General features: G+C 38.6%; 1 protein-coding gene and 1 long non-coding RNA gene across 5 annotated transcripts; one reads left to right on the forward strand and one right to left on the reverse strand.

Moving 5' to 3' along the window:
• Positions 1–2,244: 2,244 nt before the first annotated feature.
• On the reverse strand, positions 2,245–104,031 carry RAP1GDS1 (Rap1 GTPase-GDP dissociation stimulator 1). 4 transcript variants are annotated; one of them, XM_086747474.1, is made up of 15 exons: positions 103,743–104,031; positions 66,684–66,791; positions 48,666–48,788; positions 42,589–42,714; positions 28,255–28,401; positions 19,988–20,116; positions 17,436–17,561; positions 14,551–14,694; positions 14,150–14,281; positions 13,610–13,744; positions 11,945–12,070; positions 10,838–10,977; positions 7,994–8,120; positions 6,524–6,652; positions 2,245–2,908 (listed from the first exon to the last, which is right to left on the reverse strand). In XM_086747474.1, the coding sequence occupies exons 1-15, from the start codon at positions 103,744–103,746 to the stop codon at positions 2,781–2,783; spliced, it is 1,824 nt and encodes a 607-aa protein (XP_086603600.1). In that variant the 5' UTR covers positions 103,747–104,031; the 3' UTR covers positions 2,245–2,780. The 4 variants fall into 4 exon arrangements, with proteins under 4 accessions (XP_086603600.1, XP_086603601.1, XP_086603602.1 ...); XM_086747475.1 differs by lacking the exon at positions 28,255–28,401 and having other exon boundaries at positions 103,743–104,014; XM_086747476.1 differs by lacking the exons at positions 66,684–66,791; positions 103,743–104,031 and having other exon boundaries at positions 48,605–48,742.
• LOC147600871 (uncharacterized) lies at positions 81,822–86,400 on the forward strand. The gene is made up of 4 exons (XR_015258360.1): positions 81,822–81,928; positions 82,646–82,695; positions 83,292–83,360; positions 86,314–86,400. It is a non-coding gene; the product is annotated as an uncharacterized LOC147600871 (long non-coding RNA).
• Positions 104,032–144,179: the final 40,148 nt, after the last annotated feature.

Here is a 144,179-nt window from a genome sequence, read left to right on the forward strand (position 1 = left end):
GAAACAAATGACCTTTTCTGGGTCTCGTGGTCTCATCTGACCAATGGGTCTTCTGGATTCAAGGCCCATATTGTTGGGGTTTGTGCCTTACACAAAGTGAAACTTTTCCTTATATTTCCACATTATGAAATGTAAAAACATGTGTGTGCTTTTTATCTTCCTGACTGGTGTGATGCTTGGTCTTGCAAAAGTCTGACGGATGCAGACAAACGTAGCGCACCGGGTACTGCCTGCCCTGTGCAGTGTGGCAGCAGTGGTCTTTTTAACTTGATTTGCTGTGGCAGCAGACAAATGAAAAGGCCCCATCACCATCATAAAAATAGCCTGGGCAGCAGATTGCAAGTTTTGCTTAGATACAAGCTATCTACTAAACATCTCCTCGGAACTATTGTCAGCAATTTCAATTCAGTTGACTTCAGTCAAGTGAGCAGTGAAATGCATGATAGTAATGTCCGTAGATACCGTTTCTCTTATTAAAAGAAGCTCAGAGGATAAATGATTTACCAGCTACGTAGAAAGGACCTGCAGGCTGCAGCGTGCCTCAGAACAGCACTGCATTTGTGTGGATGGATACAGTCTCTTCAACGACCTTCTGCTACTGCGACACACACCTATCTTTGCCCTTACGCAGACTTTCCTTAGCACAGATTTTATCTAGCAATGTAATGTTACTTGATATTCCATCCAGGGAAACCATCTGCAAGTAGGATACCAGCGTTAGTCTTTGTGCTTGCTGTGGCAGTGATATTCCTAATAAAAAAAATTGTGATAAGGATATGGCTAATGCTTAACCTGAGGTCCCGTTAGACAACCAGGTGAATGGGAATTTTGTCAGTGTCACAGCTTATGTGAGCACTTGCAGCTTGTACTGATGTCAAAAGGAGTAGTCTCTTTCTAGAAGCAGGTAAGTAAGTGATAACTGGTCTTTCAAATGTATTTTGGGATCTTTTTAAATCAATGGAAACTGCTTCCGTGCCTGAGAGAACGTGCGCTCTCGTGGGTCCATTATGAACTGTGATTGCCAGTTTACATTCAGCAGTGTCGAGTTTCTGTGTTATTCAGAGCGTGATGTCGTGGGGTCCTGGTCTGTCTTCATAGCTTTACGCTCTGTCAGTGCCTTTATTCCACTATTACTGGCAAATGTTTTTCGAATGTTTGTGTGTGGTTTTTTGTTTTTGTTTTTTTTTTTTTTTTTTAAATAAGAGGCTCTTGTACAATTTAGTGTTAGAGGCTTTTTCCGTGTGTTCCTGCCACTGGATTAAATGAACATGGTATCTCTGCTTTGTGAATGCTCCTGTAGCATCTGCTGTGTTTTGGTAATTTCAGAGCTTAAACTGACTATTTGAGGTAAGTTTCTTTTTCTACCTAGCTTGTGTACATAATCCCTTTTGCATCATGACTGGTATGTTCCCATCACAGTGTCCGTGGGATAGCCAGTGGTTTCATGGAGCTGGGAAGTGAATTTGAGAAGGTCAAAAGCAGTGGTTTTCCAGCCACGCGGCATGAGATTGCATGGGTGCTTGGCCTCTGGGTTTGCCTCTTCTGCTGATAAACAAGACTGAAACGTCTGAGTCTGGCAGTTCAGCACTGGGAGTGTCGAATTTGCTTTAAAATGTTATAGATCGTAGATCTTTGTGCATTGTGGGCTTGATCAAGCTAGATAATGGTATCGCGTAGTCAAAACTAACACGTGCTGGCTTGCTGGAAACTGCTATCCCAGCTGCTGTTTTGCCAAAGAGTTGTTTGATGGTTTGCTCCTGTTATGGCATGTTGCAAACCTAAAAAAGAGCGGCTGTGAGATAAGATGCTTTTAAACTGCCGATTTCCCAACTCCTTTACCTAGGAAAGGAGAAAAAGGAAGATTCTCACATGCTGCATTTCTCACTCAATGGGGTTCTGTTGAAAAGCTGCTGCAAGATATGCCTTTAAAAATCCATCTACAAAAGAAAAAAAAGCTGTGAACAACCACCCAGGCAAGCCCAGCAGCACTCATACCCACATGGCTTTATGGAATAAGGATTGTATAGTGTATTCCTATTAAAACACACGATTGTTAACCACACAGTGCCTCTGTGTGAGCACACACAGTGAAAGGGGTTGGAATTGTTTCCTTTGTATTCTTCAAGTGAAAGGCAGTGATTTGCATCGGGGCCAGAGCCAGGAACAAAAAGGGCTCCTCACCAGTGCGTGGTGGTGCAGGCGCGGCTTCTGCGTGTGATTACAAAAAAAGGAGAAACCACAGGATAAAGTGAGAGCACTGAAATTTTATTTGTTACCTCTAGGTACCACGAGTTCGACATTAATAGGCAAGACCAGTGAATGAGCAGCAGTACATTGCGTTCAAACCTGAATCTCCAAAGCACCAAAAATGGAGCTAGATTTACTTCTTAATTCTACAGCCAGCACACTAGCCTGGACTTGCTGCATCTTGTACTGTCCCTAATTTAGTAGTACATTGTTATGCAGTTAGGGGGCGTGAGGAAAGTCATTGTGTAGTACCACTTCTACGTCATCATAGGACTACAACATGCACATTCTACTATGTGGCCCAAGCAACAAGAATACAAGTAGAACAGTTACGGGTGGAGACAGGTTCATGTTAACACCACCTATGAATTTGTAGAAACCTTTTTGGATGGGTACCTACAGCAGTTCATCAATTTGTGTGGGAACATTACACGCATGCACAAGTGATACAGTGGAAAACATAGCAGGAGTGGCAGCAGGACGCAGGACAAAGGTGAAATCTGTGATGGGATGCACTGGAAACAAGACCTTCCTCAGCTTTCTACAGCAAGTCTCTGCTCTGTTAGCGAGGCCTGCTGGGCAACAGTTTTGTTCTCATGGCTGCGCAGTTTTGATACGACTTCTAGAAATGCCATGCTCTGCACTTCCTTTTGAAGAGGTTCTGGAAAAAGAAATAGTAAAAGAAACGGTGCTTTGTATGAGATGGGCAAAAGAACAGGAAAGCTTGGCAAGTGTGAGAAACTTTGCTACTGAACCCTGTACACACATAGGCACACAAATGTGTGTGCATACATAATTTATTTTTTTGAATTGCTTTTGAGGATGGAGAGAAAACTTTCCAGGGCCTGGGGCATACATGGACTCCATGGATTTCAGGTAGAGATTAAATGAAGCTGCTGCATAGCAGTTAAGAAAATCCAGCTGGATTGCCTTGCAAAACAGATGCTTAGGAGTATTTTTAGTGAACATCTTCTTCTTTATTCCTTAAACTAGACTGACCAACTGAGCTTGCCTTGAAAGCGTCCCTGTGTCATTTGTCTGTATCAAATCAGCTCTGGTTGTTTGTGTTGGGTGTGAAGTGGGCGAGATGATTCTTTAATGGCTCTGTCACCGCTTGGTCACTGTTAGCTGTCCGCTTACAATTCAGCTCTGAAATGAATACAACTACAACACGTGGTGCGTTGCCCACCGCTGTGCATGCATATACAGCACTTACTTAGGTTTTAATCGGAACTGAGAAACCCTTTTATGATTTTGATCCTGGATTGCACTGTACTTTGTATTAAAAAGGAAAGGTCAGGAAAAACCCATAAAATTGAGCCATCTCTTAAAAAATTTAATGAATTTTTCTCAAAGCCCTGTACTCTAGACATCTCACAGTTGCAATCTAAAGCAGCTGCTTTTGTTTCGTGCCCTGTTCAGACCACTCCAGTGAACTTCCACTCAGCAACAAACACCTACATATATTTTTGCTTCCCAGGTGCTGCCAGGGGCCTAATCCCTGAGCCTGAGCTTCCCAGGAGAAATCCCAACCATCTGTTTCAGATTAGCTATGCTGTATACTATGCATCTTTTTTTTTTTTTTTTTTTTTAATAGAAGGCTTTGACATTCGTTTCCCGTCCTACCTACTTTCTTGTTCACATGTTTTCAGCTTTCTTGCAGTTTAACCCCTACCACGTAAGAGCTGGGAACTCTCACACTGCTGTGCCCCTGGGAACCTGCATATACAGAGCGGTATCAGCGAAGCTGTTGAGGTGGTTATGCTGTGTAAGCGCTTTCAGCTCTCTTTCTCCTTCTGAGATATCATTGTATTTAAGCAGGTGTTACTGAACTGAATTTCAGGAATTTACTGTGCTTTACTCTGGCTGTATAGTTCTGCTTAACATCCAAGTTCCTGTGAGCCTGGAGACTCACTCACAGAAGTGTCTATGCTAGCTATGAGTGCTCTGCTTCTCGTCAAGTTACGTGTTTCCATTTTTCATTGTCCTCATTTTTCTCTCTTTCCATCCATTCATTCACTCAGTTGCAAGAGCAACTTCCAGATGGCAAAAATCACATATAAATATACATCTATTTACTGCTTAGCACACAGCTGTTGGCAATATCAAGTGAAATGTGATGCCAGATACCCTGAAACAAAGGGTAGTAAGAACAGCCATCACTGGAGAATTAAACTTACAGATAATTAAACCAGTGCAACCACTTTAAGGAACTATACTGGGTCAATTACCTTAAAATGGCTACACAGGTCTGTTTACAGTAGGATCTGGAAATGTAAATGTAAATGCTCACTGTGTGGAGACTGTGGGAGAGAGATGCATTTTAGTATTTTCACATGTGTGAAGAGCAGACTTGGCTCTTTGACACCCTCCCCTTAGTTTAAGTAGTTTTAAAAAAAAATTAAAAGTTCATACCAGGGTTGTTAGTTGTTACTCTTGTGTGCTCACTGATTTTACGCAGGTCTGATGAACAGAGGAAACAGGGCTCAACACTGAGTCAGTCAAGTGCTGAGCCTTGACTTTACACCTGCATATTGCAATAATGTGCTCTCCCTTCCCTGGGAGCAGGCTAAGACACTTCACATCTAGGCAAAGCTTATAGTGTGGTGGCAGACCGAGCTTTGCTAGTCGGGTAACCCTAAAAAAAAACCCTAAGACAAGACTGCTCCTTACTTTGGTGGAACAGAGAGACAGGTATTTGACTTTAAATAAATCTGTCAGTCTTGCAGGTGACAATACTTAAGGAAAGGGAAAATGTAAATGTCAGGCAGAATTTTTAAGGATGATGATTTTAGTTGGAAGTAGTAGGAATACACACAAGCAAGGCTGAGAGAACCTCTGCAGAAAGGCTTCTGCTCTAAAACAGATGGATAATCTCAAGCACAAAATGGTTCAACAAGGTTGTGAGTAACAACCAAACTGCAGGTCTTAACCTCAAAGTGGATGCTTACTAGGAGCTGAGGCTTGTTAGCCAATTTTGAGCACAATCTTTGCACACTGAGATGTATATACTGCTCTAAAAACAAATATTTGTCCCTTTAAGATAGCAGTAATACAGCATTCACTTGCATGGATGCACATGTCACCAGAGTTACACTTCCAGTAGGCATGGTGAACTCTGTTTAAGGAAAAAAAAAAAACCAGCTTTGTTTAAGGAGACAGCACACACTTAGCTATGTTTGTTAATTTTTAATGACTTCAGCTGAATTGCTGTAAACTCATCTCTGGAGAAGCTTCAAATGTTTCACATTTGGCAGACTGTGTGCAGACAGACTGTGAGTTTCCACCTTTCCGTACTTAATCCCGTTCTTTGTCATCTTAGTTTTCTGTAAGTTCTGAAACCTTTACGGAATGAAATTTGCTCTCCTTCCACAGAGTAAATACTTCTTAAGGAACTGAATGAAAGAAACGTAGCCTCTTCCTGAAACCTCAGCTGGAAATCAGATTTCCCCATGACACCTTGCTCTGTGTGTGTGTGTGTGTGTGTGTGTTTGTTTTCGTTTGCCCACACACAGGTGGGAAGTTGCAATATCAAACCATAGCGTGCCACACCATCCTCAAAACAGTCTGACCTTTAGCAGAGGGTTAGCTCAGAAAGATTAGACTTTACAGTGTCTAGCACTGGGATGCCTTAGAGCATTTCCTGCTCGTCTTTCAAAGCAACACAGTTGTGCCTGGTGGGCCGAAGGCGTGAGGGCTGCTGAGGGGAGGACTCTTCCTAGTGAGGTAAGTGTGAGGATCCCTCCTAAAGCAGGATGATAGCCTACGTGTGCAAACGTGTCCTTGCAAATATTGCCTGCATCCACTCTTGTAGGAATTAATTTAAAATGACAACTAAGGAGGCTCGTTATAAAATTCCAGCAAATTTCACTTGACCAAGTTGACCAATAAAAAAAAAAAAGCCATCACATGTCAATTATGAGGAACTTGCAGCTAAAGGTGAAAATAACGTTCTTGTTATCTGCGTATTTGCAAAGAGAACCTGATACTGTACAGTTTTAAATGCCTTTCATTTCTCTTGTCAGTCGAAGTTTGAGCTAGCTGCATCCAATTTCTGCAGTTAATATTCAAGCAGAAATTAACAGCCTCTTTTTTGATGCTATAAATAAACACTAAATAAAGTGTCATAGTAAACTGAGCCCTTCTGTGTACATTCATTCTGAACAGAGTCCCAGTCTCAGGGTGTGCTTGCATACAGTCTGTGTTCAGGCTGAAAGAGAGAACTAGGTTTAAATACATAAATCTCTCAGGAAAGCAGCCCCTCCTGAATACTCACCAGATCCTATAAGGGCACAGATCAGCACCATGGAGTTGTATTTTATTTCTGGAGCACTCCTGTCGTCCGAGAGCAGTCTGTGTAGAATCTGAACAAGCTGAGCATTTTCAAGATCCTTTTCAGCAGTGACTGAAATACAAGTGAAAACTTGTAAATCTGGAAGCGCTGCTTGCTTTGATGCTTCCATGTGTAAGCCATTTCTTGAAACATGAATCTCTCACCCTAGTGAGAGTGGTACATAACTCATTGGCATAAAACTGAAGCATGTATTAGATGGTATGATGACAGGAATCACAGCTCTTCCCGTAAAAATGTAAAATAGCCTAACTGCTTGAAAGGACCATCAGAGTTTAATGCTAAAATGCACTCTTAACTGTGCAGCGAGCTGATGGAAAAGCCACCAGGCTCTCTAGCTATTTAGGCCAACACTTGCAATATTTCAGCTTTCAGGACTTCCAATGCCTGAATTTGGTTTTGGAAAGTTTGTCTGAGTAAATATAGATGTTGTAATTCTTGATTCCATGGTAGAGGGAGCTCAAGGTCTATTTATAAAGGCCGTGGAAAACTTTTTCGAGGCCAAAATGTGAGTTATTGTCTCTGTAGTTTTCTAAGAAACACTAGATACTGATTTCAGGCTTGAAAACTTTAAGTGTCTGAAGATAAGACAAAGAAGGGTTAGATGACTCAAGTGCACAGGAACATTTTTCCTTTAATGGAATCAATTCTCTGATGCATTGGCAGTGATTTGGAAGTTGAACATCGCATTCCTGTAGTACGCAATAGCAAGAGATGACATCAAGAGTGAAAATATGTAATGTTGCTTGTTTCATTCCTCATCTTAGTTAATAAGCAAGGAAATAGGATGAACAAAACTTCTCTTGGGCATCTACCTTTTTATTGGGTAAGCTGAGGTACTACAAAGGCAGGTCAAGACATGTAATCATCTCTGCCTTCTTATGGCAACTCTTGCATCTATTTCTGTAGATCTTAATAATAATAAAGACATTTTTGGGGGCACCATGCACCCCTGTGTGTATTCTTTAGCTCTCACTAATTAGGTTAGTGAAAGCTTTACTTTGATAAGCCCTGTCAAAAGGGGATTAACCGTTCCAGTGTAGCAATGTAGTCAGGACACATAGTCTCCACTCTAAAGTACAAATTTCTTAGCTGTTAGCTTTTGGGGTTTTAGCCCAAATCTGAAAGTTATGTTTGAGGACCTTTCTAGATCATGTGGTCACCTACCAGAACGATGGAGCAGGCTCTGTTACCAGCAAACTCCAGTTTTCTGCATAACCTTATTGCTTGCCTATGTCTGCATGCGTTGTCATCTATTTCCGTGCCCCTGAGAGGCAGGTGGAAGAAGAAGGCTTTTCTGCATTGCAAAAGAAACTTGCACAACTCTCCCTCTACGACTTCTCTTGGGCACCGACGGGAAAGAAACCAGGTGGAGTTAACCGCTGGGATACTCACCTAACTCTAAAGCTGCTATTAGTGCCAGCGCAACGAGAGCTTCGTTTTGCATTATTACGTGTTCACTGGTTGCCATGGTTACTAAATGCTTGATGCCACCACTCTGTACAATGGTCCTAATTACATCCTAAAATAAATAACAGACATGAAAAAATTCTGCATGGCATACAAACTGCACTAAGTAACAAAATTGTCCTGGGTGCTGTGCTACCTTTGGGAAGGATACTTCTTGGCTTTATGCACATATAATCACTTTACACATAAACGTACATGCGCGTGGGCCTCTAAATTATTTGCTATTACTCTGCAATTATAAGAAAAAAAACCAAACAAACCTGTTAAACCAAGCCAGTTAACCACACGATTAGGACACACGCAACTCTTTTTCCAGGCTATACTGTGTAACATAAGTAAGTTCCCAGGGCATACAATCAATTGCCTAACCATGTGTCCGCTCTTTGTTATTTTTCAACCCATCTGGTGTTCAAAGATGGTTAGTTTTCCCTTCTTTATGTTGTGATATTCAGAACAGCTTATCAAAAGCTCCCAACAAGCCATCTATTTGGTATAAGGAGACACACGCATAGAGTTTTAATAGTTTTCAAATCCTTCATCTCTCCATGAATTTTCAGTTTCTTCAGAATGTTCAGACAGGTAAGAGCACAAGTATTGCACCCTACTACGTAACAGAAATGGTGGATTTGAAAAAGATTTTTAGAAATGGGCAGGAAAATGAGCAGCATTCTCTTGAAGTATCGTGGAATTTTTTTCTTCAAATATAAAGCAGGTTAGGAAAGGATAGTTATGGGATACCAGTGTGTTGGTTTCTGTTCTAAAGCCAGCAGTTAAAATGAGCTGCTGCCCAGGACCTAGGAAATGAAAATGCTGACTGGGTTAATTGGCTTTAAAGCAGCTTAAAAATATGCAACTCTGATTCTGTTTTCAAGTCCAAAATTTGATCCAACTTATGTATGTAACAAAGGATTAATAAAGACTTCTGGTGTCTGCAGGTCTTTGATTGCTTGTTAATTATCATTTAAAAAATGAGTTTGCACCTAATGTTTTCACCATTGTATGTTCTAGAAATACTTGCAAAATGGTTGCCTGAAAATCAGGTAATGTGGCATGCTGAAGGGAACTGAAGGGAAATGTGGCTTGGTGGTTTTGGATGTTTTTTGTTTGGTTGGTTTTTTTTTTTTTTTCTGTTCTGTGGATGCATAATGTTTTGAAGTAGTTATTTCCTGAAATTAGAATCTGATTTAAATTTTTAATCAATGTGTTGAATTTCCATTTAAGGCACACATCCCTTTCTAACTCCAGCCACAAGCCAAAACTCATTAACTGATACATGTGTTCAGAATGATTTATGTTCCAGTACTTGCACAGGTTATGCAGTGACATTCTTTATGGAAGGAAACAGACACAATATGATCATAATCCTTGAAAACTGAAATATTTTTAGATAATGATACTGAAGATGCTACAGCAGTCAGGTTTGGTTCTAGCGTGGCTTGACTCGTAAGTACCTACTCCACTTTTTAGAATGAGACATAAGTTTTCTAAACGACTGTCACTGTAAATATTACCCCAAATCCTTTAAAATTAAAAACTTAATTCAGATCTGATGTGCTGTTAAGAACCATACAGTCATACTCATATTCAAACCTAGAGGGCAGTAGAAGCATTAAAAAGCCCACACTCTCAGCTCTGTTCTCCTCTTCCAGTCAGTTTCCTCTACATAAACCTCACAAAAGTTCATCTGTGATAATTCTGTTAACTTCTGTATTAATAGCTACTTGACACCATCAATAATGTCTCAGTAGTCAGAGCTGAATTCTGTTTTCCTGTAGAGAGTATGGATAAAAACTTGCACTTGTGGTGGCGTATGCTATCTATGCATGGATCTTGTGGACTCTGTGTGTGAGGTACAGAAAAAATAAGAATTCGGGAAAAATGAAATGTGATCAGTTTTAGAGGCTGAATGTAAAATGAAGAATGGGCATTAGAAAGACAGCAATATTAGAAATCAGCAATGATTTAAATCTCTGTAAGGCCTGTTGATCTGTTTTTGGACAAGCTCAGTCCACAATATGTTTTTCACTTTGCAAATGCTCTGTATGAGTGAAAGGGTCACTGTTACAAGTTTGAGTTCTCCAAATCACACCTGCTATTTAAGCTCAGTCATGCAGCCTGAAATAGCTTGTTTCCAGAGGAGATGCTTTTGTCCCTTCTGAGGCTCTGTTTTGCCTAACACTCTCCTGAGCAAGGAATGCCTATGTAAAAGTACTTGGTTGATGTGAAGGCGACAGGAGGGACAGAATGATCTGTCCCACAGTTTCGCTTCATGTTGTACCTTTTGCGATGTGCAAGCAAGCTTCTGTGAGAATTTGGAATAAATGATAATTTCTAATGACCTGTTAGAATCTTAAAACTCTGAAATATGCTATATGAAGAGTAGGGGGACAGAACTATTTCTGGATGTCAATTTTATACAAATGTACAGCAAGATCATAACAAGTGAGTGCAATGACTCTCCATGTATACCATCATTAAAACGCAGATGATACTGCACGCTGAACTTCCACAGGATACAGTATAAATAAAAACGAGTCAGAACTTAGCCACGTGAATCCTAAGTGTTCCTTCAACTGGCCTGCAACTCTGAAATCGTTTTGCTTTGTTTCAGGTTTTTTTTTTTCCCCCTCAAACCATGTAGTTCCAGTGAGCCTTGTGTCTGACGGGCAGGTCCCAGAAGGATTAAATACCAGAGACCTTGGCTACCAATACCAAGCGCAGAGGTAACTCTTAGTTCTTACAAGCCGACCTTTTCCACCACTAACTTACTTTTGATTTGCTGTGTCGTATAAGTGCAGAAAGTAGCCTGTTGGACTCTCCCATGACACCTGCGTGATCCTTGGCTTCACACCACTCCACCAATCGTTCCACCAGTTTTACATTTTTGCCCAGCTGTTCAGCTGCTTCTGCTACACAACGCGGGAGTCAATAACAACAAAAAAAAGTGACATTTTTTAAAGCAAGTGTTAGAAAAATAAGCTGAAAGTTACTAACTAGGAGGAGTTTCAGTAGAATTTCTCTAGCTTGCACTAAGAGTGGGAGAAGTCTAGGCTGCATGGAAACAAGTAAAGCCAGTCAAAATGGAAACAAAATACAGTTTTTGAAAACAACTTATCAGCCGAGTTAATGAGGCTTGTGCACTGATTAACAGTAAAGAAAATACAGGTGATGTCACACTCCCAGGGGAGCTAGCTCAAAAATTTAAATCCAGGAGGGAGCACTGCCAGAAGGGAGCACCGTGGTCAGTTACATTAGGTTTTATAGACTGTAAGCCACGTAAGTTTCTTCAATGAATTTATATTTCACATCTAATAGCTTTGCTAGAACTAGAACGGACCTTTTGAAAAAATGCACGAGACTGGATAAAAAATAAATACTTGGCTAATTTATCTCATTAACTACTTTCGAGTTTTAGCAGATTTCTGATTTTATAAATCCTCATCCTGGAACAAGCTGTTATAAGAGGTGCTTGTTCATTTTGAAATTGCAGTTTATCAATTAACAAGTGCATTAGTCTGTTCCAAGGAGCTAGGTACAGCCAGAAAATGCAGTAAATGAACAGCGAAACAGGAATGGTAGCTTAAAACACTTACGCCTCAATACATACTTGTAACATGACAGTGTAGGAGAGTTCTGAAGTACAAAAGTAAATAAGTATTTGACACCTATTCTAACAGTCCCTGGTAGTCACTTTAGGAATTCTGAAAAAAAATCAACCCACATTCCTCTCCCTTTGCATATTTATTAGATTTATTCCAAGACTTCAGGAATAAAATTTAAAAAAAATCCTCTGCTTCTCTCTTGTAAAAATCTTGGCAGCGTATCACAGACTGAACCAAAGAGAATCATTTAACATAGAGAACAGTTTATTTTTACCTTGTGCATCTATTAACATTCTTAATGTTCCCAGCAGCTTGAACTGAACAGGGGGCATCTCGGATCTGAGAAATTTCAATACAGCTTCTGCAACACCAGCTGATAGCATCTTAGCCTTATTTACAACTGCATGAATAAAGAACAGGAATGATGTCAAGAACATTTCTGGAAGATGCAGTTTATTTCCAAGACGGTCCTCAAGCAAATTTTCAGACACAGTTTGAAAAATAGCTTGTGAACACAGACTTCAGGAACATGAGTGTGCGCTGACGATACTATATTGTGGAAAAATGTCATGGTTGCTAAGACATAGGTGTGAAATTAAGTGCTTTTCTAATTTCCAGTGTTCAACCTGAACGTAAACTGAAGGCTAGACATTTTCCCCCTTGGTCTAGGAAAGGTGTCTTCCACAAACTGCATCAAGCAGAAGCCCAGGCTGGTAACTTGCACTCCAAATTATGAGGAAACTTCTCTGATTCCCAAGAACACTCTTCCATTTCACACAGGCAAAGGAACTAAAGCATCTAATTAGCACAGTAACCTCTTACCCAGTTCCAATACCTTATACAAACACCACTGTGGCCTAACATGTCTGGTGCCTGTACTGCTTGTATTGCCCCCCCAAACTCTCTTTCGTCGCCCCTCCACTAGCCTACATTCTCTGCTTTCATGGAGTTCTCTGAAATATATGTAAGGTGCAAACTTGATCCAATATTGTATGTAGAAAAAAGTACTTATTTCATATTCAAAGTAGTGTTTAACAAGCAGTTCATCACTGAAGCCAGCTATCACTTGTTCATTTTTCTATAACAATAGACATTAAATCTTATGTAGGGAAGCTTGCTGACCGATGGAAGTTAAGAGAATTACTCACCTGAGAAAGGTAAGCAAATGGCATACCGCTAAAGCTGCATGGGTTTAGATAAGTATGTATGACAATTTTTAGAAAGTTACTGTTTGTCAAAATTGAAAATAGTAAAATAAGGTTAAATGGATGAAAGACCTATTTTTGGCTTGGTACGAGAAAGCATACACAAGTATTACAGACTTGCTTTGTGTCTATGTGCATATGCTCTGCCTTTTATGCTTGGGTAATCAAAACCCATACAAATTAAGTTATTGAAAATGACAGAATTAGCAGTCAGTTCATTGCCTACAAGCAGTAACTAATTGCAATAAGCTGGCTTTTCTAACAGCGTGTCTCCAGCTCTAATGTGGGAATTATTGAAGCCTGAGGAAGTTACAGTAAGACACAATATTTCAGCAAAGTTGGCACTGCTCTCTGGTGGGGACTCTCAGCTGTGAGAAAGATCCCAAATGAAACAAAAAAACCCCGCAGTGCTCTGGACAGAAAGGACTGAGAAATCATATCTGAGGCCACTTCAGGTCCCTGGCTATTACAAAGCTGCCCTTTCCCTGGTGGAGGATGATACTGTGGAATCAAAGTGGCAACGGACACTCCACAGGCCCATGATATATTTAAAACTGCTGATAACAAATGCTGTGCAAAAGACACAAAAATGATGATGGGCCTGAATGAAAAGCAGCAGTCTGACCTGCCTCTAGGACTGTCAGTCACTTCTCCCACCTGCATCTCCTTAGAGGGGTGCAGTGGGAGAACAGAATTTCACCTTCAGGTAATTAGCAATGCAAAGTGAGGCTTACCAGGAATAGCCAGGTTTCTGAGAGCGCTCAGTGCAGCGTGCTGAACAGTTACATTTCCGTCCTCCACATGTCTGTCTAGAAGCTCCATCAGCTTTTGAACTATGCCATTATCCACCATATGGATGCAGTTTCCGTCTGTGTGAGAGAAGACAAGTCACTTGTGAATGGAAGATTATTACTAAAATTTTTTACAAGAGCTTTTTAAGAATAGAAGGGTTATTTTCTTGCTCCTTGCTAGATTTTGTGGTTGAGAATTTGACCACCATCGTCAATGGGAGTTGCAGTGCTCATGACAAATTTAGAGTGACAGAAAAACACTGAAGAAGGCAGAAATCTCCTATACCTCTCTACAAATGTGAAACAGTATCATTAAAGCAGGCTTAACGCTCTTCAGGATTGTGAAGCATAAAACTACTGATGTTGTTGTATAGCTCAATACCAGCTTTACCGTGACATGCAGTTTTTGTTTGTAGCTGTACAGACAGAGCATGATAGAAGGGCACAGATAAATTAACATAAGCTATTATGGCATATTCTTACCATTTCTGGCAAAATTTGCGATAGCCAATGCTCCTGCAAGCTGTAGCTGATGGCTGTTGGAAGGAATCCATGAAAGTACTCTTTGGAACACACTGCCTTTTCCTCCTTCAAACAACTTTTGCATAGATTCATCTGGGGTAAAAAGCATAGACAGTCAGCAAGCCAAAGAAGTGTTTGTTAGGGAAAATTTTTATCCTTATATCTGTGAAGCTCTGCTGGCTTCACAATAATCCAGTCCTGCAATGGGATGAAAAAACAAAATCTGACCCACTAAATGTTAACAGGCAGGTAGCAGATCTCCAGGTTATTTAGAGAATTAATAAACAGTAACATTCAGTAGCCAAACGGCATTACAGGTATCTGCTGTTGCTTTGCAAAAGGTAGTGATGCACTGTGCTTACCTCCAAGCAATAATAAAACCATAAGATCCGAAGCTGTTTTAAGCTCTGCAATATCATCCTCTTTGTCACTGTCCACAGTCTTCTGGACGATCTCAAGTAAGCACTCCACCAAGCCTGCTTCAACCAGCTGCAGTTTAATGACATCTGAAGAACAGCATGGATAATAGGAGTCAGAATCATGATTTTAAACATCTGTTGTACATACACACAGAACAGACTGTGAAAAGAAGTGGTGATGTCAGTGGTTTCACTGACAGCTTGTGTAGATAAAATGGCAACTTCTTTATTTTAAATTCTCAAGCCTAGCTTCTGTTATTATTCATCTACCAGGCCCTTCCCTGGCTCCGGACTGCCTGTACAGCACAATTACATGCTGAAGCTGTATGGAGCTGCTCTTCACTTCTCAAAAAGGAGGATATTTCTCAACAGCAAACTTCTGGCATCTCAGTCACCATGCAGCAGACTCAAAAGGCTCATGCTGTATTTGGGCTTTCCAAAGACTTTTGACTGTGTTGCAGAACAAACTTAGGTTTTCTTCTTCTGTTTCATGTACAGAAGAGCTACTGACTTCACTGAGACATAAAATATAGAACTTTTTGACGAAATCTCAGAGCAAGTAACTGCCCATTTCATCAGCTGAGCCAAGATTTCTGCCATTTGTTGAAAGGGATGCAGGAGGAGTACAGTAAGGCCAAATCCTTTTGGCCAGGCTGGGAGAGAAATTTGTTGTGATTGAATAAAAACTGGAAACTGATGAGTCAAACTAATTTCTTAGCTGTTACTGGCAACAAGGCTCAGCAGAGAAGGGGATAAACATGTTTTTCAGGTGGTGACATAGGACTTGGGAGCAATATTTTTTCTGTTGTTTCTACAACACAATCTTTAACAGATTTTTCCTGTGATCTTGGAGCTGGGAATCTCCTTTACACACCTAAACTCCATTTCTGTTAAGTGGGAATAGCAGGTTGTCTGACGCTGTTATGTCTTTTTGTTACGTGAAAGTGAGTCTGGTAGTTTTTGCATGTTGATTTTTAGAAAGCAGTTACAAACCTCTGCAGAAATGTGGAAACAAATGGATTTCTTTTAGCTTTCTGCATGAAATGGTGTTTTAACAATAAGGAGTTTAACCCAAGTTAAAATATTTTTAAGGGCCAAACCTTTGGAAATATCTTTTTCATATAGTTTACAAGTGACAATAGGGTGAGGAAGTGTTCTACCTCTGGTGAAGGATGTGTCTGACTCTCAATTGCCTGTTGTCACTGGGCTTTTTGCCTGAGTGAAATTCATTGTTCCTCCAAGAGCGGCTGACCTTCTCATGAACTTCATTAGGGAATGCAAAATATCCAGTTGGGATTTTTAAAAATAGGTACTTTTGCACTGAGGTACTTAAAAAAAATTGAGGGTTCCTTTAGTTACAGAATACCAGGTTGCAGATGTGCTGTGATTTGAAATATAAATTGCTACACCAGTGTCCAACAACAACCACAAAACAAAAAATCCCTCAGAGAACCCCAACCACAAAAACCCAAACTCTGCAAATACTTCATTTAGATGTTTTTGCCTGCTGACTTATTGCTAATTATTTACAATCAAAAGCACCTAAACAGTACCAGCACAACTCATTTAAGTACACCTTGAATCCACAGTGGAAGAGTTCAGCTGACTACCCTCATAACATGCAAGCACCTGAGTTACGTTCAGCAGTAGCAAACTTATCAAATTTTATTGTGATTATAAAATATAGTCTAAAAAAAATAAAGCATTTGAACTGAAATATATCAAACACAGAAAAGGCTGGACTCAATTCTGTGTTAGTTTCCAAGGATGGAACTATCTTATAGCTACTTGCTAGTTATTATGTAATAAACTAATACATTTTGGCAAAAGGTGCATATTTAGAACTGAAAAAAGGAATCCTGTTTTTACATACCACTTAAAAGACAAAATAACTTTTAAAATCGAAGTAAAAATTTATCTTGATTTCTACTATGTACAGCAGACACAGACAGAGTGTGTATGTGTACAACAGAGTAGGATGAAACCTAAATCCTGAAACCTAAATTCTGTCTAATAATTTATTACATTCAAACAAACTTTAATGCTGAGGTGATTAAAAAAAAGTTATAGAGTCATCAAATACTACGATGTCTTCCATACTCAGAACTGCTTCGCACTTCAGTCTAGCTCCACTTGCTAACTCATTTCTTCTTTTCTCTTAAGGGCAGATGGTAGACTATGCAAACCACTTAGAACTCATTTGGGAGGAACATCCCGGAGGAGTGATCGGGCACATATCACTTCCCCCTCTGGCCTGAGCAGTGAATGAAACTCAGGTCTCCTGGGGCTACCGTAATACATGCCACTAAACACCCTCAATGTATATCATCTCTCAGTGAACAATAAGGGGAGAGCATCCAGCTCTTAGCTCTGCAATTAACATACCCCTTGCAAAAATATGTCCATAGGAAATGGAACTGCCAGTGGTTCCATGATCCCAGTAAATGACGTAATGACTGATGTCCAGGTCCTGTAATGGACTACGAATGCTTGAGCCAGTGTTTTGCAGACAGATGTTGTAAAGCCCCCTAAAAGGCAGCTTTTGATAATTCCACTGCAGGTAGAGGGAAATAAAATACAACATACACATATACAGCATGAATCAGAGGTGGAATTAGCATCAACAGCCTGTTGGCTCCTGTCATATGCTCACACAATTAAGACCTATTCACTTTATATGTTGTCACCACAAGAATCAGCCATAGCAGCTTTCAGTAAGGCAGCCAGTTACTCTGTATTTAGTCCCTGAAAAAGACAGCAATATACCAAAATACATACAAAGGGAATGAATAAAAAATAGGGTAAGAAAAAAAAAATCAAATTCTCACCATTTTCTGCCAGAGGAGCCAAAACTTCAAAAATCATCTCTTTTTTATCATGCTCTATTTGCTTCTTGAACAGTTTCACAAGCTCCTCAGCAATGTTTGTGTAGGCAAACTGCTCTTTACTTGACTCTGCAAAGCAAAAGAAAAAATTCAGTATCAAATAAACAAACCACATCAAAAGGTAGGACTATTTTTTTCTCTTTATTATCAGGTTTATTCAGTAAGATGACTAATCGTGGTCTTCACAGACAAGAACAATAGACTCGTGCTTGTCACTGAATGAAAACAAAAATGTCTAACACTTTAAAATAAATGTACTGACCTGAACTAGTTATGATTAAGGCTGTTAAAAATACATAAATATATGATCAAGGCTGTTGGGGCTGTTTCTGCCCAACAGAATGTGAAAATAGCTATAGAAACACTAACAGTACAAAAAATATGTACTAAGTCTTTGATTCCCCTCAGCTTAACAGGAAGAGTAACAGAACTATATACTGCATTTTCTATGGGAGAGATGAAGGGTAGTACTAAATGCTTTAATATTTACATGGTTTCACAATGGTGACATTTCCATTGAAATCTGTGCGTGGCTGTTGCATGGTCACTTCATACTCCACAGACAGCACAAAGGAGCTTTACAGATGGGCTAGCTTGCTACCAGGAGGCTAGCCAGCAGATAACAGTTCTTCAAATGTAGATTCAACAAAAGCATCTCTTATTCCATTGCCTGTGTCTTATTCCTCCTCACTGGCAGTATTACAGGGGATGCAGGTGGTAGGGCTGCTGCCCAGCCACTGGGCTGGCTTCTCCAGTTGCCACCTCCTGAGGGCCATCTGTAGTTAGAAAACCTTCCACCACCTTTGCTACTGCTCTAAGGGATGGTTAGGGATTATTTTAATGTAGAATTGGCCCCAGGAAATGGGAAAAAGCATGAACTGCAGACCTAAACACTTTTATGCACATGCTATTATTGTTTTCTCTCAATATGCATGATTGCATAGCATATTCTAAGTGTATTTTTGACCTTTCCATTATTTTTAAAAGCAAAGCCATCACTCTCTTTATTGGGTTTTTGCCCTGCTTTGACACAGAATAAAAGTTCATATAATGCTTCTCAAGGGATCTGTGGAATGTAGTTGTCTCTTAAGTGATGAAAAATGACAACCTGACAATAAAATTCCCTAAAGTTATGAGGCAAAAATAAAATATTACAGCTACAATGTGATTGACTAAGCTATTGCTTAAGGGAGATTAAAGTATTACAAACTAAATTAATTTTGTGCCAATCTTAAAGAACGAGCATGTTTTCAGCGTACGGGAAGAGGAAGGGAAGCAGCTGCTGTTAAGCTTCTTTCCCATGGTTCTTATTACTCAGCTGGACAAAGCTGGATCTTTCTAAAGGGGGAAAGGAAATGGAGTTCTCAGTGAAGATAACCATTTATTCTATTTAAAATCCTTAGAGCTTTAGTTGCATTTTAGCACTAGAATTTCCAGTAAATGGCTTGTATTACACTTTCTGCTGTGCAGGGACAATACAGACTGCCAATCTTTAAGATCTCCTATCTATTAATTTCTTCAGTGCTGTTTTGATGACTCTTTCTGTTGTTGTTTTGTTAAGCAGACTTGTCTGCTATATTATTATTATTAAGCATGTGATCACATATTATGTGATCAGACCTAAAGAACATATTCTCTCTGGCTTTGAATTGGATGATCTTCAGACAGTGGTGCGTAACTTCAGGCCACCAGACAGCACAAACTCACAGATGTATTTTTCATATTTTGAATTGCTGAATCTTTTTAGAAATATTATTGTACTCCAGTGCAAAAAACCTCAACGACTAAAATTTCACTGAATAGGCTAGCAAAAGAAGAAGAGCAATGTAAAACACAAGCGATAATAAACCACGAGCCCTAACAACCTGTTGGTTTACTCTTTGTGGAATTCCAGTGAAAACTAATCCACTTGCTAAGACACAGGATCAAAGCAGGAGCACAAACTTCAATTTAAATGAACTTGTAACTAAACTTGCTAAAAAGAACATCTACAGCTTAGTATTCATGATTTATACGTGCAAGTATTTAGTTTAGAACATGTTAAAAGTCTACCTCTAAAATAATATTGTATAGGCAGATTTATGAACTGTGCCTGTCAGTTTCATTCAGTGGTTTCCACGAGCCATATTTAATCCCGATATAACTTTGTGGAGCTACACCAGAATATATTATTTATATTATTAATAAATAATTCACAGTAAGTAGCAGTGCTCAGAAAATACTGTTTAGATTATTTAAAATGTGCTTAGTTGCATTGAAGAATATCAACATAAAACATAACGTTGTACTAAGTACCCAAATAAATTTCAGTTACTGAAGGGGAAAAAAAAAAAAAGGGAACTATAGATTTTAGAGACAATAAGCAGAAACTGCTTACTTTACATTTTGAATGTAGCAAAAGGAACGGAACAAGCATCAACGCAAGGCTTTTGTTAGTCTTAAGATTTAACTTATGAAAACTGGATGTAAATTTGAGATTAATATTGTGTACTTACCAAGTTCTGCTAAATTGCCAAATGCAACAAGGCACATCTCTGTCAGAGCTGCATTCTGGCAATGAATACCCAACAATTTCACTAATGTAGGAATAACACCCATATTGATAAGCTGTGACTGCAGGGTATCTACATAAAAAGAAAGCGCAACAGTGAGTTAGCATTTCTGTTTGTAGTAGTATTCTTTAAACTAAAAAAGCATTTTTCACAGAAAGAAACTTCTAGGCCAAGTAGCACTAAAATGCCTGTCTCCTCTACTCTTCTACACTAGGATCTGGTCCAGACTTGAGATATGGACTCAAAATTTCTCCCGCCCTTGGCATACTCCCAGGAATATTCCCTCCTGATCTGGTCATAGGGTATAGTGAATTACGGAGCTACTGATAATATTGTGGTTATCAAGTTCCTAATACGTGTTGGGTTTGATTCTGAGCTCACTGAGACTGGCTGACTGAAATAAAAGAAAACTATGTCAGTGAAATAATCATTTATCTGAGAGCATGTTCCTATATACTGTCTTCCCTTAAAGATCAAAACTGGAAAATTAAAATTAGAATGAATATAAACTGTCACTGAAATAAACATGAGAAGTTTTATAAACACAGGGAGGGAGTCACAATGTAGATTATGAGGAGCTTGAGAAAAAAAGAAAGTTTAATAAAGACAAAAAAATGGAAGGTTTAAGAAAAGTCTTTAGAAGCCATTCTGATAATTTCTTGCATAGGATGAAAGTTTATAGTATTTATAAGTAAGAAAGTTATTGCTCCTAGATGTCTGCAAATAGAAAGATGCTTTGATGGTTAGGCAGAAACATGATTGTTTTAAAGGATTATTTATAATGATATTTTCTCTTACACATTTTACCTATAACATAGCAAAGAAGAAAAACATTGTTTCACAGTTGAACAGAATGAAGCAGACATGAACACACCAGATGTTGTTTAGTAATTTTCCTAAGCATCTTTTTTCCTTTGTTTCTAAGCACTTTGACTATGTTTAAATGTTACAGACTCAAAAGACAAGGATCCAAAGCTCAGTGAATTAGAGAGATTTGTATTGCTTCATTTAGCTTTGGGTCAAGCACGACAGGAGAAGTCTTTTTTTTTTTTTTTTTTTTTAAAGGAATTCATTCAGAGTAACTGAAGTCAGTCGGAGTTTTTATGTCTGTGGAATTGGAGCCATAAAAATTGCAGATTTTTACAGGGAGATAAAAACATATCATATCTTAAGTCTAGCAAATTTAGTATCATTTCATGCTCTCAGAAAACTCTTTGCCTTCAAAAAACTGCCAAGTGTGTTTGAAATATTCATATAATAAAAATTATGAAAAGATTCTTGAATGTTTAGTTCATTTACATTCAGTGTAAAATACTTCTATAATAATTATCAATTTGGTACAGTAAGTAAGTAAATGACAAGGTTATTACAGGTTATTGGGGATGAGCAGGAATCCTTACGGCTTGATATAAAACTGTATTACTTACCAGTAACTGAATTTCCTTTTTTTTTTTTTAGGGGAGGGGGACGTTACCTCTTCCACAAATTCGTGGTCTTTAGAGACATCTATGAGAACACCATATCAGACACCAAAGAGCTGTTGAAGTTGTCAAATTTTAGGTAAGTACAAATTGCACTAGCGCATGCATTGAATGCCATTTTACCTTCGGCAGATGTGTGAGTCACTGCTATACCCTCCTACTTCATTCCAAACTGACTGTAAAAACCTCTCTCTGAATAGCAAAATTTGGGAGGGGGGAGCTGGAAAGGTTCTGCGGAGAAAATGATCGTGTAGGAGAACTCAAGTTACTGGTAAATAATCTGTTTTTGTCCTTGGTTTGTGATTGTCCCCTGCAGACACTTAACAATTCTGAAGGAAAAATGGTAGTCATGGAGAGTAGGAGAACAAAGACACAAACCACAAATGCCATAGAAAATTATATGGAAAGAAATTGCTTTGTTACTAGACTATGCCTTTAGTCACTCCAAAATCACTTTATCCAACTGTAATGGACAAAGAAACAATTACTCTCTATGGGCTTCATTTGGCAAAGCATTCTGACATCAGAAACATGAACTCTATTTTGAGCAGGGTTTTTTCCCTGCTCTCTCTTTCTTAATACAATAGATATAAAATGTGGAGGAGAAGACAAATGGAAAAAGGCAAACTGTATCCATCTTTGAAAGGAAACAGGAATCTTAAAAGCCAAATGGAAGGATGTGTTGTTGTTTAAGAGCGCATGGAGCATGCTGATTAAAGGGCCTCTAGAATTTCCAAGTAAGAAAAAAGGAAAAAGAAAATATATAAAGAAAAAAAAATTCTACTGGTCAAAAGTCAGGTATTAGACCTGACCCTGCACCAGTCTCATTTCCCTGGAGAGGAAGGATGGCACCTGAGCACAGGAATGGTCTACAGTGGCAGGCATGAGATTACAAGGATTGCCAGTAAGGTATATTGATGCCTTAGCTGCAGTAAGTGGAAGGATAAATTTTCTCCTCTGCCAAAGATAGGACAATGCTTTAAGTCACAAAGCTGCATAGGAGGCAAAACCTTGGAAAATAAAAGGCTGCCAGCAGCTATTTGCTATGTTTATATTTAAGCCGGAGTTTGCCATACAAATTCCGAACTGTCGTTACTGCCAATAGGAGGCTCCTTCTCCAGTAAATGTAAGAGCAAAGTCTATTAAGGAGGAGTTTAAGAGAAAAGTATTAGGCTTGACGCTGGTATGAAGACCTCCAGCACTTTTTAGTTCACAGAAATTAAAACTACGTTAAGTAGTTCAGTCTTAGCTGAAGAGACTGCCAGCAGTTCTCAGGCTTTCCTAGGAAAGACCAGAGACTGGGTAACTTGGAATAACTGCATACGTCAGCCTTTCATTGCAGGCAATGTTAAGGCCCTACTAGAGCAGGAGACAAATTCAGGGGACAAACACATCCATTCTCCGAGCAGTTGCCTGACACAGGACTGAAGTGAGCCATGAAGCCAGGCAACATCGTGGCTCAGGATGACACAGCATTTCTATCGGCTTCCTAAGCAGCACTTTACGCAGAGTGAGCAGGAAGCATGAAAAACTGAATGCCTCTTCTGAATTTATGACTTAAAGCTGCAGAAGAAATTATCTCAAATTTTCCACTGCTATCACCTGTTTCACTTGTAAGACGCCTGTGTGTTCTCTCGAGGTGAAAAGCACTGACAGTGATGCTGTACAGATGCATATACAGGTAGATAAAAGGCAATCAATACATGCGCCAGCACAAAGAATTACCTACCTAAAACTTGAAATTCAATGGCTCCATGTCCTTCGGTGACACACATGGAAACTCCAAAGAGTAAGATCTGGGGAGAATATCCCAAATTGAGAACTTTACTGGGGGCATTTGAGTTTAAAATGCCGATTTAGACGAGTTCATTATTTTGGACAGAATTTCAGAAAACAACTAGTCATTTTGTGTTTCATCAGTAACCGTGACTATAACGTTAAAGGAAAACCTGTTTTGTACAAATTGGTGGCATAATTTTGTACCCTAGAGAAACCTGTTTGCAATCCCCACATCTATGTTAAAGCATCATATAACATATAAGTGATCGTATTGATTATCTCACTGTTGTAAGAAACATATTTTTTATCTGCTTTTACATGCTTTAGGTTACTTCGCGTTTAACTATATTTAGGTCTTGAAAGCATGCTGGACATCTTTAGCTGCGATGTAAATGAAACAGAAACCACGGCAAGCATGAAAATTAGCAAAGGTAAGTCTTAGAAGGAAGCATTACTGAAATATTGCTACTAGACCATAATAATGGTGCCATAAATCTCCCTTTTATTTCTTGTGTATTTACACAGCTTCTGCAGATGGTAAACAGTGCAAATCAGTCCCCAGCATTGATTCCAGTAGCTAAGATTTTGTGAGAATAAAGAAGGCTTGGCAGTTGTATGATTTAACATCAGAATGTTACATTTTTACAAAGGCATTGAAGGAAAGACAACCTTGACAGACTGAAGTTTAATATGAAATGAGATGAGGAAGCAATCTATAAACATAATTATTTTTATCTACATATATATATATATATATAAAAATGTATGTATACTTTCACACATGCATACTGTATCCAGTTAACTTCCGATCTCCAATTTGACTGCCTAACAAGCCAACTGGCCTAGTTCTTCCATCATTTCTGCATTTCTTTAAAAATGCTTTCACGGTTTGTTTTACAAATCTCAAGAGACAATAAGCTACCTTATAGACTGATCTCATTAACTTGTAAATAGTCTTGGCTCACAGGATTACGAGATCTGCAGAACAATTACTCATGACACTAACTTTCATGTCAGTGTTTGCATATGATTATTAGTTTTATTAGATGAGTTATTAGTTTTTCACTCTTTATCCGAGCCTGCTTTGCCTCTTGCTCTTAAGCAGATTGATAGCTACGCAGAGACTATATGTAATGGTAACAGTCTCCGGAATGGGAGAAGCACAACATACTGAACCCACTGAAAGGTGCCAAAACAGCAGCTTTAAGCATGGGTGCTCTGTACCCCAAATAAAGTTCGCATAGCTTGACAAAAAAAGAACTATTACAGTTTATTGTCAAGACTTGCTTCTTCAGGATTAAGCTATGAGTAAAACATTCTGTGTTTACACAGTAAAACGCGTGTGACATGTTTGTTTTCATTCCCAGCCATACCTGCAACTTTGTGTTTTAAGAACTAATAATGGAAGACAGGGATGAGCTATTTGTGTCGGATTGAATTTGCGTAGTACAATACAATTATAACAGAGAGGGTCAAGATAATTTGGGCTGAAGGCAAAGGGATGTGTCCCACCAGAAAAACCCTCTGATTGTAGCAATGCGATTAAAAATCAACATAACTTTTTTTTTTTTAATAAGCTTAAAAGAACTGCAAGAGATGCCAAAGCCAAGTTTGTTCCGTTAACATTGTAGCAACTAATGAAACTACAAGATACCAAGGAGGCAAAGGAAGAAATGAGAGACAGCAGACAAAAATAATTCCTGAACACAAGCAGATGGCACGAGAACCTTGTAAACGGAATCTTAGTTTTAAAGCTCAGACAACAGTGTTATGAATGGAGTTACAATTGCAAGCTGAGTGTCCAGAATCCAGACGAGATACAAGAATGCTCCATTAATTTGCTCTGTTTAGGAAAAGAAAATATTATTGTAGCTGCTTTTTTAGTTGCCATTTTTGTATACTCATGTGCGATAAATCCCTATGTTAATTCAAAGCATTCAAGAATGAGTTTCTCATGTTAAAAAAATAAGGTAGTTGATAGCTATTAAAAATAAAGTAGTAGCTATTGGAAAAAGAGGGCAATTAGTTGACTGGGAATGATGAACTGTTTAGAATCAATTAAAACAATTTATGTACTCTTTGCTCATAAAATGCAAAGGACTAGAAAATATTAGGGTGTTTACAGATAACTAGATGCAACTAATAACCAAATGTGCTGTAATCGTCCTTATCTGGATAGCTAGTGCAACTTAAAAGAGTGCAAGTTATTAAAAGCAGTAAAGAAATCTTCAAAGTCCCCACTCGTGATTTTGTAACATAGCCTGCTAAGCAGGAAGAGATTACAGAAACAAGACAGGAGAAGGCAGAAGTACTATTTCAAAGACTGAAACACTTCCTTCTTATATTTCCAATATTTTGTCTTTTATTTTTGTCCAATTTGTTTCCATAACTACAGACAAAGCAATCTGGGACTTCAGGCTGCAATCCCATACTCCTCATCTTCCAGCAAAACCAATGCAGTGTTTATCTTCTTCATAAATAACACGGGATGAAGCCACTGCAAGTAAATCCTGAAAATGGTATCCACTAATCTGTGAGCACGATAAGCTGCTAGGGCACTTTGAGTTTTCATGTTTAACAGGTCAGCAAAGAACTGCATTTACTCAGAATATTATCCACCTGATGCTGCAATGCATGGAACTAGGTGGTTGTCTTGGGCTCATATTTGACATTGACTGGTGTCCTGAAAATTTACAATGGTCTGTAGGTGATATTTTTACAGCAGTTCACAGCTCTGGTCCAATTGTACTTTTGGCTTTTCAAACAAAACTGGCAAGACAGGTCAACCACCCATCTCTCCATTCACATGCTGTAGGTATGGTCACTGAGTTTTCTTCTAGAAACGGAATCCTCTAACTCCTTTTTTTAAAAAAAAAAAATTGATTTGGCAGATTGTTCAGGGTTTAATTCAGTGATTGTCCCAGTTTGTGAGAAAATTCACAATGGAACTACAGAACACAAGTCTCACACAGCATACCTGTGGGTGCTGGGCCAACCAGGAGCTGGGTCCCTACCAAAGGGCCCTGTCTCAGCGAGACCATCAAGTATGTGGGGTAAGGCGAGGGTTTGGTAAGCCCTCAGCATTCCTCCCTTTCCTCCCTGATGTGATGGTAGGACAGGGTGGTGGTGTGCACCCAGATCCAGGAGCTGGAAATGACAGTGCTCCAGTGGCTCCTGTGAATATTGCGTCAGTTCGTTAGTTCGCATGAGATGAAAGATGCCATTTAGCAGAACAGAGAGCAGCTAGTGAATCCTCGTAGTTGTCACAGAACTACAGAACTGCTTTATTGATTGCATCAGAATAAACTATCTTACTAGATGGAATGAGTCACTTATTCCACATTCGTAACAGTTAAACTGTTCAGAAGCTGCTTGTTTGGGAGATTTACCTCATAATTAGTTTTACTATGGAAGATCTGCTGGGAGGTTGGTCACTGAAGCAAAACTGATACAGTATCTCAGGCTACTGAATAAACTGGATTCTCATTAGTCTTAACATTAATCCAGAGGATTCTGGAAGCTTAGAGGTGAGAATATCTATTTGCTCCAAATATTTTAACAAATAAAGAAAATACAGAGTTTCATGCAGACATGAAGCAAAACAGTTCCTGAAAACTATATGAAATAAAGGAACTAGAAAGTTGCTATTTGGAGAAGAAGAAAGAAGTACTGTAAACAAATATTCTTGGGTAATACCAGGAAAAGAGAAAAAAAAAGAATGCAAGAACAAGAGAAAGAGATGAGACACATAAAACAGTGATATTTGGAGGTGGATCTCCAGAGAGATGGTAGAGAAAACACGCAAGGAAACTAGAAGAGATGATAAAGCAGATTAAAAATTTGTACAGTAAAGGTGAAAAAAAAAAGTCTATGGACCATTCTGAAAAGCAGAAGAGTTCTGGGGACATAGGTTTGGAAAGCAAGTTACAGCAAGTGATAACTTTAAGGAAATGATGAGCAGCTAATAAAGAAGCTATTTCTTCCCAAAATAAAACACTACAATTCGGGAAATTGGCATAACTTGAAGAAACAATGTGATTAGCTAACTACACTTGCAATCTATGCCATTACAAGTCAGGAGAACAGCCTCTATTTAGCTTTCCCTATTTATCCCAATTTTCTTAGAGATTCAAATTTTGAAAAACTTGGAAATGTGTGAACACTGTAAAATACGCTTTGGCATATTATCATACTTGCATGCAGAAGCAAAATAGGTACTAAAATATCAGTACGTTTGTACAACTAGGTAGAACAATATTTTCTTACCCTCAGTAGTCAAGGATTTCTAATTTAAGATACTATCTTGTGGTTTTGACCCAGCCCCGAAACACCTCTATTTAATAAAGAACATAAACTTACAATTTTTAGACACAGAACAGTGTTGAATATACGCATAAATTATTCCCCGTTTATCTTAGAAGAAAATAATGTGGTTTTATACACATTTCACAAGGAGAAAAATGATTAAGGAAAACTGTCCTCCAAATACATATACATATATATATACACACCCCCCCCCCAATGATGAACAAGGCAACACTACATGCCTGTGACAAATTAGTCTTATGGTGGTGTTTGATACTAAATGAAAAAGAGAGGACTTAACGTAGCCTTCTCGTTTACTCCTGTAAATCTGTTTTTTTCTAAGGTGTATGATACACCTCCACATATTGCTTTTAGACAAAGAAGTAAATTCCAGATATTGACTTTAAAACTTTATACGACATGCTACATGGAATTGCATGAGGAAGATACCTAGTATTTTTGGGAACCTAATTTTACTGAAATAGAAAATTGTGTATGTGAATTGAAGTACTTTATCTTTTCAGAATAACTTAGTGTTAGTATCCACAAAGTAAACCTAGAGTTGACTTTAACATTTAACTTTTTTCTTTTTTTCATGGGGTTGTTCTCCTGATAGACACAAAGCAAATTTTTGGTGTTGTTTACCATTCTCATTGCTATAGTTCATCAGCATGCCACAAAAGACAGTCAAGAGCTTCTCACTGGCTGGATCTGTTTTACTGCACAGTGACCTTATATGGTCTACTACAATATGTGCACCACCTGCATGGTCAACTGCGTTCCTGCCCTCATCTGTAAAACAAAGAATTAAATTAAAAAAAAAAAAAAAAGAAACCAACACCCACCACAGAGTCCCAAACATAACAGTAATCATAGAAAATGAAGTTTTCAAATAGAGTGAAGTCATTCCTCCAGTGTTGTCAAATTCACCTAGAGAGATGCTTGAGGGGCAGCTTTTAGCGCAACAAAAAAAGGCATTAACAACCTGGCACTAATATTGTTGTAAAGAAGTTCAGTGTTCGAGTCAGAGCTGCTGGAGACAATAAATAACACTCTGAAGATATATTGGGTTTTGCCAGAGGGAAGTTCTGAGCACTTCACAAAGCTAGTCCATACACCCTTGTGGACCAGGTAAATTACTCTTGCTGTTATGCAGATCGAGAAATTGAAATATACAAAACAAATTGCTTAGGTTACTTAAAAACAAAATGGGAAATAAAACAGACAAAGCAGAGAGAAGTACTAGCTCCCAGTCACAAACTGTCGTGCGCTCACTCTGCCACAGAGCATGTTCTTTGTACTTCTATACCTGAAATTTAATACCAGTATCAGATTCTTTGTGTATGGCTAAAAGAAAAATTTGCTCTGCATCTACAATAGACTACAATGTTCTGAGGTTTTGTAAATAACACACCATAATCTTTGTATGGAACTCTTTCTGCATAACAAATCAGATTTGATGTATTGATTAGGAATAAAGGAAAAATAGGCCTTCTATTACAGGAATCGACAATACCACTTCCTTTCCCAGCAGGCAATCAGTGACAGATAACAGCCAATAACCTAAATTCCAGGGTTTCCAAAAGTAGAGATCACAAGTGAGTTACAGTTGGAATCAACTGGAAAATCTGGATGAAAACAAAACCTTGGGGGGAAAAAAATCACTAAAGTAAAAGTTTTGCAAAATAAGAAACCAGCCCTCCCTCTTCAATTTCTTAATGGCCCCAAAGCAAACCTCCTCTGTCCCTTGCTATCCCACCACTCTATCGTCACTCCTCTCTCCCCAACAAACCTGCAGGTCAAGCTACCAAGTTTTCCTTATTCTGTAACATATTCAGTATGAAAACCAAGGTTGTCTACATTTATAATATGATCTTCCTCTATAAAGTGTTCCAGAGCTCTGCAAAAAGAAGTTTCTAAAGTTTCCAATTCTTGTTAATACTATTTATGAGGCATAAACACCCCTTACATATTATATATACATATAAAGGGATTATAAGTATTGTATATACACTTACACTATATATATTCATAAATATATACATACATACATATGAGGGGTATATATAGGGACTTCAGATAGTTTGCTGAGTGGAGCTGAAGAAGGAAGGGTAATTATTGGTGGATCTTAAAGATTAAATTTATCATCAAAGTACTGTGTTTTGCAGAATAACTGAGATACATGGAACAGAGGAAAAACATCACTGCCATGACTGTCTCCTCCTTGGACATGATCCGGACATCAGGGGACTGTGTTTCACTGCAGGTATGTATATTCCATTTTGAGACAGGAGTAACTGGAATCTGTTTACAGTCAAACAAATTCAAGATAAGATTCTGTGTCAAGGAAGGACTATAAAAAAAGGAGAAATATAAAAGAAATCAGTCTCTCATACCCTCGATGCAGTGACAAACGTAGGCATAATGCTGAAATGAAAGGAAGTTCTACACTAAAATATAGTGAGACGATACAGTCAGGTGTTCAGATTCAGTGCTTACGTTTACCAAATTGTCAGAGAAAAAAACCTAACTTGGCTGGAATATTCCAGCATCCCATTTTATGTATCCTTTTATCATATTTTTTATTATAAAAGTTATACAAATACATGATTTTGTATTTGACTCACCTGTTTTGTGAGTCAAAACAAATGTGCAAAATGAAACTGAATCACTGATTCTGGATCAGATGGACTGAATGCGGTCCTCAAATTATTACAATGCAATTGAAATCAACAAACTAAAACCATTATAACATCAAGCTTGAAATAAAAATCAGATGTCAAGCTTGTTCCCATGTCTTGATAAGGAACTGTATAGAAAATACGTAAGTGAAGAATAATATAAAGGTAGAGTGGGGTAAGAGTTTGGAAGCAAGGGTTCAAAAACCAAAAAACAATTACAAGCCAAGTTCCTTACCTCAATGGAATTTGGCACTCCACTGAAAACAACTGTGTGACAGTATCTTACAACATAGGAAAATCTAACTCGTGTATCATTTTACTTCCATTCTCTCTGGTTTGTCAAAGAAGTTACATATCAACAACTGCTGTATCTTTAAGTACATAATAGTCTCTTACTTCAAATACATGACAAAATTCTTATCCACACAACATTTTTGTTTGGTAGATAATCAGCTTCTGCTGTATAGACAGCAAAAGTAAGGCAGAAACATTCAGAAACAAATCTCACTTGAAGAAATGGTCTGTCTTGATAATATCCTCAAAAATTTAGAGTGACATGAGCTTCAGGATCCCTCCCAAGCAGGTGCCAGACTTTGATGGGACTATATAGGCTGGTAGATTTGTAAAGAGATGCCTTAATTGAGTTTGCTGCCCCACCTCTTTCCCATGCTAGAGCTCACCCTGTGTAGCTGTTTCTCTGCCCTAGGCAGCTGGGTGAAGCAGACCCAGGCTACAGCTATAATTAGGATCTCCTGGTGCTGCCTTCTTATGCCCAAGAGGATTAACTCAGCTCATTAGCGCAGGGCCACAACAAACCCTGCACCACATGTAGGAGGAAAATTCTGAAGGTCCTGACTACCCACCCCAAGCTCAGGCTATGACACCTCGTTGCATCCCCAAGCAAGAAGCGTGTTTCTGACTCAGAACGCTCCATGTACTTATTACCAACTCGCTTCTCCCTGCTCCGTCGCTAAGAAACAGATTTTGCACACAAGAATACTCACCAAACTCCAAATCATTTACAGTCAAAACAACACCACAGCATGTTGCCGTGTCTTGTTCTAAATCCAACTATTGCCTTGCAGTTCAGCAGCTCTATGAACTCCCACACTTAACGTGCTTGCAGCCTCTCAGAAGCTGTGTTGAAATTTTTTCCTGTGACCTTTTAAAATAAACATTCGCTATTCCTAAGAGATCAGTGATTGAACAGTTTAATGAGAGCATTCACATTTCTGCTTAAAAATGCTTCACTACATCTCACAAAGGACGATGTTTCCCCAGTTGACTAAATGCTAAGAGAAACCACTAAGTCATAAAATGTTAACAGGAAAGAAGAACTAAAGCCACAGCTTAAAGTATGAAAACAATATAAAGCATAAGCTACATACAGCCAATGAATTATTTCTAAAACACATGCACCAATACTTTGACTTTTGTCACCACTGTAAGGTTATTATTTATGGAAATATAGTTACATCAGGCAAAGGGCTCTGCCATAGTATAGGCAGATATCAGGAAATATGTTTGCAAATGGCTCACCTAGTATTCTTTAATCTAAACCTTAAATTAGCTTTGCTGTTTTCATATGGTGCCCTTTTTTAATACAAATTTTAAGCTCGGCCAATCAAAGTGACATTAAAGCAGCAGATACATCTCATATAGATTGGGAAAAACAATTTCATATTAATGCTCTGTTAGGATATAGAGCTGTGTCTTTACAAGAAAAAAACCCAGCACAGTTCTAAAAACTAATGTTTTACCAAATTTTAAATTAAGTTTTAAAATATATTGGTCTGGTTCCAAACTTTTCTCTTTGTCATATCTAATATTTAAACTACAGTTTATAAGTCATTTGTACTTCAGAAACTATCCTGGGCCTGCAAAGACACACACCATTACTTAAGTGTGTATATGGTCAGTAAACCCAGAGGCTGGTAAAAATTAGGTAGCCGTCTACAATTCTGGTGATGATGGCATCACAGCTAGTTAAATAATAACTAAATCAAAGCACAGAAATACATTCAGTATAGCGATGTACTGAATGGTTGTTTGAAAGCATGTCCCTTTTTTTTTTTTTCTCACAGAAAAGGTAAGGAATAAACATTTCGCATTACCTTTGCCTATTGTATCTTTACTTCATGATGGCCACAGTGCCACTGCTTTCCAAGCAGTTCTTTGTGAAGTCTTTGTTACTGTATCTTCATTCTGAAATGTGAATTTTATGTTTCACAATACAATTTCATATGTAACGATGTTTCTCAGTAGGGGCCCTGTATTGGTTTGCAGACTCAAAAGGCATATAATAGATTCAACCTTTAAAAAAGCACCAGACATCACAAGTTACCATGTTGTTATAACGTTTACTATATATGCAGGCTTCAAAAATATACCCATTTCTCAAATAATCACCTAGAAAACTATCTGACAGCATTTCTTAAAAATGATCTTTTGGGCTTCAGATTGAAGACCTGTACTTTGAAATGTTCTGGTTTTGTCTTGCAACTGGAAACCTGTATTCTCCTTTCTCCAATTCATGTTCTACGAAAGTTTATTTGTCTAAATTGTTGCACTCACAACTCAGTGAGGGAAAGGATGATTTGTATGGTCAGCATCTCTGATTTGCATAAACCAAGCTGCCAAGATAGCAAAGGAAAAAAAACCCAGTATTTCTTTTAAAATTCTTTTACTCTGCAATTGTGTGTAATGATCTAATAATTTAAATGACATACTACCATTTTACTTTAAGTGCTTCATCGTTATTGTATTTGGCTCCAATCCTGCACTCTTTTTGACCAAAATATTGCTTAGGTTAGACCAATACTTTATGGATACATTTTTTAATTATTATTTTTTTAAAGATGAACTAATTTATACTGGCCCAAGGTGTCAGGGGGGAAGAGTTCTTTCTACATGTTCTATTTTTATTTTTATTTTCCTCTACTTTTTAATTAGGTCCTCTTTGTATGGTTTTTGTACTGAGGCATTCATCTGCTCCTGCTGCTTATTCTTTCACTTGAAGTCATAATCTTCTGTGGTATCAAACTAGCTGCTGCAGAGGAAATTATGATGTGATATATAGAAAATTATAACCACACGTGAGGAAAAAAAACAGCCAGAGTAGAACTCCAAAGGAAGAAAGGTCCTGCTCACCTGTTTTCTCTCTTTTTATTAAGAAAATAGAAAGAGTAAATATTCAAAAAACACTACTGGGGCAAACCCTTACCTAGTGTAAATCATGTTATCTGTGTAGACATTAGGAAAAAACATTGCTACTTATACAAACTGAGAGTTTACAACTTTTGTCCCTCTCTGAACACTGTAAAGATAAAACTTTTAATGCGATGCTGTCATTCAATTTTATTACTTGACCCTACTTTTTACCTTGAATCTGTTTGCATATGCTTTTAAATCACTAGATTCTGGACCCTGTCAATTCTTTGACTGCAAGACTACAGACTACCAACCTTGTTATAGAACCCAGAGCAACATTGCATCAACTTTATTTTTTCAAAGAAAGTAAGCTTCATATAATTATATTGCATTATTTTTTTTTCTGCTTTTTCTACATCTTTTGTGCATTCATCTACAAGGGACAGGACACAGCAATACTGTATTTTGAGATTCATGTCTTAATAATTTGAAAGATATTTTTTTAGGATTGCTCTATCTTGTACTGAAATGTCCTTTCCCTTTATTTAATTCCTTAAGGAATTATAACACTCCGATTACCAGAAGCACAGTTCTGTTTCATCTGCTCATTGATTAAAAATCAATCAACATAGCCTTAACATTTTTTTCTTTATGAATTTTCTTTCTTTATGAAGAAAAAATAATTTTGAATTAGTCATGCTTGCTTCAGAGATAAACAGAACAGTCTCGTAATCAGTTCATCTTAAATTGCTGGCAACTACCCTCAGCCCTAACTCCAGCTGCATTAAGGGTATTGTCTCTAAGTTACTCTTTTAGAAATTATTGCTAAAATAGTAAACATGTAAAAAGTAAACTAGAAATGCTAACAGAACGCTGCCTTTTAATATAGTGCCTTCAAGGCTGGCTAATGACAACTGATGCAGCAGCGTACTGGCCCTCTTATGCAACTGGTTTATTCTAACAAATACAATTTTAAAATGTTGTATCCAAATAGAGATGTAGGGGGATTTTTGGTAGACTCATATAATACGTTCAATGTGTGGACCATAAGATATCAATGCCAACAAGCCCTAACCTCTCTTAAGAGTATCATGGGATTTCTTTTGTCTACAGAGTCAGGAGTTTGGCAGAACGTTTGAAGGGGTGGATAGATGTGCCACTATCACAATCTTCCTAATGTTACGCTGAGGCAGCAGACAAATGCAAGCCAGATTCAACTCCACAATTCCATTCCAATAAAATTTGCTTATTTTTCATATTCCTCTTATGGTAGATACATATGAGAAAAATCACGTGTTTCTAATTTCAGACTAAAGAACAGTGATGAGTTTACCCTTCAAGACTTTTTAATACTTAAATTACAGTCAAATTCTACTAGTGGACCTGGTTTTCAGTGTAACAGCAGAAATGTTTTTATCAGCAACAAGAGAGAAAATACTACTAGTCTCAGTATTGGCAAGTGATTCGTTCTGGATTCCAAGGATATTTTAGTTCTAAAGTGTAGTAATTTCCACTACTGAATTCTATTTGAAAATAAAGAAGCCAACCTGTAAGAAAAAATTCTACTAGATATATGAAAGTCAGGTAAAGGTCCTCAGAGCTGAATATAGCACTTCCCTCTGTCTTCCTTTCCATGTGCAATATGCTTACAGCAGATTCTTCAGTTGATTTTATAACTCTGTGCAACTCCTTAGTAATTTCACTGCAGTCAAACAAATTACTCTAGGTTTATGAGAGCATAAGCTAGAGCTGAAGCCAGCCTACGCTTATTATTTATTTCATACAGCATGAAATAAATCATGGAATCCAATTATACAGTAAAACATCAGGCAGTTTTTCTACACTGGTAAATAAGCATTTATAGCATCTCACGCTATTAACAGAATAAACCTGCACACAGCAATTACTTTAGAATATTTACTCCCAGGCTTTGAGTGCAATGTTGTCTCTCAGCTTCAAACTCTCCAAGAACAAGGGTGTGAACTGAGCGTGGCATGGTCACAGTCTGGTGCAGAACAGGGGTGTTCTGCCGGCTGCTGCTGAAAGGAACTTGGCAAGAGGCTTAGCCTGGTACTGTGTGAGTGGTAATGGAAGCTGAAGGAGCTGTGGGTCTCCATCAAAGCAGCCAGAGGAGCAGCCTCAGAAACTGTAATCCATGGGGATTTGGAGTAGGTTGGGAAAAGCACAAGAAGCAAAAAATGAAGCTAAACCAAACAAACCCACCACAAAGCATATTTGCAGATCCTACTAGGCCCTGTTAAGGAAGAAAATTATTCAGAGAAGTGAGAAAGTAACAAGTGGCCCTGGGATCTAGGAAAAGCTGGAGTGAGTCTTGGGTTTAGGGTCAGTATTATTCTCACCCCAAATCATGAAGCCTAGGAGGGACGAGAGAACCTGGCCTTCTAAAGCAACTCCCAGCAGAAGCGTGCAGGCTGTTGCTTGTTCGTGTGCAGCCTACAGGGAAGAGCCGACCTGGAGAAAATTATTGTATCTAAAAGGTTGTAGGATACAACCAAGAGAAAGACCAACAAAGTGTTTTGTTTTAGGAAATTTTTTACCTCTTTAGCAGGAGGCAAGCCACTGATCTGACTAGAGGGGAAAGCACTACGACTGCAGAACAGCCAGGTGGTGCCAAGATGTGGCTGATGAACTGGACACTGTCTCAGGTAAGTGACTTTTTTCAGTGAAACGTAAATGCTGTTGTAGATAGGGTGTTCCAGACATCCACCTTGACTCCTGCGGCCATTCTGCTGGCTGGACAACTAACCAGACACACAGAGGTCTTGGGATCAAGCACGGTTAAAGACCAACTTTGTCCGTACACACTGACACCTCATGTGACAGGAACACAGCTTTGTTATTCCTAATGCTAACCATCTTGCTGTTATCTGTAGTTGTACCTAACACTTTCCTCACCATCTTTTATCAGATACTTAGGCTGCAACTTCCTCTGGTGGGCACTGTCTCTTGATAATACTAGCGTACAAACAGTATTATAAAAACCCTCTAACTAAACAGAGGCCCGGTCCCCTGGCTGAGACATTCAAGAGTTTCACTGCATTAAGGGATAGATTTTACTAATAATTCACTAGATTTTGCCAAAAATATCCAATTTCTAAGAATTGCATAGTATTCCTTAGATATGAACACAACAAATGTAACTAAATTTAGGTGATTTGCATGTTGTATGTTAACTCTACACTGTTATTGCACTGTATGAAATGTGGTATAAAACCAGATGCCTGTGAAGCTATCACGTAAACAACCAAAAGGCTTGGCTCGTGCAATATATGCATGGTGCTTTCACAGGGCTGCAAAAATCTGCAGAAGTGGATCTGAGAGTACAACAAAATTATATTCTATGTTATTATTTAAGAAGCTATGATTATGTAATTAGACTATTAAAACACCAAGTTAAAAGGAGAAGAACAATGGCTGCAAGCTTAAAAAAATAAATAAACACTTACTTCAAAATTATACATAAGCAATGCGTAGCAAGATGCTGACAGATTCTTTCTTCTGCTTTCCATAGTAATTCAGTTGATATTTTCTATCATCGCTGATTGGTGACAGTCGATATTTCTAGTTATGTAATGCTTACTTTTCTAAATAAAGTTTTTCATATCACCTCTTGAATGGATCTTTCTGATGCTCTAGGAAGATTTCCTCATCATTCTGATCTCATTTAGGCCAGCTATACAATAAGTAAATAAGAATAATATTGTTTAACACCTTCCTAAGAACATTAATGATTAATTGGCGATAAGTACTAAGTATTACTGTGAAAGCGTGTGTTGGCATACATATAGTATGCTTTGTTTCTAGGTGATGCAATACTTGTGCTGCAGAGGCTCGAGTTTTCTAAGACTCTGACATGCCTTGGAGAGGACACAGATCTATAGGTAAGATGCTATTACTGTACAATTAAAAATTTAGAATTTCACTTCTCTGTAAGCTGTTCTAAACAATCAGTTTTCAAGCAACAAGTTAAAGCCTCTGGTCTTAATTTCATTATATTGCTTGGAAAACAGCTTAGCAGGTGGCATTCGCATTTAGTAGGATCTAGAACAATGAAAAGTGAAAGACTGTGCTAAGACACTGCCTGGCTGCATGAATCAGGGTGACCTTCATAAAAAATTATTAGCCAGTAGTGTGCTATTATCAACACCAGTTGTGTTCTTTGCTTCTGCTGGCTTTCCATATGGTATTGAAGAAGGTTATGCCATTTTTTTTAAGAAAATTGAATTTGACTTCTTTCCAGTATGTTTAATTCTTTAGCATCTGGTTTTCTGCTTTAGATCCTGAAATTAACCTCATCTCCTAAGAGGAGATGTATGTAACTGTACAATTGCGTAGTCTCTTATTTTTTGTACTTAGGCTTTCTTAGTAGATCTCTGCAAGAGGTCTGTACATCCTTATAGGATGGGCAGCTGACAGAATTTATAGCACGTGTAAGATCTTTTTAACAAGCAGTGGTATGATGTTCATGGCCTGGTGTTAAGGCTGGGATCAAGAGAGATCTGGGTCTACGTGAAAGGCCACCTCGCTGAAATTCAACGAGGAGTTTTGCTATCAATACAAGTAAGACTGGGTAGAGAACAAAGAAATGTAGAGCTTGAGAAATGAGAAAAGGATCCAGTAAATTTCCTGCAGAAAAAGGTAGATAAGCAGCTGTCAGAGGACAGCCTTTATAGAATGAGTTGGTGTTTTTCTTTCCAGTTCTATAGCTGTTTATATCATGAAGTATGGTTGGTGAGAACATGTACCCAAGCTGCTGGTTTCATGAAGAAACAAGGTTGTGGATGAGTGGAAAAAGCCATAATTTTGAGAATCCCCAAGGAGGTCTCTAAGCACTACCATTAATATGAATATTGTGGAAGGGCAGAATGCAAAAATTTTCATTTCCCTTTAATAGCTTTCAGAATATCTGGACACTCTAAATATCAAGAAGGAATTATTTTTGAATGGGTAAGAGTCTAATCTCAACAGAAGTAAATCAGAATGACTCCCTCTAGTCTGTACGGCTACTGAATCAGGCTCCAAATATCCTAGCCTTTCACTTCCTCTTGTAATTATCACTTTTATAGTATAATTATGGTAGCTTCTATAGTGTGCTCAGTGCTATATAAAAGCAGAGGACAACAGTTTGTCAATCAGTTAAAAACTGAAGTGTGTAACAAACTACCTGTGGAAAGATCACTGAGATTAAGATAGCAAGTGCATCACAAACTTGATTGCGAGGCTATTATCTGCTAAGAGAATACTACTATTTTAATATGGCATCATCTTCCATCAGAATTCTTGACTAAAACTTACCTGGTTGGCCTGATCTTTCATCCATACATACTGCATTAGTGTGGGGGATGCCAGAGCACGACAGAGACCTGGCTATAGATAGTGGTTTGGTTTTTTTTTCCCCTTTCTCCTGCGTTCTCACGTGGGTCTTGCAAAAAGGCAGGCCTAACTTGAAAACTGGTCTCAGTCTCCCTGTCCCACAAGCATGCCACCTGCCACACGATTCACGTCACCAGAGTCTTCCTAGTCTATCGGGAAAGAGCCAGCAGAGAGAGCTGAGGTGGGTACTGGCTATCAGGCTGCTCATGAAGTGATTTGGACAATGCTGTTCTTTAATTCAGCATCCCGACTGCCAGAGCTGATGGTAGCAAATCATTTTTAGGCTTTATCTACAGTGGAATTAACCATTCTGCTCTGACTTAAGACATTGCATTTTGTAGTAAGATCCACATTACATTAAACACACCACTTCCTGAGCATCGGAGATGAGATCTTCCTGTTGCATATGGAACTAAGATGCGGGGGGACCTTACAAGAGTTTTGGAGGTATGCTCTATCAGTCTGAAACACCCGTACATCTGTAACAGCCCTAACAAACAAACATACTAAAGAAACAGCACTGGGGATAATGGCGGGGGTGCCTGGAAAGAAGATAATAGAATAGTGGGTATACTTCGATTCACGGATGAAGAGTGGTGAAGCAGCTAGAAGGGTAGAGTCTTGTGCTCTGACTGAACAATGCCTAAGAATTTAGCTTTGATTACAAGTGAAAACCCATTAACTGGTGATTGAAAGGAATGCGTGGGCTAGGAGCTTTACATCTAGTAATATAGTTCAGACAAAATTCTGTCCCTGAGTGAAGCTGAGGAATCCGTTGTCTGGGGAGACGGAAGTACAAGCAGCTGTACTTGGTACAGGCTGTAGATACAGTGGGGGAGAACGCAGGAGGGAGAGGAGGAGAGATCACATCTCTATTTCTTCGCTTTGCGCTTCCTGCTTTAACAAGAATTTGGGGGCCGAGGTGTATGTGGCATTTACTAGATAAAGCATGTAGAACAATTACAGGCTCTACAGGAACATGCAGTAATGTATCTGTTCTTAAACTGTAGGACAGCACTGAACAGTCCACATATTGTGATTAAGTTAAATTCATTGCTTCTGACTTAAAATCTTTTTGGCTGCCTCAATTGTTTCTTTCATCTCTGTATACAAGAGGAAGGCTGGGAGACTTGAAGCCTCATCAGTACTAACAAACCTTTCTTCTACTCTGCTTCGCACTTATATTTGCCTGTATTCTTGATGTTCAGAGACTCACATAAAGCAGATCTCTTCATAACATAAATAGTTTAAAAAAGATGCTCTCAAGGCTCCTTGGGATAAATTTTACCTATTTTTTCCTCTTTAACTGTTTATGAAATGCACTTAATTCTCTGTATTTTCTTCCATGTTCAAACAAGTGATTCAGTATTATTTTAGGGGGCTAACACTTACGAGCATCCAGACAATAGCACTGTATTATTATATTCCTACAGGAGCCCTCCCTGTAGGAAAAGCCATTTGTTCCACAACTTTCATCCTGCACCATGCAGACTTCTCTCAAAAATAGAGACCTGATTAACTCCTTTTCACACAAACTGCCAATAAACAAAGTGATGTATGCTTGCTGGGATGAAATACAGGATAATAGGGGCTTTCAATAAATAGAAATGTTTCTAAGAGCCATTCAATATAAGCTTGATTTCTTTCTTCCAGCCTAACACTGATTTAGGACTTTAAGATCTTCCTCATTACTGCATGTTATAATTACATGGGCAGTAGGAGTGAAAAAAACGCTCATGTATATGGTAAAACACAGTTACTGAGGTATTTCAAATTTCTATATGAAATGGTATTTCAAATTTCTATATGAGTCCCAACTATCAGAAGAGTCACAGCTGCTTTTGTCTCAAATGAAAAGAAAAACACTATACATAACAACATTTTTTTACTAGATTGGCTTCCAGACCTTGTCTTTGTTATACTTTAAAGCTCTTTGTTAGGGAAAAATAAGTAATAAATTAAAATATATTAAATTTTATAACAATAAGCACATTGAAAGTATTTGTCCTAAATAAGAATTTAGGATAGGATACATAACTATAAAATCATTACACATTAAGATAACACACAAAATAAAGCCAGATAGGGTGGATGTGACAAATAAGCACTGTAAATAGCCTCCTCCATTCCAATCCAAGATGCTAATCTTGATTTTTGTGACATTTTATTAAACTTTATTCATTAATCTTATTCAAATATACAGGGAAGGTAGTAATTGTCCTCCCACAGGAGCACAGCAACACATGGCATACAGAACACATCACTGCCTACCATAGATTTTATCAGTGCCAGCTTTGCTCCACAGAAGGGCAACACAAGGCATGTAATATAGCTCTTCTGTACTGGATAAATCCTGTACTGGATAAATCCTGCACTGTAAAAGCCAGCAGTAGTCCACAACAGTATAAAACCATCTTATTGTATTTCAAGAAAAAATATGGGCTGAACAAAAATGACATGAATAGTTACATAGATTTTACTTATATGAAATAAATCAGTGCCACCTGAGAGCGAGCTTCATATCACATATGACCCTGAAATAAAATATTTTAAGTAAATTACGTTATAGAAAGCTCAACAGCTTCTACTTGAAGTTTCCATGGGGAAGCAGGTGTTCGGTTGATCGGTCACCTTAAAGAAAACCCTAAATGAAAGAAGTAACATTAGCATCCTCAAGCAGTAGTTATCTGTAAATGGAAATGTTAGCACGGAAAATCTGATTAACTTCCCAGAGCTCAAAGGCAACATAATTTAAAGCAACATCAAACGTAAATTTCCAAACTAGGATGAAAAAAAGTAACAAGGAGAAAGGCTACTAATAATTCAGGTTTTTCAAAGACAGTATTCAGAACAGGAAAACTTTTAGTAAATGCAACACATAGCACAAAGAAAATTTCTTGCCACATGAAATAAGGTACTAAATCTCAAGATAACAAAATGCTTTTACAATTTCATCTCACTTCCCATCTGCAGACATCCATAGGCTTCTAATTCCTTCATGAACATAGAAAGATGTTCCTGGCATCTCTGCCTCTGTACCATATTTATCATGTAGTGGCTTTTATCAAAATATTTAAAGTGAGGGATAATGAGGCTGCATTTTCAAAACACTGCAAGCACTGGTTTAGTTTTGCAAATGACATATCCATGCACGTAATCAGCACATGGAGTCACAACTGCATTTCAAAATTCAACTGCTTGGCAGTGCAAAATTTATTGTGCTCACAAAAAGCTAAAAAACCTCACCCCCTACCCCCTCATAACCCCTGACTACCAAAAATACCAATTGGAGCAATTGATCAGCCACGTAAGAATTCTGAGAATCAGTAACATAACTCAGACATCGTTTCAGCAACATACGTAGCTCTGCACAGCTTTGAGACTGGCAGAATATGAATACTCCCTCCTGAGACATTTATTTGAGGAAAAATTAACTATTCAGGCCTCTGTATATGTAGCACCCACTCTTTGAAAACCTAGCTCATTATGTTTAAAAAAAACCCGCAAACCCAGGATCACAGATCGTTTCTATTCTTACATCCAGTTGTATCACAATATTGAAACAGGTTTTTAAAATCTTTTTGTCATAAAAGCATAACGCAAGTGTGACATAGAATTGTCCCATACAATCAGAAGAGTCAAGTGTGGTTAACAAAAATCAAGAAAAGAGGAAAACGATTCCCTACTACACAATGTACAGAACGCCAAAACATTCCCCTCCCTCCTACAAGATACGGCATATTTCAACACTCACGGCTATCGTAGCATATATTGCCCAGGGCACGTCCTGTTTGAAGCAATACTTCCTGGTCTTTGCAGTTTAACAGCTGCACCAAAGGAGGGACCAACCCAGCATCCACACAAGGGTTCCGCATAAATTCTGCAAATAATGCAAACCCTGTTAAAGCAAGCCGGCTATTTTCAGTTTCATCCCTTCTAGTTACGTTGGCATTGCAACGGGGCCTTTTGTGAGAGAGTAAACATTTGCAGAGACAAACAAGGTAAGTTCTCATGCAAGTTTCTAGAGAATAAACCCAAGTCAGGATTTGGGCTTATGTTCTTGCTTTTATTGATTAATTTAGAAGGAATTAAGAGTATTTAATTGACTTCCATGGAAACTAATTTAACATAGCTCAGACTGAGCATGTTTTTAGCATCATAGAGAAGCGCTGAAAAGAGCAGTGAATTCACCACCTTTTTCTCCACCCCAACAAATTAAACATAAATTAGAATTACTAAATTACACAAAAGATGACTTAAAGCTAGTATTCATACTCCAAAATAAGCAGCACTTCTTACTCTGTGTTGCCATAATTAGAACTCCTGAAAAACTTTCACTTTTAAAGAAAAAACATCCACCATGAATTAAAGCTAAGTAACAGGATCTTTACCTGGAAGGTAAGGAAAGGAAAAGAAAAAGAAAGAATGATAAATATAAGAGAGATTATGTGAGCCCAAAGGTCTGTATCCTTCCTAACTGATGCTCACCATGAAAGGAAAGCTAGAGGACCCATCCACTGGGAAGCTCTGCCTTTCTGTCCCTCCTTCCTGCTATGTCCCCCAGTCACAAAGAACCAAGGTATTATTTCATATCTGTGCAAGTCATAGAGAATTATTGTGGTGTCAGAGAGACGAAGGACTGGTCTCCAGAAGAAGTTATAGTTAGGCAGGCACTGTGCTGCATATTTTACAAGGGAAGTCTACACAAGCAACGACCTGATGCACCAACAGTGTTACTTAACACCATCGGAGTGTTAAGGGGTCTGGAGCACAAGTCTTATGAGGAGCAGCTGAGGAAACTGGGATTGTTTAGTCTGGAGAAGAGGAGGCTGAGGGGAGACCGCATTGCTCTCTACAACTACCTGACAGGAGGGTATAGGGAGGCAGATATTGATCTGTTCTCCCAAGTAACTGTGATAGGATGAGAGGAAATGGCCTCAAGTTGCGACTGCAGAGGTTTAGGTTGAATATCAGGAAACATTTCTTTACTGGAAGAGTGGTCAGGCACTGGAACAGGCTGCCCAAGGAAGTGGTGGATTCACCATCCCTGGAGGTGTTCAAAGAACGTGTAGAGATGGCACTTCAGGACATGGTTTAGTAGGCATGGTGGTGTTACGTTGATGGTTGGACTTGATGATCTTGGAGGTCTCTTCCAACCTTAAGATTCTATGATTCTATGATTAATAGTTTACTACAGAGCATTCTTCAGAGATGTAGCATTGTAACAGGCAAAATGTCAACATGTTTTTCATTTGTAGTGAATTGTATGTTATGTTTCTTCCTGATCGTAGACTATGTTGGATCTTCCAAAGCCAGTATACCTTCATGTTACTTAGTCATTTATGAGACAGAGTGAACCAGAGTGTACACTCCCCATAAAAAGAGATGAGAAAGTTTTTCTGATTCTGGATCAACAGAACCCCTCATGCTAATAACTCAAAGATTTCATACCATGCTTGAAGTACAAACACATCTTCTTAAATACTACCTTTGTTGCACCTATTACAATGTTCTTTGATGTTTCTGTAGCTACGAAATCTTGTACCTTCTGTAGTTAATCTTGCAGTGTTGTTTTACCAGAAGACGTAATTGTCATAGAGGTAAGCAATCCTCATGTGATTATAAAGCAATCCTCACGGGATGAAGTAGAATCAGCAATACCTATACACTTGCACAGGTCCAACAGAAGATAGTAGTCAGCACAATAGACCCACCTTCCTAAGATACTGTAACATTTTAAAACTGTAGACAGATGCTACATTGTGATAAATGGTAATGGTATCCATTGTAATGAACAGAACAGATATCAGATATATCTGTTCTTTAAAATTGGTCTTGCTATGTCCTTTTAACTTTTTATCTACTTCTTTATTATCACTCGCTTTCATCTTCATCTCCATCTTTATTTATGAAATGTATTATGTTCCTCTGTCTTCTGTGTTTCCTCAGCTTCTTCCTCTTTTAATTGTCTACAAGAACTCTTCCCTGTTCCTCAGCTTCTCCCTGCATCACTTTCTTTTACACTTACTAATTTACCATAGTCTCTACATCATCACAGTTAGATTATTTTTTTTTCACTCCTAGTCTGTGACAGCAAATGGAATTTGTTCTTTCCTACAAGACTGAGAGGCCTCAGTCTGTTCTGTTGTACGTTTGGGTTCTTGCTCATGTGGTGAAAAGGCATAAGATCTCCTTCCTCCATCCTCCCTCCATTTGGAGTGAGCAGAAGATTTCAGTCCCCTATTCAGCAATAAAATAATTAGGCAATACGCTGAGCAAACTTGTATTTATCAAAGTCATGTAAGAAGTAAAATAAATGGTGCCATATATAGGAAAATATATCTGAGAGCAACAAAAATGTGGTAACTGCAATTATATTTGCAGGTGATACTACATAGAAGTAAAGAAAAAAGAGAAGGTGATCAAGAATAGAACCATTTAGAGGGTTTCCACTAACCTGGTGGGGAAATTAAGCAGATCCTTTGAAGGAAATAGTAAAGAATTGCTTAAGAAGTTAGGAGGAGAACCACTGAGGACAGAGTAACATAAAGCAAAGGAGGACAAGATTTTGAAAGAGATATGTAATTGTGTTGTAGTATGACAGATCATGAAATGATGTTCCTATTGCTACACCTGGCAAAGAAGAGGAGACAAAAGACCTCGGAAAAGGGTTTAAAAGGTCCACAGTGGAGAGAGAAACTCCATATAGCAAGTGCATCTGAGTCTTCACTATGTCACAGTTGAATGGAAAATGGCAAGAGAACATGATTTTGTGTGTTTGGATTTCTATAGATGGGACAGACTAACACAAGCTCATGTTGAGAGGAGGAAGAGTCATGTGAGCTGGAGAGGTGAAACAGAGCAAGGGCACAAAAGAGATGAAACATGACAAAACCAGTAAGGCAAGTAGAAGGATTTGATGTAACCAGATGTGTGTGGGTGCAGGATCAGACAAGGGGAATCAGAAAGGAAAATAAGAACTGGGGAAGAAAAAGATGCTCTTTTATCAGTAAAGCCCAGATTCAGAGTTAGAGGCACTACTCACAGCTCTGCCAGTGCTGCATGGCACGACCATAGGGAAATCAGTTCAATTACCTGGGTTTAATGCCTGCTATCTGTAGGATGTTGATAACACAGATTTCTCCAAGTCCCCTGAAGCTTGTTGAAAAAAAGGTGCCATATAAGCACGAAACACTTGTATTCTTACGTAAGAGGACAAAGAAATAACGGAATTCAAATGAGGTGTTCCCTGCTATCCTACTTAAGCAACTATTTCAACAGAGGTAGAATCCAAAGAGATCCACCCAGCTCATTTCAGTCTTGAAAGCACTGGGCACCTTAAATAATTTCTGAATACCTTCCCTTTAATCTTGGCTGCCAGAGGTCCCGGTTACACCTGCTAATAACTCAAAGAAAAAGACAAAAGCAATTTTGTATGATGAACCAGGTAAAATGCCAGCTCTTCTGAAGAGTGAACTCATAACAGCAATTTAAAAGCTGGCAGGGAAAAGGATACATTAGAAACTATTAGAGATTTCATGTATTAATTCAGATTTGAAAGACACTGGCTAAAATGTTCTGTAAGAGAATCTTGCAGGAAACAATGCATAGTAATTAGTTAAGCTATTGTGAACACTGTTTTTATTTTTAACTTTCCCCCTTCTGAGTTAGGAGCTAAAAGGGCTAACTGTGAGGACACACAGTTGACTAAAGTAATATAAATATACTTATTACAAATTTATTAAGTACAGAAAAAGTTGTATGGTTGCATGAATCTCTATCATTCTGAAACATTTGTAAGTTTAAATTTCTATGTTTACTTTTTTTACTGGCAATTTACCTAAATAATTTTAAAACTTAAAAACTAATAAAGTATATCTTCTTTTCTTGTTAATGTTGTTCCTGAATATGCATATATAGCATTGTCTCAAAATCAGGGAATTAGGTGGAGGAGGTCACTCAGAGGCTATCAGTAAGAAGCTGCAGCATTGTGACTCCAAGAAAAAAAGGGGGGGGGGGGGGTGTGGGGGGGAGGTGGGATGTAGAAATAGTCAGCAATAATGTAGGCCCTTCCCTGAAGAGGCATCAGTATGAGATTTTACAGAGGGAGAAAGATACATGAGTAAAAAAGTCAGCCACAAACCTCCTCTATCCTTGTCACAAGGTCTGCCAGGAGCACCTGCCTGCAGGTATGAGGTGGTTTTTTTTTTTTTTTTTTTGAGTTCAATGTATGTAGGGCACTGAGTGGGCTTTAAGATAATTCTTTCTAAATTTTTCTAAAGAAAAAAGTTTAAATAGTTTTAGATTATCTCCTACATTGTATGTCTGTATGTATATAATACACACCAAAATGGACCCCCAATTCTCATTTGGGATCTTGGGCTCTTACTCTAACATATTAATGCACTTTAGGTAGGACTAACTGGTTTTACTTTGGTATCATAGAATCAAAGAATAGTTAGGGTTGGAAGGGACATTCAAAGGTCATCTAGTCCAACCCCCCTGCAAGGAGCAGGGACATCCCTCACTAGGTCAGGTTGCTCAGAGCCTCATCCAGCCTGGCCTTGAACGTTTCCAGGGATGGGGCCTCCACCACCTCTCTGGGCAACCTGTTCCAGTGTTCTATAACTCACATCGTAAAAATTTTTTTCCTAATTTCCAATCTAAATCTACCCCCCTCTATTTTAAAACCATTACCCCTCGTCCTATTGCAACAGGCCCTGCTAAACAGCCTTTCCCCATCTTTCTTGTAGGCCCTCTTGAGGTACTGGAAGACCACTATCAGGTCTCCCCGGAGCCTCCTCTTCTGCAGGCTGAACAGCCCCAACTCTCTCAGCCTGTCCTCATAAGAGAGGTGCTCCAGCCCTCTTATGATCTTCGTGGCCCTCCTCTGGACCTTCTCCAACTGGTCCATGTCCTTCTTGTGTTGGGGGCTCCAGAACTGGACACAGTACTCCAGCTGGGGTCTCACCAGGGCAGAGTAGAGGGGGAGAATCACCTCCCTCGACCTGCTGGCCACTCTCCTCTTGATGCAGCCCAGGATGCGGTTGGCCTTCTGGGCCGCAAGGGCGCATTGCCTGCTCATGTTAAGCTTCTCATCCACCAGCACTCCCAAGTCCTTTTCCTCAGGGCTGCTCTCAATCCATTCTCCGCCCAGCCTGTATTTGTGCCTGGGATTGCCATGACCCAGGTGCAGGACCTTGCACTTGGCCTGGTTGAACTTCATGAGGTTGGCACGGGCCCACCTCTCCAGCCTGTCAAGGTCCCTCTGCATGGCATCCCTCCCTTCCAGCATGTCGACGGCACCACACAACTTGGTGTCGTCCACGAACTTGCTGAGGGTGCACTCTATCCCACTGCCCATGTCGCCGACAAAGATTCGCCGACGAAGTATCAAAGGCCTCATAAATGGTAATAATGTTATCACAAATCTCAGACCAAATACTATCCCTTAATCACTTGTATATATACTACTGTTGTAACTATGTTCACCTTGTGTAACTGGATGCACAAATAATGCATATCTTTTTATTCTATATGCATTTCATAAAGCCAGTGGCATGCTATTTCTGCCCAATAAATTACACTATTGATTGTCTTAAAAATGAAATAGCATGAAAGTAAGGACTAAAAAAAATCCAGCAGCCAAATGCTTTTTGATTGTATTAAAAAGCAGAGAAACAAAATTTGATGAAACAAAAAGAGTGAAAGGGAAGCATATGAAAGGTGTCTAATCTACAAAATGAAAACATAAATGAAGTAAAACATACTGACAAGTGAGGTGAAAAACTGAAGATGTTCCAGCAGAAAAGTTCTTGTAGAAAACCTCACCATTTCTGGCTACTTCTGCTATGATGTTAGCTACTTTTGCTGTGCAGGAAGATTGTGGCGTCAACAGACTCGCGAACACCTGAAGAACTCCACTTTGCTGGATTTTTTCACTTGTCTCCGTATCTGAAAAACATATCACACAAAAATGACTTGAGCATCAGCTTTGGGGAAGAAAAGAAAGAAAAATAGAAGGGAAGTTAAGTCTTCTCAAAGGTAATTATTCAATAAGTTATTTTTCCACATAAGAAGCCAACTGCTATTTTAGTGATATATTTTTTTTTATATGATGTGCTCACAGAACTTAATACTTCGCCATTCTTAATCAATTGATCTTTATAAGGTGACTCTGTGTTATATGAGTAAATACCCATACATACTCAGGCCTAGGAAACTATTGGAGAGACTGGTAGAAAGACTAAAGGTCATAAAGTGATATGCAGCAGCCTGAAGTACTATGTAAAAATCAAGAAATGGTATTCTGAAGTGAAGAATTTTTGGAAATGTTCAAGGAATGATGGGGGAAATCCTTACAGCTGAGGGCACAGCTTACTGCAGTGTAGGAGTCAGAAACTGGAGAAGAGGGAGAGCAAAGCAGATTCTGGTCTAGACTCCTCTTGCGCTCAGCTTGAATATAATCTGTGTTACTCTGCCTAGCTACAGAAGCTCCACTATAGTCTCAGTAGAAGGAAAAGGGAAAAATAACACAGAGTTTCTTGTCATAGAGTTGAAAGATTTGGGGCAAAACCTTTCCTCTTTCTGCCTGTAGTAGAGAGGAATTGTGCAGCTGGTCCGTAACAGGGCTCCCACCTAGCACTGCTGTCAACACCTCTGTAACAAACAGAAAATTAACATTGATTCAACTGCAGTTAAAGATAAGGTATTAGACGCTAAAACGTATTTTGCCAATGCTTTCAAATAACGGTGTATTTGAGATGAATATTAGCGTGACATACAATATGAATAGATGACTTTAGAAAGCAGCGTGACTCCTTAAGCCATTCATAATGGAAGTTACTTGCTTTCTCCAAAGGTGGCTGTGAGATGCTCTAATTGATGACTCTTGCAAAGCTAAACAAATCCACCTGAACGCAAGTCTGTTGTTCTACAACCCTGTCTCACAGGGGCACTTTTAAGCACCACAGCATGCACAATCCCCCTCACATCACTTACAATAAAAGCCTTAGAGTAAGTGCAAGATAAAATTAAAAAAAAAAAAAAATCACTACAGCTTGCCAGTAATTGTGAGAAACAGATGTAGACATTTCAGAGTTGAGAGGACAGGCCTCTGAGCACCACTTTCTGCAATTTCTTAGAAGCACCCTTACTCTGGTGTAAAACCTATTAAGACAGTCAGGCTTAGCAGCTATAGTAATAATCAATGGAGTTTGGTTTTATATAGCATCTTTCAATAAAGGGAGGGCTTGAACTCTTTGCTGGCTGGGAGCCAGTGACATCTAAGTGACAGAAAATGGACTAGAAGGAGAGAAATTCCAAGTCTGGACTGCATTTATGCCTCTGTATTTCTGTACTCAATTCCATCTTGGGATGCTGGTCTTTGGCTAGGACTACTCCTTTACAATATCTCAGTGATGACATCTGATTTCAAACAGATTAAGTGTAAAGTGAAGACTGATAATTTCAAATACCGTGCATAATATAAGCGCTAATTATTATTAATTTGTTCGCAATCTGGTTAACTGCAATTTTTTAAATGCACTAAGAAACCCTTTCAGAAGACATAATGCAAAGGAGCTTATGGCTATTTGGAAGTTTTTATAAGTTCTGACATATAACGTATACTTAGTAGATATATTCTCCCATAGATATACACAGATGAAAGAAAAGTTTGGTTTCAGAGAAAATCATGTCAGGACTAAAGGCCAGTCCAGACATCTTAGATGTCTGTTAAAGAAGAGATCTTCCTTCTCCCCTGACTTCAACACTGAAAGTATAGAATTCAAAATTGGAAATGTAGGCATCCGTGAACCCGTATAATGTTAACCACAATTAGTAGGCAGGAAACATTACTGCATTTTCTCCTGCCACGCTGCTGAGATACATAGTATCCAGTCTTATTTTTATGATCTGTAGTTTGACGGACTCATTACTGTGCAAAGCATAAATTACATAAATAAAATAAAATATATCTTGCGAGAAGTGGGAAAATAAAATTAAAAGCTTCTCCAGGCCAGTTTTGTGTAGCAGATCTGCACTGATTTATTTTATTAAGATAAGCAAGCGAGCACCAATAAAAGCCCAGGGCTTAGCAGAGCTGACGGTAATCGGCTAGCTGGGATTACATAGATGAAAATAGACCACTGACTTTTTTCTTACTCTTAAGCAGTACAGGAGGCACACCTGCATACACTCTCCCCTTCAAACCTACATCCCACTGGTTCTTGTTACCCAGGCTGAGTATCAACGTCAAACCTTTGCTAGTCACAAAAGTGGGAAGACAGATTAATTCGACCAGCAGCAAGCGTACCCCTCCTACCAGCGGGCAGGGACACCCCTACTTCCACTCTACCCTGAGTGCTCAAGCATTATTGTTTGAGGAAAAGCACATTACTCTGGCATCGGGCAGAACAACAGCTACTAACTACGCAGGCCACAGTGCTCTCTGACGCATTTTTGCCAGTAATTGCCTTGGGTGTAAAATATGCCACAGGGCACTTCAGCTTGTCTATTCCAAGTCTACCTGAGCCATGCTCTTCTTCTGCAGAACATTTAAAATTTACACTTGGTGTAATATACAAATTAATCCAGTGTCAAAATAGAGATATGACAGTACGACATTAAATCCTTGCAGGTAGTTTATAGTACATCCTCCAGATAAGGCACCATAAGGGAACGGGCCAATAAAATTACTGTTGCATCCTCATGCACATTACTCTAAATTGTCCTGTTTCATATCTGCAGAATAAATATTTTTTTTCAGGGATTCTATATTCATCATATTAAATTTCTAATAAAGATAGTGGAAAAAAACAATTGTACCGAAATATACAAATTAATTTCTTAACACATATGTAATTGGCAGACATTTTAGTTATAGGAAAATCAATCTTTTTGGTAGGCTTTTGAAATGCTTATACAAGGAAGGACATTTTAATTGGAACAAGATGTCTTACATATCTGCAGTCTTCCAGGACCTAAAGGGTGCTTATAAGAAAGATGAGGACAGACTTTTTAGCAGGGCCTGTAGCGATATGTCAGGGGTAATGGTTTTAAAATAGAGGGAAATAGATTTAGATTAGATATTAGGAAATTTATTTTTTTTTTACAGAGAGGTGGTGGATGCCCCATCCCTGGAAACATTCAAGGCCAGGTTGCACAGGGCTCTGAGCAACCTGATCAGGTTGGAGACGTCCCTGCTTATTGCAAGGGGGTTGGACTACATGGCCTTGAAAGGTCCCTTCCAACCCAAACCGTTCTATGATTCTGTGATGTATAAACCTAAAACTGCCTTGTTAAATCTAGCTTTTTTGCTCAGCACTTTTAATATTCCTTTAAAAGGGGAGGGCTTAACAGGTAAATGATGCACAGGGCTCCCTTGTGGAAACTGGGAAGTACAAACTAAGATCTTCAGCCACCCTTCACTTGTCTGAGGAGTCAACTGTACACTCAGTTCAGGTAGTAAGTGTTGAAATACATGGCTTTAGAAGAAAATATCAAGTCAGAGGTTTTGAAGCTCTATGTATATGAGCAGCTTGGCTGCTTCTTAGAAGTGCCCAAAAGGAACAATTACTTAATGGATACTTCCGAAACATGAGCTAAGAGTCTTGTGTATGACTCTGCTCATGTACGTGTGCAGCTCTAGACTCCGTTCTGCAGGATGCACTGAAGGTATAACAATGGTAGTAAAGGACTAGAGCTGCAGATAGCATTGAAAAGCAAATAACTGTCCTAAATCAAGCCAAGCTTTTCTTCTCCTTCATTTTTTTCCCACTTGCAACTAGAGAGTGATATGGTTGTCAGGGCAGGGGCTTTAGGAAGCATGGATTTCCACTGCCTGCCCATTAAGGCCCATGCTCTTTTTTGCTCAGCTTCATGTAACACAACTCCTGTATAAAAGCATAGAAGGCAAAGGGACATAGACAGGGACAGAAATGAAGGAAAAAGTGTGTATGGCATTGTTCTGTTAGAAAGAATGATGAAGGGCCATGTTTATGTAGTAGTATTTTCACTGTGATTGTAAAACTCGTGATCTGGTTTTCCTTCTGCAGAATGTAAGAGTGGAAGATCATACACCAATGTTGCCAAAGGACTAGTGCCCACACCACTGCCTGGACCTAGGAGAAATAGTTTTGCTGAAAATTAGAAGTAGCCTTTGCTTTAGCATAGGCAGCCCTCAATTCTTGTGTTTATTTGTTCTCTTCAAGCTGGATGAGGCCTGCTTGGCTTCCTATCTGCATGTGAACGCATGAAAGAGGTGTTATTCGTTGAGGATATGAACCTACCGCATGCTTATTTCATTCTGGGCTTCCTAGTAAATTATTAGAGGCTAAATTATTTTTGAAAACTTATTTCAGTTGTCGTCTTTTGAATTGCTATTTCAATGTATTGTCAATTGTAGTTGGAGCAAGTAAAACCAAATGTTTCTTCAGGAGCAGGAAAAATCTAGGCAAAATCTCCACCACGTAATTTCCTCCAATGCTTTCTATAATGGGGGAAAAGGAAATTATAGCCAACATTAATCACATGCTAAAAAGTTGGCTTATGCTTACCATTTGAAGTCCTTTAGCAGAACTGCATCCCCTTTCAAATCTATTCAACTTGTCTCTTAAGGAAACCTATCAATCTAGGCAGTCTGGTGTTAGGGTGCCACACCTCTAAACCCTTTTGCAATACATGATGTCCAGATTTCAAATGCTTTCTTTTCAAGCCTGATTTTCAGTATGCATGCACCAGCCCACCCATAGGACACCCACTGCCCCCAATCTTAAAGCACAGAAACTGTGGGACTGTAATAATGCTGCTTTAGAAACAGCCCTTTTGCACACAATATAATCCAGCGATGTGCCACAGCAGCATAATTGGGGGAAAAAACCTCTAAGGTTAAACCTGCAGCTTTAGATGTCTCCTTGTATAACTAGGTATCAAGACAAAGGGTATGTTAGATCACATAGTGTCAAAATCTTATTAATGTTGTAGCTGGGTGATTAGAATGTCAATATCCTTGCTTTTCATGGTTTTTGCAGTGCCTGAAGTCAGAATAATAAAGGGTGTGGGCAGGAAATTCTTTAATGCCATAGATTAGAGCTGGAGAGCTGAGCACCGTGGCTACAGGACTGCTTAATTAAGTAGCAGAAATCACTATAGCAAAAAAATCCAATGAGTGTCTCAAATTAAATTCTACACTCTCTTCGCTCTCAGCTTTATTTCCTGTGAAATTTCACTCCTCTCTATTTCACTCTTTTCTCCTTTCTGCATCATTTTGTCCACCTTCAAATGAAAGAAAAGGCAGGGAGGGGGAAGGGAGGGGAAAGGCAAGGCATATCTCTCAGAAGTGCTACTGCTTTGCCCTTTCTAGCAGAAGAAAACTAGAGGTTCACAGTTCCTTTTCTCTATGCACCACGAGTTTAAGTTGCACTATGAGATGTAACCGAACACTAGTGAAGGACAGCACTCCAATAATTCCCATGTCGTGGAGCTTTACATGAGAAATGAGGCACACCACGGAATTCTAAATGAGCAGCTTCATGACTGTCCTCTTTATTAAGCCAATCATGTTTGCAATGTACTCATTTTAAAAAATACGTATTTCTAGCTGCACAGATGTTTTATAATCCTCCTGAAACTACTGCAGAAAATTACCTTGGCTTTATAATGTCCCTCCTACATGTGCTCTCATCAGAAAGATGAACGCATGAATAAATAATGATGAGACACGTCTATCACGAAAGGAACCTTCTATCTGCTTTTTCAGAAGGCAGAAGTGAGGAGAATGACGGGAGCAACGGCTATCTTTCTAACTGGCACATCCTCCTAACCACCACAGTAAAAAAAGGTTCACATGACCAAGAGCAAATATTGATGCTCTCTCCATATACGGCCTCCCTCAAGAAGCATTGTTTTTTTCTCCACAGCATCCTACTATATTTTACAAACCACAAAATGGAGATTTTAATCTGACTGCAAGAGCACAAACAGTGGGTTGTAAAGAACCTCAATGAAACAAATGATGTGCTCTCATGCAGCAAACAATGCACCACTGATGAGGAAGCTTTTGCTTAACATACCTTAGCTGAAAAGACTGTTCCAATTATCAAGAGTTATTTTTACAGGAAAAAACAACCCCTATAATAAGTTATATATAGAAATAAATGTATAGATATAACTTCCTTTTGGCATGCTTCTCCTCGCACGGAGAGATCCCCACAAATATAACCTGCTTGCTCACCTATCCTTCAAACTAGACCCCTAAAAGGCAGGGAGGAAGGATTCTCCCTTAGCTGTGTGAATGTTTCCATCATGCTGTTTGCTCTGTTCTGTCTCTGCCAGCAGTAACAGGGCAACTTCAATTCCAATTTTTAATGAAGAAACTGAGACAGTGCACAGATGTTTGTAATTAAAATCTCAGCTCTAACAAGGAAGGAAGGACAGATGGAGAGACATTCACCAATCAACTAGCTGCACGATTCCCCCTGATTAAATTCTCCAAGAGCTATATTCAAAGAATAAAAGTGAATTTCAGGATGAGACCTACCCCTTGAATAGCGTGTTGCAGGTACCAGTGAAGTAATTTAATAAAAATACATGCCAGCTTTGCCTTTGATGAAGAAATATGCACATCAATACTTTCACAGATATATCACAGCACAAGGCAGAATATTAAAGCTAGGCAGCTCAGAAGCCCTGAGTTCCTGAACTGGATCTAGTTTAGAGCCCTGACACATAGTTTGGCAGATTTTTCTGAGCTGTTAGTTCCCCCGCTCCCCCTTTCTGACTCACCCTCCGCAGGAGGTAACCACTTTAGTAGCATAGCTGCTGAAATAAATTGCTATTAGTGCCTCAGCTTGCCAAATTTGTTGTCTGGCATCTTAGTACAAATGCCATCCACTAGCATCTGTATGTTTTATACTCAGCCTGTGGGGACTTTTTAATCTGCCTCCTCTGTTACTTGTACTAACTGGACTTATTACATGATCCTGGGTAAAGCCTTAAGTACCTTCATGCTTTAGTTTTTCAATCTGTATAACAGAAATACTAGGCCCACAGTGTAAAATCCTTTCTCCAAATTTGATTTAGTTTAAAAATAAAATCAGATTTGAAAACTATGCATTATATAGGCAGGAACTATTTCGTATTCCTTTGAATCAATCTCTTTAAGAGTGCTCTCAAGCAAGCTCAAATGCCTGCTGTAAAAATCTGCCCAGTGTAATCTACTGTATGTAGACATACTCTTCCAAAGGAATTTTTTAGCTACTGATGTTTTTTTAAAAGTTTTGCTGCCAAAGTACCTTAAGGAAAAGCTAATCTAAAAAAGATCACATTTGTAAGTCGTAAGGCACTGGGACAAAACTAAGAATGACATTTCAGACCTGAAATTGTGAATTACATGATCTCTAAATAAAATTGGGGTTTTTTTTTTGTAAAAAACAAGCCTTTTCCTTTGCTTCAGTATTGGATTTCAAAAATGCAATTTAAAAAGACATTTGTCAATTCTATTATCTGGAACTGCTATTCACTGATGCCTTCCGTGAAGAAAAAAAAAAACCAAACATTTAATCTTTATTTGGCACATTGTGCATTTAATGAACACCACTTGGAATTTAACACTTGGACAAACATCATTTAACTATCTGGCACTAACTAAATACATCACTATTAAGAGGAATTTATGTAAAATATAAGCCCACAAAGCAACAGTGATTACCATTCAGTATCATTAGGGTATGCCAATTTACTGGGATGCAGTCCAATAAAAAGCAGCCACCTTGATTTACTATGTTCCAATTAAATAGATATACTGTAATAATACATTATATATAGCACTTAAGATGAAACATTTCTGGATTATGTGTATACAGTGCCATGAAAAAGGAATAGCTTCACAAGCTAAGATGCAACAAACATCCTTCTTCAGCAAACAGAAGGAATGCTTTGTAGCACAGTATTTGAGCCAAAACTCCCTCTTACAAAATATCCATCAGGATCCTCAACGTTCAGAAAGGCATTTGACTAGAAATCTTCTGAGGTAAACTTAACGGACTGCAATGAGCTTAATTAATTAGCCAAGCAGGCCCAATTCAATTTGAACCTCTGGCTCCACTACAAAAGATTATCTGCATCAGAGGCAGACTAGATACGCTGGTCTAAGATGCAGTTTTGGTTTGACAGCTTCCTACCAGCAAATCGTTACTGCCGATGCAGCTATACTGCCAAAAGCTACAAAACCAATAAAAGTCTGTTTTGTTGGCAGTGTTACTTTCTGAGGGATGTGGTGTAGGTGTAAGGTATTGTATGTAGCAACGGGATGTTTTAGCCAGCAGAAACTGCATCTGTACTAAGATGGTTTCCATCCTCACTACTGCAAAAGCAAGCCTAAGCCTTCTCTAGCAGCAGAATATAAAATCTTCCTCAGGTTTTTATGTACTGTCTTCATTTCTCAACAAAATGATATCTATATATGAAAATGCTCTTGTCAAAATTTTTTTCCTTGGTAATCCATTATCACCATTTATGTGAGCGTAAGACATGATTTTATGCATACAAGCCAATCAAAATAATTTTTTGATCATGCAAAATATTCCCAATTACGTTAAATGTTATATTAATTTCTTCTAATATAGATGCTGTAAAACATCATTCAATGGCAAAAGCTAAACGCGTATGTCATGCTTCTTCCTTTAATTTTACATCTTTATACTCCCCATCAAGAAATGACACTTGGCAAAGATAGTGTACTAAGAAATAAACTGGAAATAGATCTTCAAAGGAAAAACACTTTCCTTGACATACACTGTCACATAAGAATCAAGACTGATTGTGACCTAAAACAAAGGAATTGCTACATATTTTGGCTCTTAACATGCAAATGCTTTGCCATGTATATAGCTTTATACATACAAATATAGCTCTTGAGCTCGGTGGGACTGCCAGAATGTAAGAATCCATGTCCTTAAAGGTAAGAATATATGGGAATGTTGGCAGAATCGGGACCTTTCTTTATATTCCTTTTACTCATTTTACTCACTGCTCTAAACACGTGTGCTGCAGTAACATACTGAGCTAAATCAATAGAAATTCTGAGTGTAAGCAGTTGTTGTAAAAAGCAGTGGGAATTATGAAGATATGGCATCCATTGCTGCTTAGGTACCCGCAATTAGCTTGTTGCTTTCTTTCAAAAATTTTATCTTTAAATCTGTTTCTCCCTTTTCCCACTTCTCTCCTTCCTCTAAAAAAATCTTACACACTACTTTGTTCCTTGTTGCTCATCCACTTAGTTTCATTTCTTCCTTTTTCATTTCTATTCCCTCTCCCTCTCTTGGTTTGAGTAGACATGAAATACATTGTCCCTGCACCACTGAAGTCCAAAGAAGCTGGATCAAGACTTAGCAGTTGCTAAACAGACACTAGTTCATGTCTCCTATACACAAAGAAAATGAGTTGTACAAGGTACTATGGGCAGCTCAGTGCTCCTCTTAACTTTTTTGTAGTTTCCAAGGCAAACCAGGAATAATAAAGTAGTAAAATCTTCGCCATGGGCTAAGGCCACCATCTTCCTAAAGAATACTTTAATATCAGCAGATAACTATAGATTTCAGTAGACAATTAGCAATAATACTGTTTTTGTCTTTTTGAGGAGGATATTCTAGCTTTCATCTGTACATTTCCTTTCATAAGAAATGTACAGATTTCACCATAAATGTCTGTTGTTTGTTTGAGTGTTCAGGCTGGGACACTTACATATCAGGACTAAAATGCAGGCATGTGTTTGCTGTGTCTGAGTACACATCCATGGGTGGCCACCTCCTCCTTCTTAGATCACAAGTGGGTGACATAGACTAGGGATCATTGAAGGGTAGACATGAGAAGGATCAAAAATCCACCTAGAATAGAGACTGCTGTTAAGAAGAAAGGGAGATGTCAAATATCAAAGAGGAATAAGAGAGCAGGGAAATGCTATTTGTCATTGAACTTAATTCTACTAGTTAGCAGTTGGTTTAATAAGCCACTTGCCACTTGACGTGCTTGTGCACTGGCTTGTGTTATTACAGCTTACTTGTTAGTAATGTCTATTAAATCTGTGGGGATGCCGAGTGCTCCTCTTTATTTATACGAAACAACAGTAGCAAAAAGTTAATCCTGACATGTGAGGGTCAGAATAGGCCCTATGGATTGTCACCATTTTGTTTTAGGCTACAATGCTGGGCAAGCATCCACAGTCATGAAAGCATTGTTACTCAGGTTACAATCCACCTGAAATGACTGTCACCTCATTTTACTCCTACTCTGCTCAAAGTCTCTTCAAAATAAAGAAAGGTTAGTTTGGTGGTTAAGGACAGGTTTGCTTGAACAAGCTGTGACATGTGGAGTTCTTTCTCTATGCTTCAGAAAGGGAAAGGAGTAACCTTAAAATAGGTAGCCAATGGGAAAAAAAAGAAAGTTATTTCAGGTGACGTTTATATCTTAGAATAACTCTGGTAGGACAAAAGGTTCTACAACTTAATTTTTTTCTGTTTGGGGTGGGAGGGTTGCACATCTTTTACTTTCATAATAATGTGTGAGAAGATCATGGAAACAAAAGATGAAATGACTATTCCTTAATCTTGTGTGTACTAAATGGAAACGAGATTTCACTGAAATCAGATGGCACTCATGTATTAGAAGTTAAGCAGATAGCTGCTTATCTGACTCTGTAATGAATAAAACTATGTACACAGAACTGTCAAAGATGTCCAAAAAGGAAATATATAAATATAGGTAAAGCTCTCATTTTCTTTTTCATAAATCAAAGGGATTAATAGTGACAATAATACATTTAAAAATTTCAGAGAAGCAGATTCTTTTTTTTTCAGTTGAGCCCTGACAATTACAAAATATTATCTCTAAATTCTCCATCATTTTTCTGCTCCAGTAGAGGAATTGTTCCATTAGAACCTGTTATCTTCATAAGTCAGTGAAGACCAGAAAAAGAGACACAAGTATAGCAAGAGCATGAGTACTAACTAAATTCAACAACATATGGAAGCCACAGCTATAAAGAACAGAATAAAATCAAGAATTTCCAACTCAAGTATAACCTCTGTGTTAAACATATGGTTATGAGAACTGGAAAGCCACCAAAACATTAAAGACAGGAAACTAGATGCCTTTGAAAGCAAGTGCCTACAGAAGATTCAAGGCATTGGCTGGAAAGTTTCATCTCTGATGAAGGAATGTGAGAAATCTGCAGTCTCTGCAGAAATCCAACATTTTCTCAAGCACTCCAGATGCTAACACATCCTCCTCTGTGATGCCATCAAATAGGAACCAACACATTTCAGAAAACCCACTGGTGGCTTTCAAAGAGAATCTGAACAGAAGCTGTAGGTAGGAGGGCTGAGCTCATGATCTCAACCCTATGAAGCTGAAATGGCAGGACGTGATGGCAAAGGCTTGCTAGCAGTTGCCCAGGAAGTTTGTAACATAACGTTATTCTCTCTGATACAACACAGTGAGTATATTAAAAACAAAACAAAACATGGCTACAGTATATAGACAAAATATGTTTTAGGGCAAAACAAAACAGCATAAAGAAACTGTGTTCATTATGGGGAGAAAAATAACATGTCAAAGAAGCCTTAGAATAATGCTGAAATTTCCAGTTTCCAGCATGAATTTTAAATTTTCATGATGGTTCCTTGAGTTACCAGGTATCCGCATAGCTCAACAAACAGAAAATAGGGCACCTTAGCCAACCACATCTTCAAGGTAAAGTGCATTATTTTAAACTTTCTTCTTTGAACCGTAAGAGCTTTCCAAAATTTCTAAATCCCTTTCAAAATTGAGGCCCCGCCCTCTCACTTAAGCTATCTTTATAGGTGTGATTTTGCTTAACCATTTTTTCCACACAAATTTGTAAACTCATATTCTTAGCCTCTCAAAAAATATATGTAAAAAAAACCTTTCAAAGGCATGTGCTAGCCTTTGCACTTCAATTACATGTCAGACATTTTTCAGAGCCAGGTGCTGAAGGCTGGGATTAGTGGGCATTTTCAGCCTCTTACACTGAGTGCATCACAGCCAAAAATAATGTTCTCAGCAGATTTTCAGATTTCTCATCTGTCAAAACTGGGTTATTTATGTGTGTTATAACCTCTTGTATCTGAAACGCAGCATGTCTGGACCAGCAATAACATTTATCTTTTTTTTTTCAACTGCAATAATTATGTCCCAGAAGGCCTGTGGTTTAAAAGAAAACCTACATTTCCTTGTTTTCTTTTTCTCAGGCAGTCCCTTCTTGTGGACCTCTATTTGAGGATCTTAGGACAACTGCACTTTTTGGATAGGCACAATATTTATGAGACAGCTCTTAAAAGGTATAAATCACTACATGTTGATATAAAATAATGGCCAATATTGTTTTCTGTTCTATTTCCCTATACAATCCAATTAACCCACTGTTCCCAGATTTGAATAGTACATACCCATATTTTTCTTTGGGTGTGAGATAAAGAATAAAGCATTTACTACTTCTTTCCAGAAACGTTATGAGACGATCTTTCAAAATACTTTTCCACAGTGCATAAGCGCTTTACTCATCATTTTGACAAGTTTGTTTTTTTTTTTAAAAAAAGATTCCAAGCTCCAAAGCACATGTTAAGCTATCACATTTTTCTCTCTTAGTTTAGCCTGCCATTGATTAAGGTTTAAATTGAAAATATCTGAGCCAACAGAATCATAAATGGATGAAGTTGTATCCATTGTCTCACAGATCTTTTCCTAGATATAACTAGGTCAGTACTAACTGATGTTATTTGAAATATGATAGTAAATATTGTGCTTTTAGGAAAAAAAAAACAACTCTTGCAACTGATGATTGTTTTCTTTTTCACAGGATAGGTTTTGGTTCAAAAAAACAGAAAATAACTTGACCTTGTAACATTCAGCTGGTTTTTATTATTTTAAAAAAAATAAAATTCAGTAATATAGCAAGTCTAATGATGCCATTGTTTAAATCAGTCATTTTTCTACAGTATTTGCACTGAGAATTTCTGTTGTTCAGGAGAGCAAATATGCCTCCCTTATATCTTTAGCTTAAATTTCAGTAACACTCGTACCTAGGGAGGAATGAGATTTCAGAGAGTGTTCGTCTGTAAGTTGTCATTAAACTCCTTCCCCCAAATGCCCTTGAATTCCAAAGCTGCTAAATATGACAGAAACTTAGCAAAAACATCAGAGCAAATATACAGCTTTCATAACTATTGCTAAGATCTCGAGATAAACGGCTGTGGGCAGCACGTAAGTATGTGACATTCATATGTTGGTCAGAGGGCAACCTGAAGCCCAGGGAGAGGGAGTTTGCTCACCCTTATGCAGTGAGCACTGGGAGGTGACAGAACTTCATTTCTCTGAGAAAAAATATGCATCCACATTCACGTATCCCCAAGCTCTTCTTCCCTAATTTCCTCATGTGGTTTTTTTTTCCACAGACTTCAGTTCTTTTCTTCTTTACACACATTAATTATTATAAAGCAGCTACAAGATTGAGGGCAGGGGGAGAAAGATGACCCTTGTTCGTAAAAAGTCTCAAATTATAACGCAAGGAATCCTGACATATTAAACACAAAATTAAATTTCATTGTGCAATGCATAGTTAATCTCAGAGGGTTTCTTTAAGCTGAATAAAAAAAAAAAGCTGCAGAACCTCAGAATCATATTCTCTGACAAAGTAATTCCTTGGGTTTTGCCTGTTCTGATTGTTCTGATCATTCTACGCTCAGTATTACTGTAAATAGTCTGCTTCCAGATCAGGAAAACTCTTTCTTGACAGTAACACATCAAACCATAACTATAATAGAAAGAATCCAAATTCTATGGGACAACGATGTCATTTGTTTTAATATATAGTTTTTAAAACAAAACACATGTGATACATGAATTTTGCCTCCTGATTCAGCAGAAGGCAGTATTTTGTTCAGTACATGGCTGACCATTTCTTTGCTGCTATCATTGCTTATGGATCAGGCACCACAGCCTTCCTTTAAAAATCTAAGTTACGGAAAGTTTAACAGTCTAGAGATGGTGAATGCTGGCGAGTTCACCAGACAGATCAACCACTTGTGTTTTCCTTTCAGACGTAAGGTGGACAGAACCTCAGCTTACGTCAATGAGGTAGATCCACAGAGGTGTAAGGAGCTCTGCCAACTTAAAACAGCTGGGAATCGAGACTAATGGTACTGCAGGTCTTCATTACCACAGGCTTTACAGGTGCAGAGTCCCCAGCTATGTCAGTTGACTTAACTGGGAAAGCTGAAGGAAATCCACACAAAATGAGGTACGTTCTTATTATTCTAAAGCATTTCTAATGTGTGCTTATCTCTCATTCCTCTGTCACTGTTGCCTCTTTCATCCCAAAGTCCTCAGTTTTATCCAGTGCCCCAAGCTAGTTCATATATGACCAGCCTCAGCCAGGAGTGCTGGTGACAGATAAGAACTAAGATATCTGCATAAATAGAGATATACATCGCTCCAAACAATGTCTCCTAAAGAAAGCATCTGTGCAGGATTTTCAGACCCGAGTCTTGTAACTAAAGGGCTATACTACTATCTCCTTAGACAAATAGTAGCTAAAAACATTTGAATTTGGCTTGCCAAGTATTTACCAGCAGATCGCATTCAGCAAACTGATTCACCCTTGTATAGTACAGCACGTGTGTGTGCATACGCTTTAATTTGGTTGGTGTGATAAATGGCAGAATAGCCAGGAGCTATCACATTCCAGGGCACTACAGCCTGTCTGGGACTATCAAAAGATCAGCTGTCAGAAAGGAGTGAAAAAAAAAAAACAAAAGAAAAAGCAGCAGATTATATGAAAAGAAATCAAAAGCTACAATACTCATAACAACTTTGCCATCCCTTTCTATATGGTAGACAATATGGGAAGAAAATAGTTTGTAATGTTTTAACATAATAAAAAGTTAAAAGATTGTATGCAAAGTAAATGGAACTATGATTGGCACCATATTGTTAGAGACTAAGGAATTCAACTCACATTTCTGCAGCAACTACAACCCTATGCTGCATGCATGCAGTTAGCAATTAAAAGCAGTGTAATGGTCTCTGAAACATTCATGTGTACAAGTAATATGCGCAAACTGAAGTTGTGGAAATGATGATTTCCTCTGTTAAAAGTCTCAATGTTGTATTAACACTGGGTTTAACTGCCATTTTTGACTGGTAGTAGATGGGAATGGGTTGCACTAGTGTATTAGTAAAATACTAAATTTTACATAAGATAAAATAATATTTTTAATCTCCAAGTCTTAATGAAGTGAATAAAACTAAGTTCTGTGACTTCCGATACCACCACGAACTCCCAATGAAGTCACAGTCCTATAAAATTATCTTAAAATAAACTCTATTCCTTGAATGGCTTATTTTTCTAGTGTTACTCTAATATGATGATTTACTGAACTATAATCAGAATGTATACTTCATTAATATAATCATACATGTGGGAATATGCTAAAGAAAAACAGAGCAATTATATGAGAAATCTTATTTAAATTATTTCTGTTACAGTTAACATGTAGTTTTATATAAACATTCTGATTTCTAATTCTTATTATATAATAATTTATACACATAGAGGTACAGTGTGTATCCTATATCTATATTATATCAGATATCAGATATATGATAATACACACTGTAACTAAAAATAATTTCATATTAAGATGTTAACTGAATGGATGGGAACTAAGAAAGGACATTCATTGGTAGTTTGGTTAAAGGAAGGACAGTTCTAATATATTGCTAGCCCAGTAATAACTCAGACACTGCAGCACTTAGAAAGCTGGTTCTATATCTACTTTTTGAATCAATCTATGACACGCAATTTGCCTCGTAACTTCTGCAGTCTTCTGACTGCTGTTCTCTCAAATTTGTTCCAAAACAGAAATCTCTTCTGTGAGGATTTTTTTTTCCAAATCATCAGACTATCTTTAGAACTAAAGCCTGTTGTCAAAAGAGACTCAGCAAAAAGTAGGTATCGAAGTACCTAATTCACTTGAAAGTGAATAGATATACAGGCTCCTAAATCACCAGCAAGCTGTTGAAAAAAAAAACCTGTCCCATCTAACCCATCTAATTTTCAGCGAGTTATTTTAGTTGCCCTCAATCTTGCTCAACTGAAAACATGCGGAGATGTATGTCATAGAATCACAGAATACTTAAGGCTGGAATGGACCTTTAAAGGCCATCTAGTCCAACCCCCCTGCAAGGAGCAGGGGCATCTCCAACCAGATCAGGTTTCTCAGAGCCCCGTCCAGCCTGCCTAATATGGCAGCTCAGCAGCGTTGTATTCATGTTAATAACTTAAACACAAAACCTGGTAAATGGTGGAGGGATTATACCTAAATTTTGTAAAATGTCCCAAAAGAGAGAAGTCAAAATCCTAATAATCCACTTATCTGATCTGACAGCTACAAGACTAGAAGAGAAAATATTCTGGAAGAAAGAGTAAAGCCCTAGACTGAGAAGAGAGTCATCTGGTTGCAAGGAAGCATCAGTAAGTTTGCTGTACATTAGTCAAAACTATTTTGCGTCTGTCAAAGTTGTTCTGTGACACAGCTATGTGACCTTCATAAGCAAAATGGTAAACTCTGTTATTCACACTAAATACTTGGTCATTTTTCATACCATCTTCTTTTTAGCACTTATTGTTTAAGTATTAGACTTAAAAGTACTGGAAATACTAAATCCAGTTGGAAGTTGGATTAAAGTTTTGGATATACCTTATAAATAAACCCATAACAAAAATGATTCAGCATCTTCAAAACACGGGTTGATCTAAAACCCCAAGTATTCTAATGTTTCCTGTCTGACATCTTCTTGAAAAGTAATCAGAATTTAAAACTCACTACCATTAACTGCAGAGACTGTTACAATCCATATCTTATTTGATACAGATGGTGCTTATATTCTATTGTGAAAAACCTCATGAAGTATTTTAAACCAATTAAGTCAAAAGGCGGTGATTTATAGAACACCATCACAGGAAAGAAACAAGACTTATTAATAGTATGTACTTTTGAGTGTACTGATATTTGCAAAGGACCAACATTTTTTAAAAATAATGAATTTCTAATCATGGCTTGTATCTACCCTGACAAGCTTTTCCACCTGAAATTTTATACAGATTTTTCTTCTGCCACCATCTGAAGCGCTAAGAAAGTTAAATTCAGAGAAGTCTTATAAGCTGTCATCTCCATTTACGATACCTTTCTGCCTACTGCAAGTAGGGACACACATTCTATAGTTTTTGGTGAGAAAAAAATCTTGTTCTATTCTTAAGTTATTTTTGTTATCATAGCACATGTCAAATTTGGCCCATCTTTGGATATCCAGCCTATTTATGCTACTTGAAACTACTGGAAATAAGAAATACGTAATCAGAAGTATGAGGAAAAACAAATTACAAATAGGAAACCATGCTCTTTTAACCAGAATTAGCAAGCAGCTCCCATATCTCCCTCCTCATTCTACCAGGCTTCTTTGTCCATCCCTGTTCTTTATTTCTTGAGTGATAAATCGGGAAAGTAATTGTGCTCCTTCATCATACTGGAAAAAGGACTGGACCACAGTTGTTCCAAGTACCTAGGTATTTATTGTTGCTGTCTTCAATGCTACCTGAATGTTACAAACATATAGGTAAAAAAAAAATGAAACCCAGAACAGCCAATCCAGCAGCCTCTGCTTGAGTCAGTCTTTCCGCTACATTTTACTACCTCCATTTTAATTCACTGATCTCATTATACGATTTATCTCATTATACGATTTAAAATTTGAAAGATCCATATAACTTACTGTTTTGTGCCAGAGCTTGAAGCAGACAGTCCAAGCATCCCTCCAAGCTATCTGCTGTGCTGTCAGTGGTTGTTATCTTCAGCTTTTTCAGGGCATCACTTAGATTATCTGGTTGGTAAACACAAAGAAAAGAGAAATCAGTGTCCTCACCAATTTGCTAACAGCATTATAGCCTTGAATGTAAATAGTTACTGTAAAGTGAACAAGATCCCCTATCTATGAAGAAGGCATGAATAGTCTGTATTCTGAGGATACGAACAGCCAGGAGTCAAATGTTACAGGTGAAATGAAACTTTTCAAATACAAATATATATTTATCATCCTGCATCTGAGAACAGGATGCTAGCAGGCACTTCATGAAATGACAAAGAACAGCAATTTAGCCATCAATATTTTCTCAGCCTAGTTGGTGCAGAAAACCAGCAGCCATTTATTTGCTTCTATCCTTGTGTGTGGGGAAAAAATATGATGGAAATAAGCAAATCTTGATTTTTTTCATCAATAAATGGAAAGTAATAGAAAATGTCATTTCTACATGCTGTGTAGGCTTCCATCTTGGCTATATATTCACAGATCCCTAGTGCTAAGCTTATAGCCTTATTTTCCACCACAATGTTAGAAGCACCACTGTTTATATGAACTGCGTTAACTCTTTAAATTTAACTGGTCCATAAAAACACATGGCATCTTCTAGAAATAAGAAACTTCTGTTCTGGATTTCAGATAAAGAATTAAGAGTTATTTAGTTAAGGAAAAAAAAAAACAAAAACAACCCAACGCCCTAACCACATCATATAATTTTCAGCAGATGCACATTTTTTGGCCATAAAAGTCGGGGTAATATGACTGCTACCATTTTGAATATTCTGCCCGTTCACGAGCAAGGTGTGCTAGCAGCTGCAGCCTGAGTGGCTCTGGTTTGCCCGCTGATGACTAACCTCACTCTGAACGAACTACCCTTTTAAAAACTGAGTGCCGATTCAGTTTCCATGCCAACTCCGTTAGTAAGAAGAAAGTGTTACTCACAACAAATAATGTTCAACAGTGTCTAGCTTGTCTCTTGTTCCCCAGTGACTAATCAAAAAGCCTTGATCCAAGCCCTACAGAACCACAGGTATCGTTTCTTTGCAATGCATCACTGGTATCTTCTGAGCCTGAAAGGCAGCCAGTGCTGCCTTAGAGCTTCACACCAAGGTAGGAAGCCCCCTTCATAGAGGAGCTGGCAGCTGCTGTGCTTTGCCTCCTCTTCACTTGCCCACACATGGGATGGTGCAAAGGAAGGGAGGTATGGCAAGAACTTCCCTTTATTTGTCTCTGAGGCACTGGTGGCCCAGTGGAGACAGGGGGAGCAGGGATTGCAAGGGGATTGCAAGAAGAGGGTGGAATCTCACTCCTCCTGGAGCTGCTGTGCTTCTCAGCCAAAGCTATGGGTTTTGCCCCACCTCCATTTTTTATTAGCATACGCTTTGTAGCCCAGTATCCCATACAGATAAAAGTAAGATGCTTTATTTTTGAAGTGCTCAGTTTTAGGTATGAAATTCATCATGAAATTGTTTATAGAATCATAGAATAGTTAGGGTTGGAAGCGACCTTCAAAAGTCATCTAGTCCAACCCCCTTGCAAGGAGCAGGGACATCTCCAACCAGATCAGGTTGCCCAGAGCTCCATCCAACCTTGCCTTGAATGTTTCCAGGGATGGGGCATCTACCATGGTTGCCTCTCTGGGCAACCTGTTCCAGTGTTCCGCCACCCTGATTGCAAAATTTTTTTTCTTTATGTCCAGCCTGAATTTGCTTCCTTCTATTTTAAAACCATTACCCCTTGTCCTACCACAACATGCCCTGCTAAAGAGTCCTCATAGGAGAGCTGATCCAGTCCTCTTATCATCTTCATGGCCCTCCTCTGGACTCACTCCAGCTGGACGACATCCTTCTTATATTGGGGGCTCCAGCAATGGATACAGTACTCCAGGTGGGGTCTCACCACAGCAGAGTAGAGGGGCAGAAACACCTCCCTCAACCTCCTTCTTTTGATGCAGCCCACGATGCAGTCAGCTTTCTGGGCTGCAAGCACAGGTTGCCAGCTCATGTTGAGCTTCTCATCCACTAGCACACCCAAGTCCTTCTCCTCAGAGCTTCTGTCAATCCATTCTCCACCCAGCCTGTATTTGTGCCTGGGATTGCCCCAAACCCACTGCACTTGGCCTTGTTGAACTTCACGAGGTTTGCACAGGCCCACCTCTCCAGTCTGTCAAGGTCCCTTTGGATGGTATCCCTTCCCTCCAGTGCATTAACTGCACCACACAGCTTGGTGTCATCAGCGAACGTGCACTTGATCCTATTGTCCATGTTGCCAAAGATGTTAAACAGGGCCAGGCCCTATACCAACCCCTGAGGAACACCATTTGTCACTGCTCTCCACTTGGACATTGACCATGGATGCATCTCATGAGGTCCCATGGACTTGTGCACCTTCAGGTTCCTTAGATGGTCCCCAAGCCGCTCTTCTCCTACAGTGGGCAGTTCTTCATTCTCCGAGTCCCTGCTTTCGCCTTCTGCAACTTGGGCAATGCAGCTAGAGCCGTCATCAGTAAAGACTGAGGCAAAAAAAACCCTCATTATCAAGCAGGCAATTTGTCTATTCAGTAATGAAAATGTTCTTAGCTACGCTGTAGCCAGGAATGTCATTACTCCTGAACACAGAGACCCAGCAGCATGCAGGCAACTCTGTAAAAGCCTTTGCGGCAGCTGCACTTTTGCTCCTTGAGATCTCAAACCTGCCTCCCTACCATCTATCCTTGCCATGCTGAACAGACATCTCCTGGAACAAGCTACCAAGGGCAGGGTGAGGGGAAAGATTTCTCATTTTCCCTTGTACTGACTTATGTTACTGTCTAGCAGGCTTACTGCAGCACATTTATTGAATGACACTTAACCAACAGGAGCCGAACACGCACTGCAAAGACTCATTGCTTAAATACATTATTCAGGAAATATCACTGGAATTTTTCAAAAGTCAGAGGTGCATGGTTCCCAATGACCAGCCCCAGTACTACAATTTAACATTGTGTGCTTCAACTCTTCTTACACTTTCCTCACCCACCTCCCTCTCGTATTCCTCTCCTCAATTTCCTGCTAATACAGCACTAATTCTCTTCCATTCTGCGGGCATCTCATCTCCCTATATATTCACACACTTAGCTTTGAAACTGTAGCAAAGTAAGAGGACTATATCTACTACATATATATAAAAAACAGGGGTTCCCACAATCTAGGGAAGAAGAAAATGCGCAGGTAAGAAATTCACCTTCACACCAGTTTTTGCATACTTTGGAGAGAGGCTATTGTTATTGGAGACCACAGCCAGACTTCATTTCTCTCTCATAGCCTCTTCTACTTTGCATGTGCTCAATAAATCACAAGTTCCCACTTACTATTTCATTTTACTGTGCAAAGAAATGAGCACTCTCCCTCAAATACTTGTAACTTCTTCCACTCCACCACATCAGAACCTGCAATAGCAAGGTCTCCCCAGTCTTTTTTCCTGTCTCCCCTTTCTGCTTAGTGCCACATTAAGTTTTTCTGGGGGAAGCCCACTATTTTAATACCATAGTTACATATGATATGCAGAATGATGCATTTTGGTAAAATTTTCAAATGTGAATATCCAAATATTTCATTCCCTAGAACAGACAGCTCAATTTCTCACGGTACCAAGCATGTGCACACCCCACTGACATACACAGACAATTAATGTCAACTGTAGACACCTCTTTAAGAATCAATGGACACACGTGGCAATGTTACTTTTAAAATGTGTTACTTTTAATACGTTTCAATATGTGCCAAATTGCCATTTAACTGAACATGACTGGATACTATAAGTACTTTAAAAATAATAATAGGAATTAAACTAGAAGCTATATGCATAAAGCATGTTTATAAAATAAATTACAATAATCCTTGGTTTTCTAATGAGCCTACAACCCTAAACTTATTGCAGCTTGAGACTTACTCCTTCTTCTGTGTAAAAGAAGAAATTTTAAGCAGGAATACTGTAGAAACAACTGATCTCTTGGCACAATGTCATAACGCTACAGAGAAAGAAAACACCCTTCGGGATGCCCCCTTTAACTCTGCCAAAGCTAGGCCTTTCTCTTTCTGAGCAGGGTCAATACCTTGAAAGACACATTTACTTCTGAAACCTGACAATCTTGGACATATGCAAAGACATCTTAAACAGATTCAGAGATTTTGTGGTTTTCTTTTTCTTTTCCTGTTCTGAAAAGAACCAAATCTTACAGTTTGAGATTACATTGACAGGGATATTCAGAGAGGAAGAGCTGTAGTGTTCTGACGGGCTCTCACCATATAATCAGACAAGGATTCCTGACTACCACAGTTTCACAGTTGCCCTGAACCTGTCATTTAGGGAAAAAGCTACAGATGCTGGTCTTCCATGTACAAAACCCCCGTTGTTTTCTTGCAATCACCTCCTGCTTACCTTTCTGTCTCTTCCTCTCTTTCTATAGAAGGTGTTTCCAGTGGGCTTGTTACTGCATAGGCTGATCAGATTCTCAGAGATAAAAACCCATCGAATAAAACAATGTAAGGCATCTTTTTGGCTGAGCGTCAGGGAGAAGTGAATAAGTAGATTTTGTCAATATGGAAGGTCATGTGAAAGCTCATGTTAGTTGGCAAGATCTAAGGGGGCACGACCAGGTTGGTAAAGGTAAAATAAGGCTAATAACGTTCCCTATGGCACAGTTGCTCAGCAATCTGGTATCAGGTCGTGAGTTTGTGAGGCACCAAGTCAGAAGTTTAACAGAAGTATCAACTACTTTGTGGATGACCACAAGCACAGAGAGTCGCTGATACTTGGACGTGGCTTACTGGATTGCTTTCAGAAGAATTAGTTCTCTTATCTGGACAGAAAGCCCTGAATCCCACAGACCTTAATCCCATATATCCTAACGATACAAACTGGTAATTCAGGAACTGGACTCCGCCAAAAGCTGCCAGACCTGTCTGGCCCATTTCATTTACTGCTGCATTTACTTTTCCCTTGATAACTACTCCTGCACAAACACTCATTAAAAAATGAGGTGGTTTAAATACTATAATAGCCTGTGCGTTGCTTTTGGTGGCACAGCATTACTACTCTTTCTTGCAAACTTTTGCTATCTCTTGCGCAGGCATTTTTATAGAGGAAAAAGTCATAAACTAAAATAAGTAAATTATTTAATATTGCATTTAATTTCACCATACTCTTTTTTCAGAGAGCTTTTCTACGGCACATTCCTATTTTAAATCATTGATTTGTTCTATACAGAAGAATTGTTCTTTCCTCTTGTAAAAATTTGTTATTTGATCAACTTTGTTTGGGGTCAGGGCCACAGGAATGCTGGCTAGGCTGCAAAGAGTTTTACAAGGTACCCAACAGTGTATCTAGGGATGTAGCTTCTGCGGACAAGAATCAACTTGCTAATTTTGCCAGGAATTCACAGCATCTTCAAATCACAGAAAAAGTCAAGGTACACAAAAAGCCATCTTCTAAGGCTGATATTTAAAAAACAAAACAAAAAAAATTATAATGTTTTAGCTGAGTACTTAGATGGATAGCTTTTGTCTAGACACTTTATTTTTATACATTTTGTGATCTTTTTCCAGTATAGATATTTCCTAAAAAAAATAAGGCTTTGCTTGAACATATCATTCACATTTCCTGTATATTTTGATTGACACCTAGTATACTGTTGTTATTATCAGGACTATTACATTATACATGCAACTTAATAGATATGAATGGAATTCAAAATCAATAGATTTTGAAATGGGATGTACTGAAACAGGCTGATCAGATAAGAAAAGTTCAGGCAGTTCTGCTGTTACAGGGATGGTGGCTGTATTAGCCTCAGAGCCTTTTTGAGTCTGTTTCACCACCTCTCAGGAAACAGTGACTCAAACTGAGCAGAAGGAATCATGCCACTTTACGAGTCTCCTTGTGTCATAATGGCATAAATGTCTTAAAAAATTATGTGTGTATGTCCACATGGACTAGACTTCAGAAATTACTTCATTTTCTTGTACAGACATTAACTTCCTAGAATTTCAGTACAAATTAACCTATATGGAAAACCTACCAGTGACTCACCAGTTGTTTTTTGCTAAAAGTGTATTCTGAGGTTATATTATTTGAGAACCTAGATCAGACACATAACCCATTTAGGCCAGCATCCAGCTCACAAGCCATCCTTGTCCTACACTCTTCACTTCCCTTCCAATACCATCTCACCGGCAAGACCCCACACCACTGGCAGAGCACTCCATGCACAACCATATTCAGTGGTGCCTGAGAAGCCCTGTGGTATGTAACATACACCTCACAAGTTGTTGCCCCAACCTTGATAACCTCCCATGTGGAGGTGGGGGTGGATGGGAAGAGGAGGTGGTCGTGGTTTGTTGGTCTTGAAGCTGGCTGCCTGAAGAGTAGGCATATTCAGCCAGAATTACCTTTTGCAGCAGGAAGCCCAGGAACTGGTGAGACCTGTAGCATGCCTTTGGTCTTTAATGACCCCAGGTGCCCCTTCCCCAAAGAAAGCATAGAAGATTGGCCCAAAATTATCAGACCCCATTAGCTCTCAGGACATTGAATATGCTGTCAGGAATGCACAGGATGGGTCCTTCGTGAATCTACGTATGAAAAGCTAAGATGCTTCCCCTTGGATACCTTGTCAGAAAATATCTAGTCCCATACAACAGTTTATCTACCTAGACATGCAAAATACCCAAAGTATACACAGTTTATCGAGGACTAAAGAACTTGGTCCTCATGTTTAGGCCACTGCCAAAAAATACTCCCTCCTCTCCTTTCTTTGCAGCAGGTGCCCTCAAGCGCTCCCAAGCGTACAGTGTTTACTGTCAAACCACCCAAATTTGTTATTAGAAATGACTCTCTGTTCTTAGCCCAGCCAGGAAATTTTGAAACTTGGCATCTGATCAGGAGGTAGATGTATGCTGTCAGAGGCCAGTGGTAAAGAATTAATTTTTGATAGGTAATGGCAGGACAAACTTAGCTGGCTGTTGTCTCCTAGAAATAATAGAAGTAACACTGCTCCTCTAACAGCAGATCAAGTCCAATGTCACTCAATGGATTCCCATAGCATTTTACTCTTCTCAAGAATGATAAACAGATGGACCTGGCTGAGATCGGGTCCTTGCGAATGCTGTGTTTTACATGCTGTCAGGACATAGCTGGGACAATCCTGATGTAAGCCACATCTGACACACTCATGGACTGGATTAGCAACTGCCTGGCACAGACGGAGACAGATCTGCATGTGCTGCAGTGAACTTGTGCTCCATCTTCCTTCTCTGCTGCACCATGACATTCCAGGCCAGAGCTGGGAGATGGAGGTGTTGGCCAAAGTGAGCAATTGCCCTTTTTCCTTACAGGGCCTCTTGTGCCTGGCTGCTGTGGAAATTCAGGCCACCTGAGAATTACACACTCTGTTCTGCAGGTGTTGTTCAGCCACCAATGTCAGAGAAGAATCTCCAGGCACAGAGAAACATCCTCGAAAGCTGACAAACAGGCATGGGTGCTGCAGTCACGTTGGTTATATCTGCAGATGGCTCTTTTCACTTAGCATCGTTTGAACAAGATGCTTTTGCCTGCACTGGTGCTCTTGTATGTAACTTTTCCAAGTGATGACCTAGCATAGGATTCCTCTTTGGTCCTTAGAGATGTTCCTTTTGTGAGTTATGTCACCAGTGGAATGGGCAGTCTGATGCATTCCTGTTCCCTTGAGTCTCTGGAGAGACACAGCATGTCTCCAGGGCACAAGGGTGTAGCATGAGCCGCAGGGTGCTGGTTCTGCTCTGCGGCTATACAAGTGTGTGCTGGCAGCCTGAGGCTATCCCCAGCAGGAGGTCATCTACACTGCCTGAAGATGCACAACCAGGAGACCTGGCAAGGGCAGGCTTTGTTGGGAGATAAACAGGAAATAGAAAACTATTTTGGCACTATAAAACTATTACTACACCCCCAGATTTTTAATACTGCATATAGCTCTAGGCACCTCTTGCTGCAAATGATGCTGCAAAACCTGAAAAGGCACAGATGTGGCTGAGCTGTAAGGAACAGTGGCTGGCTGTAAGGAACAACTACTCCTCAAGAAGTTACACAGGTAAGGACTCTTCATTCTGAAAAAAAAAAGATGACTGAGGGTAAAAAAATTATCTAGACGTATGGAATCATGAATAGGACTAAGGTGATGAAAAGAAAGCTAATTATTTCTTGTTTCTCCTAACACAACTAGAAGACCAAAATAAAATTATCAAGGAACAAATTTAAAGAGAACAAAGTATATTTTCACACCACGCATAATTAAACTGTGGAACTGTTAAGAGGCTGGAACTATAAACAGATTAATTTAATTTATTCAGGTAGAAAAAAACTGTTAGGAAACTAAAGTCCGTGTATGGCTATTAATACTATTGTATGCATAAAACTTCTAGATTAGGGAGTTCCTAAATGTCAGATTACTGAAAGCTGGGAGAACATCACCCTGCACTTGCCCACCTCCTGTCCCTGCTCTGCCCAGCATTTTCCCAGACATCGGCTACTGGTCATTCACTGTCAGACACAGGACAATTGGCTGCACTGACTTTGGGCTACAGGTGGCCGTACGACATTTGTGTTGTCACACAGCGCCTCACTGCTCTGTTCACCAAGGAAAGAAGATGGTCAAACAAATCTCCCCAGATGTGTCTGGACTTTACTGGGCCATCTGTTTGGACCCAGCAAGCCGAAAAAGGTTTTATGTTCTGTGGTTTCTCCATATCCAGTCAGGCAATTCCTGTGTTATTGGCTGCATCTTTGGTGCTGAACAGGTCCTGGGGCTGATCCTGGCCCTAAACCAGATTAACACTGAAATCCATGAATCCAGACATGTTAATCAGGGAGGAACTTAACAGAACTGAACTTAACAGAAATCCTGCTTGTTTGTTTCTGTCCTGCCATGTTCATTGAGGTGGGTTAACTCTTTTTTTCAGCTGATTTTACTAGTTCTAGGGACGTAGTGATAGATCATTAACTGCTGGGCTCCTGTTGCAACCTGGTTTTTAACTTAGGTGCATTTGCTCTACTTTTCTAGCATAGTAACCAATTTTAATTAGAGTGCCTATTTTTGTCAACAGTTCAGCTGCTTCATTCTTAAACACTTTCTGAATCTTACGATACATACCATCTGGTCTTAGAGACTTGTTACTCTTTCATTTATCCATTTGCTTCAGCATCTGTTCTTCTGACACCTCAATCTCTCCTGAAGCTTCATTTTTATTACCTGAAAATACTGACACACTATGACTCATTGCCACCTGAGCAGTAAGCTACCTAATTATTTTTGGTAATTATCAAGTCAGGCTATACATGCTAACAACAACTTAGTCAGTTTGTACTTAAAATCAGGATAGAAACCTAAACAAAGCAGCATCAGCCAGCATTCAGTTCACTTGTTATCTCCTGCCAATGCAAACTTTTCATTTTGTTGTAGATTTGTGGTTAATTTTAAGGAAAAAGAGTGGTGTGGTGCTTTTTTTTTTTTTTAACTAATTTTGAACTCCCTCAATAACATGTCTGTAAGTAGAATTAAAAGGATCAATCCTAAAGATAACTAGAAACAGAGGTTAGCTAAAATGACTTTTTTTTCCTGTGGTTTTTTTTTTTTTTGCATTGGGAGAAATTGGAGATATTTGAAAATAATTTTGCGTATTATTTTTACTGTAGTCACAGATAAACAATAGATATTAACATAAACATAGTTACACTATTGCAAAGTATATTGATCTGTTGCTGCTGTAATCAGTTTCTGAGTTTCTGCACACTAACGATCCTTTCCCTATTACTTAAATCCTGAGTTGCAAAGGCTAGACTATAAGAATGACATCTCAGAAGATTTTGCAGAATCCTGGAAGATTTTTTGTCCTTTCCCTAGGAAAATGTGGTACAGATTTAGGTATCTTTATATTTTATATTTAAACACTGAAGATCTGGAATTATCTTAAGGTCTAAAGAAACTGATCAAAATTCAGTAAAATCAACATAACTTTTACTGATTTACAAAAAGCCCTAAAAGGTCTTGCTTAAAACAAGTCCTAAAAGGAGGATGAAATACTGTTTGCTAAAGAGAATCTGCACTGGATGAACTTCATTAAATATTAGCTAATGACAGAACAAGTCATTACTTCAACTAAAGAAGACATATGGTTCTCAGTTTATGGAAAGATCTTCTCTGGTACTCTACTACTATGAGCAGTAGACAAAATCATATACAGGATGGCTACCAATTTGTAAAGAATTACATTTAATTGACAGATAACTGCACATTTTATTTTCATATAGTTGATTTTCTCCAGGTGCCTGATCTTCACCGAGCTGCATTACAATAACCCAGGAGACATGCAGAGCATAAAAGAAAATACTAATTGTGACTTCTGATAGACAAAAGCATCTAAATTTTCACTGGGTCCTCAGTGAGCAAGAAACACACAACATTGTCTGCAATCAAAACTGAATTCACTTCAGTAGCTTTATTCAATGCTCCATTATAAAGCTGATAATATAGATAGATGTCTGTTTTATCCTAATGTGCTGTATCAAGATTAGTCAAATTTCAGAGAAAAATTGTTTGGGTGTTGAATGGAAGAAATATATCTTATTGTCTCTCCCCTAAGTAATCTACAATTTTACTCCATGTCCTCTGGTTCAATTCTCACATGTTCCTATGACTCTTTTCATAGATATATTAATTTCATAAATTCATGCATATTACAGTTAATTTCTTCAGAATCACTCTACTGAATAGATCCTACCCTTTTTCCTTACTTTTAGAAAGTTTTTTAAAGACAATCTTTAAGTGAGTTCTCTCTCCAGAACAGCAGCATCAGAATCTTGAAAATCAAAATTCATCGCAGCAATTTTCCTATATGGGGAAAAAGGCTAAGGCAGGGCAGGGCACCTGACCTGTGTCCTTAAAAAACCAAAATGTCCTTTGATGCTTCAGCTACTGCCAGCAATAACACAGGAAAAAAAAGCTGCAAGATAGTCAAAAGTCTAACTTTAGTATCTTGGGAGCTTGTGTAGTTCTTATCTGCCCACTTGGGTTACGTGGAGTCTCTAAACCTCTTCCAAAGAAACCTGTACAGATAATGTATTGCAGAAGTAGCAATCTTCCTAATCTTCCTACTGTAGTTACAAGAAAAAAGTACCAACTCATCTTCCTGGTGAAGCGATTACACCATCAATAGAAATAACAGCTCAAGCATAGATGTACGTCAAAATCAAAAGAAAATTATAAAACGTGTAGCACAACCTAAGCCTTCAAACAGCAAGTCCTGTCAAAGCTCAACTTTTTTACAACCTGAGAATATAACTAATGCAGTAGATAAATACACATGTATAATGATTTATATGGATTTTTCTTACTCTGCGTTACTGGCTAACAAAAAAGCAATGTTATTTAATAGATAAAATGTTCTCACATTGACAGATTGTGTCAAAACCTATGCTGCTAGCCATGCTGTGCGGAAACCCTAAGGTCAGGGGCACTGCTGTCTCTAGACAAATGCACTGAACAGGTTGTTTAGAAAAAAGAAGGGAAACACACAGTTAAGGATTTGAAAAGCATGATCTGTAAGCACACCAAGGAACAGCTACTGCGTGTCTTCTCTTATCCTCCTTCTTGGCATGAGGTTCCTGTCTTATTTACCAGATACTATTAAAAAAACCTGTTCTGAAGGATGACTTCCTTTCTCACTGGCAATTATAAAGTTAGTATCATCACATTATGTCATAGTGTTTTAAAGATATTAATGTGCTTGCTTTCACAGAGTATTTATAAGGTAAGATGGAATCAATATACTATATACTCATATACTATGAGTGAATAGGAGAAATGAAACATGGAAAATGTAAGGCCAAAGGTTTCCACCATGGCACAGCTGCTGATTATCAGGTTCCAGAGTTACTGCACATTCTGGATTCCTTTGGGGTCTTCAGATGCAGATATGAATTATCCTCAGCACTTCTATAAAACAGACTGCAACACGTCACAGGTAGGTATCAAAAAAGCATGAGATATGGTAAGAGATTACCAGGGATACATTTGGTTTAAAAAAATTGCCTACCATATTTTCCTATAGTAACTGTGTGTCATGGGGGACAGGAGGATCCAGTTCTTTGTGGGAACATTCAACTATTAACTGTCAGACGAGTTATTCTCTATACAAGTCCACCTCTCCTTAATTTATTACATGGTTTCCCAGTACTGCAACATATGAGGGAGAAAGTCTTTGAAGCAATAGGTCTCTGTCACCAGATTACCCTGGATTACTGCCCACCCTATGCACAGAATGAAAAAAAATTCTGTGGGGAAGAACAACAGGAACAAAACAGTCTTAAAAAGACTACTGATACTTCAGACAATAGTCCAAATCTGTTTCTTGCTAATGCTAAAACAAAACCCCAACAAGCAAATGAAAATGGACAGCCTAAAGCAGACACTTGGCAACAGAATATAGCTCTTCCTAAACAGTCAGTAAACGACTGAAACAGGATCTTGTAAATAAAGGGGTAACCTTAAAAACAATCATTGCCTAGTGCCTACCACCTTAGCCCCCCCCCCCCCCCAACAAAACCACAACATCTAGAATGATATATTACACATAAATAGACAACCATATAGAGCAGGAGTACAGAAAACAAAAGCGCACACACACACATATATATGCAACTAGCAGGGCTTGCATCTCTTACTGGCTATTTTTTTTCATTCATGTTTGCTGTTTAATTATGTTGTTTTGTCCTCTTTATTTTCCCTTCCTCTTCTGCCCCTCCAGATGCTTTCTGCCTGAAGCATTTTTAATCTAACAAGCAAGAGACACTTTGTTGAGTCAAGGTAGCAAGAACAGAGAAGAGGTGATAAAAAACAAACAGAAGAAAATTAATCTACAGAAATAGTATAGTCTAGAAATAGCACATTTAAAACTGTTGGCTCTCTCGGCTTAATCTTTTCTTTGGGATGATCTTCACCTATGCTACTGTGTATAAACCTCTTCTGACCGTACCTGCTCTAAAAGTCTTGATCCTAATGTGATTCAAGTCAATCGACTACAGATGGCAAACGCTAATCTAGACATTACACAAACAAGTAAGAGAAAGACACTTTTGTAAAATGTTTTTGAGTTTTCCTTTAAATTATTTCCCTTACTATATTAAAACAAACACTGATTTAATATATATATTATTAGAACAACACCAATTTTTTTTTCCTTGTGTAATTTAATGGGGCTCCCAATTCTCTATACTTTTTCCAAGTTGTGCACAAAATATGGCTTGTTAAGCAACAAAATAACACATATGGAACATCAGAAGTTAGTCTGAACAGACATTTGCAGGGTGCTATAATGCAGGACAATGATTTAGATTAGAAGTGCACATTCCTAATCTATATAATAAGGTTAATCTACTGTTAGCTTTTTCAATAAACAAGTTAAAATTGCTGCTTCTTCTTGTAATGATACTGGACAATCATCGTCTCCTGCATGGAAGGTATAAACTAGGGCTTTAATAAAAATAAAATAAAGACATAAATAAATAAATGAAAATCAGGCAGTACAAGGCTGAGGATACAGAGTTCCAGGACTGGCAACAGTACTGAAGAAGCAGCTGAGAAAAACTCTCATTGACCTTAAGAAGCTCTGGATCTAGTCTTTGGCCTACACTATGTAAGTAAGTACAGATAAATTATACAATATAAGTCCACAGTAGAACATCTGTCATAACTATACTTATGCTAGCAGTTTGAGTTACTGGACAAACACGGGATCTCATTCTGAACACAGCCCTCAGGCTCATCTTTCACCAGCAACAGTGAGAATTTTGCCTGAATAAGATACCTCGGTTCAAATTTAGTACTGCTAACTCTATGTCACATTAGTGTTCTTTGTGAACCTTCAGGTAAGTCAGATGTTACAACATACTAATCTGTAACAGCACATTTCCAGCTCTCATGAGTTCCTCAAAAACTTTGAATACGGAAAGGAAGCACAGGGCAAACAGTGAGCCCACAGCATGTTACAGATTTTGTTTCTTTGCTTCTTTAAGTTTTCTGGTTTGAAGGTCATCCCGAGACTTACCAGAGGCAATGGAGACCTTCAGTTTTCAAATATTTCTTACTGACAATGATGATGCCAGAAAAGGAGGATTCACACAAATTCATATGGTTTTGTATGTTTATCAGAGTCCTTAAACGGAAATCTGAGATCACTAATGCCAGTGGTTATTGATGAAAGAAATCAAGATTATTTTAATACTTAGATTGTTCTCTCTTATAAAAATACATTCTTTAAGTCTGTTTATTAAAAAGCTTGTTTCTAATTTCTGCTTTTAATATGACCACTAATTGTGTAAATAAAAATACCTTTTCAAAATTTACTAAAAAGCTGTGATAGTTAAATTACTGTACATCTCGTATCTCTTTTCTTACCTACCTTACAGAACTGACAACTTCTGAAGCAGTCAACATCTTTGCATTAAGGAAAGTATTTGCGTAATTTTTTCTAGTAGGAAAAAAATCAAGCTTTCTGACACATTCTCTACACGCGTTTCAAATATAGTAAGTTAAGAAACAAAATCTCAGTCCTTGTCCTGTTGAGTGTTAACAAAATTCCATCTGGTCACTTAGGAGCTGTGCCAACATTACCACACAAAGAGACTTTGAGCCATTTGAATGTTCAAGAGTCATTTGACAGCTTTTTTACTTACCTTTTTTTTTTTTTTTGGTCAAATACGCACCTAATAGTGTACAGATGGTTAGGTTCTAACAAGTTTACTTGCATGTAAACTTGAAACTAACCTTGAAAGTAAGCTGCTGAGGTTTTGCTTTGGGCTGTTGCACGGGTTTATATATTTTTTCTAACATTTAGGATTGTTCAATCTACTGCTGCTCCAAGCTCCTTATCAGGCAAATAGAAAGCGAAAGCGAAAACCTGGTGCATAGCTGTTCCAAAACTGCAAACAGAGTAAGAATCTACTCAGCCTGCTCAGGGACAACAGAATGGGAGTAGCTTAAAGTCATAGTCGACAGCAAGTTAAAAAAATGTTCAGTGAAAAAAAATCTTCACAGGGGAAACAAATCTTAAAAACCACTCTGAGCAACAAGATTTCAGCAACAGATGGGTACTACGGTCAGTATATATGAAGTATAGATCTTTTAGTGCCAGAATCAGTTACAGATTTATTCTCTAGTCACTGTGCTAAAATATGTGTATTTAATAAGCAAAAATAAATTCCACACTGTGATTTACATTCAAATATACCTTGGAAAACCAAAGTTGGTTTGCCAAAAAAAAAAAAAAACAACCCACCCCCAATTAAAAAAAAAGTTCTGAGCAACCTGATCTGTCTTCGCAGTTAGCCCAGAATGCTGCAGGAGGCTGTATTAGGTGACCTCTGATATCCCTAGCGACTTAATTTTTATGTGATGCTATGAGTCTATCTGATAAGGCTGTATACATCATAAACACACAGCACTGTAATTGCTTGGCCTGGTCTACAGCCTTCAGGGCAAAGCAGCTACTAAAACTATCATAGTAACAGCCAAATTATCAGGGAGGATTCGCAATGCTTCAAGACTGGCAGAGGTAATCTAGGTGATCCACGTCTGCACTATGCTGAGTCAAAAGAGACAGGTAAAACACTACTGAATGCTCCACCAGCCTCCCAGCTAGAGGGCCCACTGTCTGGGACGTGAGAAACACACGCTGAGACAAAAACGCTACTTCAGTTGTAGGAAGTGGTTTACTAACACTGCCTCCTCATTCCTGTCCCTCAACACCTTTTAACTGAATCAAGTATAAAGTCTGTAAATTAATGTGATTAATTTATATCTTAAATCTCTGCAGAATAAGCACTCAGAAGACAGACAAGGGCTTGATTCTGTCACTATGTATCTGTGAGTAACTTTTTCATTCTTACTGGAGTAAGTAGTACTTCTTATTTTTGTAAGTAGTCTTCCATGTGCGCATAAACATGTAATGAGATAATAAAGAGAATAAAACAGTAAAAATATAGACTATTTTTATTGTCGTTTTAAGTAATTTGTGGGCAATTCAACAAAATGGAGGTTTGGAAAGGATTTTAATAGAAAGATCTTTGCTTTGACTTTCTCTTTCAGCTCTTGGCTGTGGACTTAATTAAAACTAGCTACTCCAATCTTCAAGCTGTAACATGTATGATTAGCACCGAAAGAGCAATCTACTACATAAAATAAAATAGGCCTGAGCCGTGGAAAAACAGTGACTAATCTAGGAAAAGCTGTGAAACTTTAAGGAAAGGCTATAAAAGACCTAATAACAGAGCATAATATTGTTTCTATATGTTCTATAATTACTCAATTAGTGCAACATTTTTAAAGGTATCTCGGTAGATTAAATGAAGTTGTCATTCAAAATCAACAATTTATGTAATCTGCTTTTGTACTTCTGGTCTGAAATCTTAACTTTTCTTTGTTTTGTTACTGTCTTTTTGCATGTGATTATGGGATGCAAGTTATTGTACCTGCCTCCAAATGCATGCCATTCTAGAAGGAAGTCTGGACGTTGAGCATCTTCCTGAACAGTAAGCCCTTTAAAGACTCTTAAAATATGGAGACTTGAATTTCTCAGTACTTTTGCAAGCTAAGAAATTGTTTTGCTTGCTGGATCCTCAAGCAGCTAGTTTTAAATTCAAGGTTGATCAGAGTGCTCTTAGTGACCTATTTTTTCCTGATCCAGCTATTGACTTGAGCTTCTCCGTGCAGTTGCTACCATGGTGTTCTGTGCTAATACAATTCCCCTAGCATGTTAGTTCTGTGAGAAATCTTTGATGCCTGACATAGAACGTAATAGTAGACTTTGAAAGACTGAGGGCTTGCACAACACACTTCCATGAAACATCAGCAAGGAGAGTAAATATTTACCTTGATATAATTATAAAAGTCACCTTGTATTCTATTCTTTTAACTTTTATATAGAGACAAATATAAACATAATACATCTATCACTGGTAAAACAAAGCTCAAAAACAAATTTTAAAAAGTAATAAATGAGATTAGCTTAGCTGTTTCTAATTAAAAAGATATAAGACATTCTGTTATGCAAGTTCCATTTTAGTTCTTGACAACAAATCCTAAACCAGCTTATCTACTACACTTGTCTCTGCAGTTATCTTTTTATGGAAGCCGGCGGTTTTCCCCCAATTTTCTATCCCAGCAGAAGGCGGAGAATTGCAGCCTCTGCATCTTGTCAGACTGAGGGACTTCACAATGATGTCCCAAAGGGCGCATATTCCTTAGATTTGAAGTCTTAACAGTGGCTTATGCTGTTCTCTAGAGAATTTTCAAAATTTGCTTTTAATTTGTTTTTATTTAATTTTCCCCCAAATTACAAAAAAAAACCCCTACTTTTAATTACAAGCTATAAGATAATTACAAACTATGCATGAAAGCTTTCAGCCCTGAAAATAAACAGTTTGAATCTGACGAGTGTGTGCAAACAAGTTCACAAAGGAAGTGACCTGCCATTTGTGCTACCGTTTAGTTTTCAGTGAAAGTTTGTTAGAAAAAGATCGGTTACAAATTTAATATGTGACTCTAAACCTCTTTATTTACAAACATTTTACAATTAAAAATTCCTATGGTGCTAAGTACTTGTTTGCCTATATTCTCCTACTAAAGTTACTCTCAGCAAAACATTTTTGTCCCAAGGAAGGAAGGGAGGGAAAGACTATCAAATAAGAATGTGCCTTTTCTCCTGAAAACACAATTGTTAAAACCTGTAATTCAAAAATTTCCTTGAACCACAGAAGGGCTGATAGAAGTGTGACAGTCTCCTCATGCCTTGGAGAAAAAGGCTTTTATTATTCTCTAATGTCAATGAAGGATACAAAGGACATTAAGTCAGCCCTGGAAAGCACTGCTTCTTGGCTGGTGAGATTGTCCGATGCCACTAGTCCTTCAATTCAGCAGTTTAGCACAAATTACTAAAATGGCCCCAAATCAAGCATATGCACTTTGTAGATTGCGGTGCCCACATATTGTAAATTGAAGACTCGGTTGTCAGTATCATTTGTCTATAAGCTTTTAGGGCCAAAATGTATTCCAGAGTTTGTTTCTAAAGGTATCATGCACTGCCTTAAGCCTGATGTTACTACCATCAGCAGATACCTGTGCTTAATCCCCCTAGTGAGAAATATTTACCTATTAAAGCAGTTATTTCTCCTCACTTAAGAATGCATAGGACGTAGAGCATCAATAAAAACACTGCAGTGGCAGGATCAGCTCAGATGCTCTCTAGAGAAAAAGAATTCAACTGAGTTTTCATGTAAGACTGATATAAAAGTGCATAATCACATAGCAAAATTAAAACGGTGCACAAAATGCTTAATATAACCCTATTTTAAAGAAAGATTTCCACAAAACGAACTAGTATTCCGCATGACTGCTGCACTTACAAGTGAACATTAACCTCTGCACAGCTTTTAAGAGCTTTATTTAGTAAAAATTATACAACAGTGACAGTGCAGTAAACATGGCACTGATGTTGTGAAGCAGATTACAGTACGTATGCACAGCTGAGTAACTCAGAACCCAAACGTTATAGGCCTTAAGTCTGACTTCAAACCACTATAATGAAATTTGAATGAGTGAAGATGCAATGTGTATCCACTCAAAATATGTTTTTTGGAGAGAGAAAAATCTGACATGGGAAAAATCTCCAAAAGAAAAGGCTGCTTTACATGTCTTAAATCTCATGACTCCTAATTAAACTATTAATCCCTCATTCTACAGCCAGCTGTATTTGGATAACATCCCAAAAACAAGTGAAATGCTCCCAAGATGTGTACTTGTAGGAAGCTCAATTAAAAAAGGCAACCAAGATTTTTTTTTCCCAAAAAAAAATATTTTTAAAAACAAAAGATTTCTTCAAAATGCCACTTGTTACATTAAATTGCAAGTAATTTATTTCCCTGACAAGCAGGATCTGAGTGTGCTGCAAAGTGGAGGAGTGCTTTGCTTTCTCTGCTTAATAACCATCTCTCAGACTAAGTAAAGAATCATATTGACAGAAACTGAAAGGAGTCAGGCTCTGCATACAATCTGCAGGTCTCAGGAATGAAGGGCAGAGCTAATAGCAGATGGGAAGGACAAACAAGCTCTTGGGATGTGTTTCACAAGGGATGCAAGGTTCTGTGACAACTGGATACAGCTGCAAATGTTACAGCCCCCAAATCAAGAGTGTCTGCTGTGCTCTCAAAGACATTTATCCCTCTGATGACCAAGCAGAATTTGACTGACCTTTGAATCACAGGGGAAAGAAAAAAAAAAAAAAAAAAATAAAATTAGGTTTATACACAGAGATGACTCTAGGAAGCCTACCTCCCATGGTCTCATCCACCTGCCACCAAATTCTGGAGAAATGTAAACTTATTTTTCCTTTGAAGTTCCACATGCATTCAGCTTAAGCCCAAATCCAGAACTTCCCCAGTCCTCTTCGGCACTTTAATAACCAAATTCACGTATTAGCCTTATCAGGATCTCTGAGGGAGCGACTCTTCTTGACTCTTCTTTGAATGTGCCCCGTACACACAGGTAACAGAAATTTTGGAGAAAGGTACTAGCATCCAACAGAAAGTAGATGGCAAAAACATGAAAGTGCCTTTTGCACATTAGCATAAAGACTGTCCCGATTGGGGCTGAACTACGACAAAGATGAAAATAAAGCAAATGCTATTCTATACCTGAAGGGATTTAAACACAATTTCCAAGAAACATACTCAAATCAGATTTTTATTTTTTTCATGTGAGGAGTGAAACACTTTCTACCTCTTCTGGTGAGATATATTTTATATTAAGCAGTCATTGCATAAAACAAATAAGCACATGAAAAAGTACTGAAGCTAAACACCTCCACTTTTTAAAAAGCATGCCTTGACTAATTGGTTATGAACACATACCACTATTAGGCCTGGTTTTCTGATCTGTTTGAGGGCATAGCTTCAATATCAGGCAGAGAAAAAGACCATTCTCCTTCCTGTGTAAATGTGCACCTATCCCAAGGAAGGTGAAGGTGGTAACCCAGCTGTACCTCTTCCTCCATTTACATTTGAAAAGCAGGAATAGAGGTTCAGACTTTCACAGGAAAGGTGCAGGCATCCACCTCTAAGAGGTAATTCCAGGCCCTGGGCTTAAGGTAGAAATTGTGTTGATCGGAAAACCATATGCATACTACTTATGGGTGGTTTCCTGCCGAGTTCGGTAGTTGATTCTACTCTGAACTCTCCAGGCACTGTTTGTTTAGAGAGCTGAAACTCCTGTCTCAGGTTTCTGAATGCCACACTGGGAACCAGAACCTAAAACCTGCATATATGTAACACAGTCTGTCCCTAACCATGCGTCTACAGAGAAACTTCCACTGCAGTAAGTATTTCAAGATGTTAACGTTATTTATTTTATAGAATCATAGAACAGTTTGGGTTGGAATGGACCTTTAAAGGCCATCTAGTCCAACCCCCCTGCAAGGAGCAGGGACATCCCCAACAAGATCACTTTTCTCAGAGCCCCATCCAACCTGGCCTTGAATGTTTCCAGGTATGAAGCATCCACCATCTCTCTGGGCAACCTGTTCCAGCGTTCCACCACCCTCATTGTGAAAATTTTTTTCCTCGTATCCAGTCTGAATCTACCTCCCTCTATTTCAAAACCATTACCTCCTTGTCCTGTCACAACAGGTCCTGCTAAAAAGCTTCTCCCTGTCTTTCCTTATGCCCCCTTGAGGTACTGGAAGGCCGCTATAAGGTCTCCCTGGAGCCTCCTTCTTCTTCAGGCTGAACAGCCCCAACTCTCTCAGCCTGTCCTCATAGGAGAGGTGCTCCAGCCCTCTGATCATCTTCATGGCCCTCCTCTAGACTCGCTCCAACACGTGCACATCCTTCTTATATGCCACTTTCAATCATTGTCTCAGAGAACTGTATCACTGTTAACTGCAGTTGTGCCGTTACACTGGTCTATAATGTCAGTAAACTACACAACGCAGACAAACTCTTAGAAGGACTGAGCCACTTGATCGACTGACAGTCCTTTTGCTATTAGGGTTGAAAGATACAGTGATCCTTCAGAAGGCAGAGGCACAGAGACCAGAAGTCAAAACCCAGCATGACTTTGAGAGGTGATTTCCTGACCACCTTCTGCATGTAACAAGGATGCTTGCACCCTTTAGCATAACTGTGCGCAGTGAGGAGTTATTTATGGAGTGCTTGACAGTCAAGAGACTAAGAATCTTTGCAACAGTCTGTCAATAGTCTGAAAAACTCCAACAATGTGCCCTAGCCCATCCTCCACTAACCATCTCGCACCAATGTCAAGGAACAGCACAGTCCTCTCTATATCTTATGTTTATAGTGTTTGCACCAAGGAAATTCCTCTCGGTCAGCATATGTAACTCCCACATATGGCAGCCACAAAGGGACCACAGCTGATGAAAGGAATCTCTCCTATTAAGTTTTTCAATTATGTTTTTTCTGAAATTTTATTTTCTCAATTATAATTGGTCCCTTGAAAGTGGAAGGAAGGGAACTGGAGAAAAGAATAGTTCAGAAGTTATCACACGTTACAAGGGGAAAGCTCAGAGACACACTTCATGGAGTAAATGTGTGGATTATGCACAAGCCAAAACCTGCTGTCAACTTTAACTACCGTTGATATGTTGAGATTGTAACGAAATGAGGAAAAGATCAGGATGCTTCTGTATCAGCAGGCAGAGATCAGTGCAGCTTTGCTGCTGGCCATATTCCATTTACTTCCAGAAGCCGCATATAAGAATAAACATTTCAAAAAGCATTATCAGGTTTAATATCCTTCCTCTCCATTCTATTAACACACAAAAGCCTCATATAGAATGCTACTGATGTAATATTAATTAATACATTCAGCAATTGATCTTTAAAACAATATTTATCAGGAAAATTGCTAATGTTTCAGCTATAAGTACAAGATAAAAAGTAGTCCTTCTTCTTCATGTCCTGTTGAAATACGCTGCCAGGCACAATGAGTAGTAGTTTGGTAACTGTTGGAAATTTCAAATCCCCTATAAATCCAGCAGATTACAGGACATGCATAGCTCCTTCTATACCTCATCTAGACATTGGGCCTTCTTAGATTAAGCATTCCCCTCTTCTGTGTCAGCACTTCCTTTAAAGAAAAGACTACAGGAAGGCCCTGAGGGAGAGAACTAACAAACTCTGCTAGTACTTCAGAATCTAAAATATCCCAGGAAATACATGTCTGTGCAGTCACCTTTTTATACTGAAGTTTGTCTTCCCTGTGAGTAGGATCCACTGTGACAGTCCCTTGAAAAACAGTGCAGTTATGTCCCATTAGAGAAGTATTAAATGCCTCTGTCAAAAGGAATTAGTGTCTGATCTAGCTGAGCAGAAATTTTGATTGTCCTATTTCGGGTATATACCATAGGTGTTCAAGAGGGATAAAAATAGTGGCAGAGGCTACCAAATAACTTTGCTAGTATAGACTCATCTATCTCAGAAAAGCTTTCTTTTGCTCCAGGTTAATAAAAGTTTATTACTGAAGCTGGAAAAAAAAAACCCCACAAAAAAAATCAACACACGTAAAAGCACAATATGTTGAGACAAATAAACCTCATTTATGTATGGGCTTTTACCTCTATAGTTAAGTCAGATATGGGCCATGACAGACAGATTGTGGCTATGACTAAATTGGGGGACTCAGGAGAGCTTCTAAGTATGTGTTCTGGCTCATCATATTTTATGTCAGAGAACGCTCAAGGTATCCACTGTCCCTTGCTTAGCTGGAAAAGAAACAGGACATGCAGGCAAGCTGGGAGCTACGGGATGCTCAGTAGGCGTCTCACAAGAATGACTGGGAGATCTGGACCCAATGGCTTCCCATTAATTGCTCCTGCAAGTCAATCTCAATGCATTTCTCATCAGCTAAGTAAGTAACGTGGCACAGAAAAAGCTCAAATCCCATTTAGGCTACACCTGAGAATCGGTATTTCATCATCAGTGTGATTCCACATAATTAAGTCTGTTGGGTGTTAACAAATTAAGATTTGCCACCCTCTATTCACTTGCATTAAATGATTGCCAGTACCTCACGTTCACTTGCAACTGCAAATGCTAGTCTAACAAACACTCCTAAACTTTTTTTCAAGTATATAGACTTTTTTTTTTTTCCTAGAGTCACAGATATGAAGTGTTTGTCATTGCTTTACTTAGCACCAAGAAGTCAAATGTGAGTCTACACAGCCCTATACAGGCGGGTTAAACTGCAGATTTTGAGTATGCAGTTTATGTTTGAAACCAGTATAGCCTGAAGGTAGATATGCATATGTAATCTTTTGCAGACAACACAAAATTTGTGGGAACGGCTGGCATACCAAATAGCAATCCAGAGGCACCTCTCAGAAGGTGGGGGACTGGATCAACAGGAGTCTTGTGAAGTTCAACAAGGACAAGTGCCAAGTTCAGCAGCTAAGGCAAAACAACCCCAAGCATCAACGCAGGCTGGGAACAAACTGTTGAAAAGACCCGAGGGTTAAAGTGGATGCCAAGTAAAACGTGAGGCAGCAGCATGCTCTCAAGGTAAATAAAGCAAACTATATTGGTTACATTAGGAGTGCGGCCAGCAGATCAAGACTCTGCTTGATGCCTGGCAAGCATTTGTATGTCCCAGAATCCTCTGTCTGGTCCTGGGTGTCCCAGATCAAGAAGGATACTGAAAAAAACTGGACAGAGTCTAGAACAGGGCTACCAAGATGGGCACACGTCCACAACACGTGACACATAAGGGGAGGCTGGGGGCTTCTTTTCTCTGGCAAAGAGGAGTCTAAGGGACGGCCTGCAGCTACATGAAGGGACGTTACAAAGACTACGGAGGCTTCAAGTAGTACGTGGACAAAGTCATAGTTGACCTGGTTCTACTGCTAGCAACAGTCCTGCTTCCAAATTCCTCAAGTGACAGTTCTGTATTTCTTCTGCTATTCCATTAATCTGTTCAATTTTCAGCTCAAAACACCTTCACTGTTTCTACCACAGGGCTTATTACAGTGCCTCCAAGTAAGACTTACCTGTTATAAGCATGTCCAAGTCTTGCTGTGCAACAGAAATGTAACTGCTTGGTCTTACTAAAAATTAGCAGAGCACAGACTAGAAAAATCCTGATCTGACTGTTCCTGCTATCTAACTCTTACATAACAAATCTTTTCCTTTTCTTTCCAAAGAGGTAAGTATACTTTTGTTCTACAAAAGATGTAGCAGTTTGGGGCTCAAGAAGAAAAATCCTTAAACATAGGTAAGAGAAGATTCCTCCGTATGTATAAAATTATTTCCTTTCTCTTGCTAACATACTGTTAATTTTTACTGGGAGATTCTTGTATTGCATTTACTCAGTGTGTGTATTTTTGGTACTGCTTGAATTCTCACATATAAGACAACAGACTGTGGCTGTAAAATGTTACGGAGGCTAAGTCTTACTAGTGGGGAAAGAGTAACTTGTTGCGTGTGATGCAAAATCGTTTTAATTTGGTGAGTCCTTCACATTATTCCAGAAAGATCTGAGCACAACTTTGAAGAAGAGAAGGTGGGCTCGCTTTCACTGTGGTCTTCAGTTGCAAAGGCAAACAAAAAGAGCTTGAAAAAGGCTTGCTTTCTACAGCAGTATTTTAATACTGAAGAAATATTATTAATTATTTCCATCTCTGAAAATTAAAAAAGGGATTAAAAATACAAATTCTGGCTAAGAAAGATCTCAAAATTTGTAAGATTACAATGTACAGGACACAAATGGAACGTAAGTATCACAGAGGCAATTTAATTAACTGTTTACTAGTAAAACTACAAAAGTATATTAACCTTCCACATTCATATTAAAATAAATGGTTAGGAACTTCCCAGTCTATTAATTGTTAGGAGATTATATGTATATAACGAAATAACTATCAAAATACCCAGAAACTTTACTTTTTGAGGTGAATAAGGAGTTGTGATCTGAACACAGGCCTCTGAAAGTGCTTGTTTTAATTCTAGCCACCATTTTGACAACTTTTGAACCTTGATATCTCTTTTAATGATGCAGTGTCACACTAGAAAACCACATTTTTAGGAGCAAATGTTTTCACATATACTGAAGCAATACCTCTTTTGCACAGTGTGCCTTTCATTTGTTAGGTTACTTGTTTACATTCATGTTTCAGAGTTCAAGCTCTTGTTTTCAACTATTTTAAAAAACAGATTTGTGGCAGAGGGCTAAATTTGAGTTTAGTTTTATTTCCCTGGTTTAATGTAGCTAAACATAATATTATCTTCACACTCTCACTTAAAATGACTATTTAGATGCATTAATGTTTATAGATCACTCTGAAGAGGATTTTTTTTTAATGATGGAGCTCAGCGCTCTTATCTGCTCACTAACTGCTTGTCAGCCATAGCCGGCACGTCTGCCTTTTCTCTCTAATGCACAAGAAGTCAGATTTCCTTATCTGAGCCTGACATCCTGATACACTGAAGTGATTAGCCTTTTGAGAATACAACTCCTAATGCCCTTGTGCTGTAAATTCTCCAGTGTACCAAACATCTGCATCTTCTTCTGGCTTCCACAGCTGTGAACCACTGCAGCCTCAAAACTGTATGCAGATCTTAAAATCATTAATTCTACTAAACAATGAGTATTTAAAAATGAGACTTCTTAGAGTCATTTCAAATATGAAGGCACCATGGGCATAATTTTATTACCCATAATTTTATTACCCATTATCCTATGGTCATTTATGCCCAGACAGAATATAAAAACTACAATTTGGGCCCAATTACCATCTTAAATCAAATTTGCAGTCACTTTATGCATAATACAGGGCAATGGGGAACTGAGACCATAATCTGACTACACAGAGGCTTCAGCAGCAAAGCTGGTTTCAACAGATTACCTTTTCTAAATGCTCTGCAACCAAGTCACTTAAAGCACTGTAATACAGCATCATTGAAAATCTACAACACATACTTAAACCTGTCATTCCAAATTGTGACCAAAATCAGAAGAGGCCTGTTTTGTTACAGTGGCTGCTTTTGCAAGAAGTACATGGGTCTAGGGAGAAGAAAGAAGGAAAAAAAATCAGGAGCTTGCAAGAATTCCTGAATTTTCAAGTTTGATATCTAATCCTTGATCTCAGAGTTACATCTTTGTCTGCCCAGAGTCTAATATTAATCCACAAGCATGCTCCTCAACATATTTCTGATTGTAAGAAATAAATTTCTGGTAATGGGAAAAAAAATTATAGGCTCATCTATTCATCCCTTAAGACATAAAAAAGGTCAAACTGAAAAGCCTGTGTTTCAAAAAACCTGCCAAACAATTTTGTAAAACGTGCCTATTAACCAGCTTCCAAAAAATCCAGCAAGTTCTTTATGTACAGCCAAAAATGCTGTTTTGTTGATGACCGTTTCTGATTTTAGAAAAGACAGTAGTTTAGTTTAAATAGCTGCTAAGTGTACTAGCTTCCAAGTGACACCTTGCTGTTGTGATCACTAAAGTGCAGAAAACGGCTCAAAACTGGAAGAGCCAAGTCCAGTTCTGGAGCCCCCAACACAAGGAGGACATGGACCAGTTGGAGAAGGTCCAGAGGAGGGCCACAAAGATGATAAAAGGGCTGGAGCACCTTTCCTATGAGGACAGGCTGAGAGAGTTGGGGCTGTTCAGCCTGGAGAAGAGGAGGCTCCAGGGAGACCTCATAGCAGCCTTCCAGTACCTCAAGGGGGCCTACAAGAAAGACGGGGAGAGGCTGTTCAGTAGGGCCTGTTGCAATAAGACAAGGAGCAATGGTTTTAAAATAGTGGGGGGTTGATTTAGATTGGAAATTAGGAAAAATTTTTTTACAATGCAAGTTGTAGAACCCTGGAACAGGTTGCCCAAAGAGGTGGTGGATGCCCCGTGCCTGGAAATGTTCAAGGCCAGGTTGGACGGGGCTCTGAGCAATCTGATCTAGATGGGGATGTCCCCGCTCCTTGCAGGAGGGTTGGACTAGATGACCTTTGAAGGTCTCTTCCAACCCTAACTATTCTATGATTCTGTGAAATGCATCTTGGTGTGAGAACGAGTTAAGTTTTGTTCAAACTGTTCTGACTTTCTGGCAAACTAGCTATGATTCTAAATACCAATTTAAAGGAAAAAAATTAAAAGTAAAACAGGCCATCCCTTGCTAACTGAAGTGCTGTATTATCTAGGGCATTTCTCTCTCCAGCCATCTGTTTTGAACAGGGTACATGCACTGAACTCAAACTTCATGTTCACAAGAGAACCCTTCCAGTCTCTCCCAGAGACTGTGTAAGAAGTCTTAAATTCTACCTTGTTCTCAACACCCAAAAAAAGAACTGTGATGCCTTCACCCTCCTCACAAAGTGAGAACTTACGGCCTTCATAAAGATAAACAAGCACTTCAGATCATTTCTAGGATGAAGATGCATTCTGAAGAACTATATTTAATTGCTTTTTGTTTATCTTCACCATTCTTGCCTTCAGAGTATTAAGTGTCCACACTCTAACATGTACATCATTAGAAGCATAATGTATAGCAGTCTTGCAAAGAGGGATCCCTAACATTTTCTGAGAATATCAGAAAGCATTGAAAGCCATCATTTAACAGCTACAACGTGAGTTTCTGAAATAGACTTCTGAAAACGTAATTCTTCTTTTTCCCTATGCTGCTACAAGATAGAACAAAGGTCACTATATGTATATTAACAGCTTATGACACCGTGCTTATTATTCCTTTTACAGGAGGATGTTCTAATATTACAACCTCCATGTTAAATTGGTTTCTTCTTTAATATAATGAATTATATAAACTATATAATTCCATCAATTTTTTAAAAAAATCAAGTTCACAAAATAATTTGCTTTATCATAGGATATGGCGCTCTCTTCATTTGGCAAGTTCCTTCAGAAGCTACATGTTAGCATAGCATCATACCTACGAATAAAAGACAGACATTTTAAAAGTGCCTCTGAGGATCAAAATTGGTCCAGTGTCTGCCATTTTCCCCCCTAATTGTATAAACTGGAGAGCCAATATTACTATGCCTTGAAAGGATGGGGCAATACATGCCATTTTACACAGTTTCTCCAAAACAGGACAGTTTAAGGTCTACTACAGCTGAGACAGAAAAGCAGGATACCAGCGACTTCAGCGGTACTCAGTGTGGGCTTTGTGTGGGTAACAAAAATGCTGTATAAATAGCATTTACATGAATACAGACCAATTCTGTACAATTTCTTCCCTACAAGATACATTCTTTCTTATAGTCTCACTTATTGTACATTAGGCAAAACCGAAGCATTATTTCAAACTTCTTGTAAATAACTGAAGGAAAAAAAAAAAATCACTTCAGCTCTTGAAATTAGAAAGTGGAGCACCCTTTTTCAAGTCCTTCCCTAACAAAGACAGTGGAAAGGTTAGATAATGGAAGAAGCTGTCAGATATTTAATTAATAAAGACAGAAACAGAGGAGGAGAGAGAGTAGAAGATGGGAGGAAAGATGGAAGAGAAGAGATAACTGGAGCAGGCAGAGAGAAGGAAAATGTTATAGAAAACTGGGCAATGAAATAAAGAAGCCTGAAGGAACAGGATGGCTGTGGAAGAGACCATGAAGAGTAAGAAAGGATTCCTAAGTAAAATAGAAAGGACTTGAAGAAAATAAGTGCATTTTAACATCAGACACAGAAGTGTGGTTTTTGCCTGGAAAGCACACATTTGTCTTTTGGGCACTGCTGCACATAAATGTATTGATTAGTACCTTTGACTGGACTGAAGCACTACCTTGCTGTAAACGGGTGACATAATTTTAATTGCAAAGGTTTAAAAAACCAAACAAAAGACCCCTGAACCTGCTTGGTTCCTGTCAGCAATCTCTTATGCACATGTTCCATCTCTTTCCCTCAACTGCCAATATTTCTGTGCTTTTTCCCCTAATTCCATACAGCAGGAGCCAGCATATCTGTATAGTCTCCCTGAGCTTCATGGAGAAACACGTAAGAAAGGGGACTGCCCAACAGGTTTTGCAGGATGAGAGCAAATATATTTGTATGAAGCATATTAATGGACTTCTAAATTCATTATATCATACCAGACATTTTTACAACAAATGTGTTCACAGACCAGTGTTCTGTTGTGGTTGGCCTTTCTTTTCCCTGCCATAGAACATCTTGATCCTGAAATCAGTTCAACACATAAGCACGGGAGAGAAAGGAAGAAAAATAATGGCTACGAGTTACTTAGGGGAGGCGGAAAAAAGAAAGAGAAAGGTAAGTGTGGAAATACCTCGTAACTGTCCATTGCTGCTGCCACTGCTCTTGATGGTGACATTCACTCACTGCATTTCCTCTTAAATTGCTCTCAGGAGGGGTGTCTTAGGTATTTGTTCAACAGGGTCCTAACATGACCAGCAATCCAGGGACTTCCAGTGTGCACAACGGAAGATTGCTGAAGGAAGTGGTACAGATATGAAGATGCTATTACCTAGTACACTGGACTCAGAAGACTGACTTCAGTCTGTTCCTCCAGAGGCCCAGGAGGGGTAAGTTAAACATTCTGTGGACAGGGATGATTTATATAAGAAAGATGTGTACAATCCTGCTTTGGTTTTAAAATCCTTTTCTCTCCCCATGCTTTGTTCCCACTGTCAAGATAAAAGAGTATTTTGACCTAAGGAAACCGTTCCAAAGCCTTCATGTAGCACAAGTAGCTATCTGGCAGTACTGAACTCAAGTTATGCCTGCAGGGTACTGGGTGCTGTCGACTGCCAGCACAACGGGATTTCTCCATAGAGAAGGGATGCAGGAATGAACTTAGCAAGGCTAGAGAAGGGAACGGGTGTGCTACTGGCCCTGTAAATAGTGGCATGTACTTTTAAGGTTGCATTGAAGGCTAGAAATGTTAAAATAGTCCCATTAATTTAAGTGCCTCGACAGTCACATCCAACATCAAAGACAGGAAGTATTTCTAAATATGCTTCCAAGAGGAGTTCCTAGTTGCCAGAGAGCAGGACGTCCTCAGCAACACACAGACCTCCCCAGCCAAACAGTCCACTCACCCTAGAGACCATGAAAGGCTTGCAGGTGGTCATGCTTTATGGTTTTTGATATTTACGTTAAATAGCTAGGCCAGCATAATTTTCAGCTTCCATCTACAAAATGCTGTCACAAAATAAATCCATATGGTACAATGCCATTTTAGTTTCCAGTCTGGGTATAAGTAAAGGCAAAAGCAGTAGAAAAGCATTTGTAAAGTGCTGGGTATGACAGAGTTCCTTTCCAACTGTAGACCTCTACTGTGTGGAAGACAGGATAAGAGAAGGATGAGTATTCAGAGGCTTTTTGGACTAGTGTATTCTAGAGGTAAAGACATTTACTGAAAGGTGAGGAATGTAATAAGGATAGGGTTCTCAGCTGCAAGTTTTCTGCCCTGATGCTCCCATACTAGTATATCAAGAAGGTCATAAACATGCACAGAGAGCTGACAGTGGATATGCAAACTCAAGGCTACCAAGAGATGCTGAGCTGTCACCTTCCCCAGTCTCCCAAACACAGGCATGTTCCCCACAGGCTCATTGGCAGCCGTGACAAATTTCTCCAAGGTTTTGTTCAATCTTCATCCATCGTATACTGCTTAGCTGCTCTCCTCCATGAATCTCAGTCTTCTCACTCAGTCTCCAACTCTCTGCCCATCTTACTCCCAAGCACATTTGCAGAGCACAGGCAGTAAGCCTGAAAGAAAGGCTACTATTCACCATGTGAATTTAACCACCTTCTTAACTGGATTTAATCACATATTGAAGTAGTTTGTCAAATCTGAGTCAACCAATAGGAACGGTCAACAAAAAATTAAAATCACACACTAATTTTGCATATTTCTTCAAAATTACTGTGTCCATCAGGCAAGTATCAGCAGATGGAAACAACTTAAACAACACTAAGTAACCTTCACTAATCTCCTTGAGCTATCACTAACACAATGAATAGCTCAGTGTTTTAATAAAAGCTCAGAATTGACTTATGCCTCAGATGCTCCTATAATACAAAACCAGGAAGCTGTAAGCTTGTAAGAGCTGTGAAATATGAGGAAAATGGGACCTAATATTGAAATGGATCACTTAAAATATTTCCTTTGTAAAAGTGTGTGGTTTTTTAAAAATTTTACTGATTTATAAAAATCACATTTACAGATTTAAGAGAGGTTTGTGTCTAATCTAGAAATTGAAAGCATGAAGTTAAAGCACTTCATTTATTTTAAACTGCAAGTTTTAAGACAACTTTGTATATTGTCTTAATTTATGCATATTTTGAATTCCAACTACTTCAGACACACATTTATTCCCTGACATTACTTATCAGAATTAGTGAAGAAGATAGAAGTATCTCTGACTTGAAGCACTTTCAAAGACATATGCCTTGCCAGCACACGCTTATACTTGTACAGTTAAGGTAAGCTGTACTTATTTGCAGGTCCCAAAGCATCCTGCACTAAATTCTGTCCTCTATCTGGAGTTAAATGAACAGCAGTTATCTGGTTTATAGATTTGACAAATTCTTCCGGCTATCTGCCGACTTTGTAATCTACTTGAACTACAGCTTAAGAACGGTATGAGATCACCAGGGTTTCTGCACAACTTCAAAGCTCCCTATCTAGAACCATGCAACTCTCCGGCTGAACAACCGTCACCAGGCTGTGTGCACAGCTTTTAGGCTCCTTGAACCACAGCCATTTGTTTCAGAGAGTTTACAAATTCTGTTAGACAGATCTGGAGCGCACACAAATTCTAATACACATCACCTACTTTTTGGATTAAAAGGAACTTCAGCATTCAGAAGTCCATAGCTTTTAACCATTATTTTTCTCTACCAAAATAAATTTAATTTGGTTGCCATTACACTAAAATTTGTAAATATAAACAATTTTCTAGACCTTATTTAACAAAAAGAGGCCCTGGGAGATTGTCCTTGCAGTGAGAGCTGCTACTTATAAAATCCCTTACTAGGAAAAGCTCCTTGTCTAATTAAAATTCAAACCGTCATTAAAAAAATTGCTTCATCAGTGGGAGAACACACATCAACATTTTAAGACTCCTAATTTTAGTTTAGATGTAGTTCCTAATCTATTTTAATCTGGAAACAAATTAGAACATGAAATGCAATACCTCCAACAATATCAAGACAGCGGGGATGCTCGTTTTCTTCAACACACAGCATGTGAACAGACCCAGGTGTACTAGTCAACAGCAGAAAGTGGGTTTTCTCTTATTTAAGTAACTGGGTCACTGTCTAATGTCCCTTTGTCATCCTAAACCATGAACTACATCCTGCGACAGAGTTAAGAAGGGATAAGAACCAACCTCCTTGACGGATGCCATAGATGAGCCTCCACAGTTTTCTCTCCTGTCAAACAGTAATGAAATTCTTTTTCCCTTTATTGAACAAATGCTAGTTTAGGTTAATAACTGGAGTTTTTTTACATATTTATAAATAATTGAGTTCTCAGAACTTCCAGAAATAAACCAGCTTTACTTGAGGAAGAGGAAAAATTATGAGTCTTTTCAAGGACCATCAACAGCAGCCAAATGGTACTACAGGAAACAAAAAAACCAGGACAAAAATTATCTGATTCTATTTACATTTATACTCTAACTATTTTCTTAACCCCCCCAACCCCTTTCAGGAGGGGCACAGAGTAGAGCTCCTCATTTCTTTCTCCTATTTCTGTTCTCTGTTGTTCCATTCATCCATCTATTACCCCTGTCTTTCCCCTGCTTCTAGTATTTCTTCTCCCTCCACATACTTCCCTTAAGGGATTTTTGTTTGCTTCTATTCTTGTCTCTTGTCTCAGTTGCTTTCTCATTTCCATTATTACCGCTTTGTTTCCTTCAGGTTTCAGCTGTTCTTTTACCCTTTCCACTTTTATTTTGATGCTACAGAAAGACAGATATTCCTCACAGGCTTGTGAAACTACCTCTGACTATTCTGTTCTCAGGAAGCACAACTGTGAATGAAGCCTTTAACCTAAAACTAAAGATAAATTTGGTTGGTTTCAGTCTCACATAATAACAAGAGATCACAAATACTGGCCTGAACACAGGAACAGTATTCGTTTAAGGAAGGTCAGTCAGAACTAACCTAGCCTCTCTGGCTGCTTCAGAAGCACACTTCGAGGAACACTACTGAAGCAGAAGAGATGCAGTCTAAAAGCAGTTTCCTCCATCTTTTGTTTTAAAGACTTTTGCCAAAATCAGTCTTGTTTTTAGGAACAACATTTCATACCAAATTAAATTGGGGTATTCTGGTTGGCTAGAACTAATATGCTGGTGGTGTTAGAAGTCTCATTGTTTTAGCAAAAACTTTGAAAGAATTCAAAATTATCTTTTTGTGCAGTTGATATATTTCTCTTCCAAGCAGCCTAGGTTGACTTGCATCTCTTGTAAGAAAACCAGCGAAGGAGCTCTCATGATGGGAGATTATTTTCATTAGCTTTCATTCCTCCCATGTCTGAGGCTACTAACTACATTTTTAATTATAAAGTAGGCAAGTTTATTCCTACCTTTCCAAAAGCAATACTGCACACAGCCATGCCTGAAGCTTCACACTGTCCTGCCTCCTTTGTTTCATGAGCCAATGTCCTGAAGACAGGTTTATTACACCCTCATCTGTGGTTCAGTTTGGGTTTGGCATTTGACAACCACCAAGCTGACCCCAAAACTTGATACACAGCTGCACATGGTAATTCTTCAGGGAAACTGGGAGAGAAATTGAGTATACTGGGAAGAGAGGAGCAATATACATCTTTGTTGTGACAACAGTGCAGCTAAACGGATAGTACTTAAATAAATCCATCTACATTATAGCCTGTGTACCTTACATATCTTGTTATTGTTCTATAACTGCTAGGTATTGTATAAAGAGTGCAGCAGGTTCCTTTTGTAGTTTGTTGCTCAACTAAACACCTAAATATGTATTAAGCTTCATGAGAGCACAGGCTGCCTTCCATTTCCTGCTAACAAAACCAGTACTCTCAAAATGGAATAGCATTTTTACAAGCTTTCACTACTATAGACCATAACTTCAACACTTCAAGCAAACTGATAGGTGTCATTAAAAAAAAAAAAAGTTATCTGTATTTGTATTCTTCATGCAAACTCTCATGGAGTTGCTCCATCTTTTGGAGCCAATGGATTACTGTCGAGCAGCCAACACGTAACCAAGTTCCTGATTTTTATTTTATTAACTTACATTTGTGGAATAACTGCAGCCTGCTTACAATAACCTCCACAGACCACTACTCTAAAGTACAAAGATTTTATTGGATAGAGTGTGTTTGCAAAGTATACCAGTTGTGTTTTTGGGGGTTAGAAACAAGAATTGACTGAGGAAAGGGGACCATTAATTGTGAAACCGAAGCATTACATTAGTAACTGAACAGTAAAAACCTGTGATTGTTCTTATAAAAACAGAAGTAAAGTACTAGTGGTGCACATGTCATCTCAAGTATTCACAATGCTCTACTGCCAGGAGTACTTAAGGCAGCTTGCCTCCTGAAGCAAAAAGTAGAATATTGTTTAAACTGTACTCAGACACAATTTTAAAAACTATAAATGCAAGCAACAAAAACAATACTTTTGGAAAGAATTGCCATTAATGAGAGGAAATCACTGTCCTCTAGGAAGAAACAACTGTCATGAGAATGTCTTCAGAGGAATTTACACTTGAAACCAGAGCGGAGATATTTCTATACAGTAAAGATAATGCAGAACCATGTATACATAGTAAATCTTTTATTGACATAAATCTTTTTATTGGAGTTAGACGATACCAGCCTGGGCTTCCATTTTATATCATTCATACACAAATCAGCTAATAAACAGAGAACAGACCATATGTTTAACGATAAGGCATTAACTGCAGTCTCTGCCACAAATGCTTGTCTGCTGAGCACAATTTACAGAATGATATACAAGCTACAGGAAGAACAAATTGATTTAATTCTAAGGATTTTCAGCTTTTATGCAACGTGTTACCAAAAAGAATACTACAAGCTGAATAAGGGAAGCTAGTGCACTGATTGTATGAACTTAGATATAGATCTTGAACATTAAGTCATTAATAGTTGCTAGCCAAGGTGAAATTGATTTCAGTCTTTGCCACTCGCTCCTTGGAGCAACAAGATCTGCTGCAGAGGCTACTTAGAGCTTGCCTTGATTTTAAAGACAGTGCAATCAGGCCCAGATATGTGAAGAAGTGAGAAGTGAGGGAAATAAAAAGATTCCTCTGTATTTCCGCAAGCAATCTCTCTGGGCAATTATGGTCAGGTGCTGATAGATTCTACAGGAAAATTACTTCAGTCTTCCTGAAAGTAATTATAACTGCTCTTACTTATGCAGCAAGCTGTACCAGATTCTCAAACTGATTACAAACTTGCCTGCAACTGAAGCATAGTCTCATCTAAAAAGGACTGCTGTGCTCATCCTACACCAGCTTTTCTGAACAGCTTTTAGCTGATGCCCTGAAGTTTTTACTTGCGGAAGCCAAAACAGAGTTAGCTACAACTACACTTTGACCAGAACGATGAGATTAATAGTCCTACTTTGTGAATGGAGACAGGAAACATATGCACACTAAATCCCAGTGTCTTGTCTTTTCCACCCACCGGAAAAGAGACCTTCGCTACATTGTTACAGTTTTACGAAATTCCGATAAAATCTGATGGTTATTCCTCACGCCTGACCCTGGCAGCTTCTAGTGTGAACCATTCTCCAAAGGTTTTCCACTACCACACTTCAAAGGAGTTAAGTACGTATGTAGCCTCATCTCACAATCAGAAAACTGAGGCACTGCAACTGCTTCTTGCCACGGAAACTTCTAGTTAAAAGTGAAAGATGCGTGTGATCTGCAAAGAAACTACTGATTTACCTAAGGCCACAGGAAGTGCTGATGTCAAACCCCTGAGCCGAATTCAGGAACTGCCACCTCCTTACCCTGGTTGCAAACCACAGCTCCTTTGCCCTCCGGATCTGCAAGCCCACCCACCATCGCATTTGGCAGGCTGGCTGCGCCTTTGGCAGCTCAAGGGGGGCACTCCTTACTCATCTCTGGGCTCTACGTTACTGCCCAATTTCTGTTTTACGGTGGCTGTTCAATACCGGGAGAGCTGTAGGTTGTGCAAGAGAAAGAGGTGGAGAAGGCAAGAGAAATTCATTCAGCACTTCGCAAAGAAAAATCAAATACTACACTTCCTAGATTCACATGGCATTTCATGGAAGCTTGATGCAAGTGGCGATCAGTGCGAAACTACTTAATTTACAATAAAAAAGGCAGAGGTAATATGGCTGCATTTGTAGGCATGAGTAATGCTCTTTCTAAAAGCCAGAGAAATACGAGGATCCCCGTGTCCTCCACAAACAATGAGCGCAGATTATAAAATAATCCCCTAAACATATTACCCCAGCTGTCTCCATTATGCAAACAGTAACCGGGAAAGCGTCCTGGGGGTGCCTTATGTAACTCTTTGCTCCGAAACCCCCTTCGAACCGGGGGAATTTCTCTTTCCTCTAACCCACTCGCCTTCAGACCCGACACCGCCACAGCCGTGCGGGGAGCGCCACGGGGCGCCGGGCTGGGGCAGGGCCGGCCGGCGGGGCCGGCGCAGAAGCCGCCCAAACTTTGCGCCGCAGGGGCCGGGCAGCGGCCAGGGCAGCGCCGAAAGGGGTACTCAGTGGAGCCCCCCTGTCGCCGCGACCGTCCTCCCAGGCTAAGGCACGGAGGGGAGGAAGGCTGCTGATGAGGAAGCAGCACCAGCCGCCTTTCCCCGCCCGCTGGAGACGAGCGGGCGGCGGCCTGCGGGGGCAGAGGGGCGGCGGCAGGGGGCTGCACAGCGCGGAGCTGGGGCGACTTACCCATGGCGCTGCCGCGGCCTCCTCCTGCTCCTCCTTTCTCCTTCCCCTCCTGCTACTGGTGTTGCCGCCGCCTCTCCGCTGGCGCGGAAGGAGGCGCGGGAGGCGTGTGCGCGGGGCGGGCGCGGTAGCAGCCCGGAGCCTGCGTGCGGCACGGCTATGAGTCAGGGCAGCACATCCGGGCAAGGCCGCCTGGGAGACACCCCGCCGCCGCCGGGGAAGGGCGGGCAGCCGGGGAGGGAGCAGGCGGTGCAGGGCCGGCAGCAGTACCCGCGGCCGGGAAGGAGTGGAGCTGCGGGGCGGGTCCCCGTGGGGAGCAGCAGCTCCCGCCCCGAGCCTCCTTTGTTAGAGGGGCTGGGGTGGGGCCGCCCGCCGGGCTGGGGTGGCGGAATGGCGGTGAGGGAATAGGGGCCGCTGGTGCCGCTGGCAGTAGGGGCTGCGGGCGGGTGCGGCGTGATACCCCCACACATCCACCCCTCTCGCTGCGGGTGCCTGGGGTCGTTCCTCTGTGTTCCCGCCTCCCCACACCTGTCTGGGCCCTCCGGGGAGAGGGGGCTGAGGGTGGCGGGGCGGCGGCAGGGATTGTCCTGCGAGGCTGGCCGCCCCGAATGGTTTACGGAAGGCGGGCCGCCCGGGCTGCGGCTTGCGGTCGGGGCTGTTGGCTGGTGAAGCGGGGCTGGAGGCCGGGTTAGGCGGGGAGGCAAGGGGCGCCGGGCGGGCAGCGCCAGGGCCCGCGGTGGCTGCGCGGACGGGCGGGCAGCCGCCTCCCCACAGCCCCTGCAGAAGCCCAGGCCCCGCCGAGGCCGCCTCCCTGCAGTCCCCCGCCGCGGGGTCCGGGCGCAGGCCGGGCGTACCGGAGGGTGGGGTGGTTTACAAAGGGGGAGCATGGTGTTTAAACTCCTCTTTAAGAAAGGGGACTGGAGGAGGAGTGTTTTGCAGGACATAGGGATTAAGCTGGATGGAAAAGCAGTTTTTAGGTGGGCTGTGTGAGGAAAAGAATGAGAGGAGGAAACGGCCAGGTGAAGTCCAATTTGCTGTACATCTTTGGTGAACCCACGTTACAAGTTTTACACCCAAACCTGAAAGGCTTCTGCACAAGGTAGTTATGTGTGGAAGGCATTTTTAACACGAAAATGAATCTTTGTATTCAGTGTTTGCCCTTCCTTTCTGCCCTGGGATGCTCGGTCTCTATAATGCAGGGAACAAAGAGGAAGTGTTTGCTGTTACAGTCCTCTCGTTACAGCACTTCCACTGGGAACCATTTGACCATTGCGGGGGCTGGGGCTTGACATTAATTGAGTAGCTCTTGTAGTATTTTGACTTTTTTAAACTCTTTCTGTATTTAGGTATTCACAGGTTTACCTTATTAAAGCCTAAAATACGGTTAGACTAGGACCAAAGAGTATGATAGAGAGTCTTGCTTGCCCTGTAGAAATGGATAGGCCAGGGACATTTCAGAAGGGTGAGGCAAAAAGAAGTTGCGGGTGAGTCAGCCCCCACAGTGGCTTCACAAGTGACACCAGAAGTGCCTTTCACCAGCAGTCAGCAGCTGCCAGGGGTTTCCTCTCTGGAAGAGGTCCCAGGAGCTTTCATGCCTGTAAAAGGGCAGTGTGATACGACAAGCAAAGAGTAATTCATCAGTCCTTCTGTGGAGTACAGACTAAACATGTTGAGGTCTGTCCGTTTAGTGTAGCACTATGATTCACCAACTCTTTCCTTAAGACATCAGCAGAATTTTGCAGTTGATTTCAGCAGGGTTAATCCCTGTCTCAATATGCAGAACTTTACACTGAAGATATGTAATTCTATGATCAGCTGATACTGAAAATTAGTATGTTTTTACAACAGCTAGACAACTAAAGCACTTTTGTTACTGTTCTCATTGCACTGTGACTGCAGAAAATTCAAACCAGAACATGCTGTTTTTTTAACTGCAGGGTTTGTCTAATTCAGTAAGTAATAAAATAAAGGGATTCTTTAATGAGTCAAAGTGATGAAAAGCTGTATTTTTCTACTTTGATCTATTTTCAAATCTTGCCTGAAATGAATCTTTGTCCTATGTTTTTGCCTTCTTATTTCTTTCGCTGAGCAATAAATTTTGCTTTGGTTTTATAACTGTGTAGCAAATGTTTCCTGTACTTGTCTGGGGAAAGAGGCAGTGAAATCCTGTTCTACTGATCCATCTTTGAGGGATCATGGAGGAGATATTCCACATATTATTCTGTATTATTTCCCACTTGGATACCTGGGATAAATCAGAGCCATCTGTAAAATGCATGGGTTTCACAAGTTTACTTGCATGTCCTAATTGAAATGCACACACATATCTTTGCAAGACCAAGAGGAGTAAGACTGTTAACTGCTCCAAGAGAGGATTTTGAGGAAAATGACTTCTAAAGTGTTCTGCTTTCAAAAAATTACCTGAAAGAAGCCTGGCACTGCAGAACATCTTTGGTTATAATTGTTTTTTAGTGAATCCAAAAGAACCACACAAAGCTAGGGAGACTTTTTGATCTTTGAACTGAATACTTATTAATTCTAGGAGAGAAAGAGAAAACTCCAAAGGAGCTGAGAACTTGTTTTTTCTCAATCTCTTGATTAGATACAAGTTTACAACAAAACAAAGGGGCAGTTATAAAAAAAATCCAAATAAAGCCCTGCCATTCTTGCAGTTGAATGCAAGATCCTGTATGTATGGCTACTCATGGTATAGTGCAAAAAGGAGAAGAGTCTTCAAGAAGGAATTTCCGTCTCCAAGAGAGTATCTGGAAGAGCTTTGGGCCATCAGGCTTTACGTACCCTCTCTATAGAAGATAATACGCAAAATCCGTGTGCTGAATTTTTTTAAAGTTATTAGCACCTGTGGCGTAGTGATGCCTGTGAGAATGTCTCATTAAAAACAATGAAATGATGGTCTTGTTGATGTATTCATAAAGGAAAAAAAATAATTAAAACTGAAGTTTTTTGAGGAAAACTGGGAACTAGAAGCAACGTATTAAGTTACTAGTGAGGTTTGCAATAGAAATTGAGAAGAAACCTGTACAAGCACGTTCTGTGGATTTCAGAGGATGTTTAATTTCAGCAGCAGGGAACAGAATGAAAGATTCTTTCATAAAAATATCCTTTAGAGCAGCTTGTGACATCACTGCTTGTTTCTGCACTTCTAATGCAGCTGTGAAAATTGAGTTGTAGACTACAGAAATTATGAATTTATTAACAAGGGCTGTCTCTGCACTCCTGAACACCAACCATGTCTGATGTCCTGCAAGAAAATGGAGAATTGGGTCAAAGCGACCTTCCAGTGCTTACCACTTAATAAATTTTCTTTTTCATATCTTTCGCATCAGTTTCAAATTCTCGGCACATCTCCTCACCCCTGACATAGCAACTCCTTGAAAATATTCCTGCATATATTATATTGTTTAATTTGGCACAAAAGCACATGTGAGGAAAGTATTTTTAATTGCCTCTGTACTGATGTTAGAAACCTACATGAGCAACAGGAGGACGTTGGGATGCCCGAATACATAGGGAAATATGATATGGTACTGTGACTTCATGGAATTTGGATCATCTGTTGGGAATAGGCTATCACAATTTGTTCCGTAAGTAAGGAAGGGCAAAGAAAGCGGAAGTAAGGCTAGCACTTTACCCCTTGTTTCCTATTAGAGGCACAGACAGCACTCCGAGGCCTGGCACCTTGATAACTTTAAGTTCTTGTAAAACTAGAGGTGGAAATCGTGCAGGGCGATCTGTGAACTTGCATATGGAAAACAGGGCAAGCCACTTCTTGAGATCTTCCTGTGATATGTGAATGGGAAGACAACAAAGTGTGCACAGGGAAAGAGTGCTGTCAGGGGTGACTTGATGTTCTTCTCCCAGAGAGTGAGCTGCCTCACATTTTCCATGGGATAAGAGCAGTTATTAATACAGAAGTGAACACCTGACCTTGTTCTCTGATAACTGATTCATGTTCCCATATCCGGTGCATAAGTGTTCATGATAAAGCCTTTCTGGTAAGTGCTGGAAGCTGAAATTAGAAAACTCCAACCTTGACATAAGGTACAACTTCCTAGCTGTGAGTGCAATTTAAATACTGGAATGGCTGAGCTGGGAAAGTGAAATCTGATAAACTCATGGTTTTTCTCTCTCTCTCAATCACAAGATTTCAAAAATAAAAGCTTTAATCTGGCTGAAGGAAAAATCTGTGTGTGTTATGTGTGAGTGTTTATAAATTGTATGTCATGCTAAAAGATTGCAGTAACCTTTTCTGGCCTGAAGATTTGGGACTTTTTGAATGACCAGTGTTTCCTGCTTTCTTCCTGGATATTGGGGAGAGTAAAATTGGCATGTGATGCTTGGTACATTCATAACACATGAAGACAATAGCTATAGGCTAGTCTTACATCTTAGAGCTGAAGGAGGTTTCTTGCATAGTCAGGAAGGAATTTCTTCCTTCTTCTCAAATGTAACTGGGCAGTTTTTAATTATTTTTTTTTCTGCTTGCTAGGGTTTTGTATTTATTATGGCTTTCCTGCAGCCCTCAAGAAGATATAGGAGAGCAATTGGAGGGAAAAAATTGCTCCAAGATTATTTTGCATGTATAAAATCTACTTGGATGACCTCGTCACAAGATCTGGGCTTGGGAAAGACTTTGCTTCCAGGTGAGATGGGTAGGGGCCTTGCCTACATTTGCCTTTCTCTTCACTATGGGAGGTCATTTGTCAGCTGGGCTCTGTTTGTAAATCTCATCTCACTTCACCAGCTGTCTTGGGTATGAGAACTTGGTAGTTCCTGTTCCTCAGTGGTGGTACACACTCAAATTTGACTAAACTCCATTAGAGTCTGGGTGAGTAAAGTCAGACTAAGCCACGGAATGTCTAGGTTAAATTTATTGGCTTGTGATACACAGGTGACCTAAGGACCTGCTGGCGTTATGCTTAAGGAAGTGATTCAAGACAGCTGAGAGGGCTGGCAGAAAACAGTAGAAAATGAGGAACTAGTTTGCTGGTTTATATTCCTTAAAGGTAAAGGGGAAACTCAACTGTCTTCATCCCATTTCAATACCATAAAATTAAAGAGTTTAAAATATTCACCAGAAGTGTTTTTGTCTGCAGATGTCTACATTTGTTCTGTAAGTATGTTATTCCCAATATTGACTGGCTGTCATCACCTAATTTTAGTTCCCGCTTAGGTTAAAGGAATGGGGAATAAATTGGGGAAAAAAAACCCCCAAACTTTTTACAGATTTACACCGCTTATTTCTGAATAAGTGCTTATATACATTTGTGTTCCTGGGTAAAGGTTTATTTTGGATTTGTTAAATGGTACAAAGCAATTACTTGTGCTCTTTATTTTTCATTGTGTATCTTTAGCATACCTTTATTTATGTAAATAATATGTTTTTGGACTTAACTCAGTGGAGTGCATGCATCTGTGACAGAGTCTGCTACAGGGTGTTTTATTTAAGTGTTATGAAGCATTTTATGTTTAAATGTTGCAATTTCTTGCCACATAAATAATGTTACTCCTCTAGTGGGCTAATTACGTTCTATTTATTTCTCTGCTTCCATCAATTTCTCTACATTGGTACAAATAAAACTAAGCCTCAGAAGTAACTTCTAATTTTTGAAAACAGCTTTTGACTTGATAATACAAATGGAGATAATTTGAATTCTACCTAAGCAATAATAATTGCAAGAGTGAAGCTGTAGCTAAGTAAAGCCACTGCGTTCAGCTGTCAGTGACAATAAACCAAAAGATTACAATACAAGGAAAAGAATGTTTTGGGGGACAGTTACAAAAAAGACCTGGTTTGAAGTCCCCCCTTTTATACTTCCTAGGTAGTATCGGCGAGTTACTTTGGTCTTTGATTTTTATGCCTGTGAGGACAGCCTTTCAATAACTGATGGATAAGGATTGACCTATTGTTCATTGTATATATTCTGATAGACTCAAATAGCCAAAAAAAAAAAAAAAACCAACCCAAAACCAAGACAGCTTCCACTTTGCTTTAGCACATTGTATTACCCCTCAGTGCCATGCTTGGTACTGCAGTGCTTTAGTAACATCAGTAAGCTCAGTAAGAGAATCAGTAAGAATTTAAAGAAGATGTTGTGGAGATATGTATGCCAGCCTTTCTTATTTAACTCTTTCAGTGTTTTTTTTTCAACTTCACAATCCTGTAAGCTTGGGCTTCCCTGGGACTATTTAACATTTTTTTTCTATTTTGACTCCATTTGCTTCGTCCCTGTCAGGAAACAGTTTTGCCACACTTGACAAGTGAACTAATTCTGACTGAAATTAACAATGAATAATGCATTAGCCAGATGAGTCTTCAGTGGAATTTGCAACTTTGAGGCTGTGTCTTGCGGTATTTATTGCTCACAACTTGCTAAATGTTACATTAACCCTGAGAAGGGAATATCCAGCTGCCTGGAATGCTTTTGAAGCCAGTCTTTAGTTCAAGCAGATGAAATATGAACTCTGTGGTTTACTTAATTTTTGGTTCTTTAGTACAAGAATTCAGGCAATATGTTAAGGTAGCATAAATTCTTTAGTGTGTGTACATATGCGGGACCTTTTATGTTTTGTGGTTCCTTAGCTGTAAAACTGGCTGTAGGTTTCATTGAATTTCAGAAACAGAACTTTGACTTTCACTGAATATAAACATATCTATATCTTCACTTATATATGTTTAAATGTATTTAGTATATATATGTCTATATATAGACACAAAATTATGCATATTTGCATGATATTTCTGGGATATCGTAAAAATATAAATCAAGTATGAACTGAAAAAAAGGTCTTTTTTGATTTGCAGAAGTCTAAAATAATAACTCTGTTTATCACAGACAAAATCCTTAGGCTTTAACTTTTCAGTGTAATAGAAACTGGCATTTTCCCAAATACGTTAGAGTCTCAATATTCCTGTTGAATCCGCCATTTTGCTGCAGCTGCATGTCCTTTTTTTCCCCCCTTCATATCTCCTTGAGCTACTGCAACCCATATTTCTCTGCATTTCACAACACAAATAACTGTTTGCACCCTGTTTTTCCTGGGAGTTAGAGGTACAGCCCACTTTGCAAGCTGGCAGCTCCAGCTATAACTTGGTGATTTGAAGTAGTTTTTTGAGTTGTCATTTTTCCCAGGCAAGCTCTAAAAACTCATACTGTATTTGAGATACTGCAAGAAACGTAGTCGGTAATGATATCTGTGATTTCTACACCTGAAAGCATGCAGTTGGGCAAATCTGAGAAGAAAACGTAATTTTCAGACAGATGTTGAGCTCTAGTCTGATCTGCTCGCTCCTGAGCTTCTTTTCCTCATATTCCCTTCTACCATGCAGCTCAGGAGGTCAGGGTGGAGTAGCAGCTTATGCTGTGAAAGTGGTCAATGCACGACAGCAAAGGCAGGATGTGCATCTGCCTGTGTATGCAGAAGGTGCATGATGGAGCAATTAACTGTAAGTGCTGTTTCAGGCAATTAAGATGTTGCTGTTCACAAAGAGATCAGCAACTGTCTCTTAGTTTTATTAGCTGTGAATTTCATATTCTTTTTACCTTTTTTCTGTGTCGAAGTCTTAAGTACCAACAATGATATTACCAGTAAAAACCGCATCCATTTTAGCATCAAGAATAAGTTCTAGCAATTCTAGAGGAACATGATGTCTTCCAAAACTAGAATTAGGGAAAATTTGCACTTAGGTATCAGCAGGGAGGTTGTTATCTGTTATTCTGAGTCCATGTGATGAAAGTCAGGCCTTATTTTCCAGCTACTGTACAGGTGTGCTCCCAATGTTTGGGACCATTCCTGAGCATGCTGAGCACAACCATTTACCAGCATAGATGTAGTCTATGTATCGTACAAGTAGAGCATACACTTGTGTTCACTGTTGCAGCTTTATTTCTAATAACTGCTAGATCCACGTTTTGTTTTTTTTTTCTAATAATGAGTGTCCGTATACTGGTTTTACTCATCAGGCTTTCTGATTTTGAAGCTTAGAGCTGATTCAAAGTTGCTGTATTTCAGTGCCGCATATGATTGTCAGCATATTTTTCGCACTACCGCTGTTAATTTAGCCTGTCAGGCATTGTGACAGACTGTGAGACCTTGCAGGTGCTTGTCATGTCTTAAAACTTTATCCATTGCAGTGCAAGTGGGGATGGAAATCGCGACAAAGGTAATTACCACATATCTTGATCTTCAGGCAATAGACGTTGGTCTCAGGAGTGATTTCCCTTGGGGAAGAATAGGGAAGGTAGGAGTCGAAGCCTGTGGTGCTGGCTTGGTGCACTCTGAATGGTTTTTGGCATGGTGAGGAGGGCTGCAGCAGCAGCATAGGACTTGCAATATGTAAGAGGAAATATGTATGGGGCACAAACTGAGGCTAGGGGAGAGAAGACAGGAGGGAGAGCATACAAAAAAGGAGGTTTTAAAATGAAATTTTTATAAGAGAGATGTTATGTTTTAGTCTTCTAAAGACATTTCTGTTTTAAATGGCAGTTTTCCAGTACACTCTGATTGCCTTTCTGAGTTCTGTTATGGCCCTGACCTCCCCATCACCCCAAATGATACTGTGGTTTGCCTGTTGATAGTTTTTCTATAAAAAAAGAAATCTCTCTATATCAGTCTGCATTCAGAGACACCCATATATGTACCCATGTCTTAGTATTTTTAGTTATAAGGACCTCTGGAATTGAATCCAAAACACTATTGTCAACAATGAACTGAGAGGCCTTTGAAAAATTCACTTTGAAGTCTTGAGCTTCTTGCTGCAGGGCTGACCACAGCTGCACTTCTTGTGCTTCCTGATGGCAAGGACTGAAGGGATATTTAAGAGAAAGAAGAGATTTCAAGTAATCCCATTGCTGCCTTTCTGTTGCTGAATTTTGGGTTTTGATGTTGCATTTGAGGTTAGAGCCTCTTTCTTTGTGTATGAAACGGGTAACTACCCAAGCTTTAAACTTAAAAACATTTTAAATCAGTTAAAGATAACTGGTATTCTCAACTAACACTCCTCAGAACTGTTTTATCTTCGCAAACCTAATTAATAAACAAAGAATTAGCAGGAAAAAAAAAGTCATGAACCAGTATAGTTAAAATGGCTGTTTGCTTTGATACATTTGTCCTGCACGAATCTTTACTGACTGTTTCATTATAGGAAGTTTTTTAAGCTGCTGTGAATGTTATCCTAAATGGAGGCCCAGTGAGAATGCTGCTTAGTGAAAGCACATTTCCCTCCTTTCTTGAGTTTGCATTAGTGATTATGAGTTTCTCATGGAGCTTTCAGAGCTCTTGCCAGAAAGATAAGGCTATCATTTCTTTGCTATTGCCATTCATTACTGTAGCTGCTGCTTGGTGATGTGCCAAGAATAGTTCAAGGATTAGCTGGAGCAAGGCCTACTAGTACACCTGTGTGTTTATGCTAATTTGGTGAAACTAGTGGACTTGGAAGTGTAATTCACATGTGCTATGGAGTATGTGCAAATCTGTATGCTTTGTACCTGCAAATTCTACAGGTACATCTACAGAGATGTAGATCTGAAAAAAATCTGGAAATTCCTTTAATGCAAAACACTTGCTTAAAATTACTCAATTAGAGAGCTATGCCTACCTCATTGTGTTGAGAGACAACTTAATATTTTTTTTCCCTTGTACTGTCCCCTATATACTGTATTTTTTCTAGTTCACCTTCTCCGGAGAGATTGTGAAGGGCTATGTATTTTGTAGGAAAGCCTCTTCCCTTTTCCCTTTGTGCTTGTCTAACTCCCTTGGACTAACAAAGAGACCTGGGGCTTGAGGGAAGCAGATGTGGGTTCTGACAACATCAATGCACTCCAAAGTCTAAGCTGAGCCTCCTAGACCCCATATGGGCTCATATGCAGATGCCTGTAGGATCCAATGCTATAAAAATTTAGCATTACAAATGGCTTATCTGCATAAAATATCTGAAAGTGAGAGCAAACAGTGACTAGTGATAGACTATTCAGAAGGGCTTAATAGCATATTACCCTGATAAATTGAAAGGCTTGAAAATAAAAAGTAATGGGTAATTTTATGGGAGGGAACAAACATAAATAACTGGAATCTTCGAAAACTATAACTTCTGCCTCAGAGTTTCAATGCAATATTTGATCCACTTTCCCCTGACATCTTACTCTACCAAATTAGAAGTGTTATTAAGATGGATGATATTTACTTGTCCAAGAGAGGGCCTAAAATAAAGGGATACTGTACTCTGGGTCAAAAAGCCTAAAAGGAACCATGTCTTTATTCTTAGACTGAGAAATTCTGCTATTCCTCAGGCTTCTTAATTTAATGGGAATTGTGTGTTGTGCAGGGCAGGCAGGATATAATCACTTAAAAATGAACAAACTGAAACATTCAAGGCCAGGTTGGATGAGGCCCTGAGCAACCTGATATGGTTGGAGATGTCCCTGCTTCTTGCAGGGCAGTTGGAGTAGATGACCTTTAAAGGTCCCTTCCAACCCAAACTATTCTATGATTCTAAACAAATTTCAGATACAACATTTAGCAGAAATTAAACATTTCCAAAGCTTCAAACTTTGAGGAGTTGGGACTGCCTCTTCAATAGCACAGATATCTTCCTAAAGGTCAGGCTTCTGTTATCAAAGAAGATGACTCAAACTGCTAACTGGCTTTATAAAACTCTGAGCTCTAGGAATTCTGCTGTTGTGGACATTTTTGCAGAGCTTTTTATTTCCAGGCAAAACCTCATTTGCATTGTGGTATTGTTATGTGTTTTCCTTTGATCTTCTACTTTGGATTTCTAAGACTGAGTGCTATTTTTTTTCTTTCTTGCAAATTTGCATTGCCCCAGGATATGAGAGGTTTGTTTGAACTCATTTAATTGGCTGGTGATGTGAAAAATGGTCATTTTCTACACTGGAAATGAGCTCAAGTAACCCTTTCCTGGAGTCCTTGTAACCTACTGTAACTTTCCATGCATTTCTACTGAGTCAGGATTATCATGTCTGGAAAGAGAATGAATATTTCTAATTTCTTCCAGGTTTACAGACATTTGATTTTGGGTTTACAAGACATCACCGTAGAAATATAGACAATCAAAAGATAATTAGCCACGCTCTTCAGTGTTCTTCTTTCAGTGAAAATGATACAATTCCAGCAAATCAAAGGAGATAATCCCAGTAGATATGATGTGCCTAAGAATAAAATTGAGCTTGCTTTTTTACATTTGTTTTCGTGCTGATTTATATTGTAAACTTGGTGAGGTTACCTTTTATTTACACAGAGTCTATATCTTATGGGGTGGTTTTGAACAAGAAGAAGGTTTGGGTTTTTTTTTGTTTTGTTTTTGTTTTGTTTTTAAATAATTTGAAAAGCCTGGATGCAAGAATCTAACCTGAAGTGTACAAAAGCTGTGTGACTGATCTTCAAAAATAATATACTCTACTAAATTATTTTTATTAGCTTTTATGACATTTTACCATTGCTTGTTGATTTTTTTTTTTTTAGAATGTTAGAGGAAGAAACTAAGTGTATACATTAAATTTGGCATTTTGTACTGAAATTATAACTATATTAAATTATGAACTGTTTCTCCTGTCAACATTCCTACATTTCCAGCTATCTGTGTTGCCCTGCCCTGCTGCAGAGTCCTCCCCTGTAATGTTTTACTCTACTTACAGTTGCCAAGCCCTGCTACCAGAGGTTGTGTATCTCCTTTTGGTCCTATTTGAAAAGAACTTGTCTGTATCTTGAAGGTGGAGGATGTTATCTTGAGATTATAAGGAAAATATAGTAATTTATTTGGCTTCCGTGCTGTTCGGAATTGTCAGCTCTTGCTTTCCTTTTTTCCCCTCCACTTTCTTAGCTCTTAATTTAAACTATGTTAAAAAAAAGGTTTGTTGTGCTTGTTTGTTTTAAATCTTCTGGTACAGCTGATTTACATGATCCTGAGTAGTTTAACCAATGTGCTCAGGGAAGACTGGACACAGATTTGCTGTTGGATCTTGTGTAGCAGTGTTTTAAACTCATTCTTGAAGACTGAAACTTGTCATTGCTAAGTGACAGGGCCCTTATGAGCCATGTGGATACATAAGTTATGTACAATTGCTGTCTTGTTATTTGTGATTACTATGCCTTTGAACTTGTATATTTTTACTGAAAATTGTAATTAATCTTACTTCCTATTCTTCAGTGCAGATGTTGAATTATGGTAGTTTCATCTGTATAAACTGTTTAGTAAGAAATATGACCATTTTTCATCATGTAGTCTTAAATTTCTGTAAGGCATGTTCGCTACAGGAAAACAAGTCGTGAACAGTGATGAACAGGTCTGAGGGAAAGAAATTATTCTTAACCCCTGAAATATATAGGGAAGCTGTGTTATTTCACTCCATAGTGTAGAGCTAAATTATTAAGATGACAGGGATGGCCAGCATTTATCATTCTAAATTTTATCTTCTACAACTCATCAAAGTAATGTCTATTGTATAAACTTGGTCAGTTCTAGCGGTCCTTGAACGTAATTCTCTTGCAAGGGGTGGCTGTTGCCTGGCTGCCATGCCAAGGCACACATCAAAGATATTATTTTTGAGTGGTTAGCATAGCTCTGCAAACCATTCAGCAGACATTCTGTATCATAGAATTAACTTGATATGCTTGGGCTTTCCAAAGTGAAATTCCAGATTGGAACTGAGACTTGTCATTTGCATCACATCACATCACAGACAGTGCAAGAAAATAATCACAAAGAAAAAAGAACAGACAGACTGCGTTCCAGGCACTTTGTGCTGTCTGCTTCTATTTTAGAGTGAATGTGTACCATAGGTAGAAGTATCCGGACTGGGAGGGGTGTCCACAATACTCCTTTCATCAAAGGAGGAAAATCCAGACCTATACCTTCAGGTTATCAACTTATTATATTTCATGTTCCACTTCTCAGAGGTTAACAAATAAGAAATATTCCAGAAAACAAACACAAGATTTTTCTTCTGTAAATGATGTATTATTGGAACTATCTAAAATAAACGATTGCAGAACATGTATAGGAGGCTAGTCTGCAAGCTGCCTCAAACATGATCTCCTTTCAAATATTTGCAGCTTTCCTACATATCCAGCAACAGATTCAGCAAACTTTTTGTATGTAACCCATAGTAAAACTTCCCAATCTTTGATTTTTTAATAACTGATTTACTGATTTCTGTACTACTGCAAGCTTTTTTTTTTTAAGTTGACACCACAGGTAATATGTGTTTGCAACTACACATATCTGTGTTCTCACTTCTTCTGTTAGTGCTCTAAATCTATTGTGTCTTTTAATTAATCGGAACATGATTTTTCTGTAAGTGCCGTATTCTTTCCTGATGTACCACATAAAGTATTTTTTTTTTTTTTTTAAATTGAGAGTTGGAGGGAAACAAGACGTGAAATAGGACTACAAGTTCACAAACCCCAGCAAAGTACTGATTGTTTTCACATTTGTCCTTGGCTAAAGATGAAATACGGTAAAACAGCTACCACAGAATACCAGTTCAATGCAAGCTCCTGCTGTGGACAGGTTACATTCACACCTTTGCAAGTTCCAGAATAGATTCTCTCTGCAGACAAGCCATCAGATCAGTTGACAGGAATGATGTTTCATCAATGGATGTATGCATATCTTAATTAAGGGTACATTTTTTGGAGCTGACAGAAATGTCAGGCTCTTCAGGTTCCCAGAAATACTCTAAGCCTGACAGATAGGAAGCTAGCTTTGCCTGAGTACATTCAGATAATTCAGATAATTTTTCATAAAAGATGAGTCATTCCTCCTCCTAGAGAAGTTGGTACCATTCCCATAATCAGCATCTGAATTTTCCCTTTCTCTGTGAGAGGTTTTTTTTTGTTTTTTTTTTTTTAATGCTTTACAATTCAGACAGAGCTGTATATATTATACTGTCTAACAAGCACTTAAATGCACAAGTATCCCATGCTTTTGAGACATAAATAGAATTTTATCTCATTTAGGAATACTCACTAAAGGCTTAAGTGTTATAAAGGACTTATGTTGAGATGCAAATGTATCTCTTCGAAGAAATTTTGTTATTTTTCTGGGCAGAGACGCAATAACTATCAAAGCATGATTAAATCTTGGAAAACATAGTGTTCTGTAGCTAAGGGAAAGGGGATTAGTCCTGGTCCTTCTAGGTGCTTCATTTAAGTTATGTCTTATCCAAACCTTTAAATAGCAGATCCTAACATTGTGTCGTGCCATGAGTAGGTACACTGGTCTAGTAAATAAAGATATAATTTATTTTTTATTTTTTAAATATAAAACTGACATACTGATAAAATCCCTAGTATGTATGCAATTTTATGGGGAAGATATAGTTCAAACATGTGTAGCTATTAGTAGAAATCACCTTTATGCAGATACCGGTGTGTCAGTAAATTAGGTATTGTTTAACTATATCAATTGCATCTTAGTATATAAATATGCTTTTCTTTCTGGAATTCAGTTCAAGTAGTCACTTAGATCAGATCTGCACTGCAAATTTTGCTGGCAATGCTGTTGTTACTTTTATTTAATAGTCAATAGCCACTGATTTCCTTTAATCTTTTATTCATAATAATAATTTTCTTTGTATACAGTTGCCAATAAAATAGTCTTCCAAGTAAAAGACCCTGGAAATCTGAGATCTACCTGCTGGAGCAGGAATAGATCCCAATGAGCTCAGTAGGGGAAATAGATTTATGCCTCATGGGAGACAGTCAAAGAAATTAAATGGACTGGGCATGAAGTTTTAGGCACAGGCAAAGTGTAATTGCAGCCTTCAGACAGTGCTGAGGAAATGCTTTGAATACTACAGCTAGGGCTGAGAAGCAAAGTGATCCAAAATATACCAAGCATTCTGGTACTAATGGTAATGAAGACAATTTTTAGAATACTTGGAAGGTAATGGCTGAAATCAAGTATTTATTTTGGTATGAACAATGGTTGCAAGTTAAACAATTGCGTAACAGTTCAGTTGTGTCGGTACTAAGTACAGTTTATTATTTACTAGTTCAGTGTAAGTTTTCTGCCAATATTAATTTTGATAAAGGGCATTAGAACTGGATGTTGCCCTGGCATAAGTACAAAAACACATACACAGGAGGATTCTATCTCTTTTGCTGCAGTTAGTCCTTAGTTAAAGTGGCACAAAATCTGTGTGGACAAGCCAGAAATGAAAAACAAGTGTAAATAAACATCATCATCATCAAAAAAAAAAAAAATGATTTCAAAATGCAGCATGGATTTCTTCCTGAGCCTACTTGCATTAACCCGATCCATTAGCAACAAAGAGCTAAATAAGCAGAAAGTGGCAAAGAACAACTACTTCAGTCTTTTCAGTCTTGCTGGTTTAGTGAAACAAGGGAATAAATATGGGCTGGGTTTTGCACATCTTTCAAGCTAGCCTATGATCAAGGATCTGTTTTTTTCTTTTGCAATAAATAGCATGGGGTTGAAGAGACTTCAGGTAAGAAAGACATGTACATTAATACAGGACTTCATCTCCTGTTACGTCATCAAATTACATATCCTTAATAATACCTTCTCTTTAGTATCTCATAGGTCTCTCGATCTGTTTCCAACATGAAATTTTAAGCTGTAAGATGTCTCTTATTGGTTGGATCTCTATATAATTATGACTACCTGTGTTCAGGAAAGGCAAATTCAAATTCACCTTACAGGAAAATGAAGTACGTATCTTAAAAGTGGGGTATGCCCTGCTGTGTAGCCTGAAAATGTGGGCTGAAAGACCACGTTTGTTCTCTATGAGTATACTGATGTGAGATAAAACTCAGAAAGGAAGAAAAATAGAATTAAACCAGGGATGGCATATGGACACAGGAGCATAACCTGTTCATTAATTCATTTAGGCAGGACAGAAGAAGAAGCAGCTATTTAATTAAAAGAAAAATAAGATTCTGTAACAGCCTTCTGAATAGTTGAAGTACCTGGCTGGTTTTAAGATGGAGATGGATGTGTTTGTGAGCGTGATTAACAGTGTTACAAAAGGTAGAATTTTATTGCTTTCTTCAATTTTCAATCGGTCCCTAAACTTTAAGCCAGTTTAAAGCTTCGTTTGCCAGTTTGGTAATACCTAAATTGTCACTAGCTGTTCTGAGGGGTATAGATGCCAAGCAGCAAACACATCAGTTAATTTGAAACTATGATCATTCAATTCACGTTAAGCCTAGAAGCAACTATTTATCAACATCAGAAAGGTGAGATCCTCTGTTTTTGAGTGGAGTTTGTAGTATTATAGGACTAATAAGCAACTAGAGCTCAATTAGCCTCTTTCACTATCTAAATATATTTGGTGGCACTAATCCAGACCCATCTGGACAAGAGCTAGTCCTTGGACTAGTGTGATTTTCATTTCTATTTGGGTATGCTGTCAATTTAGTGTTGTGAATTTTTTTCTTTGGTTGGGTTTTTTTTTCTTCAAGATTTATCTGACACCAAACAAAAATGCTACTTTACAGATGAGCAGACAGGAGGCACAAAGCAGCCCTACAGATGCTTTAACAGTATCATCACAGCACAGGCATGATGCAAAGCGCGCACAAAGCTCACACAATGACTCCTACACTCCTCAGCTACCAGAAGAGAGGGTAATGGCAGGCAAAGAAGGTGTGGATGTATCATATAACTTTGGGCTATTAGCTTACCCTGCTGAAGGCCTGCATTGCTGGTGGTACTATGCGAAGAAGGAAACTTCTAAAGTAACATTCCCAGTAAGCTCAAACAGAAGGTGCTGGGTGCACTGAGATGCAGACAATAGATGTTAAAAGAAGTCAAAGAAATGACACATAAGAACTAGAGGTTTTGCAAAATGAATTAATATAGCATTGGAGGTCTCCCAGAAGGGACTGGGAGGTGACTTGTCAGAGGAGATAAAAACTCTGTTAGCCATGCAGTTAAATGTGTCTGAATGAATGTAGAAGCCAAATCACAGAGCTCTCTGTCTGTAAGAGCAAGACAGATTGATGAGGTGCTCAGTGACCTGACTGTCATGACCCAGAAAGTTTTCCAGGAAATAGAGGAGACATGGAAATTACTGGCTGACTTGAAAAATGCTGAGATAAGATGCTGTAAGTAGTGAAGGAACTAAATAATTACCTCTCAAAGAAATAAAGAATACAGGCCATAGTAGGAGCTAGCTTTCTGACTAAGATGTTTTGAATATCCAAAGGACTTAGGTAAGAAAGAATATTTTTCTATCCTGCTTCTACTTTACACCCTATTCATAAATCTGCAGAAGGCAAAGGCAAGAAATTTGATTGCCTCAGTTTAAATGATGTTATCTTTGAAGAGAGAACTCCTTGTGATGATTATTTGACTGTAATGGACAAAAAGAGGGATTTTAGTAGACAGCTTAAGTGACTCACCTCTGAGGGTGCTGCAGAATTTACCCGCAGGAAAAGAAATCTCATCATCTACAGCTTAAACAAATTTGTAATATGCACCTTAGAACTACCCATCCATCTCATTTGGCCAAGAGACACTTGAGCACTAGAAAGGGGAAAAAAAAAAAAAAAAAAAAAGAAATTTCATCTGAACTGTTAAAAGTATGAGATGATATTTGTTCCTTACACAGCCAAAAGCCCTTGAGGCATTCTAGAGTGTATTGGTAGTGTGCCAATTTCTTGTTCACTGGAATTTAAAGCTCAAGATGAAAAGCCTCAGCACAAGACAAAACAACTGCTAGTGAGCATACTAAAGGAGAGTGCTTAGTCTGTATGAATACTGATGTGATGTGGCCTTGCTTGAGAGAGTCTGGCAGTCAGTATTCTTTAATACCTGGACTAGTAGAGTAATTTATAAAATAGTTGGAAATCTAGCCAGAAGGCATCCAAAATGTTATAACAGTATCTAAGGTTCTGTTGACTAAATTCTTCATTGCACTTGGGATTCTGAATTACAAATATTTAATGCTATGTAGGTTAAAAAAAAAATCAGCCATTCTAGCACTTTCTTCAAGTCAACAGAGAAAGAAGAGGATGTGAATCTGTTAACTACTGTTTCTTTTGATGACATGGTCAACTGTCAACAGCATGCTAGAATATAATCTCTTACACAGTCTGCTCTCAACTTCTGAAAGCAGTAAAGAACTGGTATAACCTTGCAAATGAAAAAAAAAGTTGGCTAATTCGGGTATTGAGGGTTACAACAGAGAGACCTAAGAATGTTGCAGAGTTGGCAAAGAGCCAAAGCTTGAAGCCTTGCCAAAGTCTCCTCTTCAGTCTTACCAGGCAACTCGGGTGCATGAACATCAGACTTCCGAGTTAATTGGATTTTTAACAGAGCTTATTCGCCTGGTTGCAGCACCAGGTCTAAAGTGACTGCGTGCATTTGCAGGGCGCCTGATGTGTAAAGCCTTTTATATATCATAGAGCCCTCAGGAGCATGCTGCTTAGGCATGCATCAAGAAATTTTCTTGGGGAAAGCCAGACTTACGAGTCTCATTCCATGATTGTTCTGCTGAATGCGTGTCAACCTAGAAAAACCTCTTCTCTAGAGGTCAGTTTCTATTTGGGAGCAGGTTGAAGATTGTTTTCCCTTCTCTAATGAGATGATAGTACTAGGTTGCATGAGGAGCTGCTGGAAGCCTAGATCTACTCTGGTGGCTTGCAGAAGAAGGAAGGAGCCATATGGGAGAGGAAGATGTTGCAGGGTCTAAGGGCTCCCTCCTGATTCATTGTGTATAAGGTCAAAGCTGAAATAGCCTTTGGGCACTTTACATCGTGCAGGAGCTAAAACTGTCCATGCAAGTTCTGTATGTGATCATTAACAAAAGTATTGTACACAGTAAATAGGATGCCTGTCAAGTGCCTTCTACAGTTTTAAGGCAAGCAGTAACATTTGCTGAACTGTGATACAATATGCGTGGTCTATATACTAGCCTTTCAGTTTCCAGAAGTTTTGCAAAAGGCCAAATGAATTGGAGCAGTATGTAGTTTGCTAACTGATTTAGTAGTTATGGACTAGAATTGCAAGGCAGGGGAGGACATGGCATTATGCAGGAGCAGGCACTAGGGAGAAATTGTGGACTTTATTCAAAATAATGCATAGACTAGTCATCCTTCCTAAAAGCTAAATGAAAGAGACAGTCAAATTACTTTATTGAATAAGATAACTACAAACTCAAAAGTCTTTGCCTGGGATCCTGTGCCATGAATGCATGCGTGGGAGGAAGTGAAACTTAATTCAAGAAGAAAACAGTCTCGGTGACAGGCTAGTTGCAGCTGTGGTTGTCCATGGGAAGTTAGACACAGAAGGCAACCAGAAATCAGAAAAAGTAAACAAGAAGTAGAGAAGAAGTTGTGAGCGTGAATGTATATTTTAATGCTTGAATTTGAAAAGACTTCATATTTTCTTGAGTTTTTTAATATAGAGGAGAACTAATTTTGATGTGTTTGTGAAGATGTCTGTAGAACTCTGTGTATTTTACTGAAAACTAAATAAGTGAAACAAATCCAATAGCTATAGGTACAATTTAAGATCAAAATAAAAATCAGAAAATTACAGAAAAGCTTTTATATGAACCCAGGAACCACAAAAAACATATGTATTTTGTAGAAAACATTTAATAATTCAGAACATATTTGTAAAAAATTTACTCTCATGTTAGGGGAAATACTTATATTTTTCCAAGCATAAAAACAGAAGTGCACAATGCTGTTCAGCATTTTTGGGAACAATCTCTACTTCTGGAAAGTGCTGATAGGAGTAATCAGTCATTCCTCAGATTTTTACAATCAAACCATCTGTATAACAGTGTGTTTTAAAACAAGAAAAACTCTTTTCCCTTTTCATCAGCAACCTTCAGGCATTTAGGTTAGAGATCTTAAATTCCGTGTCACCGTGTCTTTATCTTTGTTTACAAAGCAGGTATTTTAGCAGCATATATATATAGGATGTAGCAAAGATCAAGGTGCTAGAGACTGCACAAATGCATCGTAATAATCTATTCCCTGAAGAATTTACATTTCTAGAGGTGGAAAGGAGGATATAGCATATTTATGTGTAATTTATGTCTATATATTGCTGGAATAACAAAGTATATTATTTGGCGAGTGTTTTGTTAGATCCACAGTGTATTACAGTTTTATTTCTATATTTGTTAATATTGAAGTATGGTTTGATCGGGAGAGAGCTGAGCTAAACTGAAAGACAAAAGGAGGATTTGGACTTTATTTTGCAGGAGAAGGGGAGGGATGGAAGTAAGTGTGGGCAGGGCAACACCTAGGAGCTCAGAGGAACAATGTCACAAGCCCTCATCCACGGGCAACAGGCAAGTTGTGCTGGCTTGCTCTTTCTTTCCTGTTACTTTTCCCCAAAAATACATAAAATAATTTCTAGTGTAACTTTCCCCTGTAATTATGGACTGAATTACCAAACGACATTTTATGCTTGCAAATGAGAATAAGAAGCCCAGCATTTACAAGTGAGGTGGAAGAGGGACCTATTCACAGGAAAAAGAGTCTCCTAGAGTGCTGTCCACATATTAGAGTGGAGGGATGGGGAAAAATGTTAGGGAATGCTTCTCTGGAGCCTATAGTGCCTGCTGTTTGGAATGCCTACATTGCTTGCCTCTGAGCTCACAATGCAGCTGGCATGCTATCAAATATCCCAGAAGGTATTAGCAGTGGGATTTTAGTAAAAGCCTCTGTGTTTAATGACCAGTACTGTTTTTACATAAAAACTTATCCAGCACTAAGTAGAGGGGAAGAACCTAACAAAAACCCAATTGTGCATGTCTTTCTCTTATTTCAGTATGTATGCGTCTTTGTAGAGCAAGGATTTGCTGTTGCAAATGTTGTTCCTAGAGATAGTTGGTATATTTCCACCTTGCTATTCCAATTAGTTTTTCAGTTTTGTGGCTTGAGTTTTCTAATTTTTCTCTCTTTTTTTTCTTTTTCTTTTTTTTTTTTTTCCCCTCCTTTTTCTTTTCATCATCACTTTGTGTTTAGCTTTTGACCCTCCCTTTTCTCTTCACCCCTGGAGTGCTGATCTAACTTCTAAAAGCTCCGAGACATACATATCCATGAAGTCCTTTTGCCTTGACTCCTTCCTGACTGCTGCTGGAAGTGCAGCTCTATGTGGCATCCGTACATTTCCACCTGTCCTTATAGTTACCATAGAAACTGGCCGCAGGCTGTGCAAAGCCACTGATGAGGCAGGGAGGAAGGGATAAGCCTTTAAATTCCTAAAATAGAATAATAAGCGTAGGGCTGAGAACAAATCTCACTCTGATTGTCCAGAACGTGTGAGTTGCAGATATAGGCTGATGAAAGCTGCAGCCTGGCAAACCTGCAGCTGGTGTACGTAGCGGAATCTCAACTGACATCCGAGCTCAGTCTTCATTTAGCTTCTGAATGTGGGTGGGATTTTGGGCGCTATTGAAGTGATACCACTTCATGCTCAGAGCACTGAGGAGCTGGAAGTTTGTTTTTTTTTTTTTTTTTTTTTTTTTTTCCTTCTGTCTCCTGTCTTGCTCTCAGATTTATGTTTCTCCAGTGGTAAGAAGTTATGAAGAAAAGGCCTATTTTGCTGTATCTACCAAAGCTTGCGTTTGGTAACTTCAAGATTTAACTGGAGACAGATTTAGTTATCCAGTACTTTGGGGATGCCCATTTAGCAAGAGGGTTAATGAAGAAAATACTCTATATACTTCACAGATTTTTTTGATGGAAGGTGATGGAGGGCTTTGAAGGGCAATTGGTTCAGGGCTGGTGTGATCTAACTGCAACCACATGGCTTTTGCCAGTGCAGAGTATGGGCAAAACTGCTGAATCTACAGATTTGCCTCACTGCCAGTTTGAGATGCTGCTTTTTTTTTTTTTTTCTGAGCCAGGCAGCTGTTCACTGGCAACTGGAGCAAGAACACTGCGCTCTCAGTTCCCACAAGCTGCTGAACAGTTGTTAAGGGGAAGTGAAACATCTACTAACTGTTTTTCCTGACTGCATTTGAATGAGGAACAGCTTTGTATCCAGTTACCAGTTCTTTGCAACTGCTGATGCTAGATCCTGGTGTAATTTATAGCAATTAATTTGGAATTACACATTGATTTCATCACACTTTCTTTTCACTTAATTGCATTATAAATGAGACAAGACTGACTTCCCCCTCGCCTCCCCAATACTATTCAACCTTACTAAAGTCTTAAATATTGTATTTTTATAGCCTCCATGGTATATTTCACTGGATCTTATTCAATTTCTTTGTGCATAATAAAACTTAGTAATAGTCGTATTTGCCAGAATAGATTTATTTTTCTTTTGGAATTACTATGTTTTTAACATAATAATGAAAAAAAAATATTAATAAGTTCTAACTTACTAAATACAGTGATACTTAAAAACCAACTTTTAAATACATTTTATCTGATTTGTAAGACTATGGAACTAAACTTGAAAAAGCAGTTTCTCAGCTGCCAAGTGAAAAAAACACCAGCAGTTTATTATCAAAGGAAAATATGTTACAGATTACTCTGGTGCCATATTTATATCGACAGTATGTGTTTGCTTATTCAGTTCCTAGTGAAAACAACAGATAGAACATATTAAATTCAGACAGCTGTATAGATTATGCTGTTTAATTTATTTTGAGAAGTGTCTGCTTGCCATCATCTTGGACACCACTAACCATTTTTTTTCCTACTAAATACAACTCTGTGTCTAGTACTTCTTATCAGAGACTTCATGGTTTATAATCACAGACTGTTATTTTTTAATAATGCTCATGTGATAAAAGACTAGCAAAACCCCCTGCAATTCTTTTTCATGGTTGAATGCAGAGAATGTAACTAGAACTCTTGAACTACTAAAAATATATCCATGGCCCATAGCATTCGCTGCTCTGCTTCTTGAGATAGCTGTTGGAATTTGTTTTCAAAAGACCAAGCCTGCTATAATGCTGTTCTGTAGCAAAAGGTGATTATTCTTCATGAAGCCAGCTTTTAACCAGCTCTTGTCAAGAGACATATAGATTGATAGCAAAGGTAGATGGATGCATGCACTACAGATGTTAACAAAAAATACCAAGCAGTTAGAGTAAAGACAACTTATGTGTTCCAAAGCATTTTATCTGCAATCACCCCTTTGGAGAGGAGAATTATAATATGTAATTTGTTTATGTTACATAGTGTGAAAGCTCAGAACTTCTCCTTAACCATAACTGTAATATAATGCTTTTGCTTATAATATCCTGTGGCTTAAAACAAACAAACAAAATGCAAACCCCACTTCTTTAGCTTTTTTCCACTGTTTAGAAATCCAATATTTAGCTTCAGTACATAATGCAATATGCTACCTTTCTCAATCTATAGTATGTCTTGGAAATTGTGCAATTGTTTCTAATGTGTTGTGGCAGTATGACAAATCTGGGATCATATTAGTCAATGCAACTTGCTTATTTTTAAAATTATTCTGGTGATAGCACTGGCATTTATCTGCAGATGTCTTTGTATTAATGTGTATGGACTGTACTTACTGCATTGAGGATTTAATCCTGGATTTGGTGTTTTGGATGCAATTGAAATATATTAAAATAATGATAAATAGAAATCACGCATGAAGAATCAGAGGACAGTACTGGAACTAGGGAAAACAACTGAAACAACAAGCATCTCGTTATATCTGAGCTGTCCTCAGGCAGACCAGTGTCTCCTCTTCTCCAGACAAACACTGTACGTACAATTTGTCCATGTAGTAACCCAACCGGTAGCAGTAGCTTCAGCATTGCGACTTGCTGCAATGTATGGCTATTTGGAAATGGGAAAAGGAAATGAATCAACAAATCTCACAGCAGATTAGAAGATGATAATGCAAGCAGAGCAAGGTCTGAGCCACAGAAAGAACCCTGGTGGAAAACTATGGTTAGGTATTTTCACATGACAGGCTTGAAAAATGAAACAGATGCAGAATTTGCAGTAGGATGTAGAAAGAAATGCTAGGGTAAGGAGAATCATCTCTTGGGAAAATTCCCAACAGAAAGACATCTGGCCTAGGATTAGAAATCTGGACTATTTCATCTGAATAATTGTAAAGCATCTATAATTTATTCTCTTGGTGATCTTCAGCTTTCCTGTTCTTTGTGTGGTGGGTTTTGTGTTGGTTTTTGTTTTTGGGTTTTTTTTGGTGGTGTGTGTTTTTTTTTTTTTTTTGTAAGAAGCTGATTTTTCCTGTCTTCCTCCCCCTCTTCTTAAAGTGTAATTGTCTCACTGCCACATTGTCTTTAACCATCATCTTCGTATAGTGTAATTCAGGAGCACAGCATTATTAAAGCACCCTCTCACAGTGCTTGGGCACCTCTTTTCTTTTTCTTTTAAATATATGTAATGCTTTGTATTGTGAATATTTACATTTTTATTTTAAATATATCTATTTGCATTATTTAATTTCTACGAGTTTCATGAAACACTCTTCACTAGGAAGCTTTCCTTCATGTCTAATGGCTCTGTCTCTCGTACTGCATTTTAAGCCTGAGACTTCTCATGTGAACCACCCCCAAATACATGGTGGTTTTTTTGGTTTTTTTTTGTTTTTTTGGTTTTTTTTCTTTATTCTAGTATTTTGGCGAACTGGTTATCTGCTAATTTAATGTTGTGAAATTGTTTTTTATGGGCATGCCTGTGTGAGTCTTCTGAATTTCCTTGGCGATGTAAAACACATCTATTTTTATTGGATTTTATACTACAGAAATTTCTTTCCAACATCAGATAGGGAATATATGACTACATCAAATTCAAATAGGGATGACAGAAGAAAAAGAGGAGCAGAAGCCTGCAGTGTCTGTTGCATGAGGCCTGCTCCAGAAGTGATGAGAGAAGCAGAGACTTCTGTATACTGAGAGCAGTTACTGGCACAGCGCGCAGGGGCCACTGTCAGTCCTGGATCAGAGGCCCCTGCTCGGGGTGAACTCTGATACTCATCACGCGCGTTTAAGACTCCATTTAATGTGAGAGCTCTATTAGTATTTCACATGGGTAACATGAATAAAAATAATGAATACTTTACCTAAACAGGAAGAATATAACTTATGATAAAAGATTTTCATTATTGATTTCCACTTGTAGCAGCTTTTTAAAGTTGATCCTTATTGCATGTAATTCTGGAACATATGTAGATGAAGCATGATTTCTTCCGATGAGTAGATAGTACGGTATGGATATATTTAATCTCAGAGCTGTAGTAGCCTGAAGATAATATTTATAAACAGTTGTTTTGGTGAAAGCACTGGAAACGGGAAAGCTTTCTGCTGCATCATGTTTGCAATGGTGAAATGGGCAGAGTTCAGTTGTACCGCATGTAACCAGAGGAAAATTGGGGAAATACGCCATCTACAGCTACCTCTGTAGTACTTGTTTTCTTATGGTTCTGTGTTTCTTTTTTTTTTTTTAAATGTCTTTTTTTTTTTTTTTTTTTTTTTTTTTTTTACAAAGCTATTGCTGAAAACCGTATCAAGAAATTCTGTCTGTTAGTACCAATGAAGGTGAGTAAATATTTTTAACCTTGTTTATATTGCCATTGTTTTTCACATATGCAGGCCTAATGTTAAGAAAAAAATAATTGTATGGGGAATTAAATTCCTCTGAGTTTAAATTTTATTACTATATTTTTAGTTTTTCAGCCTGGGGACTAAGTTTGCTGCCTGCACAGCCAACTGTGGTCACGAGGAATCTGCACCAGTGTTATCGAATGCTCTGTTTGTATGGAAGATGTTCCCAGAAATGCTGAGGTACGTTTAAATAGGGCACTTGGAACCTTAAGATGTTCTCAGTAAATACAATTCTAATAAAAGGTGTAGGTTGATGGAAACAATAGAGTGTGAATGATTGCCTGCTTGGAGGTAACTGCTTTACCTATGCTTGCTATTTTTCAGCAATGGGAAATACCTGATGCATCATCTCCCATCTGAATGCACATGTTGAGGGAGAAAATGTGCTCCTTCATTTGTCTTCCCACATTTCTCTGTGGTTTGAGGGGATGTAACAAGATGTGGTATCAAGTGTCTTCAGGAAATCACCTGGACTCTTTTGTGGTAAGCTTGGTACAAAGAAACAAGTCATCCAGCTGCTCATGGGGTCCAAGCAGAAAGAGGGCATGTTTGAACAGAGAACCGCATTTAGAGAGCAAAGAGCAAGGCCAGTCATCAGCAGTTTGGAAATCAGTGCTAGGTATGGACGCGAGGCTGGAAACTATGCACGTAGTTCCGTCACTGTCGCATGGGAGCAGAAAGTTACTGATCAGCGTTTGTCACCTGAGAGTGACAAGGAAACAAAGACAGAAATAGCACAACATATAATAATAATTATTAGTAATAATCATTCCAGGGGCTAGTTTAGCCTCATTTGTGGCTTGCTGGGGGAAAGCTTGGCTGTTCGTTGTTGAGACACGCTACTTATCTCCCCAGCGTCTATGTTGTCTCTTCACCTTTCCTACAGCTTCTTCAGGACATGGATACTTCAGCTGAGGGATTCCCACTACTGTTAGTACTCTACAGTCATTAATGAGGACACAGAACTAGGTGAGGCCTATTAAAATAAACAGAATGAAGCCATTCAAAAGCACCATCAGCATACCTGTTTCTTGTTTACTGTGGCTCTGTGAGGAGGCTGAATGGTGGCAGCCACTACTGTGGGATGAACGCAGAATAAAGCTCTGCTGCAGGCCAAGCACCCCTTTAAAGGATGAAGCAAAGAAATGGGAGGGAGTTACTCCTTTACGAGCATGCCTCCTCAGAGCTTGCCCAGGGCTGCAGTGGGCATCAATGCCTGGGGGCAGCTGCTAGGGCCCAGCTCAGGGCAGGCCACAGTGTGTGGGGGGGTAGATGTGCCATTTTGAGTGATGAGATAATGGCATTTTTTCTTTATAATTATGATTTAAGAAGTTCTAGCACAGCCTAAAGTAGAAGTGAATTTCAAATAGAAATTAGACACAGTGAGTTGTAAATATGTTTTACTGTTAATGTTTATATTTCTTTGTAACAACTTCAAGGTTTTGTAATTTTTGTTATTAGGAAGACTAAGATGATGTAACCAACCATATCAACTATACTATTTCAGTTGGAAGGGATCTACAACAACCATCTAGTCCAACTGCCTGACCAGTTCAGGGCTGACCAAAAGTTAAAGCATGTTGTCCAAATGCCTCTTAAACACTGACAGGCTTGAGGCATCGACCACCTCTCTAGGAAGCTTATTCCAGCGTTTGACCACCCTTTTGGTAAAGAAATGGTTCCTAATATCCAGTCTAAACCTCCTCTGGCACAGCTTTAAACCATTTCCACAAATCCTATCACTGGGTACCAGGAAGAATTGCTCAGCACCTCCCTCTCCACTTCCCCTCATCAGGAAGCTGTAGAGAGCAATGAGGTCACCCCTCAGCTTCCTCTTCTCCAGTCCTTAGCTGCTCCTCACAGGACATGCCTTCCAGCCCTCTCACCAGCTTTGTTGCCCTCGTCTGGACACATTCAAGGACCTTCACATCCTTCTTAAATTGTGGGGCCCAGAACTGCACACAATATTCAAGGCGAGGCTGCACCAACGCTGAATAGTTGGATAAATCACCTCTTTTGATCGGCTGGTTATGCTGTGTTTGATGCACCCTAGGAAACTGTCTGCTTACAGCCCCATCCAGCCTGGCCTTGAATGTTTCCAGGGATGGGGCATCAACCACCTCTCTGGGCAACCTGTTCCAGGGTTCCACCACCCTCATTGTAAAAATCTTTTTCCTTATGTCCAATCTGAATTTGCTTCCCTCTATTTTAAAACCATTACCCCTTGTCTTATCACAACAGGAGCTGCTAAAGAGTTTCTCCCCATCTTTTTTATAAGACCCCTTTAGGTAGTGGAAGGCCACTATAAGGTCTCCCTGGAGCCTTCTCTTCTCCAGACTGAACAGACCCAACTCTCTCAGCCTGTCCTCATAGGAGAGGTACTCCAGCCCTCTGATCATCTTCATGACCCTCCTCTGGACCCTCTCCAACAGGTCCACATTCTTCTTATATTGGGGGCTCCAGAGCTGGATGCAGTACTCCAGGTGGGGTCTCATGAGAGCAGAGTAGAGGGGCAGAATTGCCTCCCTCGACCTGCTGGCCATGCTCCTTTTGATGCAGCCCAGGATGCGGTTGGTTTTGTGGGCTGCAAGTGCACACTGCCAGCTCTTGTTGAGCTTCTCATCCACCAGTACCCCCAAGAGCATCTCCTCAGTGCTGCTCTTGATCCATTCTCTGCCAAGCCTGTATTTGTGCTTGAGATTGCCTTGACCCAGGTGCGGGACCTTATATTTGGTTACTCCTGCCTCAGGCAAAGGCAAACCCCTCCATGGGATTGCTTTTCCTCAAGGACCTGCATGCACCTGGTTGGTGATGCGTCACTATGGGGATGTCTGATGTGTACCTCAAGGGGACTTGATTTTGGGTGAGAACAGCCAATGATTTCAATTGTATGATGTTAATTTCTATATAATACCGTATGTGATGACTGTATGTCATCACTGCTATGGTTGCTATATGCCCTATCAACAGTAGTACAGTAAGAATCACCTAGATTAATGAAGAATTAACTTTGATGAAACCAAGTTTCAGTGTGCAGTGCAGTGATGACAGAACTGGACAAGCGCAGTGGTGATGGAACCAGAACTTGCTTCAGCATGCAGCAATCCAACACCGCATACCATCTCTGCTGCCCTGAAGGCCTATTATGACAGATGGAGTCCAAAGTCATGGACTAAATTAACTCAATGGATGTTTTAGGAGGATGGCGCATAGACTAAGGAAATGATGTCTGTATGTATACATATCAACAGACAGGAAAAGTGATCGTGATGAATTGTCATGTCCAGGACCAACATTTTCCAGTACATTCCATAGATGGTACAGAAAAAGTGGTGGATATTGTGTTATTTTTGGCTGGGATAGAGTTAATTTTCTTCCTGGTAGTTAGTATAGTGCTATGTTTTGGATTTAGGTTGAGAATAATGTTGGTAACACACTGATGTTTTAGTTGTTGCTAAGCAGTGCTTACACTAAGTCAAAGACTTTTCACCTTCTCATGCCCTGCCAGCGAGAAGGCTGGAGGTGCATAAGAACCTGGGAGGGGGCACAGCCAGGACAGCTGACTCAAAGTGACCAAAGGGATATTCCATAACATATGATGTAATGCTCAGCATATAAAATGGGGGCAGTTGGCTGAGGGTGGTGGCTGCTGCACAGGGACTGGCTGGTCATAAGTTGGTTGGTGATGAGCAATTGTTTTTAATTTGCATCACTTGTGTTTCTTGGGTTTTCTTTCTCTTTCTTATTTTCTTTTTCATTACAATTTATTATTATTAATTTTGTTTCAATTATTAAGCTGTTCTTATCTCAACCCATGAGTTTTACCTTTATTTTTATTTTCTTCTTCCCTATGCTCTGCCATCTCATTGGGTCGTGGTGTGAGTGAATGGTTGTGTGGTGTTTAGCTGCCTGCCAAGTTAAAACGCAAAGTGCCATATAAACTGCTGGTTTTTTTTGCTAGGGAGCATGAAGCAGGGATCAGCTGAAAAAGTAAGAATTAGACATTATTCTTGTGAAATCTGTGGAGAGAGATATACTTTAAGTTCTCCTCACTCCTTCATCCTTGCACCACAACATGCTGCAGTTGCAGTCTTGTTCTTGGAATGCACAAGTCTAATCGTCCTAATGCTTTCTTGAGTACTTCTAGGCCTTGTAGGGAGAATTTTTTACTCTTCCCCATCCCCCATATCTGCCAGCAAAGATAAATGTGTGGGAACAGTGTCTCTCACTAACTGGAAACTGAGCAGGAATGCTGTTTGCCTGAGGCAGTACTTACTGCTCTCAAAGAAGAGTGATGTTTATAACTTGAAATGGAACCCATCTTTAGATGTGTAATTAAGTCCTTATGTTAAGAAGAAAAATGTAAATTCAGCTTTTTAAGCTTTAATATGTGGGCTGAACTTTATAGAGCAAGATCATACTATGACTCTGAAGCAGTATCAGCGCCAACAGCTACAAAATACATAAAACAATGCAACTACAGAAAGAATTAGACTGTTTAAAGTATGGGGCTAACTGACAATGAAAAAACGTGTTATATGATGGTATGTCATGTAGTGTACTTATTTTTAGGGCTTTTTTTTTTTTTCTTACTATGCAGTCATTTAAGGCAGACTGCTATATACATTCCCAAGAGGGAAAAGGTTATAAAGCTGTTTGCATTAAATTTTGTTCTGGAATGAGAAAATCATAGTATAGAGTACAGTGTATCATAAAGCATCTTCACTGCTCTTCCTCATTTGTCTTTCTCTTGAATCTTCCTCCAGCTTAAATTATAATGGAAAAAGAGCAAATAACTCATTAAGTAATGATGTTACATATGAGAACCTTTACTCCGTTTTTAGACATAATAGTTTGAAATTAGTGATCTAAATGTGAAAGACACTTATCTTTGGCACTTCTATTTTATTATTGGTTGATCATTGTGGAAGCTGTGGATCACTATCATGTTTTATGAGAGTGTAGTAGTGAGAACAATATGCTACAAAAATTGGCAGATGACAGGCTTTGTGGAATGGCATCTCTTCTTCACTTTTCAACTGAGATACATCATGTTATATACTTGTATAAATTTATTCTTCTGCTACACTGTTTTCCATTACATCTGACATAATACTGCATAAATAATGTGTTACAATGTGAGATATCATTGGTCAAAAATAAAGCAAAGTATATCTGAAAATTTACATTTAGTAAAAATACTTATTTTAAAAGTCTGCATAAAATGCATTTTCAATGGTTGACAGTTATAGTAGCAGCACTAATAGAATCACATAATCGTTAGGGTTGGAAGGGACCTTTCAAGGCCATCTAGTCCAACACCCCTGCAAGGAGCAGGGACATCCCCAACTAGATCAGGTTGCTCAGAGCCCCATGCAACCTGGCCTTGAATGTTTCCAGGGGTGGGGCATCCACCACCTCTCTGGGCAACCTGTTCCATTGGTTCCACCACTCTCATAATAAAAAATGAAGTTTGGAAATCTCATAAGGTTTTCTTCACAGTTTGTGTCTTGCATCCCATTTGGAATAGTAGGAATTCAAATACTTCAGTCTTATTCTTGAGTTAACTTTCTTGTCAGATTATTGTATTTTCTCCTAATACCTACAACAGACTCTGCTAATATCTCTGCTATTTTGAGAATTACCATGGAGTTCACTTGTAAAACCATCTAAATTGTCCAAAATATATGTGTGTGTATATATATATATATAAATACTGTAGCTTCTTAGTTATTAAGAAAACCACAGTCTATCAGTTCTAGTTTGATGTACTTAAGTATAGAGGTCTCTGTACATAAATATCAATTAGAACTAAAATGATTAGGACACTAAAATGTTTGAACTAAGGAACTGATATTGATTAGATTACTGTTTAGAACCTGGCTTGCTGAGGTCTTCATCAATAGCAGGGACTTTACAATTATGAGTAAATAATAGTGAAACTGTGCTTTTGGTTTTTATTGTACAATTTTATTCATTATTTTACTTTATTGAAACTCTTTGGGATGAAGACTAGATATATCAGAATTCTTAGAAACAGTAATTTGTTGGAGGATGCAGATGAGAAATAATCATTTATAGCTTGTGTGATGATTTTCCCAAATTAGAATAGAGTAAAAACAACTTTGAAAAAAGTAATCATTATCTACAGTGCCTTAATATTACGAGCTACAGGTGTGTGTTTGTTTTTTTTTTTTTAAATAGATGCATCTAGGCATCAGAACTATTTTAATAAAATTATTAGGGTGTTCATAGTTAATTTATGTGAATGTTTTTCTGGGATTTTTTGGGTTATTTTTTGGTTTGTGTGGATTTTTTTTTTTTTTTCTTTTACAGCATAAAAGATGACAAGAGTCTGCCAAATAAAAGAAGCACTTCAAAGAGATCAACACAATTACTCTAGGACCTGGCAGCTATAACCAAGCTCCTACAATGGAGTTGGCTAGAAAGAGAAAAAAATCAGAGAGAGTAAAAAGAGCATAGTCAGCTAGTATGCTAATTTTAAATGTCTGTGTAATGTTAATTCCCTTTTTAAAAATGATCAAGCATATTATTGAACATTTGTGATAATGTTTTATTATGCTAATATTCTCAAAAGCTAAGCCATGCCAAGTGCAAAAGTGATTGAACGTTTGCACGTTCAAGTTTGTGTCCACAGTAAACAAAACCTGCTTTTAAAAAAGAAACAAACAAAAACAAACAAAAACCCCCAGGTTTTTGAAGTTACTGAAATGTACTTTGCTTTGCATGTCATCTGTAACCCAATAGATCCAAACAGAAATGTAAGCATTAATGCTAATTTATAAAGAAGTTTTTGAACTTTGTAGAGAAATGGATTTTGGAAGTTTAATTTGCAGTAGATCTGGAAGCTAAATAAGTAGCTGAGATTTTTCACGTTACTGAATGGCAGGTAGGGTCAGGATACTGATACCCTCTAGTGGTTACAAACGCCCCAATGCTGTTAGGCATTCTTGAATATGATGGACAAGCCAGAAGATAACACTGCCATTTTTGAGTTGGCTTATTTTTTTTAAATAATTTTTTTTTTTTTTTTTAGAGAGAGCTGTAGACTTCATAAAAATCTGCGGAAAAGAGGATGATCCCTTTATTCCTTCTCTGGTCAGGCTTTTGGATATAAGGAAGGTGAGGATGGCATTCTTATAAAACAGTACCAACCCCAGAGACATAACACTGGGTCCAGCTTACATTCAGATACTATTTGTAAGTAACTTTTAATGACTCCCACATCACTGAAGATAAAACAATAAAATAACATGGTGGTTTAAGTTTTATAAAAAACCAACCAATCAGACAACACCTCCTCCCCCCTCCTGAACAACCAAAAAAGATTGTCCTGTTTTAGCTTATCCTAGAATAACAAAAATAGAACTAGTACCACTAGATTCCTGGCTCCATAGTTCCTGGAGGATACGGACACAAATCTGGTGAAGTTTCATGTAATATGTGCTTCACTACTTTAGCTAAAAGCCTAGGAAAGAAACCTGCACCTCTAAAAGAGAGTTATCACTGCCTTTTCTACTTGGACAGAAAGGTAAAGTAAAAGCATATGACAATTCTGCAAGTGATACCAGAGAGGCTTAGCATATAGAGGCTGTCAAGAAACCTTCTTATGCTTTTTTTACAGTTATTACTTTCCTAAAACAACAAAGCTATGAGAAAATTGATTCAAAGTATTCAAGTATGTGTCTGATTAAAAAAAAATAAAATAAATTAGTGACCTATAGTTAAGAAAAAATTTTGCCAAAACCGGAAAACTTATTTGGAATATTTGCAAATAAAAATAAAACAGTGACAAAGATGTATTTTTAAGGTAGCACTTGGGGTATGTACTATATTAGAATCACATTCTTTCAATACAGTTGTTTTTTCCAGATATACTTGAATTCTTATGAAGGGAGTAATGGAAAAATCCAACTCATTGTTCTTGATGTTTTTGTCTTTAAAAGAGTATCACTGTAGGTCAGGATAGTGGTGTATTATTTTTCTTTTATTCCAAAAGGTATGTGGAATTTAACTGTGTGACCCCTGCTAATGGAATAGTTGACAAAAAAATAGCAAAAAAAAGCTAATTTCAAAGTGTGTAGATAACTACTTTGTTTTTACTTCAAAGTTCTTTTTACACTCTCTATTTTTTAGTTCTAGCTCAACTTACTGCTTATTAATTTAATTAATTAATATTTAAAAATTTTTATACTGTTAAATCACTTTTAGAGCTGAAAAACTAAATCCGCTATCAAATCCACACTCTTCTAGTTATAAGATGACTTTTACAGATTAGCAGTTCTACTTTAAAACCATTTTGAGACATGAGAGATTCAAATTCTGTCACATGGGTTATAACTCTTGAATTCTGTTGAGATGTAAATTTTTACAATATTGTAATAAACAGCGTGTTCTTTAATGTTTCTGTCACATCATCTCAAACAAATTGCGCATTAAAGATACCTTCCATTTGAAAGGCCTCAATAGCTACTGTGCGCTGCTCCTTATTACCGATGACTCTGAAGTAGCAACATCAGCTCTATATAGCATTTATGACAAAGGGGGTGCTTGCGCAATACTAACTGCATAGAGTGAATTATGGTTTGTAACTAACCAAAATAAAAATGAGCATAATTAATCAGTTCCCTTTGGTTACTATTTTCCCCTGAATTATTTTTTTTCCAAGCAATGCATTAGGGGGCAGCAGAGTCATTTAGTCGATCCAGATTGCAACCATTTCCAGGCCTTTCCTGCTAGCACTTCAGTATTCAGCTTTTTTTATTAGGAATCACTTTCTCTGCATGCTGTTGCACAAATATAGGCATGTTTTCTAAACACTGTGAATAAGTGAAATGAATAGTCTATAAGTAATTGTATGTAGAATCTCTGTAGTTATCTGTAATTATTGTAGTTATATGAATGGAGAACTAAGGTGTAAAGAGATTAAATAGTATACTGAAAAGGTGTTTGGGAATGTGAGAATTTCAGTCTGAAGCAAGCTGATTTCTAGATTTGGACAATTTCAGGTAGTATTTTAGCTACCTGTATGCTTTATCTTTTATGAATGAAGAGACGAATTATCAAGAGAAATCATAGAATGTATGTACAACTGAAATTTTTATTCAAAATCTGTATTTTTTACATAATTTATTCAGAAACAATTTTTGAGTTCTAGATTTAACTGATGGTGTTAAAAGACAGCTTTTAATGAGAATTTAAAATGTTTTTGTGTTTAAAGGACCGTTGACCATTTCATCACTGTTAAAGACCTAACTGGAGTATTTTGTTCTGTATTGTAGTATGAGTGCCCAAGAATTTCAGAACTCTTTGCATCTGTACAGAACTCTTGACCAAATTCCTTTGTAAATACTATTACTGTTGTTATAGAAGAAATATTACCAAATATTGTTACAATGGAGCTTAAAGAAAATGTGTAAGAAGAGCAGGAATCTTCTGTCAGATCTGGGAGCCTAGAGACAGTAAGATCAGAGAATGATTTGGAAGGCGCCTTAAAGATCACCTAGTTCCAACCCCCCCTGCCCTGGACAGGGACACTGTCCACTAGACCGGGTCACTCAAAGCCCCGTCCAACCTGGCCTTGAACACTTCCAGGGATGGGGCATCCATAGCTTCTGTGGGCAAGCTGTTCTAGTGCCTCACCACCCTCACAGTAAAGATATCTTGATCTTTCACTGTGACAGCTTTCATTTAAATTATTTTCAAGACTGGTGGTATTTAAAGAAAGTTGGCTAATTCTGAGGTAGTTATCCTACATAAAAGGATTAAAAAAAAATAATTCTCTTTAAGGACTTTAATTTGCCTACTATATTTGTGTCTTGAATTTGTTGGAAAAAATAACTCTGGAGGACAAAGAGGAGCTTTACCTCTGTCTGTTAAGAAAAATCATGAATGCCTTCATGGGAAAAGGTAGGCGTCTTTCAAGACTGTAATTATAGTTCTATTTAAGTAACTGACCCATAACTAAAGTTAAGTATTTGAGTAACTCAGTACTCATGTCCTTAATGTAGATTATCTTGGTAGTAGTTGCCCTATCTCTAACTACCATTCTCTCTTATGAATAGGTTATAGAAATGTTGTAATATGGTCCTGTTTCTGTTTTCTTGTCTAGTTCCTCTTTGTTTCTGTTCAAAGATTTTTTTTTTTAAACTTTTTTTTTTTTTTGGCAGCTCAGATTCATTGCCCTGTTTTAGTTGGGTTTTGGAGTTGGATATAGCATAGAAACACTAGTCACAGTTTGAGATAATACTTTTGAAGTAGTCAAAACTGAGGGTTAGGTGGGAAAACATTTAAGTGATTCATTAGAGGCTATTCATTTGTATGTTGAACTTTTTTTTTGTATCTATGTGTTGGTTTTAATAAAATATTTTGGTTTTCTTGATGTTTCTGATTCTGCTATGGGTAGAGATAATAATGCCAGAGTCTTGTCATCCTCCTCTTTTTCTTAGAACTGGACAATTTTTCATTAGTTCTAAGGACTTGTTTGCAAGGTAATACTTCGTAGTAGAAAACCTACTGCAGATGCACGTTTCTCTTAATACTTATTACAGGATCAATGGGATCAGTTAATACTTTATGTGTGGATATATATGAGCAATAATAACCATCGAGTGTGTCAGAAACACACACTGACAACATAAAACTAAAACATTATGATCCTCAGGAGAGAAAGGGCTTTCAAATACTCCGAAAATAACTCTGTCTTCTGAGGCTTTTCAGAGTGCTTTCTTATTAGCAAAACATACTTGATTATACATTATTATTTGTTTAATGTAAATTTGCTTAAATAAAAAACAGTATATAAGCTTTGATAACTTAATGAGTTTTCACAGTTAAAAATATAATAGCACAACAAGAAACAATATGAATAAGAGATACAATATGTATGATCTTAGGCAGATAATAAACTATTTTGAGTGTTCTTTCAGCACTGGCAACAGCTGTTTGGGCCTTACCTTTTCCCTAGAGAGGTAACAGAGTATGCATAGTAATTGTTGGGTTGAATCTTTAATTTTGTTTTACACAACTACTATTTTTAGGTCAGAGCTCCTTCACTGTGCCTTCAAAGCCCAATCCACTTATTTAAGGTTCCTCAAGCTGCTGCCTTTTTTTTTTTTTTTTTTTTTTTTAAACTATGGGTACATATTTTGTAAAAGCAATGACTTCCCTAAAGCACACTTTCACTGTCAAACAAGTGTAGGCCTCAGTCCAGCAGAGCACTTACATGTTAATAGTTAAATACATAGTTAATGGTTACATTTGGCTGCAGTAGGATTGCTTACATATTTTAAGCTACGGAGATGCTGAAGTGCTTTAGTGGATTGGTGCCCATATGTAATGCCAAGGAAGAGCAACAAATTTACATTAGGTTACTGAGCTAGGCCCTCTGATACAGATATAGATCTGCAAAAACTTCAATTAAAAAAAAATTAAAATCCTATTTTATAATGCAAATTTTTTAGCTATTTAAGTATATGCACTCTATAAATATCACCGAGTTAGTTTAGAAAAACAGCTGTTTGTTTTTACTTGCTCTTATGATGGGTGTTACCATGCTTTGATAGATTGGCTGTTTCTTTAAAAATGTGTAAGGACGGGTGTTCAGGCTGGGACCTAGGGAGCTCTGCAGCTTTAGGCCTGCTTGCCCATAAAACATGGTTTGGAGGGAGAGCTGGAGGAAGTGAATAATTCCGTGGCATAAAGTGAGAAAATGGAGTATTTGAACAAAGCAGTGGTATTAAGAGGTCTGTGCTGAGAGGAACTCCCTTAGTTTAAATGTTATAACCCTCAATGGTATGTTATCGTGTTAGGGAGTTTGTGATATATCGTGCTGGGAAGAATGAAAAATAGGCAAATGAGGTTATTTTTGCAAGGTGCTTTATTTAAAAAAAAATTTGAAAAGAAAGCCATTGATGATTGTTTTGCTAGAGGTTAGCAAGGTGGCTATGAAGGCTACATAAACACTGTATGTATGTAATACATCTGCGTACATCTTCAGGCAACTGGGTCTCAGGTCTACTCAAGCTTTTTTACCAACACGCGTAAAGTTTCAGGTAGTATTTCAGAATACAAAAACAATGTCCTTTTAAAACAGTGTGTGTAATCAGCCTAAATCTGCTTTACAGAGTTGGATATTCGAACTAAAGGGTACTGCTGGAGTCTGACACTGATATATTAGCTAATGTTGGTAACATGCTGGGAACTACCTGTGTGCTGTAGCACTGGAAGGCAGTCCATTAGTGCCTGAATTAATGCACTCAGGGACTTTTAATTCTTCACAGAATCTATTTCCATATTTAATTACGGGAAAGTCATAGAAAAAAGTTACAAAGCACCTTCTTCATCCATTTCATTGTCAACGGGAGTAGTGATTAGTAATTCTTCTTGAAGTTATATTGTAGTATTCACTTAAAATAATGCAGCTCCTTGCTGAGTTTGCTCCAATTAAGCCATATTTTATCTGCTAATGACTTACCAAGTTGACAATGACCTTGAAGTTGGTGTTGTCAACACTTCTTGGCATAAAGACCTAGATGATTTAGAGTTGTTAAGAGTGCATCAATTTATTCTTCAGTCTTTGCCAGTATTTTTAAAAAGCTTTTTAATTCCATTACAGATAGGATACTTTACCTGAAAAATGTACAGGTTAATAAGTTAAGTAATAGTCCATTTATATTGTTTTTACTGCAGATTGAAAAGATATGAAAAGACAACACTTTTATTGGTTTTGAGTTTGAAAAAGTGTACTAAACTGGGTTGTCTCTACAACTGGGTAACTTTTAATCAATCCAAATGCAATTTATTACTGTCACATTTCTGTTGGCTGTAAGTAACTTACATAAATACATTTATAAATATTTAGATATTGAATTTCACTGTTTCAGTGGTCTAATCAGGGTCTAATTTATTTCACAATATTTAAAAAAAGGTGCTAGTATGATTTATTTCACAATATTTAAAAAAAGGTGCTAGTATAATTGAACAGAATAAGATAGGAATCCTTTATGAATGCTTCTTGGTAATTTAAAATTAAGATTAATAATAAAATTACATTTATATAGTTTAGAAATGTTTAGAACCTCATAGTTACAGTTTGGTAATAACACAAAACACTCATGCCTTTAGATATAATTTACAGTGGGCTAGTTTGAATGTTTCAGGCCAACGCAATATTTAGCACAAATAAGTGCAGTAATGAACTCTGTTTTGTCACTAAAAATATTCCTGAACTTCTCAATTGGTTTTTATGGTATTTCTCCATTTGGAAGCTGATATTGCTTGTTATCTTAATCTAGATATATACATAATCACACTGCCAGTTCACACATATTATTTGCTGGGAACGATCGTTAATTCCTGTTTTCTCACATTTTTATATTTGATTATACCTGTCTTCAAGGTTAAAAAAAAAAAACAATCCTTAGTGAAAGTTTAGAAAGAAGTAGGTATCACTACTTTAAAAATTATTTAATATTAAGTTTCATGTTCTGATTTGATGCATTTAAATTGTACAATATTTTACATGTTAAGAGTATTGTTCCATATGCTGAAAATACTACTTATTGTGTGCCTTTTTAAAAATAGTGATCAAATTACCATCTTTCCTCAAGTAGATCTTTTAGGACTATACTCCTTTTGTTTTGCCTTCAAGAAGTGAGTTACTATGCCATAAAAATTGACTTTAATGGAGTTGTCATTATGTGCATATATCGTAACTGAGAAACTGTATGATCTAATTACTGTAATCTGTCTCTTAACTCTATATAGAATCATAGAATCATAGAATAGTTAGAGTTGGAAGGGACCTTCAACGGTCATCTAGTCCAACCCCCCTGCAAGAAGCAGGGACATCCCTGACTAGATCAGGTTGCTCAGAGCCTCATCCAGCCTGGCCTTGAACGATTCCAGGGATGGGGCATCCACCACCTCTCTGGGCAACCTGTTCCAGTGCTCTATAACTCTCATTGTAAAAAATTTTTCTCATATCTAATCTAAACCTACCTCCTTCTAATTTAAACCCATTACCCCTTGTTCTATCGCAACAGGCCCTACTGAACAGCTTCTCCCCATCTTTCCTGTAGGCCCCCTTGAGGTATTGGAAGACCGCTATCAGGTCTCCCCGGAGCCTCCTCTTCTCCAGGCTGAACAGCCCCAACTCTCTCAGCCTGTCCTCATAGGAGAGGTGCTCCAGCCCTCTGATCATCTTTGTGGCCCTCCTCTGGACCCTTTCCAACTGGTCCATGTCCTTCTTGTGTTGGGGACTCCAGAACTGGACACAGTACTCCAGGTGGGGTCTCACGAGGGCAGAGTAGAGTTCTCAGTTTCTGAATCGTGCCTAATAAAATATCATACAGGCTTTGGACCGTTCAGTCTAGAGATTGTGAGGTGCCTAGGATCTTTTAAATATTGAAGTGTTGAATAATATTGTGTGTGCATGTGTATATAGCTTCCTATATAGCTTCCTAGGAAGTAGCAAGCACAGATTTCACTTCAACTTACTCAATCATAAATTTAAGTATACAAATTATTATCTCTTTGTGTTAAAAATACCTTTTAAATTTGCTTTTCAGCAAGTAAATTGTGCTGAACATTCTTTTGTAGATCTTAGAATATGATGAGAAATGCCAGTGATCTGTTTGGATGATGTATTTCCATAGCAAATCTTTCTTTCATATTATTTTTGTTTGGAAACATATGGTCATTTGAATTAGCAAGGAATTGGAATAAATAATTTTCCTTAAGACTACATAATGTGACTAGTGTTGTAAAAGCAGAAATCATTTCTAATGTTTTGTTCAGGATTTCGGTTTCTCATCAGAAAAGCCTCACTCTTCAG

Source organism: Chlamydotis macqueenii, chromosome 4 (assembly GCF_036417535.1).
Source record: "Chlamydotis macqueenii isolate bChlMac1 chromosome 4, bChlMac1.mat, whole genome shotgun sequence".
Classification (NCBI taxonomy): domain Eukaryota; kingdom Metazoa; phylum Chordata; class Aves; order Otidiformes; family Otididae; genus Chlamydotis; species Chlamydotis macqueenii.

What these genes read in the sequence shown, in the direction of transcription:
- RAP1GDS1 (XM_086747474.1), bottom strand. An exon ending in GAACTATAGCAATGAGAATG is followed by an intron (nt 20,117 to 28,254) that starts GTAAACAACACC and finishes CTTTTTATGTAG; the next exon opens with ATACCCTGCAGTCACAGCTT. An exon ending in CTGTGCCCTTATAGGATCTG is followed by an intron (nt 2,909 to 6,523) that starts GTGAGTATTCAG and finishes TTCTTTTTCCAG; the next exon opens with AACCTCTTCAAAAGGAAGTG.